Source organism: Rhinopithecus roxellana, chromosome 3, assembly GCF_007565055.1.
Source record: "Rhinopithecus roxellana isolate Shanxi Qingling chromosome 3, ASM756505v1, whole genome shotgun sequence".
Classification (NCBI taxonomy): Eukaryota; Metazoa; Chordata; class Mammalia; order Primates; family Cercopithecidae; genus Rhinopithecus; species Rhinopithecus roxellana.
This window is the reverse complement of record NC_044551.1, coordinates 158,604,141-158,747,439: the sequence shown is the minus strand read 5'-3', so window position 1 is coordinate 158,747,439 and position 143,299 is coordinate 158,604,141. Positions and strand designations below refer to the sequence as shown.

At 45.2% G+C, this 143,299-nt stretch overlaps 4 protein-coding genes across 9 annotated transcripts; 2 read left to right on the top strand and 2 right to left on the bottom strand.

The window, feature by feature from the left end:
* Positions 1–28,396: 28,396 nt before the first annotated feature.
* Positions 28,397–40,900, top strand: GNPDA1 (glucosamine-6-phosphate deaminase 1). 2 transcript variants are annotated; one of them, XM_010388263.2, is made up of 7 exons: positions 28,397–28,478; positions 29,435–29,564; positions 33,555–33,656; positions 35,109–35,291; positions 36,312–36,496; positions 38,204–38,378; positions 39,383–40,900. In XM_010388263.2, exons 2-7 carry the CDS (start codon positions 29,441–29,443, stop codon positions 39,481–39,483), a joined length of 870 nt encoding a protein of 289 aa, XP_010386565.1. In that variant the 5' UTR covers positions 28,397–28,478; positions 29,435–29,440; the 3' UTR covers positions 39,484–40,900. The 2 variants fall into 2 exon arrangements, with proteins under 2 accessions (XP_010386565.1, XP_030783371.1); XM_030927511.1 differs by lacking the exon at positions 28,397–28,478 and adding an exon at positions 28,863–29,182.
* Positions 40,901–53,018: 12,118 nt separating this feature from the next.
* On the bottom strand, positions 53,019–73,497 carry RNF14 (ring finger protein 14). Of its 4 annotated transcripts, XM_010388260.2 has the most exons (9): positions 73,361–73,497; positions 71,715–71,888; positions 69,419–69,588; positions 67,887–68,038; positions 64,015–64,542; positions 62,482–62,710; positions 58,998–59,170; positions 57,611–57,741; positions 53,019–54,477 (listed from the first exon to the last, which is right to left on the bottom strand). In XM_010388260.2, exons 3-9 carry the CDS (start codon positions 69,570–69,572, stop codon positions 54,420–54,422), a joined length of 1,425 nt encoding a protein of 474 aa, XP_010386562.1. In that variant the 5' UTR covers positions 69,573–69,588; positions 71,715–71,888; positions 73,361–73,497; the 3' UTR covers positions 53,019–54,419. The 4 variants fall into 4 exon arrangements, with proteins under 4 accessions (XP_010386562.1, XP_010386564.1, XP_030783194.1 ...); XM_010388262.2 differs by lacking the exon at positions 67,887–68,038; XM_030927334.1 differs by lacking the exon at positions 71,715–71,888 and having other exon boundaries at positions 73,361–73,495.
* Positions 73,498–87,099: 13,602 nt separating this feature from the next.
* Positions 87,100–102,065, top strand: PCDH12 (protocadherin 12). Its single transcript, XM_010388259.2, is given in 6 exon segments — positions 87,100–89,188; positions 89,190–89,621; positions 89,623–90,357; positions 94,059–94,156; positions 96,085–96,236; positions 99,840–102,065. Coding segments are annotated over 6 exon segments (3,555 nt in total). The 5' UTR covers positions 87,100–87,475; the 3' UTR covers positions 100,265–102,065.
* Positions 102,066–103,945: 1,880 nt separating this feature from the next.
* Positions 103,946–123,402, bottom strand: DELE1 (DAP3 binding cell death enhancer 1). Of its 2 annotated transcripts, none has more exons than XM_010388258.2 (13): positions 123,211–123,402; positions 122,211–122,325; positions 121,395–121,512; positions 118,301–118,448; positions 116,870–117,028; positions 116,537–116,643; positions 116,338–116,434; positions 113,162–113,304; positions 112,171–112,329; positions 111,983–112,075; positions 109,014–109,173; positions 107,186–107,419; positions 103,946–106,389 (listed from the first exon to the last, which is right to left on the bottom strand). In XM_010388258.2, exons 1-12 carry the CDS (start codon positions 123,239–123,241, stop codon positions 107,187–107,189), a joined length of 1,563 nt encoding a protein of 520 aa, XP_010386560.1. In that variant the 5' UTR covers positions 123,242–123,402; the 3' UTR covers positions 103,946–106,389; position 107,186. The 2 variants fall into 2 exon arrangements, with proteins under 2 accessions (XP_010386560.1, XP_010386559.1); XM_010388257.2 differs by having other exon boundaries at positions 103,948–106,451.
* Between the last annotated feature and the right edge of the window lie 19,897 nt (positions 123,403–143,299).

The following is a 143,299-nucleotide window of genomic DNA, read 5'->3' as shown; positions in this document are numbered from 1 at the left end:
ACAGGCATGAGCCACTGCACTGGGCCTTAAAGCTCTTTTTAAAAAGAGGTTTGAGGCCGGGCGCGGCGGCTCAAGCCTGTAATCCCAGCACTTTGGGAGGCCGAGACGGGCGGATCACGAGGTCAGGAGATCGAGACCATCCTGGCTAACACGGTGAAACCCCGTCTCTACTAAAAAAAAATACAAAAAAACTAGCTGGGCGAGATGGCGGGCGCCTGTAGTCCCAGCTACTCAGGAGGCTGAGGCAGGAGAATGGCGTAAACCCCAGAGGTGGAGCTTGCAGTGAGCTGAGATCCGGCCACTGCACTCCAGCCTGGGCGACAGAGCGAGACTCCGTCTCAAAAAAAAAAAAAAAAAAAAAAAAAAAAGAGGTTTGAGAGACAGTGGATCACCCGAGGTCAGGAGTTTGAGACCAGCCTGGACAACATGGTGAAACGCCGTCTCTCCTAAAAATACAAAAATTAGCTGGGCACAGTGGCAGGAGCTACTCGGGAGGCTGAGGCAGGAGAATCTCTTGAACTCGGGAGGTGGAGGTTGCAGTGAGCCGAGATCGCACCACTGCACTCCAGCCTGGGCAACAGAGGGAGACTCTGTAGAGGTTTAAGAGTTATATCAAGCAAAGAAGAGCAGCTGCCCCAGGTCCAGCATGCCTCAGCATTCCAAGGGCAACCCCTCAGGTCAGCTGACTTGCTCAGATGACAGAGACTCGACCCAGGGTGTGATAGAGCAGAAACCAGTTCCACTAAAAGAAGGAAGAACAGAAACTTGGGGAGAATGGCCTGCTGCTAATAGAGCTGTGGAGAGATTCTAAAGGTCTGCACTCAGCACTTTATTACAGTTTGCCCCACAGCTGAAGGCAATGATCGGAGACTCATGCAGAAGAAAGGCAGGGGAGATCCCGAGAAGGTCCTCGTGGTAACAGCTGGTCCTTGTTCCACTCAAGCCTGAGAAATTCCACCTCCATAGATCTACTCTGAGCCCCACAATTTAGGCCAGTATTCCTGAGATGGGGTACACACATCAGATTATTTTAGTGGTATAACAGTACTTTTTTTTTTTTTTTTACTAGTTACGTATTTATTTAAAATTATAAGGCCAAGTGCAGTGGCTCCTGCCTATAATCCTAGTGCTTTCAGGGGCTGAGGCGGGCGAATCACCTGAGGTTAGGAGTTCAAGATCAGCGTGGCTAACATGGTGAAACCCCGTCTACTAACAATACAAAAATAAGCTGGGTGTGGTGGTGCACACCTGTAATCCCAGCTACTGGGGAGACTGAGGCAGGAGAATCGCTTGAACCTGGGAGGCAGAGGTTGCAGTGAGCTGAGATCGTCTCACTGCACTCCAGCCTAGGCAACAGAGTGAGACTCCGTCTCAAAAAAAAAAAAAAAAAAATTATACATATATAAGTCTGTGTGTATATATAATGGAACATAAAATCGATGACTGTATAGGCAGCAATTGATTAGGGTAATGTTAAAGTTTAAAAGATGATCACAAGGCTGGGTTCAATGGCTCACACCTATAGTGCCAGCACTTTGAGAAGCCAAGGCAGAAGGATCACTTGAACTCAGGGGTTCTAGACCAGCCTGGGCAACATAGTGATACCCCATTTCTACAAAAAATCTTTAAAAAATTATCTGGGTGTGGTGACATGTGCCAGTAGTCCCAGCTACTTGGGAGGCTGAGATGGGAGGATCCCTTGGCCCAGGAAGATGAGACTACAGTGAGCTATAATTGTGCCAGTACACCTCAGCCTAGGCAACAGAGAGAGACCTTGTCTAAAAACAAACAAACAAAAAACCCGTAAAGAAAAATACTTAGTAAATAATGACACAAATGGTACATAAATAGAGAAAAAATATCATGAAGTATGCAGATCTTTGAGGTTTCAAAACAAGTGGTTTATGCCACTCCCCCTCTGCGAACTGATCCTGGAGACCCAGGATTTTGGGGGTGGGGAAAGGGGAAGTACATAAGGGGCTCCTCCATGTGGGTGAATCAGGAGCAAAATTAAATCAGCAATTTGTTCAGAATCTAACAGCTATCCGAAACTGCCTGTAGGAAGTTGAAAGTTAATAGGCTACTTGCTAGAAAAACGAAGACCTTTGTAGGGACCAGGAGGACCTTTGGCTCTGAAGATTCACTGAAAAATCAACTCACAAGACGCAGATTAATTGGAGAAAAGGTGTAGAACTTTATTTAACATGTATACACAGGAGCTTTCATTAAGAAGACCCAAAGATACAAAGGAAATTGTACATTTTTATGCTTAGCCTCAACAAATTATGGACAGTTGTGTTGAAATATGATTGGACCAAAAAGATATGCTCTGGCTGGGCACGGTGGCCCGTGCTGTAATCCCAGCACTTTAGGAGGTCCAGAAGGGAAGATCACTTGAGGTCAGGAGTTTAAGACCAGCCTGACCAACATGGTGAAACCTTGTCTCTACTAAAAATACAAAAATAAGCCAGGCATGGTGGCGCATGCCTGTAGTCCCAGCTACTTGGGAGGCTGAGTCATGAGAATCGCTTGAACCCGGGAGGCATAGTTTGCAGAGAGCAGAGATCGTGCTTCTGCATTCCAGCCTGGGTGACAGAGCAAGACTCTGTCTCAAAAAAAAAAAAAAAAAAAAAAAAAAAAACCACTCTAGACTGAATGGGATAACCCAGCCAGGCTTGTTTGTCTAGATTCTTCTTGGCCTCTCTGAGCAGCATTCTGTCCTTCTGGTGTGAGGCAAGACCCTCTCTAGAATGTGCGTCTTATGACCTGCAATCAAACAAGGTAGGTCAGACCATTTCTTTACGGCCAGTTCTTTTACGCAGAGAAGTAGGGAAAAAGATAATATTTTCTTTTCTTTTTTTTTTTTTTTTTTGAGACGGAGTCTCGCTCTGTCGCCCGGGCTGGAGTGCAGTGGCTGGATCTCAGCTCATTGCAAGCTCCGCCTCCCAGGTTCATGCCATTCTCCTGTCTCAGCCTCCCGAGTAGCTGGGACTACAAGCGCCCGCCACCTTGCCCAGCTAGTTTTTTGTATTTTTTAGTAGAGACGGGGTTTCACCATGTTAGCCAGGATAGTCTCGATCTCCTGACCTCGTGATCTGCCCGTCTCGGCCTCCCAAAGTGCTGGGATTACAGGCTTGAGCCACCGCGCCCCGCAAAAGATAATATTTTCAAGTTTTATGGCTGAATTTAGGGAAAAGGGGCTCTGATTGCTGTGAATCACCTTAGGGAAGAAGGGTCCTAGTTTCTATGGCTAGCCTCAGGGGAGAATGGGCCTGGGAGACGGGAGAGCAGGAGGTCAGAGAAAAACTTTTGCTCCTGATGTTGTTTCTGAGGCCTTCATTTTGAGGTATTATTTTTCTGAGACCCAACACCTTAAAGACAGCAAATGGTGCAGATTTCACTAGAAGAGCTTATATTGTAGTCACAATAGAGATTTCCTTTTTGTTTTCCTAGGGCAAAGGGCAAAGGCTCCCACTCCTCACCCAGGTGATATCCCCAGAGCCATGCTCTTCCAGTTCAGCCATCTCCCTACGTGGGAACTTCCTGTTTGTTGAGAACACAGACAAAATGACTGCCCGTAGGACTGACCGTCAGCCATGGGAAGTACATATATTAAACCGTTAAACAAAAAAAGACATGGAACAGTACCCTAACTTTGAGTGGACAGTCTCTTTCTTAAATCCTATTGTATATCCATTTTAAGAATTTAGGTTGCCAGGCTGGGCACAATGGCTTACACCTGTAATCCCAACACTTTGGGAGGCCGAGGTGGGTGGATCACCTGACATCAGGAGTTTGAGACCAGCCTGGCCAACATGATGAAACCCCATCTCTTCTAAAAATACAAAAAATTAGCCAGGCGTGGTGGCACATGCCTCTAATCCCAGCTACTTGGGAGGCTGGCAGGAGAATCACTTGAACCCAGGAGGCGGAGGTTGCAGTGAGCCGAGGTCGCGCCATTGCATTCCAGCCTGGGCAACAAGAACGAAACTCGGTATCAAAAAACAAAACTAAACAAAAACAAGAATGTAGATTGCCTTTCAATATTCTGAAATTTTTTCTTTTTTCTTTTCTTTCTCTTCCTCTTTCTGAGTGAAATGCTTCCTAACTTGGATAAAGCTACCCTCAAATACCAAGGCTAGCTGTCAAGGTCAAGGTCAAGGTCAAGGTCATGCAAGAAATGCAGCAAGTAAGGGCGTTGCCCCAGACTTTAGTTCCTCTGGGCACTCAGAACTCACTGGGAAGAGAAGCCCTGTCCCCCAGCACTGTACACAGGGTTCTGTAGAGGAGGACCCAAAGATGCCACCACCTTGTTCTTAGTGGAGCTCAGGGCAACTGGGAACAAAAAAGCACATAAACAATGCAAAGGCAGAAGGAGGCTGAGAAGGAGGAACACGTAGAGTCAGGCTGAGGATGGGACGAGTCACCTGAGTATGGGATGAGTCACCCCCAGGGCCACACCCTGGCTCATAGGACAGGGCTGGGGGAGGGTGAATTTTATATCCCTTCTCAGAGCTCCCTGCCATACAGATGGGCCCATCACAGCAGTGACCATTACTTCCATGTACTGACCGTTCACCACATGCCAGGCACCACTCAGAGTGCTTTCCATGCATTATCCCATTTGGCAGAGAGACAATAGTACACTCTGGAGTTTCTTTTTCAGTCAGCAAATTGTTTTAAGAGCCTACTATGTGTCAGTCACAGTTTTAGGTACTGGGGAAACAGCAATGCCAAGGCCAAGTCCCTAGTCTAAGAAATTGCACCTGGCTAGGCACGGTGGTTCATGTCTGTAATCCCAGCACTTTGGGAGGCCGAGATAGGTGGATCATCTGAGGTCAGAAGTTCAAGGCTAGACTGGCCAAGATGGCGAAACTCCATTTCTACTAAAATACAAAAATTATCTGGGCGTGGTGGCGTGTGCCTGTAATCCCAGCTACTCGGGAGCCAGAGGCAGGAGAATCACTTGAACCTGGGAGGCAAAAGGAAAGGGGTGGCGGGGGGGGAAGGAAGGGAGAGAGGGAGGGAAAAAGAAAGAGAGAGAGAGAGAGAGAAAGAAAGAGAAAGAAAGAAAGAAAGAAAGAAAGAAAAAGAAAGAAAGAGAGAAAGAGAGAAAGGAAAGGAAAGAAAAGAAAGGAAGGAAGAAAGGGAGAAAGAAAGAGAAAGGAAGGAAGGAAGGAAGGAAGGAAGGAAGGAAGGAAGGAAGGAAGGAAAGTAGGAAGGAAAGAAACGGCAACAGATGCTTAAGTTATTGCTGTTAAAAAAAAAAAAAGAAAGAAAGAAACTACACCAGAGACCAGGTCTGGGTATCACATCTAACTCCGCTTTTTACTAGATGAGTGACAATTAGTGCCTCTAGACTTCAGTCTCTCCATCTGTGAAACAGCAAAATATATATACGTGAGAGAGATACAGATATAGCATATCTATATATCACATATAACAGATGTATATCATATCTATATAAATTCACCTTAAAGGTTTGTGCAAGGATCAAGTGAAATAAATATGTACCTAAAGTTCTTGGAGCAGTGCTCACAACACAGTAAATGCTTAATACTGGCAATCTCCGACTCCCTGGTTCAAGCAATTCTCCTGCCTCAGCGTCCAGAGTAGCTGGGATTACAGGCACGCGCCACCACGCCCAGTTAATTTTTGTATTTTTAGTAGAGATGGGGTTTCAGCATGTTGGCCAGGATGGTCTTGATCTGACCTCGTGATCCTCCCGCCTTGGCCTCTCAAAGTGCTGGGATTACAGGTGTGAGCCATCGCGCCCGGCCATTTTAACCATTTTTAAGTGCACAGTTGGTAAAATACATTCACATTGATGTGCAACCATCACCACCACCATTCATCTCTAGAATTTTTTTCATCTTCCCAAACTAAAACGCTGTATCATTAAACAATAACTCCTGTTCTCCTCCATCAGCCCCCAGCAGCAACCCTTCTACTTTCTGTCTCTATGAATTCGACTACTCCAGGTACCACATATGCCTACAGCTATATGAATCAAACAGTATTTGTCCTTTTGTAACTGGCTTATTTGACTTAGCACAGTCTGTTCAAGGTTCATCCATGTTATAGTGTGTGTCAGAATTCTCTTCCTTTTTAAGGCTGAATGATATTCCATTGTATATATGTACCACATTTTGCTTATCCATTCATCTGTTGATGGACACTTGAGTTAGTTCCATGTTTTAACTACCTGTATTGTGAATAATGCTGCCAGGAGTATAGGTGTTGTTAAAGCACACAATGGAGGTTTGTGGTAAGCCGAGATCGCACCATTGCACTCCAGCCTGGGCAACAAAAGTGAAACTGTTGTTGTTAAAGCAAACTAAATATGGCCTGAGAAGGACTCCCTACTTCTATATTTGAGTCCTTGTGGAGGAACTGTAACCTAGCTTAATAGGCAGACAAGATAAAAACCTGACTTAGGAGTGTGCACCTGTAACAACAGCTGAGTCTTGGCCAGTCCCAGCGGCCAAACTTCAACCACTCATTGACTGCTAAGTGTTCAAATTGTGTTCCAATAAGGCAAACGCCAACCTGTAACCAACCCAGCTGTTTTTACACCTCACTTCCAATTTATGTCATTTTTTTGTCTATAAATCTTCCGCCATATGGCTGTGCTGGAGTCTCTCTGAATCGGCTGTGATTCTGGGGGCTGCCCAATTCATGAATCCTTCATTGCTCAATTAAACTCCATTAAATTTAATACGGCTGAAGTTTTTCTTTTAACAGTGTACAAATACCTCTTCAAGATTCTGCTTTCAATTCTTTTGGACATGCACCCAGAGGTTATATTGATAGATCATATGGCAAGTCTGCTTGATTTTTTTTTTTAATTTAAAAAAATAAAAAGAGGCTGGGCACAGTGACTCATGCCTGTAATCCCAGCACTTTGGGAGGCTGAGGCAGGCGGATCACCTGAGGTCAGGAGTTTGAGACCAGCCGCACCAACATGGTGAAACCCCGTCTCTACTAAAAACACAAAAATTAGCCAGGCGTTGTGGCTAACGCCTGTAATCCCAGCTACTTGGGAGGCTGAGGCAGGAGAATCACTTGAACCCGGGAGGCGGGGGTTGCAGTGAGCTGAGATTGCACTATTGTGCTCCAGCCTGGGTGACAAGAGCGAAACTCTATCTCAAAAATAAAAAATAAAATAAAAAGAGACAAGGCCTCACTATGTTGCCGAGGCTGGTCTCAAATTCCTGAGCTCCAGTGATCCACCCACCTCAGCCTCCCAAAGTGCTAGAATTACAAGCATGAGCCACCACATCCAGCTACCTGTTTGATTTTTGACAAACCGCTATACTGTTTTTCATAATGGCCGCACTGTTTTACACTCTTACCAACAGTGCACAAGAGTTCCAATTTTTCCACATCCTTGCCAACACTTGTTCTGTGCTGTTGTTTGGATAGTAGCGATCCTAATGGGTGTGACTTGTATCTCACTGCAGTTTGGATTTGCCTTTACATAAAGATTAGTAGGGCCAGGCACGGTGGCTCACGCCTGTAATCCCAGCACTTTCTGGGAGGCCGAGGTGGGCGGATCAGTTCGAGATCAGCTTGACCAACATGGAGAAATCCTGTCTCTACTAAAAATACAAAATTAGCCAGGTGTGGTGGTGCATGCCTGTAATCCCCGCTACTCGGGAGGCTGAGGTAGGAGAATTAATTGCTTGAACCCGGGAGGCGGAGGTTGTGGTGAGCTGAGATTGCGCTATTGCACTCCAGCCTAGGCAACAAAAGTGAAATTCCGTCTCAAAAAATAAATAAAAAAGATTAGTGATGCTGGGCATCTTTTCGTGTGCTTATTAGCTAGCCATTTGTATGTCAAAGTACTTCAACTCAAGTACTTTGCCCATTTTTTAATTGGTTGTTTTTTGTTATTGTTGTTGAGTTGTAGCAAGGTGTTTTACATGCATTTCTTTCTTTCTTCCCACATGCATGTGGCATCTCTTATTAATCCCCCACCCACAGCCAGGCACAGATATAGATCCCCTCGGCATTCACTCCTCCACCTAGAAGGAGTGACATCCTCCAGGGCACCTCAGGCGCCCTCAGATGATAAACGAAGTCTGCAATAGTAGCTAGAGACAAGAAGCACACAAACAGAAAGGAGGGAAGGGAAGGCCAGCCAGGGAGATAAAACAAACAGGCTCTAGTTCTCTCAGTCCAGTTCATACTAAATTAGCTACAAATTATCAGTGCCTCAAATCCAAAGACAAACTGATTTCATATAAATTTCATCTTTGAGCTTCACAAGGGGTATGGGTCTTTTGGACATTCTAGAGGCACCCTCCCAACCTGCCCAATAATTGAATACCTGCAGCAAAGACCAGAAGGAAGAAAAAGGCTGAGAGGCCTGGGAAGATGTTAGATAATGTGCAAACAGCCTTCTGGCAGGAGAAACAGAGAGAGTGCTTGCTCCCACACCATATTCTTCAGTGGTGGAATCTTAGAACCACAGTGTAATAAGGAAGTTGATGGTAACAAAAGAAACGAGGCCATGACAAAAAGTTGTGTGGGGAAGACATGTGAGAGTGAAATCACAGACCCCTAGCAAATGTAACCAGAGACCTCAGTTTTAAAAATCACCCACTCTCCCAGCCTGGGCAATGTGATGAAACCCTGTCTCTCCAAAAAAACACAAAAATCAGCCAGATGTGGTGGCGTGCACCTGTAGTCCCAGCTACTTGGGAGGCTGAGATGGGAGGATCACTTGAGCCTGGGAAGTCAAGGTTGCATTGAGCTGAGATTGCACCACTGCATTCCAACCTGGGTGACAGAGGGAGACCCTGTCTCAAGAAAACAAACAAACAAAAAAACCAAAAAATGAAACACCCACTTTATTAACTTTTTAAATTTTCATTTTTTAGTTCTGGGGTACATGTGCAGGATGTACAGGTTTGTTACCTAGGTAAATGTGTGCCATGGTGGTTTGCTGCACCTATCAACCCATCACCTAGGTATTAAGCCCTGCATGCGTTAGCCATTTTTCCTAATACTCTCCTTGCCACTGCACTCCCCCAACAGGCCCGGTGTGTGTTGTTCCCCTCCCTGTCTCCATGTGTTCTCACTGTTCAACTCCCACTTACAAGTGAGAACATATCATGTTTGGTTTTCTGTTCCTGTGATAGTTTGCTGAAGATACTGGCTTCCAGCTTTATCCTGCAAAGGACATGATCTCATTCCTTCTTATGGCTGCATAGTGCTCCATGGTCTATATGTACATTTTCTTTATCCTGTCTATCGTTGATGGGCATTTGGGTTGATTCCATGTCTTTGCTATTGAAACATCCACTTTCTTTTTCTTCCTTCCTTCCCCTCTCACCTCTTCCTTTCTTCCCCCTCTGGTTATAGGTGCTTATCTAATTATGCTATTGCTTAAGAAATCCCCAAGGCTAATCTTGAAACCAGGCACGGAGTTTTCTTTTTGGAATCCTCCTGTTTAGGAGGAGTCATGAACAGTTAGTCCACCACCATCAGGCCAAAATCAAGACAATGCCAGCCAGACCTCCAAACAGGCAATTACCCAAGATAGCCATCGGAACAAGACACACAGATGCTGTACCCCGCACCTCTCCCTCATGCCTGCCATACCAAGTTTCCCTTTAAGAACCCTAGGGTAAATGTTAAAATTTAAGATGGTATTTTAGAATGCTAGCTCACCATCTTCTTGGTTTGCTGGCTCTCTGATTAAAACCTGTTTTTCCTCCCACCACACCTCACCTCTTGTGTTTGGCTTTTGAATGGCAGAGCAGAGCAGACAAACCTGGGTCCAGTTACAAAAAGGCAGTAATCTATGAGGCGTTTTGTAAACATACTCACTTCTCTAACAGTGATTGCAGTCCTGCCCCAGGCTCCTCCCCCTTAATGTCAAAATAAGACTATAGCTTAGGAAATGTGCTAAAGATGCAGGGTCATGGGCACCATCCTTAAGATATGGCTCCAGTAAGTCAAGGTGGGACAGGAACCCGCCTCGTCACCCAGATGCCCACAAGGAAAGTGTTGCTGGTGGCCAGAGCCCACAATCTGAGCCATGTTGGCTACTGTCAGTGACAAAGGCTCCCCTGGGCTTTCCCCAGTCTGTGGAACAGTGGTCATAGACTCTATTCCACCTTTTCCACCTCAAATCCTGGAGAGGATTCTTAAGATTATGAACAGAAAAATTAGAGGGTGAGGACATCTATCCCATGACAACAGGATTCTTCCCTTCCCAAAAGAATTGCTAAGAGGTGCTCTTATTTTTCAGGAACTTGCCTGTAAGTGTTTGCCACATTAAGAGCGTGAGGGAGCAGTTTGGCAGATGTTCAGGGAAGAGATAGAGAGCATTTAAGAGCTGTGGTGAACTGTGCATTACTGAGTAATGAAGACAAAATGGGAATCATAAACTAAAGTCACAAACAGAATAGCATTTGGTTCATATATTTGTCAAGAATACATCCATTTGCAATTGAAATAATAATGACAGTCTCACCTAGGTGCGGTGGCTCAGGCCTATAATCCCAGCACTTTGGGAAACAAGGTGGGAGGATTGCTTGAGCCCAGGAGTTCAAGACCAGCATAGGTAACATAGTGAGACTTCTGTCTCTACAAAAGTAAAAACAGAAAAAAAAAAAAATTAGCCAGGTGTGGTGGTGCATGCCTGTGGTCTTAGCTACTTGGGAGGCTATGGTAGGAGGATCACTTGAGCCCAGGAGGTCAAGGCTGCAGTGAGCTGTGATTGTGCCACTGCACTCCAGCCTGGGTTACAGAGTGAGACCCCATCTCAAAATATTCATAATAATAATGACAGTCTCATGGGCAAGTCCTTGTGTTAATTATGCTTTATACATTAATTCACTTAAAAATATATTCACATATGAAATGTGCACATAAATTAACAAGTAAAAAACTCTAAAGAGGCTGCATTTACAGATGGTCACAGAACAGCCGAGCAATACAGCCTGTGGTTTAGCCCATGAGCTCTAGACAGCTCCTGGTTCAAAGTCCTGGCTGTCATTTATCAACCATGTGACCTTCATAAGGAACATCTTCAGGCCTCGGTTTCCTCATCTGTTAAATAAGATGACACATGTAAAGCTCTTAGCACAGTCCTTGGCATGTAGTAAAACAGCCTCTAAGTGTTTTTAGTTATTGTGACTGTCTCAGTGCTGCCAGAGCACAGCATGAGCCCCCTGCCCTGCAGCAGAGTGAGTTGGGTCTGAAGCCACTTTGGACTTCACACACAGCCCCATGGCGATCCACGGGGATCCAAGGAGCGCTGTCATGCTGGCCTAGATACCGAGATGGTATCCTGAGACGACAGCAACCTGCCATCTTTTCCTTGTGTCCCTCTGACGAGTGGGACATCACCAGCACTCACACTGGATGATGCTCCCTATACAGAAAGCACATCCTAGAAACTGTGGAGACTATAAAGTAAGTGTGAGTTTGCTTTAAGAATCAAATGAGGTAGTAGATATACCGTGCCTGGCACACAGCACATAATCATTATTATGCATTATTAGAATCTATAACTTTATATAATTTGCTATAGTGTCTCTAAACCACAACCTTATGAATAACAATTAGGATTAATTGAGCACCTACTCCAAGAGCCATCTGTTGGGTCTGGATGCTCAATACTTTCACCTTTTTCTGATGACAGCACTCCATTTTCCTTTGGGGAACTGCCTACACCCCTCCCATGGTTCTGGTGGGATGGCCAATCATAGTCCTCTATTCCAGTGCCTGACAGTTTCTTTAAAACCTGATCAGCCTGAGACCACCAGGAATGAGCCTACAGTCTGAGGAAATCAGATTTCTTGCCTCCAAGCAGTAAGGTGGGGCACTCCAGAGGATCTCCGGAAGGAGGGCAGCTGTCTTGCAAGATTTGGGTTTCTGCTCAAGGATTCTAAGGAGGTTGAAGGGAAGCACGCATCAGTTCTGGGTTGGATGCTGTTTTGGATGAGGGATTAAGAAGAGCAAGGATTAACTACAGATTGAGCATTGTCATGAGGTCAGGGCAGCTGAGCAGTTGGTTATCCCCAGTATTAGGTCAGAATAGCAAAGCATGCCTCTGCCATTGTCTTTGGTCATAGGTAAGAGAGCAGTGGCCACTTGCAGAGGGTCCTTACAGCATTTCACAGCCACTACATGACTTTGGGAGAAACAATGTTTCTTGCCAGCTTTGTAGCTGGCTTTAACTTTTCTGTCCTCTTAACCTGCTGTCTTCTTTTCCAGGACAAGTTGATTTTCACTTTCAGTCCTAGATAGAGTTTTACTCTTTTTGCCCCAGTGGTGACTTCGAACAAAGACACCCTTCCTCATGACACTTTACTGCTATTTGCTAGACAGTTGTCATAATAAGTGTTCAAACCTCTGATGACTATGATGGGTAACCCCTGAAGTTTACAAAGCCTAATTGTAATTGTAGGCAGCAGCCCTGCCCCACGTGCCCTGAGCTGGGGCAATGAGGCACTGGGAGCTGGGGCAGGAGACTCTCAGATGGGAGGCAAAGGTTGGAGCAGGCCATGTAAGGAAGAGTGCCAAGGGAGGCTGGGCCACAAACAGTTGTTGCTGAGATTCCTGGCACTGCCTGGGCTCTTCAGAGCCTCCCTGAGGACTGATGGTTTATCTCTTCTTTTGATTCTGGAGCGACCCCAATCATTTCCCAGTAATCCTTGGTAAACTGAGCTAGTTAGTTTCTGTTGCTTACAACTCCAGAACCCTAAATAACATATCTGTTTTTGCAGGTCTTCCATTGGATGGTGGGATAGAGAGGAATAAAGTGCAGGCTCACAGGGGTATACTCACTGTGTACCTATGATGTAAGAGAGTGATTAGTCCCATGACAAAATGATTCTTGCCTTTGCAAAGTAATTCACCCCGGGTCCTTCCCTTTCTCGCCTAACCCCTCATTCTGTAAACTCTGTGAATTCTCACTGTATCCCCAGTGCCTGGCCCACAGTAAGCCCTCAACAGATTCACTGAATGAATTAATGAATAAATGAGTGGAAGTTATCAACAGCTCCATTTCTACAGATAGGAAAACTGAGCCTCAAAGAGACTTATAACTAAGCTTATGCACACGCTATTAACAAGTGGTAGAAGGCCAGGCATGGTGGCTCATGCCTGTAATCCCAGCACTTTGGGAGGCTGAGGCAGACGGATCACTTGAGGTCAGGAGTTCGAGACCAGCCTGGTCAACATGGAGAAACCCCGTCTCTACTAAAAATACAAAATTAGCCAGGTGTGGTGGTGCATGCCTGTAATCCCAGCTACTAGGAAGGGTGAGGCAGGAGAATCACTTGAACCCGGGAGGCAGAGGTTGCGGTGAGCCGAGATCACGCCATTGCACTCCAGTCTAGGCAACAAGAGCAAAACTCCATCTCAAAAACAAACAAACAAAAAACTGGTAAGTGGTAGAGTTGAAATTCAAAACCAGGTGAGTCTGCATCTTCACTACACCACACATACTTCCCTTATTCACCCTAGAAAGAAACTCTCCTTTTCTTGCATAGGAGAAAACCAAGGTCCCAATGAAAGGTTTTAATGTCAAAATGTCACCTTCCAATTTGGTGGTTCCTCAAAAAGTTAAATGTAGAATTACCATATAACCCAGCAATTCCACTCCTAAGGAACCCCAGAAGAGTTTAAAGCAGGTACTCAAATAAGTACGTGTACACACATATTCACAGCAGCACTATTTGCAATAGCCAAAAGGTAGAAACAGCCCAAATCTCCATCAATGGATGAATGGATAAATTGTACATATACACACAATAAAATATTATATAGTCATAAAAAAGGAGTAAAGTACTGATACATGTTATGATGTGGATGAACCTCAAACGCACTCTAAGTAAAAGAAGTTAGACACAAAAGGTCACATATTTTATAATTCAAGTTATATAAAATATCCAGAATAGGTAGATCCATAGAAACAGAACACAGATTGGTGGTTACCAGGACAGGAGGGAGAGGGAATGGAGAGAAACTGCTTATCAGGTACAGAGTTTCCTTTTGGGGTAATGAAAGTGTATGAATGTTACAAAGTGGTGGTTGTGCAATATTGTGAAAGTTCTAAATGCCTCCAACTAGTTCACATTAAAATGGCTAATTTTTTGGTCAGGTGCTGTGGCTCACACCTATAATCCCAGCACTTTGGGACGCCAAGACAGGTGGACTGCTTGAGCCCAGGAGTTTGAGACCAGCCTGGGCAACACAGGGAGACCCTGTATCCACAAAAATATATATATATAAATAAAAAAATACAAATTTATAAATGGCTTAATTTTAAAATTAATTTTAAAATTTAAAATTTTAACATTTCTATGTTATGTAAATTTCACCTCAATAATACAAATATCTTGGCCAGGCACAGTGGTTTACACCTGTAATCCCAGCACTTTGGGAGGCCCAGGCAGGCGGATCACCTGAGGTCAGAAGTTCGAGACCAGCCTGACCAACGTGGAGAAATCCCGTCTCTACTAAAAATACAAAACTAGCTGGGCATGGTGGCGCATGCCTGCAATCCCAGCTACTCGGGAGGCTGAGGCAGGAGAATCACTTGAACCCAGGAGGCGGAGGTTGCGGTCGGTGAGCCAAGATCACACCATTGCACTCCAGCCTGGGCAACAAGAACAAAACTCTGTATCAAAAAAATTATAATAATAATAAATCTTAAAGCCACTGAACATTTAAAATGAATTAAATGGTACATTTTATGCTATGTATATTTTACACACACACAAAATTCACACTCCAGGAGCCACTCTGGCACTCAGGAACACCAAATGTTGCCCATGGCATCTCTCCTAGCCCTGAGGAACACAATAAGCACTCAATGAATGCTGATGTTTTTAACTCGTTTTTAGGCTGTGCTGGAGAGAAGCCTTCTCCTGGAGGCAGTACGGTCAAATGGCTAGGAGTACAGACACAGGAGTTCAAACCGCAGGTCAGCCACTTATCAGCTTGGTGACTCTGGGTGATTTATAAACCTGTCTATGCAAGTTTTCTCATCAATAAAATTGGAAAAGCAGTGCCTACCTCAGAGGGTTTTTCTAAGGACTAAGTGAAATGATAATGTGTGAAAAGCACTTGGAACCATCCCTAAGACACAGTAAGTGTTCAGTAAGTATCAGCTGCTAGCATGAGGGTGATTATATACTACAGTGGGTTCTGCTGCTCCCAACCCCTCCATTTTCACCAATGTTTACCATACTACCTCTCTGTAATACATTTTGTGCTGCAAATAACTGGTTTTGGCAGGAAAGGAGTTATTACCTTCAAAGCAAGCTGACTCCCCAAAGAGAGACTTTTTGTGATGAAATCCCAAGGAAGCTCCAGAGACCCCCTCCTTGGTGTTTCTGTCCATCAGCAGTAGGGAGCTCCCAGGAAATAAATTCTTTTTTTTTTCTTTTCTTTTTTTATTGAGATGGAGTCTTCCTCTGTCACCCAGGCTAGAGTGCAGTGGTGCGATCTCGGCTCACCGCAACCTCTGCCTCCCGGGTTCAAGCGATTCTCCTGCCTCAGTCTCCCGAGTAGCTGGGACTACAGGCGCCCACCACCATGCCCAGCTAATTTTTGTATTTTCAGTTGAAACGAGGTTTCACCATGTTGGCCAGGATGGTCTCGATCGCCTGACCTCATGGTCCTCCCCCTTCAGCCTCCCAAAGTGCTGGGATTACAGGCATGAGCCACAGCACCCAGTCTAGGAAATGAATTCTATACATAATAATCAGAGTGGTTCCTGTGCCCTTTGGCTGCTTGTGCAGTTAAGCACATTTATCATGAGCTCTTCTTCTCAGTCATTCGCTATGTGGGATGAAGCTGTTCCCCTCTGGGATTAGGACTTCCCCCATTTCCACCCAGGCTGTTTCTTGTGCTCCGTGATGTGGAAGAGACTTGGAGATGTGGGAAGCATCCCACACAGCTGATCAGCCAGGCACAGAGGTCCACCTGCCTGCAGAAGGGTCACCAGGCTCAGAAACATCCTGTCCACACCTGCAAATCTATCCTTGCCTCCTGCTCATGCCCAGCCCACACATTCAATGTTTTAAATTCATTGTTTTCAAAATAATTAAAAGTCTCTTGCTCACTCTGACAAAATAAGCTGCCATGTTGTGAGATGTTCTGTGGCGAGGCCTATGTGGCAAGGACCAAGGGAAGCCTCCAGCTAACAGCTCATAAGCAACTGAATCCTACCAATAAGCATGTGAGTGAGCCAGTGTTCCACAAAGGGGCTGGACACGCAGAGCGACCCCCAAATGCCAGAGCCAAGAAACCAAAGGAGGTTGACAAATCCAGCTTGTTGGTAAAGGATGATTTGTTGAGGTAACTCAGACAGAAGCGTGGTCTTGGGTGGCCACAAGACAGGTAGATGTGTTACTCCCCAAACCCAAGGATTATATACTATGGGGAAATAGTAAATACGCTCTGGCAAGACAGTTAAAGGCAGCCCTCCAGAACAGTCAAGAATGCTGTGTGTGTCCTAGCCAATAATGTGTGCAATAACATCAAAGTTGCTTTTTTCTTACACTAGGGATAACAAATAAAAGTGGAAACCAGGAGACAGAATTAGCCGGGTGTGGTGGTGCGTGCCTGTAATCCCAGCTACTTGGGATGCTGAGGCAGGAGAATCGCTTGAATACAGGAGGTGGAGGTTGCAGTGAGCCGAGGCAACACTCCAGCCTGGGCAATAAGGGCAAAACTCTGTCTCCAAAAAAAAAAGACCTAGATAGGGGCCAGGTGTGGCAGCTCAATCCTGTAATCCCAGTACTTCGGGAGGGTGAGGCAGGAAAACGGAGAGACTGAGGCAGGAGGATTGCTTGAAACCAGGAGACCAGCCTGAGCAACGAAGCGAGATCCTGTCTCTACAAAAAAAAAAAAAAAAAAAAAAAAAAAAAAAAAAATTAAGGAAACAAAAAAAGTCCCAGCTAGGCTGCACCTAGATTCCTGACCTCCAGCAACTTTAAGATAATGTTTTTGTTTTAAGGCACTACATTTTAGAGTAATCTGTCATTCAGTGAAGAATGACTAATATAGTTGAGGGTCAGTTTTATATGTTAACTTGTCTAGGATACAGTCCTCAGTCAATCAAACAGTAATTTAGTTGTTGCTGTGAAGGCAATTTTGTAGACATGATTAGAGTCCATAGTCAGTTAACTTTAGGAAATAGAGGCCAAGCGTGGTGGCTCACACCTGTAATCCCAGCACTTTGGGAGGCCAAGGCAGGTGAATCGCTGGAGTCCAGGAGTTCGACACCAGCCTGGGTAACATGGTGAAACCCTGTGTCTAGAAAAAATACAAAAAATTAGCCGGGCATGGTGGCACATGCCTGTGGTCCCAGCTACTTGGGAGGCTGAGGTGGGAGGACTGCTTGAACCCAGGAGGCGGAGGTTGCAGCGAGGCGAGATCACAACACTGCACTCCAGCCGGGGCAACAAAGTGAGACTCTGTATCAAAAAAAGTGAAGAAAGAAGAAAAGGAAGAAGGAAGGAAGAAGGAAGGAAGGAAGGAAGGAAGGAAGGAAGGAAGGAAGGAAGGAAGGAAGGAAGGGAGGGAGGGAGCGATTGTCCAAAATAATCTGGGTGGGCCCGATTCAATCAGTTGAAAGGCCTTAGAAGAGAAGAGCTGAGGGTTTCCAGAAGAAGAAATTCTTCCTGTGGACAGCAGCTTCAGTTTATGCCCAAGAGTTCCCGCACACCTTCCTCACAGCCTGACCTATGTATTTCAGAACTCCCTCGCCAACTCCCACAATAGTATCAGCCAATTCCTTGCAATAAATGTCTCTCTCTCTCTCTATATATATATATAAAATTAAAATTGTTTAATATATATAATGCATCACAGAGAATAAAGAAATGAAAACAATGTCAAAAGGATATGCCATAAAAAGGAAGACTCCCTCCGCTTGCTGCCTTTTAGTTCCCTTCCCCCAAGGAGATCACTGCAACCTGTTTCTTTAACATCCTTCTAGAAATTGTCTATGCACACAGAAACATATATTTATTCTTACCTCCTGACCCTCATGCATGTTTTAGCACACATGTTATACACAGAGTTCTGTATCTTGCTTTAAAAAATTTATTTAACTATTGTGGTGGTCTTCCTATCAGTTCATGGAACTGGCTTTTTAGTAGCTGTATTGTACTCCATTTTACAAGTGTGCAAGACTAGTCCATCAGTCCCTGATTGACGGATATTTAGGTTGTTCCAACATTTTTCTTTAACAAGCTGGGATGCCATGGATGCCCTTCCAGAAGGACAAAGGACTTAAGATTTCTTTCTGTTGGGTATGGGGCTTTCCCTCCCTTCCCCTCTCATTTTCCCCATGGAGTTGGCTGTGTATGTAGGGCACATCCTGTATTTTGTCCTACTTGACTTTGTCAAGACTCCTTGAATGTCCTGTGTTCAGCTTTTTTCAATACATTTAAAAATTCATCAGAGCTACTTTTCCTCGACAGTAATTGGCACCTAAATTAAATCACCTAAATGGCAACAGTAGCTGAAAAGCGTATCTCCATAAAGATTTGGACAATACCTTCTGGTTTCATGCAGGTTCGGCTGAGGGAAGAACAGAAGGGAAGACTGAGAATTAAGGGTACTTATTATTCGGGAAAGGAAAACACTGTGCTTGGGCAGAAGTCCAAAGTCATGAACAGGAGACACCGTTAATTAGAGATAACTTCCAGTCATACACACGTTCTGAAAATCGGCCAGTCGACGACAGCATCGCTGCAGTAACTGCACTCCTAAAAGTAAGCGGATCCACAACAGCCCGAAAGGCAGCACATCAGGGCCGGCCCCTCGGTCCCCTCCGCTGCTCGACAGCAGCCAATGAGCAAGTGCCTCGCTCCAGCGCCGGCGCTCCCGGAAGTCGGGGGCGAAAGGCAGCCTTCGCCTGTGATTTGCTAACACAGCTGAAAGGCTTTAGATTCCTAAATACTTACGCTTCAGCAGCGCCGCCAACCGTGCATGACCTGCTTCCCTAAACCTAACACTAAATCAGCCCTGGGTGTTGGGAGACTTTCCCGTCCAAGTACTGTTCTCTCTCGCAAGCAAACCGGAAGTTTCCTTTTTTTTTTTTTTTGGCATCAGATGTCAGGTTCAATGTAACGCAACTCTTTAACAGTTGGACCTTGTTTATAGTTTGTTATGAGTTTGGACTTATGAGTGACAGATGTACTAAAGCGGCTGTGAGTTTAGCAAAGTCAATCTCTTCTATTTTTGCAGTAGTATATATGATGTTTTTTATTTGCGTATATTTGAACCCCTGATTGTCAAAAAGCAAGTGTAAATTCTGTCATAAAATTTCTGACCAATGGACATTTATTAAACAAGGAAAAACAAGCTTCCTTTTGAAGCTCTCTGTGCAGTAATTGTTCATTTAGTATAAAAAATGATAGAAAGTTAGGTGGAAACTAGCATATACCAATGGCTAAACATAAAAGAGATGTAAGATTTTCTCAACTAATACTAAGAAAAGTGATACCCTAACAAATTTTTTTGATTAAGAGAAACTCAGATTAAGACAAAAATAGTTGTAATAGAAGTTGTAATGGCCTTCCACACTACATCATTATCAGTCTTTCTGCTCAAATAACTATTTCAACATACTGCTAACAAAGTATTTTCTGGTTCCAAAATTGCAAGCAAAATTTCAAATGCTAGGATAAAATCGACTGCCCTAATTTTAAAAAAGCTTCATTTATTATTACAGAGATTATCAAATATCTAAATGCCTCATCTTTTTATGGCATAGCTAGAATACAAGTATCACAATACAGGTTCAACTTTTCCTGTGTGCACTAGTTTTCTCATGAAAAACACTTGCAATAAGACAATTACAGGTAGAATCCCTTCCAGGTGAGACTTCAGAAACAATAGCAAATATTTGCAGAGCCTCTTGAGTTAGCAGTTAATGAGAACATTTTTACTGCTTTTGTTGGAGATAATACAAATAGAACTTTTGGTGGATGTATGCATACAAGTACACTGTTTATTTGATGTTGGAGCAAAGCCTCAATGATTCTATGGAAGGTATCAGTAGTCCTGCCCATGTTCTCATAATGCTGCGTAAATAGCATTGGATGGATGTCTTCTATCGAAACTGAAGTAATTATCATGAAATTGTTCTCCTACTTTAGTATTTATAGCATTCTAACTGAACATTTTAAGGATTTTTATGATTTTGGCATTCAGAATTCTTCATTTCTCTTGCATTCAAAAATCCACTGACTCTCTTTAACAAATATAGTTGAGAGAATCTTCCATTTATTTCAAGCACTGAAATTATACTTTAATTATGAAGAAAAGGCCCCCCAAGTTCTTGACTTTTAAAATAATCCATTGAATGATGCCTAGTTATTTCTCATTCATAGTTTTCAATGTCAATTCTGCAATAGGATTCTGCAAACTGAAAGAGTAAATAGTGTTATGGAAGTATTACTCCATTGCTAAATGTATGTGTTGAATGTGTTGAAGGAGAATTGATGAAAAACGCATCCCTTGAATTATCAAAACTATTCTTAAAAGGGACATTACATATGAACAGGAAAATAAATTTTAGCTCAAAGTGGACAATTATTACAACACTTGTTATGACCATCTTTCAAGATGGATTTCATCCCTTGAAAAATTCATTTTTTTCACATGGATGTTACTAAATACTCTTCTAGTGTGGGTACAAGTGGAATCACCATGTGTGTGATGAAAAAAGAATAAAATCTACACTACACTATATTACACTGTATTTTTTTAATACACTGTATTTTTTAATTTATTACATGATCTTTCCTTCTTTTCACTACACTACATTATGTGTTATGCATACAGGTACAACGTTTATTCAAAGTTGAAGCAAAACCTAAATGATTACATTACGTGAAAAATTTCATGATAATTACTTCAGTCTCAATAGAAAACATCAATGCTATTTAAGAAATATTATGAGAACGTGGGCAGGACAGCCAGTATCTTTCATGGGATCATTCAGGCTTTGCTTCAACTTTGGATAAACATTGCACCTGTTTGCATACATCCATCAAAAGTTCTATTTGTAATCTACATGTAGTGTAGTGAAAAGAAGGAATAAAAACTGATGACAATGCTCCTTCTTGTCAGTGGACAACATTTTAAAGAGTCATTGGCCAAAAGAGGCAATGTGATCCTGAAGAATGGAATGTGAAAAAAAGAGGCAATTGGAGAGAGAGAGAGAGAGAGAGAAAGAGAAAGAAGGAAGGAAGGAAGGAGGGAGGGAGGGAGGGAGGGAAAGAAAGAAAGAAAGAAAAAGAAAGAGAGAGAGAGAGAGAGAGAAAGAAAGAAAGAAAGAAAGAAAGAAGGAAGGAAGGAAGGAAGGAAGAAGGAAGGAAGGAAGGAAGGAAGGAAGGAAGGAAGGAAGGAAGGAAAGAAAGAAAGAAAGAAAGAAAGAAAGAAAGAAAGAAAGAAAGAAAGAAAGAAAGAAAGAAAAAGAAATTCCTCCTTTGCCTTCTAGGCTTCTCCCCTCTAAGAAGCCAATTTTTGGTGGTTTCAACTCTGGGCTTTTGCGATGAGAGAGAAGGGAGAAACAACTGAGAAGCCAAAAGGACTGAGAGAAATGTACTCCAAGGAAGAGGAGAACAGAGCTAAGTTGAAAGGAAAGCAAAGTAGAGACCCACTTTGGTTGGTCATGTGGGTGTGCTGTTGGGACAAAGAGATTTTTTAGTTAGAATTAAGAATGAGTAGTTGGGCCGGGCGCGGTGGCTCAAGCCTGTAATCTCAGCACTTTGGGAGGCCGAAACGGGTGGATCACGAGGTCAGGAGATCGAGACCATCCTGGCTAACACGGTGAAACCCTGTCTCTACTAAAAAATACAAAAAACTAGCCGGGCGAGGTGGCGGGCGCCTGTAGTCCCAGCTACTCGGGAGACTGAGGCAGGAGAATGGCCTGAACCCGGGAGGCAGAGCTTGCAGTGAGCTGAGATCCGGCCACTGCACTCCAGCCTGGGCCACAGAGGGAGACTCCGTCTCAAAAAAAAAAAAAAAAGAATGAGTAGTTGGCTGGGCACAATGGCTCATGCCTGTAATCCCAGCACTTTGGGAGGCTGAGGCAGGCAGATCGCTTGAGGTCAGGAGTTTGAGACCAGCCTGGTCAACATGGCAAAACCCCGTCTCTACTAAAAATACAAAAATTAGCTGGGTGTGGTGGCATGTGCCTGTAGTCTCACCTATTTGGGAGGCTGAGGCAGGAGAATCGCTTGAACCTGGGAGGTGGAGGTTGCAGTGAGCTGAGATGGTGCCACTGCACTCCAGCCTGGGCGACAAAGCAAGACTCTGTCTCAAAAAAAAAAAAAGAAAAAAAAGACTGGTGGAGAAAGTTTTCCTGGTTAGAAGTAAAAGAAATTAATAAAGGAGAATTTTAAGAGGTGCTCTGAGTTCTGATTTGGATCATCTTTGATTTTCTTCTAGAGACACTAATAAAAATGTTAATTTTCAGTTGCTGGATTGTTTCTCTGAATATCTCTGATGAGAGAATAATAATAATATTAGGTTAAACAGTATGAAATTGCTGATATTTTATAGTTTTTGACCCAGAAAAGTCACAATTTCATATGGTTTAATAACTGGTATTTATTGACCACCCGCCATATGTCAGGTGCAGTTCCAAATGCTCTACACGTGTCAATTCATTTCATCCTCACAGCTAGCCTATGAGTGGCCACTATAATTATCCCCATTTTACAACTGAGGGAGCTGAACTACAGAAAGGTTAAGAAAAGTATCCCAGCTAATTAGTGATTGATCCAGAATCTGAATCCAATGGGCTTTGGAGCCAGTATTCTGAGCCACTTGGGGCTTTGGCTTTTATGTGCAAGGTACCACTGAGCTACAGGGAGTATGGGAAATGCAGGGAGTAGTGACATAATGGCTATCATTATAGGAAGTAAGACAGGGCCTCTGAAAATGAAAAGGTGGAAAACAGCAAGTAGCAGAAAGAAAGGCTCAGCGAAAGCCTTGGCAGGGGATTCCACAAGCATGTGGAAGGGGGCATGATGTTGGAGTATAGGGGTGGGGAGTGGGGAGTCTCTGACGGGTCTGACATTGCACCTTCAGACACAAGGGAGTGGGTACAAAGGTTAAATCTCTTATTCGCCACCCTCCCCATTTGTGGATTTTTTTTCTGAGCGTATTCGATACATTGCTGCAAAACAAATCACTCGATTTAGCAGCTTAAAACCACAAGTGTTTATTATCTCACAGCTTCTGTGAGTCAAGAATTCAAGAATGACTTAGTTGAGTGGTTGTGGTTAAGGGTCTCTCATGAGATTTCAGTGAAGCTACTGGCCAGGGTTGCAGTCATTTGCAGTCTTGACTGGGACTGGAGGATCTGCTTCCAAGATGGTTTCCATGGCTGTTGGGAGAAACCTTGTTTCCTCGCCACCTGGGCTTTTCCATAAGGCTGCTCCAGTGTGTCCCCCAAATGGCAGCTGACCTCACTGAGAAAGTGATCCCAGAGAGAAAACAAAGAAGCTGCAATGGATGCTATGACCTAATCCTAGAAGACACACCCATCATTTCTGCACTGTCCTGTTAGTTACACAGGTCACCCCATCCACTGTGGAATGAGACTACATAAGAGTGTGAATCACTAGGAGCCATCTTGGAGGCTAGCTATCACACCAAGTTACTAAAATTCATAAAAATGTAATTCCTAGAGCCTGGAGGTCCACAAGGGTGTGGACTTGGCTTTGTTCATTGTTGTGTCCCCAGAACCTAAAATAGTGCTGGGCACATAGTAAAGGCTCCATAAATATTTTATAAATGAATGACAAAGAAGACCGTAGGGCAGGTGGCACTTTACTTGGCTTGGATGGAAGCATAAGATTCGTTAAGTTTCCAAGGTTTTGTTGTTGTTTTTCCTTCAAGACAAAATCATTCATTTCATACAAATATTAGGCAGAATGTATCCTACCCCACAGCACCCATTTACAAAAATATGAGTCAATGAGACAATGCTTTAAAAACTTTTAGCACAGTGCCTAGGACAGAGTAGATGGTCAATTATTTTGATCAAATCTTTTTATTAAAATTTTTTTTCTTTTTTTTGCCAAATGGGGGGCGCAGTTTGTTTGTTTGTTTGAGACAGTGTCTTGCTCTGTCGCCCAGGCAGCAACGCAGTGGTGCAATCTCGGCTTACTGCAACCTTCACCTCCTGAGTTCAAGCGATTCTCATGCATCAGCCTCCTGAGTAGCTAGGATTACAGGCATGTGCCACCATGACCAGGTAATTTTTGTATTTTTAGTGGACACAGGGTTTCACCATGTTGGCCAGGCTGGTCTCAAACTCCTGGGTTCAAGTGATCTGCCCGCCTCTGCCTCCCAAAGTGTTGGGATTACAGGTGTGACCCACCACTCCTGGCCAGATCAAATCTTAATAACAAGTTAGTGTGTGTCTATGGCAGATTGTATTTTTTAAACATGGCCATACCCATACATGTATCCCATCCAACATGCTTTTCTTATGATATTACTGAACTTCTTACACAGAAAGATAGGGATCTATGTTTTCTCTTTTTAAATCTGGGTAGGGGCTTGTGATTTCTCCAACCCACAGAACTCAGCAGAAGTGATGCTATATGACTTCTGAGACTAGGTCAGAAGAAGGATACAGGCTTAGCCCACCTTTGTCTCGATACGCTTGCCGTTGGAACCCACCACTATGTTGTGAGGAAGCCACGGCGACGAAAGCCATGTGTGAGTGTTCTACTGACAGTGAGCACCCGTTGCCGGACGTGTGAGTCGATGCGCTTTCATGTGATTCCAGCCCCAGACTCCGAGTCTTTCAGTTGAGGGGCAAGATATCATTGCCACTGTATCCTGTCTGAATTTCCAGCCCACAGAAACTGTGAGAGAGTCATCATTGTTGTTTTAAGCCACTAAGTTTTGGGGTAATCTGTTATGCAGCAATACATAACTAATAAAATATCCTTCCAGAATTTCCTCTAACTAGCTTCAGGGGAAAATGATATTTAATTATGTATTCACTCATTCACTCACTCAACCACGAAACCCAAAAGGGTATATTTGGCTTCAGACATGCTATTCTAGGGGGCTCAAATGATGTCATCAGAGTTCTGTGTCTCTCTTCTATTTGTTGTACCTTTTCTGTAGCTCTAAGCTTTGCTCCATTTTACAGCTCAAGATTTCAGGAGAAGAGTATCTCCCCCCAGTAGCAGCATAAACCCCCAGGAAGACCTGAATCACCTGCTGTAACAGTGAGTCATGTTTTCAATTTCAAGTCACAGGCAATTCTCCTAAAAGCCAAAAGGACATTTACCATTTACTTATAAGAAGTCCAGAGTAGGAGGTCCCAGCACTAGTCAGATATCAAGGACATAAGTGTTTTCTCTCCTCCCCTCTATCCTTATGCTTGGTGCCTCACAGGTACAACGTGGCCTCCCCAGCTTCAGTCATCACAACTGCCTTCAAGGCAGGAAGGAAAGGGAAGGAACCAGAAATCACCAGTTTGTTTCTCAAGCACAGCACTTTTCTCAGGAAGTAAAATCTCTAACCAGAAGCCATCCTCCTCCCTCATTGAGCAGAACGAAGTTACTTGGCCACCCCGTAGCTGTGGGAGAAGCTGTGAGAGTCGTTGACTTTCCAGTTTCTCCAGTGGCAAGCAGCTAGGGAGAAGGAGGCTGTGAATGGCTGCTGGGTTAGTGTCTTCCATGCCTGCCTGGCCTTGAACTGATCATGGCCAGAGCCATGGAGTCTCTAATTGGTTCGCTCCTAGGTCAAAGGGTAGGGCCAGCACCATACAAACTATGAATTGAGCAGAATTTGGGGGTTAACAGTTGGACAGGTTGTTTGCCCAAAGCAAGGGTGCATTAGAAGGTATAAAAATATCTGACCATACAAGAGTTGCAGAGTATTCCATTGTGTGGATGAACTCACAATTCTTCTAATTTGACAACTTTGGTTCCAAGACAAGAGGATGGGAGGATAAGTGCAGTTTAAACACAGGTGTGGAGTAGGAGGAATACAGGGAGACAGGAGGTTAGGGCTAGAGAGCATTTCAGTATGGTTAGAGAGTGGGCTGCAAGGAGGGTTAGGAGGAAATAAGGGGTAAGTAATTACAGCTGGCTGTGAATGCCATGCTATGCTATTTCATTTAATAGTCACAACAGCCACAGGAGGGCAGTATTACTTAATTTCCACTCAATTCTCATGTTTCAGGTAAGAAAACTGAGACCTGGAGAAGTTGAGTCATTTGCTTGAATTACTCACTCAAGAACCAGAAATTAGCCAGACCAGAATTGAAAGGCAGGTCTTTCCGATTAGTCCCCATGTTGACCCAAGAGCCTCCAGGCTTCACAGAGACCCTGCACTGGTTCCCTGCAGAAGGGGTAACTTAGGGGAAATGGGCTCAGTCACCAGAAGTCACCGTCTTCCTGGAAAGGTCTGGATGCAGATGCTGCAGACCTGGCCCATGTTATCAGACCTGTTTGGAGATGGGAGTTGGAGCTTCATTGTGAAACATCTGCAGTCCTAATGCTGAGACATTTCTGGCTGGGCGCGGTGGGCTCACGCCCAGCACTTTGGGAGGCCAATGCGGGCAGATCACCTGAGGTCAGGAGTTTGCGACTAGCCTGGCCAACATGGTGAAACCCTGTCTCTATTAAAAATACAAAAATTAGCTGGGCATGGTGGTGGGCACCTGTAATCCCAGCTACCCAGGAGGCTGAGGCAGGAGAATCGCTTGAACCTGGGAGGTGGAGGTTGCAGTGAGCGGAGATCACACCACTCTACTCCAGCCTGGGCAACAGAGCAAGACTCCATCTCAGAAATAACAAAAAAGACAAAAAAGATTTCTGACTGAATTTAAAAATAAACAAAAACTACACCAACACCAAGCCATTCACAGGCTCTCAGGATTTGGAAAATAAAAAAAAAAACAAAAAATAACACTGAGGCAAAAAGCAAGTTCCCCACACTGTAAAGGTATCAGCTCCAACACCTCTGATATCATCAGGGCCTCACCAGATGAAGCCTACTCCTAGCAAGCTGATCTGGAGCTGCAGCTGGGCCCAAGGGCTGGGTGAGCGCTTGGGGCTGTCCACAGTGAGCAGATTCAGCAGAATTGCAGAACGTGGCCACCCGGCTGACTGAGGAAGGCCCTGTCACCTGGCATGAAGCCAGGATTCCTTTGGCCTTTTGCTGCTGGAGGAAAACTAGGCTGATTCAGGAGATCTCGCCACTGCTCCCTAGCACTGACCAAAGTCCGGGATGTCAGACTGTGAGGTCATATATCACAAGTCTCTGTATTCCTTTGAGCCCCAGTTTCCATATCAATAAAATGGCGGTAATCATATCTGACGATTGGGCAGGATTCTATGAAATAATGGGCACAAAGCTCTTGCAAAACCCTACGTAATGGAAGATGTTACTGATGACCAGCACTCAAGTCCTTCCTCCAGCCTCTGCATGGAAAGTTCCCAAGTGTCCCTAGAAGTCTTGAACACTCTAATGTTGACTGGAAAGAATACGATGGATCTCTTGTTCTGATATAGAAGCGTCCCAAATTCAGTCATACCAGCTGGGAGGCAGTGCCCGCTAGCGGTAAAAAGCATGGATTTGGACAGATTCCCCTGAATTGAAGTCTTAGGCAAACCACTTTTGCCTCTGACCAAGTTAACTTTTCTCTCCAAGCGTCAGTTTCTCCACTTGTTAAAAAGTAATGGCAAACCTACTACTGGAGCTTAATAAGGATTAAGTGAAATAGTGCAGGTCAAATATCTGACCCTTGATATACATAAGCCTCATGTGTATGTGTCCCATTTATGTAAAATAACAGTGTAAGCATATTCATAGAAAGCAATTCAGAATGTACTCTAAGCAATGGTTATCTTGGTGTGGGGAGTTGGGGAAACCAGGGACCTGCCTTTTTCTCTATTATATAATGCTGCAAAGTTTGATCTTTAAAAAAGTACATTAAGAAGTCCAATTGTATTTTAAACAACAAAAGTTTTAACACCTGGGTAAATAAATGGCATCTAAACAAAGAAACTGAAGACAGAGCCAGGCCCAATCCTAAGAGACTGACGAAGCGATTCTGCTTTGCCTGCCCCCAGCTCAATCCCTGCACTAAAAACCCCGGCCCCAGCCCCAAGTTCCAGAGGGCTGCATTCCTGGGGGCGACCCGACACCCCTCAAGTCTCCCTCCTCTTGCACACACACACACACACAAACCAGGCTCGCATCCCCGCCTCCCAAGGGAAAGTGTGTTTTTTACGGTCTGTTCCAGGGCCTGCCGGGGCCACGGGCCAAGGTGGGATTGTGAGTGGCCGGAATCCCTCCGCGGGGAGAGTCAGTCCCAGTAGCTGCGGCCCCGCTGAGTCAGCCCAGCGGGCGGCGCACGCGGCGCCGCGTGACCCGCAGCCACGTGACCCGCGCGGGGCCGGGCCGCCGGCGCAGTAGCTGCAGCCGCCGCGAGAGGCGTCCGCGTAAGTGGGGGGAAGGGCTGGCGGGGACCTTCCTCGCGGGCCGGAGCGCAGAGCGCTGTCCCAGCCCTACGGCACCCGGGGTCGGGACCCCGGGGAGCCGCTCTCACACATTTTCCAGGCGGGATCGGAGGGGCGATGGGGTGGTAATCGGGGTGGGGGACACGCTGTACCCCACCGACGACCGCGCGGGCCACCTTCGCCTCTTGCTTTCCCACTCCCACTAACCGCAGTGCTGGGGGAGCAAAACGTCCTCCTTCCGGAGCGATTACCTTTTCCCTTTTGTGCTTTGGGGGAAACTGAGGACCCAGAGGGGTTCGCAAAGCAAGGCGGGCCAGTAGGAACACCCCTCCGCTAGTCCCTCAGCAGACAGCTCCCGAGGCAGAGCTCATTGCCCCACCTGCTCTAGTGGCCCAGCATGATCCTATGACCTCTCTACTTCTTGAGGAAGAGTCATGGGGTAGAGGGCGGGGAGCGGGTCGAGTATCCCGCTCCCGTGGGGGCAGGGATGAGGGACGCGGGGCTGAGCAGAGCATCTATCCGGATGGTAACAGCCAACATAGTAAATACTAAGTGGTTTACACGCATTCTCTCATTTCATATTACCCGTCGTGAAGTCTGTGAAGTAGGTACTATTGTCCCAATTTTTACATAGGAGGAAACGGCTCAGAGAAAACTTAGGTCCTTTGACCGAGGTCCTTCAGTTGGTAAGCGAAGGAGCTGAGATTAGAACCCAGATCTGCCCCCAGTAGCGCCTCCTAGTGGACTGTGGGTGGTGGAGGCGACTGGCCCAACCTCTTAGCTCCTCTGTGAATAGAAAGTCAGGCCTTTTTCCTGGCTCAGACAGCTTGGGAAGGGGGGATTGTTGCTGGGTAAGAGAAGCTTCTCCCACCACCTCCATCTCTTTCTCTGCCCCTTACCATTGATTCCTTTCTGTCATCCCCTCTCCCCCACTGCAGGACAAGATGAAACTCATCATCCTGGACCACTATTCTCAGGCCAGCGAGTGGGCGGCTAAATACATCAGGAACCGCATCATCCAGTTTAACCCAGGGCCAGAGAAGTACTTCACCCTGGGGCTCCCCACTGGTGCGTTCTTGGATGGAGAGGGTGCTGTGGATAGGAGTGGAGAGAGTAGGCAACAGGGGCCAGGTACACGGGCTCACTCAGCCAAGGGACTTCCCGGGAGCTCTGGGGTACTGGTGCTGAGAGAGCACCTTCCTGCCCCTTCCACATACAAAGGACCCAGCTTCCCTTATGGGTTGATTTAGTGCTGCCTGTTCCTGCAGAATCCTGGAGCAGAAGGGATCTTGGTCAGGCACAAAGAACTTGATTTTTAGGCTACATCCTAAGTCAGCCTTGTCCACCAGGGTTTCTTAACAGAATTAAGTCCTGATACCCTAAGGCATTCATTTTATGTAATGAATTAATTTCTCTTCTCTGTATCTAGAGGGGGTACTAGCTAAGTACCATCCTTGGGAGAATTGAGAAGATAGTCACTTAGGTAATTTTCTGTAAGGCTTAATTAAACACAGGACCTAAGTAAAAAACAGTCCTAATTTCTTTTGGAAAAAATCAAAATGTTGCTTTTTCAGAAAGATATTTTGACCCCAGCTCCTCAAGACAAATGTCCTGATTATTTCTTTCAGAGATGGGTGGGTTTGCCCTAGAGGCCCTACCTGGCCCATCCATTAGAGTGTGTATATGTGTGTGGTGTGTGTTGGGGGGTTCTTCAAACTTTTTCTTTTTCTTTTTTGTCTTCCTTGCAGTCCAAACTTTTTCTGTAAAAGGCCAGTAGTAAATATTTTAGACTTCACTAGCCATATAGTCTCTGTTGCAACAACCTCACCCTTCTGTTGTTTGAAAGCAGCTATTATTAGCCTGGCACGGTGGCGCTCACCTGTAGTCCCAGCTACTTGGGAGGCTGAGGTAGGTGGATCGCTTGAGCCGGTAGATTGAGGCTGCAGTGAGCCAAGATTGTGTCACTGTACTCCAGCCTGGGTGACAGAGTGAGACCCTGTCTCAAAAAAAGAGAAGACAATATATAAGTGAATGAGTATGGTTGTAGGCCAATAAAACTTTATGGACACTGAAGTTTGAACTTATATAATTTTCACATGTCACAAAATGTTATTATTCTTTAATTAAAAAAAAAACTATTTAAAAATGTAAAAACCAGGCCAGGCACGGTGGCTCACATCTGTAATTTCAGCACTTTGGGAGGCTGAGGTGGGCAGATTGCTGGAGCCCAGGAGTTTGAGATTCACCTGGGGAACATGGCAAAACCCCATCTCTACAAAAAAAATAGAAAAATTAGCTGGGCATGGTGGCACATGCCTATAGTCCCAGCTACTGAGGAGGCTGCGGTGTGAGGTGTGAGGATTGCTTGGGCCTGGTCGAGGCTGCAGTGAACCATGATTGTGCAGTTGCACTCCAGCCTAGGCGACAGAGCAAGATTCTGTCGCAGAAAAGAAAAGAAAACCATTCTTAACTCATGATCTGTATAAAAACAGGCCGTAGTGCTGGGCATGGTGGCTCATGCCTGTAATCCCAGCACTTTGGGAGGCTGAGGTGGGTCCATCAGTCAGGAATTAGAGACCAGCCTGGCCAACATGGTGAAACCCCACCTCTACTAAAAATATAAAAATTAGCTGGGCATGGTGGCAGGCACCTATAATCCCACTACTCAGGAGGCCGAGGCAGGAGAATCAGTTAAACCCAGGAGACAGGTTACAGTGAGCTGAGATTGTGCCACTGCACTCCAGCTTGGGTGACCGAGCGAGACTCTGTCTAAAAAACTAAAAAATAAAAAAATACAGGCCACAGGCCAAATTTGGCCTGTGGACCAAAGTTTGCTGAGCTCTGTAGTAGAGGTTTGTGGGAGTAGTATCTACCTGTGCCTGTGAAACTACCAATGTCTCAGGCCCTCTGGAGGCTGTGCTAACATCCTGTCTCCTAACTGTGGAGAGACCCAACCTCTGTATGGCTCAGAGTCTGGTCTTCTGAAACCATTCCCTCATTCCCATCATTGCAGAGTCAGATCCAAGCTCTTCAGAGTGGCATTAAGGCCCTCCAAAACCTGACCTCTCCCTGCCTGTCCTGCTTGAACCAACAGGACAGCATTTCCACACGGGTTCCTTGGAACATTCCTTCTGTTAGATGTAGCACCTGTCAGGGTTCTGAGTGGAAACCGCAGAAACCAACTCCAGCTAAATTAAGCAGAAAAGGAGTTTATTGGCTAGATATTGGGAAGTTCAGAGGATTCATGGGAAGGCTAGAAGTTTGGAAAATGGCAGGAGAGAGGAAGCTATGTGGCTCAGGCATAGCTAAGGCCTTGTCACATGGACCAACTGATTATTTTGGGTGAGTTGTGGGGAGCTGCCATTCACTCAGCAGGTATTTATTGAGTGCCCTCTGTGTGCAGAGCTGTTCTAGCCTCTAAGGATACAGCAGTGAACAAAAAGGATATAAACTTCTGCCTTCTGAGGCTTAAATTATAACGGGAGAGACAGATAATAAACAATTAGCAAAATATAGAGTATGTTAGATGGTGATGAGAGGAAAGAAGAAACATGAAGCAGGAAAGGATAGGGAGTGTGTCGGCAGGGGTGGGGCTGTGCAGTGTTGGATATGGTGGCAGGGAGGGTCTTATAGCCAGGGACCAGGTTCTATGGAGCCTTAGAAGGACTGGTGTTGCTGAGGGTAAAATGAGAAGCTAATGGTGGATTTTGAAAAGAAGGGTGACATGATGTAATCTCGATAGTTTTTTTTTTCCTTTCATTTTTTTAGTTTGCACAATTTCAAATATTCAGAAAAGTTGAAAAAAAAAAAAAAAACAGATCAGTACCATTCACCTAAATTCACCAATTGTTACCATTTTGCCACATTTGCTTTTACCTTTCTCTGGCCCTTGTTCTGTATCTATACACACACAAGTTTTTTTCAGACATCCTGACACTTCTCTCTAAATCCTTCAGCACATATCTCCTGAGAATTAAGGACATTCTCCTACACAACTACGATACCATCATACCTAAGAAAATGAAAAATCACGCCATCATCTCATATGCAAACTATGTTCACAATTGTTGTTCTCAGTTGTCCACATTTATCTTTTATAGGTTGGTTTTTTAAAAATTAATCCAGTGTCCAGTCAGGATTCATGCATCTTTAGTCTTTTAATATACAGTGTCCTCCTACCTTTTATTATGTGTGTGTTTTTATGACATTGACTTTTTTGTTTTTTTTCAAGATGGAGTCTGGCTCTGTTGGCCAGGCTGGAGTGCAGTGGAGCGATCTTGGCCCACTGCAACCTCTGCCTCCCAGGTTCAAGTGATTCTTGTGCCTCAACCTCCTGAGTAGCTGGGATTACAGGCATATGCCCCAATGCCCAGCTAATTTTTGTATTTTTAGTAGACACGAGGTTTCACCATGTTGTCCAGACTGGTCTTGAACTCCTGACCTCAAGTGATCCACCTGCCTTGGCCTCCTAAAGTGTTGGGGTTACAGGCGTGAGCCACCACGCCTGGCCATGACATTGACTTTTTAATGAGACTCAACTAGGGCTTCACTGCTCCTCAGGGGAGTCTTCCTTGAACCCTGAAGCACTGGGTGAGCCTGTGCTTTACCCCATCACAACTGATGTTCCTGCTTTGTGTTCTACTCCTAAACAGCTGAGTTATTTTAGAGTAGTTACTGTCCCTTGCTCCCCTGTGTCCTTATCACATGGCCCTGTGCCTTGCACATAGTACTTGTGCAGGGAGTATCATGTCAATAATTAAGTATGATGTTCACTCAGGTACTAATCAGAGTGATTTCAGTCATCAGTGTGCTGGATATTCGGGATTCAGCAGTAATCAAGGCAGACACAGTCCTGCCCTCCTGGAGCTTAAAGTCTAGTGGCAAAATAGGCATTAAACAAGCAATTAATGGATGGATGGCAGGTAGGATTGGAGTACTGGGTAGGACTTCAGATCTGACAGGTTCTCCCTGTGAGCAGCCCAGACTCATTCCTGTATACCCTCTGGGCTTCCAGACTTGGGGTGCAGGGGGTGTTCATGGCTGTGGTCACTCTTTCAGGGAGTACCCCACTTGGCTGCTACAAGAAGCTGATTGAATACTGTAAGAATGGGGACCTGTCCTTTAAATATGTGAAGACCTTCAACATGGATGAGTACGTGGGTGAGTCTCTCTTTCAAGGTTCTTTCCTGATTCTAGGAGACTGATGCTCCTCCTCTCATTGGCCCAGCCCTGGAGAGGAATCAGGGAGCCAGTGACATTTGATGATAGGCTCAATTATCAATATTTACCTCTTGGTTTACTCAGCTATAAAATGGGGCTAGTAAAGCTGCCCTCACAGGTTGTAAGCATTAAATGGTATCATAAAAGATGTGGAAGTTTCTTACACATAACAGATACTTAATAAATATTAGAGTATCTCCTTCTCCTCTGCCTGCTCCCCAACTCCATGCCATTTCTTTCTGGAACAAATGATTGCAAGTGGGATCCTGGCTGGGGTGTTTCCCCTAGGATCTGTATCTGTGCTTTCTCTCCTGCGTGTGGCCTCCAGCTCCCCTTTCTGCCAGGTACACTTGGAGGGGACCCGAGATTGGTGTCCTTCCTGCTGCTGAAAGGCTATACCTTAGTCTTCTATCACGTCCCCTTCACCCAGTCCTTTTGTAACAGCTTCATTTTAACATCCTTTTTAAAAGAAAAAAATTGTGGTCAAATACATATAACATGACATTTACCATCTTAACCACCTTTCTATGTATAGTTCAGTAGTGTTAAGTGCATTCACATTGTTGTGCAACCAATTTCTAGAACTCTTTTCATCTTGTAAGACCCAGGCTCTATACCCGTGAAACAGTAACTTCTCATTTCTCCCTTCACCAGCCGCGGAAACCACCATTTTACTGTCTGTTTCTATGAATTTGACTACTCTAGAATCAAACTAGAGTATATAACTGGAATCATAAAGTATTTGTCTTTTTGACTGGCTTCTTTCACCTAGCATAAAGTCCACAAGGTTCATCCATTGTTGTAGCGTGTGTCAAAATTTCCTTCCTTTTTAAGGCTGATTTTACATATTCTTAATGCTTAACACTAAATATTATTTTTTTTTTCCTGGCTAAAAAAAAAAGTTGATTTGGGGAAGCCTTGAGATAGTTCCCTCTAACCACCTGCTGTTCAAGCTGGAATTTATTCAGGCTGAGTGGGGTAGAACTGGGAGTGGATGGTGGGGTGAGAGGCACAGGGTGAGGGGTGTGCTTGCTTGCTTTCTAAGATGACTCCAGCCCTACCCCAGGGGGCCAGAGTGTCCCCAGCCTCTAACCTATGGTCATTGCCTTATGAAAACCAGATTTAGAATGTGGGGATTTCCCAGGCCCTTGGTGTGCAGTTACTCTGGCCCAGCCCTGTGGCCACAGATGGTGGTGCTGGGTGGGTGGACACTTACGGATACTGGCTCAGTCTGTCCTGAGTGGCTAGGGGTCAGAGGGCTGGTGCCTAAGACTCCCAGATGGGCAGACCCCTGGGAGTGTCTCTGTAGGTCAGCTTGGTGTCCTGGCATCCTTCTTAGGAGGGGGGCTTTGGCTTGGCCTAGGCATGACTGAGTGCCCCATGACCCCACAGGCCTTCCTCGAGACCACCCAGAGAGTTACCACTCCTTCATGTGGAACAACTTCTTCAAGCACATTGACATCCACCCAGAAAACACCCACATTCTGGATGGGAATGCAGTCAACCTACAGGCAGAATGTGATGCCTTTGAAGAGAAGATCAAGGCTGCAGGTGGGATCGAGCTATTTGTTGGAGGTAAGCTTGACACTCTGCAGCACACATGTCCAGGGCCAGACCCATGGGAAGGAGGACAAGACACCATGCCTGTCTCCAGACAGCTTCCTCTGGGTGTGCTAGTGACCGCAGAGACAGGTGGGAGAAATGGGCCCTGCTGGCTCTGTTACTCAGGAACTGTGTTATCTTGGGGATCTCTTTCTGCAGTTTGATGCCTTGTCTGTAAACTGAGAGGTTTGGGTTTGGACTCTGAGATTCTGTCTACTCCCCAGTCTTAAGGTTTTATGGATCAGTCCTGGAACTTATCTAAACATTTAACATCGTGGACTCATGTAGTTCCAAAAGTCCCCACACAGCCCCTATAGATAGGCAGGTGAACCCCAGAGAAGTTAGGTGACTCACTCAAGGTCCGCAGGTGGGAGCAGGTGTCTGCTTCTTGGATCTGTGCTCGGGTCCTCTGGGCTGCCCTTCTGTGTGTCCATCTGTCGCCACCTCTGGAGTTACCCATGAGGGGTAACATTGAATTGCCTTTTATTACTCTAGAGATCACTGTACTGTACTTAAAGGTGGGGAGGAGGTGGGAAGGAGCTCTCATCCTCTGAGATTTTAGAACCTTGGCAGCCCCTGTCCAGGTTCTCTGGGTGTTTTGTTCACTGCACCTCTATCCCAGCAGCAGGACCCTCTAACTACAGGTAGAAGAGACAGAGAAGGTCCACTTTTCTGACAATCTGAGGAGGCAGAAGCTGTTTGCAGTGCTTCTTCCTCAGTTTTTTGGGGGTGGTAGCAAGTTAACAATGTGTGTGCCTCAGATAGAAATGGTGGGGAGGGTCTCCTCTGAGACAGTATGTCAAAGAGAAAGAAAGGGTAGGAAGGGGGACAGAGCACATGTTTAAGGTGTACCTGCCCAGGGCTGCAAATAAGAAAGGTGACACAGCTTTCAATGATTTTTTTTCAGACCCTAGTTAGGGAAGGAGAAATTGTCCATTCTTGAAATCTTGGATCCCTGAGACTCACAGGGCTGCGTGGGCTCTCTCCCTGTAGGCATCGGCCCTGATGGACACATTGCCTTCAACGAACCAGGCTCCAGTCTGGTGTCCAGGACCCGTGTGAAGACACTGGCCATGGACACCATCCTGGCCAATGCTAGGTTCTTCGATGGAGAACTCACCAAGGTGCCCACCATGGCCTTGACGGTGGGGGTGGGCACCGTCATGGATGCTAGAGAGGTAAGGGCGCAAGGGCCCCACCAGCTTTGCACTGGGTGGACTTGTCTTTCTCTTATTAGTCTTAACTATACTTGTACCACCTACACTCTTATTAAAGATGAAGACATGATAAATAAAGCTAAAATCCCTGCCGACCCTGTTACTCACTGTTCCTCTTGCCTCTTTGGAAGACATCATTATTCCCAGTGTGAGGTGAATCCCTTGAGCATGTTTTTGGTGCCTTTGGCTGACTGCCTGGGACAGCAGGCTCTCTGGCCTCGGGCCCCTTTCATGCTTTTCACAGGCAGAGAGGAGGCCAGCATCACTAATGTTGGAATATGAATTTTGTACCTGACCAGGTATGGAGAGAGGGGCTCCCTTGTTCCTTGTAATTGGTAGAGGTCACTGTTTGGACACCAAGGATGCTTGTGCTTCTAGCCCCGTGCTCAGAGATTAATAAATGTGGTGAAGTGTGATTAAAATATAAGTGTTTTAAACTGAATTTAGCTTTTTCCCTAAAAAATTGACTATCATTTGAATTTGAATTTTTTGTGGTTCCAATTTCCTTATTTTCATTAGAACTTTAGAAGCATTTTCTCTTCCTTTCTGATGTGTATTCAGTGGGAAGCAGCTACAGACATGTTAGATTTACAGTTCTTTGCCCAAGCCAATAAACAAGCATCTAAATCAGTGAAAAATTCCCTGTTTAAAGTGAACTTCTGTGATTTGAGTGACAGCACCCAGATTTCTGTTGGGTAATCTTCAATCAGTACGTGGGGTGGGGGTGTTTACTTGCTGTTTTTAGCCTTGCAGCTTAAACCTGTCTTTATCATGAGGGCATCTTGATCTGGGAAAGGACCTGGGACTGGAAATCAGGAGATTATCTTTTCTAAAAAGAGTTCTGGGTTGCTGAGGGGTCCGGAATAAATAGTCACATTCCCTCTCTGCTTCTGCGTTCTAATCTTTTAAGAAAGGAACAGTACATCCTGTTCACAACTCTGTGGCACATGTGAATTAAAATGAAAGGAAATCTATAGAACTGAGTTATTTTTTTTCTCTTTTCCTGCGTTTGAATAGAGCTGAGTTCTTTAAGATCACTTACATTCTTGATATCTTAACTGTTAAGTGGAGACTGTGCCTTTGTTTATTATATATTCACAAAAACCATCATCCCAAGTCACATTAGTTCATAGGTTTAATGCTGTGAACTGAAAGTGACCAGATAATGGGGCAGCCTTTCTGGGATTCAGCCTTAGAGGCCCCACAGTTATCCCCACAGTGAGATAACTCCCACTATTGCCTGCAAAGCATCCTTGCTGGTGGTACAGGTTAGGAGCCCTCTTTCACAAACTGTGCTTGTGGAGAGTCACCAAGCTGACGGGATAGCGGGCCTGGACATGGAATGTCTGTTGACAGGGCACTTTCATAGGCATCATCAAAGATACCTGGAGGCACTGTCACGTGGTGGTCAAGAACATGAACTTTAGGGTCATAAATAACCCTGGGCAAGTTACTTAAACCCCTGGGCTCTGTTTTCTTATCATATAACATGGGGATAATGATGCCGCCTGCCTCGGGTTCTTTGTGTGATAAAGCACAAGGAGCACTGAGCAAAAGTATGTTGCATGGTAACTACTTACAATATGATATGAAAAACAATCATCCTTACAACTGTTTAGGGTGTCTGGAATGCTCCCCTCTATCACAGACTTGTTTTCTGATCCCCAGGTGATGATCCTCATCACAGGTGCTCACAAGGCATTTGCTTTGTACAAGGCCATTGAGGAGGGAGTGAACCACATGTGGACCGTGTCTGCCTTCCAGCAGCATCCCCGCACCGTATTTGTGTGTGATGAGGATGCCACCTTGGAGCTGAAAGTGAAGACTGTCAAGTATTTCAAAGGTGAGGGAGGTGTGGGTCCAGGAGGAGGTGGTCAAGCTCAGGGTGTACCAGGAGTGAGTAGTAGATCCAGCTTTCATCCTCTGGTCATTTTACTTGACAACTGTAATCTTAAGAAATATCAAACCCAATTGCATCACACTACACTGTCATTTCTTTTCCACCTGTGACTGCAAAGATCCATTTCTGGAGATATATTTGCTCGGAGAAGGAGGAAAGAAAATGCCGAGTATGGTCCAAGGACTATGTGGTGACCTCACAGTGCCATTGAGCTTCAGGTTTTCTCTTTTCAAATCTTAAACAGCCATTCCCCTCTAGGTGAGACACTGAATTATCAGGACGATCTTCCTTTCTTTTACTTTTTTTTTTTTTTTTTTTTTTTGAGACAGGGTCTCACTTTGTCACTCAGGCTGGAGTGCAGTGGTGTGATCTCAGCTCACTGCAACCTACACCTCCCGGGCCTAAGTGATTCTCTTTGCCTCAACCTCCCAAGTAGCTGGAATTACAGGTGCCCGCCACTACACCTGGCTAATTTTTGTATTTTTAGTAGAGACAGGGTTTCGCCATGTTGCCCAGGCTTATCTCAACTCCTGACCTCAGGGGATCCACCCATCTCGGCCTCCCAAAGTGCTGGGATTATAGGCATGAAAGCTGCCATGCCCGGCTCTTCTTTTACTTTAAAAGGATGCACACTGCTTTAGGCAAACATGTGAAAATCCTCCTTTACTCAAGCAGGTCAATTAGGAATTTGTTCTTTGCTGAAAAGACTAACCTTTAAATAGCCAACTCCCATAGTGACTGAATTTATAAAAGTTCCATGAATATAGTACTCACTGTGAATAACTCTTCTTGTACTCTTAGGGTGTTTATCATTTGGGGATCATAGAGAAAAGAGGGAAGAGTCAGCTCTAAGACAAAATTTGAGAGCTCCTGGATGTTATGATTGATAATCAAGGAACTCTTGCCACTGTCTGAATTAACTACTTTTTCTTTTTAATTTTTTGTAGGTTTAATGCTTGTTCATAACAAGTTGGTGGACCCCTTGTACAGTATCAAAGAGAAAGAAACTGAGAAAAGCCAATCTTCTAAGAAACCATACAGCGATTAGCCTGTGCTGGGACCTAGTGTCAAGTAGCCATAGGGAAAGGCAGGTCTTTCTGGAAATTGTCTTTAGAAGAAAGAATTGTATTTCTTTAATCTAGTATGGTTACTCCATATAAGTGGGTAAACTTATTGTTCTTGGCCAGGAGGCTGGGAGCTAGTCATGGAGTTTAGCTATAGGGAGAATGATTTGTTTGTAACTTAATCAGAAAAAAAATCTCTGCAAAATGTACTCCATCATTTCGATGTCTACCAAACCCAGGTTGGGAGTTTTAAACTTTCTGTTCTGCTTCAGCCACGGTTCACATGTACAGCACACTCCCGTCAGGAATTTCTCTCCTTACATGCACTGATTTTCAAGTGGGAGGGAATTAGGGGCTTGTGTATATTGGACACCACCTCTTTGAAGAGTCTTGAGAGTCCTTCTTGCACAGGCCTGCCCCTTGGTTGAGAACCATTGTTCCAGGTTAAGGCACAAACTCTCAGTATGTAAAATAAGTGCAAGGAAGCAGGCTCTTTGGTCCGTAACAAGTGCAGTGGAAAGAAAACGAACCCTTCCTTCCTTCTTCCAGTTGTTTTCCACTTCCACAGCTTTTCCACTTCCACAGCTTTTCCACTTCCACAGCTTTTCTCTGAACTGGGAGAACTTGGGGGTGGATTTGGGTGGGTGGGGTCACAAAGAAGGCAGCTTCTGCTGATAAACCCAGAGCCTCAAGGGGCCCAGCCATGTCAAACTTCTCTCCCTCAGGGACTCTGCAGCACCAAAAGGAGGAAGGTGAAAGCCGTTTTCCCCCCAGAGCCCTGTGTTTTTGTGAAAGGCCTCACTGTGGCTCCTCTGTTTTACATACTCATTAGTAAGTAGGAGGTCCACTGGGGCAACAGACACTGCCACAATTTCAGTGTTGTGTTTAGCCAAGAGGACGGTCTGGGCAGGCAGCTTAAGTGTGAGTTTAGTCACAACTCCTGAGTGTCCCGCTGTCCTGCTTCCCTAGGAGGTGAGTGCCAGGAAAACACACCAAATGTTTCTAGTATTGTTTCTCCACTTAAAATAGTCCTGCTTAGATTCACATGGTGTGGTCTGATGTTCTGAGAACATCAGGAAATACAACTCTTTTGCCCATTTATCCTTCTCCGCGGATCCCAAGGTGGTCTGTTGCTCTGGCTTCCTTTCATTGTCTTAGGCCTTCATGGAGTGGATGCTGCCTCCTCCTGGCTGTTTTTGTGCCTGTTTGAAGCTACTGCTGCCTCTATTTCTGCGAAAGACCTTTAAGAGCCTGGCTCAGGCCTAAGGGCTATGTTTGGTACTAGTGTTTTGTCTTTAGCTTTTCTATGTGATTGTGCTGTCATTCTGTTTTAAGCTCATGGATCAATGGATTTGTTTACAATGTGATATTTTCTATTAAATCCAGTATTTTCAAATAACATGTCATTTGTGGATTTGAGCCCCCAATTTTAGAAGACTGGGCTATTTATATATTTTAGAAAGAGCTGGTAAGCAAAGCGTCACACTCAGTCCTCACAAGAACTTGCAGGAAGGTCACAAGCAAAGCAACCATCTATTGATCTCTTCTTCAATCATCAGAGTGAAAAATAAGAGATTTTAAGAAAATGGAGCACCAGGCCGGGTGCGGTGGCTCAAGCCTGTAATCCCAGCACTTTGGGAGGCCGAGACGGGCGGATCACGAGGTCAGGAGTTTGAGACCATCCTGGCTAACACGGTGAAACCCTGTCTCTACTAAAAACTACAAAAAACTAGCTGGGCGAGGTGGCGGTGCCTGTAGTCCCAGCTACTCGGGAGGCTGAGGCAGGAGAATGGCATGAGCCCGGGAAGCGGAGCTTGCAGTGAGCTGAGATCCGGCCACTGCACTCCAGCCTGGGTGACAGAGCGAGACTCCGTCTCAAAAAAAAAAAAAAATAAATAAAAAATGGAGCACCTATAGGAAAAAGGGTAGGAATGAACGGATGAGCAATAAATTGTCATGTTCTGGCTGCACCTGAGATCCAAACGAGGATACAGCTGTTATAAAGATTAAGGCAGATTTGTGATGAGGGATATCATTGCAAGGTATGGAAAAATATTTAGTTTTTTTTTTTTTTTTAAGTTAATATAATGGAATAGCTTATTAGGTCAATATAGCCAATTAAGGAGGTAGATGTAGAAGTTAAAAGAAGGGTTTAATTTTTTTTAAACAATTTTGAGGCTGGGTACAGTGGCTGATGTCTGTAATCCCAATGCTTTGGGAGGCTAAAGCAGGAGGATCACCTGAGATCAGGAGTTCAAAACCAGCCTGGGCAACATAACAAGACCCTGTCTCTACGAAATTTTTAAAAATTAGCCAAGCATAGTGGTGCATGCCTGTGGTCCCAGCCACTCAGGAGGCTGAGACAAGAGGATTGCTTGAGCGCAGGAGTTCAAGGCTGCTGTGAACTGTAATCGCATCACTGTACCCCAACTCTGGACAACAGAACAAGACCTCATCTCAAAAAAAATTTCTTGAGATATAAACCCAATGATTTCTATGATTATGGAATTGTATATTTCCTTAGCACAAGTCTTTTTTTTTTTTTTTTTTTTTTTAAAGAGACAAAGTCTCACCCTGTCTCCCAGGCTGGAGTGCAGTGGTGCGATCTCAGCTCACTGCAACCTCTGCTTCCTGGGTTCAAGTGATTCTCCTGCTGGGATTCTCCAGTAGCTGGGATTACAGGCGTGTACCACCACACCCACCCCACCTAATTTTTGTATTTTTAGTAGAGATGGGGTTTCGCCATGTTGGCCAGGCTGGTCTTGAATTCCTGGCCTTAAATGATCTGCCTGCCTCAGCCTCCTAAAGTGCTGGGTTTACAGGCATGAGCCGCTGCGCCCAGCACCACAATCCATTTCTATCATTCCCAAAAGCTCCCTACTCCTAACCCCAGCCCAGGCAACTACTGGTCTGCTTTGTGTCTATAGATTTACGTTTTCTGGTCATTTAATATAAATGGAATCATGTGACATGACATCTTTTGTGTCTGGCTTTTTTCACTAAGCATAACATTTTTCAGGTTCATGTAACACATAGCAGTAGTCCATTCCTTTTTTATTGCTGTATAGTATTCCGTTTTGTGGACATACATTCTGTTTATCCAGTCAAGAAGGGTTTAAATTTTAAGTATGTTATTAACTACAGTAAATTAACTACATTAACTAAATTACATTAAAATGAGACAAAAAAAGGACTAGGTGATGACAGCTAAACTGGAGATATCTGTACGAACCTGGGACCTTAGAAAGATCTGATGTCTTTCCCAAGTCTGTGTTTTCCTGGTGGCTCAACAGCAGTGTCCTGCTACAACCAGTGCTTATGCGATCAAGTGGGATGTACACCCCTGGGTCATCTTGGGCCTCTAATATCAGGGCTCCTTGTGCAGGAGCTAATTATGTTTGGGGGTAGGGATCAGAGTGGGCCTGGAATATCTTGTTACTGGAAATAAGGGTGCTTTCAAAAATGTCTGTGGCTGACCCAGTGCGGTGGCCCACGCCTGTAATCCTAGCACTTTGGGAGGCTGAGGCGGGTGGATCACCTGAGGTCAGGAGTTCAAGACCAGTCTGGCCAACATGGTGAAACCCCATCCCTACTAAAAATATAAAAAATTAGCCGGGTGCAGTGGTGTGCACCTGTAATCCCAGCTACTGGGGAGGCTGAGTCAGGAGAATTGCTTGAACCCAGGAGGCGGGGGTGGTGGTGAGCCAAATCATGCCACTACACTCCAGCCTGGGCTACAGAGCAAGACTTCGTCTCCAAAAACAAAAACAAAAACAAAAGTCTGGGGATGAAATAAAACAAAACAAAAATGTCTGAGGCAGTTCTGAGAGGACAAAACAGCCAGTTAATGGGTTCCCACTGGGCAGGTTTTCACAATTTGATCAAAAAGGAAATACTAAATACAGCTGACTGGAACACGCTGAATTTGTAAAACAGCAAGTTTGATAAGAAAGGGAAAATGTAATATTAAGTGCACACAGAGTTGTATTGCAGGAAGAGTAGACAGAATGTATTTAAAGTTTTATTACATTTAGTAAAAAGTGGCAGTGTTGACATCAATGGTTGCTGCCTGCCTTCTATTAGTCTGTTTATAAAGTAGAGGTGAACACAAGAGCCTGGCTCACTATTCCCCCTATGGCCTACTCTTCTAGTCTTTCCGTCCTTCAGGCCTCACCTCGAATGTCATTTATCAGATAACTCTTCCCTGACCCTCCAATATAAAGCTGCAATCCCCAAGTTCCTATCCTTGCCGTGCGCTATTTTTGCAGAACCCTTTACACTGGACATGTATTTTGTTTCCCACTAAATGTAAACTCCATGAAGGTAGATGTTAAATACTGCTTTATTCTGCCCCTATAGCAGTGCCTTGATATCTAGAAGGCACTGGTACTTGTTGAACCATAAGCCTGATAGTTGTCCCCAAGAGTAGTGATCGTACATAACAACCAGGGGAAATCATGGCATATTATATAATGGATTAGCCAACTGGCCTACTGAGGAGATCTAACTTGGCAAACTTGATGCTTCTTTCCTGGGAACCAAAATCCTTACTGTGATGAGATGCTAGTGAAACTCGTCCATTTCCAGTAAGACACAGTGTAACAGGATTTTGAGTTATGCAACAATGGTCAGGTAAAACAGAATATAGTACTTTGGACCTCAGGGGAGCCATTACCACCAGCTGGCAGTCATACTGTATTCATAATCACACTAGTCCATTTAGTGTCCTCAAAGACTAAATCATAAGGTCCCAAACCTCTAACCCCTCTCCCCCAGCTTTCCTCTCAGCTGATGACCTTGAAAACAGAAGCAATCAGAAAAGAATGTGCACGAGTTCCCACCACCACACAGCCACACGTCAGCCCTGCTCTCACTCTGCTGTCTTCCTGTTACCTGCTCCTTGGCCGAGCCCTCTGCTTGCACACCAGATCCCATCCTCTCTTGCCTCCTTGAGGACATTGCTCTGGCAACACTCCCATCTCTCACCTACAGCATCAAATTATCCTCTCCTAGACCACTCCTATGGCATTCAAAACAAGACTTAAAAACAAAACTCTACCTCATTTGCCCCCTGAGATACATCATTTCTCTGATCTTGTTTAGAGCAAAGTTTCTAGAGTTACTCATACTCTGACTTTAATCTCTCCCTCTTCTATTCTCTCTTCTCCTTCTGGTATGGTAGTCGCCCCTTCATCCACAGGGCATATGTTCCAAGACTCCCAGTGAATGCCTGAAACCGTGGATAGTACTGAACCTGATGGATAGTTTTTTTTTGTTTTTGTTTTTTTTGATACACATATACCTATGATAAAGCTTAATCTATAAACTAGGCACAGTAAGAGATTTATAAAAATAGAATAATTATAATAATACACTGTAATAAGTTATGTGAGCATTGTCTCTCTCCCTCTGTCTCAAAATCTTATTGTACTGCACTTACCTATTTTTGGACTACAGTTGACCATAGAAAGTGAAACTGTGGATAAGGGAGAACTACCGTATTCCCATTATGCATAGCTACACTTTACTTTTTTTTTGAGACAAGTTCTCACTCTGTTGCCCAGGCTGGAGTGCAGTGGCATGATCTCAGCTCACTGCAGTCTCCACCTCCCAGGCTCAAGCGATCCTCCCACCTCAGCCTCCTGAGTAGCTGGGATTACAGGTGGGCACCACCATGCTTGGCTAATTTTTGATTTTTTTTTTTTTTTTTTTTTTTTTGAGACAGCGTCTCGCTCTGTCACCCGGGCTGGAGTGCTGTGGCCGGATCTCAGCTCACTGCAAGCTCCGCCTCCCGGGTTCACTGCCATTCTCCTGCCTCAGCCTCCCGGGTAGCTGGGACTACAGGCGCCGCTACCTCGCCCGGCTAGTTTTTTGTAGTTTTTAGTAGAGACGGGGTTTCACCGTGTTAGCCAGGATGGTCTCGATCTCCTGACCTCGTGATCCACCCGTCTCGGCCTCCCAAAGTGCTGGGATTACAGGCTTGAGCCACCGCGCCCGGCCCGAATTTTTTTTTTTTTTAAGAGATGGGGTTTTGCCATGTTGTCCAGGCTGGTCTCAAACTCCTGGCCTCAAGCAGTCGCCTGCCTCAGTCTCCCAAAGTGCTGGGATTATAAGTGTAAGTCACTGCATCCAACCTACACTTTTAAAAATTATCCCACAGTTCTTGGATATTCTGCTATTTTTAAAAATTTTCCATTCCTTTTTGGAATCTTTCCATTTCAATATGGGAAGTTACTATTGACATATCTTCAAGCTCACTGACTCTTTCTGGCTGTGTTCAGTCTTATGAGCCCATCAAAGGCATTCATCTCTGTTTCAATGTTTTATTTCTAGCATTTGTGTTTTTGTTTTTGTTTTTTTTTGAGATACAGTTTTGCTCTTGTTGCCAAGGCTTGGAGTGCAATGACAGGATCTTGGCTCACTGCAACCTCCGCCTCCTGGGTTCAAGCTATTCTCCTGCCTTAGCCTCTCGAGTAGCAGGGATTACAGGCATGCACCACCACGCCAGGCTAATTTTGCATTTTTAGTAGAGACAGGGTTTCTCCATGTTGGTCAGGCTGGTCTTGAACTACCGACCTCAGGTGATCCTCCCGCCTCAGCCTCCTAAAGTGTTGGAGTGTTGGGATTACAGGCGTGAGCCACCGCGCCTGGCCTTTTTTTTTTTTTTTTAGCATTTCTTTTTGAGTCTAAGTTTCCATCTCTTGCTTATACTACCTGACTATTCTTGCGTCTAGTTCACTTTGTCTGATAACTCCCAAATCTGTGACATATCTGAGTTTGGCTCGATGCTTACTTTGTCTCTTTTTTCCCTTTTAGCATACTTTGTACTTTTGTACTGAAGCCAGACATGATGTATTAGGTAACAAGAACTTAGGTAAACAGACCTTTAATGTGAGTTGTATGTTTATCTGGCTAACAGGCTGTGTCTGATGTTCGCTGTAGGTGCTAGAGGCTCCAATTCTCCTCAATATCCTTGTTTGTCTCCCCTGTTGTCTTTGGGTTTCCCTAGAAATTCCTTCTTTATAAAATAGAGTCTGTGTCTTGCAGCTCTCTCAGTTGTAATCCACCGTTATCCTGGAGCCCCACTGATGGTATCGTATTGGTGAGGAGATGCACTGCATATTCTTATGATTAAATCTTTTTTTTTTTTTTTTAGTGGAGCCTTGTTTTTTCCTCCTCTTATGTGAGACAGGAAGCCTAGAGGAGGGTTGAGCCATCCAACTGCCCTTCTCCTAAGCTAGAGAAGGCTCCTGCAAGTAGTTTTCCCTGAGAAAACTCTTCTCTGCCATGGAGAACAGAAGATCTGGGTCTGCTTTCTTCCTGGATGTATTTCAAAAGGATTACTTTCTCCCTTTCCGTGTCCAAAGCACAAGGGAATTTTCCTGCCATCTTTGCAGGAGAAGAACCTAGTGGGTCTCCTTGAGGTAAAACCCACCAAAGTGTGGGGTCCCCTTAGACAAGCTCCTGGTTTTGAACTCTCAAGCTAGTCCACACTTAGCCCACAGCAATTTGTTTAAATCTCAATTACTGGTTCCAACAGCTTCTGCCTTAGGTGAGCCGATCTCTATTTTCCTGCCTGTTTTTGCGGTGAAGGTTTGCCCTGTGACCTCCATTCTCTGACAGATGTAAGAAAAGCTGTTGATTATCAGTTTGTCAGCCTTTTTCTTATGAGGACACCCCATTCTTTCTCAAATACACTCTAGATTTGCAACTGCCCTCCACTGAAATAGCATTTGTCAGAGTCCCCAAGGACCTCAACACTGACTGCTTCAATTGTTACAGCTCACAGTACTTGACTTGACCTTTTTGCAGCATATGACACAGTTGATTACTCCTTCCCTCAAACTTTACTTGGCTTCCAAGACACCACACATAGCTGGTTTTCTTACCTTACTGGCCACTGTCTGTCTTTGCTGGTTCTTCCTCATCTCCTTGACTTCTTAGCATCTGGAGTGACCCAAGACTCAGTCCTTGAACCTTTCCCTACATATAACTCAGTCCCTTGGTAATCTCATCTAGTCTCGTGGCTTTAAATGCCATTTACATGTTGACTCTCATAATTCTATCTCTACCCTGAGTTGCTCCCTTGAACTCCAGACTAGAATATCCAACTGCCTGTTTATCATTTCCCCTGGGATAACTACCAGGCATCTCAAACTTACCTGTCCACAACCAAATTCCTGATCTTCAGTCACAGACCTGTGCTACCTACAGATTTCTCATCTCAACTGCTCAGACAAAAATACCTAGAAATGAACCCTGATGCCTTACTTTCTCACATTATGTAGCCAGTCTGTCAACAAATCCTATTAATTTTACCTTCGGGCAAGTACAGAATCTAACCAGTTCTCAAGATTCTAACTTCTGGCACACTGGTACAAGCCACCTGCACTTCTCACCTGAGCTACTGCAAATGGCCTCCCAACTGGTCTGTTTCCACCTTTGCTCACCATTCCCCTAAAACACACGCCAGACCCTATCACTCCTCTGCTCAATGGCCCCCGCTCAGAGTGGCAGCCAAAGTTCACACAAGGCTCATATAGTCTACAGGACCACCTATTCACATCCCATCCCTCACTCTTGCTGGGTCTGCCTCAGCCCTCACTGGCTACCACACAGTTCCTGGAGCCCTCTTACATGCTCATAGCCCAAGGGCTTTGTCCTTGCTGTCTCTGCCTGGAATTCTCTTCTCTCAGGTGTCCAGAAGGTTCAATCCCACACTGCCGACTTTGTTCAAATGCTATCTTGATGGAGTCTTCTCTACTCTTTAAGATTCCAACATTGCCCTGCCTCCCCTAATTCCCTATTTCTTCTCCCCAGCTTCTATGGTTTTTTTCTTCTTTTAGACAAAGGTCTTGCTTTGTCATTCAGGCTGGAATGCAGTGGTGTGATGAAGGTTCACTGCAGCCTTGACCTCAGCTCAAGAAATCCTGCCTCAGCCTCCCGAATGTCAGCTGGGACTACAGGCACATACCACTGCACCCAGCTAATTTTTAGGTTTGTTTTTTTCTTTTTAAGAGAGATGGGGTTTTTCTATGTTGCCCAGACTGGTCTCAAACTCCTGGCTTCAAGTGATCCTCTCACCTCAGCCTCTCAAAGCACTGGGATTACAGGTGGGAGCCACTGCGCACAGCCCCATGCTACTTATCTTCTGATGAACCAGATACTTTACTTAGTGTCTCTTTCCTTCCACCAGAATCTAAGTTCCACATGGGCAGGGAGATTATGTCTGTTTTATTTACTGCTACATTCTCACCACTTTGAAAAAGAGTAAGGCCCATTGCAGGGTATTCCATCAGTATTTGTTAAATAAGTGAGTTATTCTAGGAAATACTGTAGGTTGCACAAAGTAGAATGGTACTGAGGGTAAGACACACAATCGCTTTTAAAATTTACATGTATTCATGTTGTATTAGTATGAGTTGTTTTTCCTTTTTTGGTTTGTTTTTATAATGAAGGGAAAAAAAGAGATTCAAGCAAGGAAAAAAAGTGACTGTGTCGACTTTGTACTTAGCGACTTCAGCATCAAATCTCCCTAAGTTTCCAATGTATACAATCTTCTCCAAAGCATCCTCTGGCTCAGAGAAATGTGGGAGTCCTTGGAGTGGTAAATCTTCAGACAACCTGAGAAACTGTATGGTGTAAACGATGAGTGGTGAAAGTTGAATTTTTTTTTTTTTTGAGACGGAGTCTCGCTCTGTCGCCCAGGCTGGAGTGCAGTGGCCGGATCTCAGCTCACTGCAAGCTCCGCCTCCCGGGTTTACGCCGTTCTCCCGCCTCAGCCTCCCGAGTAGCTGGGACTACAGGCGCCCGCCACCTCGCCCGGCTAGTTTTTTGTACTTTTTGGTAGAGACGAGGTTTCACCATGTTCGCCAGGATGGTCTCGATCTCCTGACCTCGTGATCCGCCCGTCTCGGCCTCCCAAAGTGCTGGGATTACAGGCTTGAGCCACCGTGCCCGGCCAAAAGTTGATTATTACCATAAGCATTTGTTAAGAATACCCCTAAAGCTCCCATAGCCAGATTTCTGACCACACTCAGTCTGGCCTGATTTTTTTTAGTTAAGCTAAGGTTTGGGGAGCAGGCTGGCTACTCTTACCAGCATCAGAGGGCACCATGGTGTTACAATTCCTTGGTCCTACTTAGGAGCTTCATATACAACTTAATTTCCCTACTTTGGTGGCTGAAGGTTAAGTGCCACTATCAGGAGTGACACTCTGCTATGTAACAATTGCATAAGATGTCAACTGTGGTTCATCTATACTTTTGAGTATTTAAAAATTTCTGGTAATACTGCTGTTCCTGCCTTGATAGTATTGTTAAATACTATTCTGTCTACTAAAGTATAAAACAGACTATAATTAAATATAATGAGGAAAATTTAAATACCAGAAATTAAATCTACTTCTGTAACAAAACAACATACTCTATACCTGTCTTAACTAGTGACTGTATTTTTATAACATGGGAACTGCTGCCACCTGCTGGTGATGCTTATGGCAAAGTTAATACTAGGTGGGAGATCCAAACTCCAGTCAAAATTCTGAAATTCCCTTTCAAAGCAGACAACCACATGAACAACTTTATTATTATCTCCTCTAATTAACTCTCATTACTCTTGACAGAAAAAAAATACTAAGTATATTAAGAGATTACTAATGTAAATTAGAACTGTCTACTACTAAAAAAATGGGCAAATGACTTTGGGCTGGGCACGGTGGCTCACACCTGTAATCCTAGCACTTTGGGAGGCTGAAGTGGGTGGATCACTTGAAGTCAGGAGTTCAAAACCAGCCTGGCCAATATGGTGAAACCCCATCTCTACTAAAAATAAAAATATAAAAAAATTTAAAAAAATTAGCCGGGTTTGGTCGTGGGCACCTGTAATCCCAGCTACTTGGGAAGCTGAGGCAGAAGAATCACTTGAACCCAGGAGGCGGCGGTTGCAGTGAGCCAAGATCGCGCCACTGCACTCCAGCCTGGTGACAGCAAGACTCCGTCTCAAAAATAAAAATGAAAAAAAAAATAGACTGCTGACACCACAAATCTGTCTGGGAATATGGCTTCTGATTCTGAGCCTTTCTTACGTTCACCAGCTCCTCCACAAGTCAACAGGAAGGGATGCATCTACTCAACAAACTTTGGGATGTAGCCAAGATGGCAGGCTAATTCTCACACCAGTGCACAGTCTAATGGGTCCAGCTGACTTCCTGACTTGATCAACTTGCCCAATATTTAATGATGTTTTTCAAGAAGCTGAGCAGGAAAATTACCAGAATAGGGGAACAGCCTAAAACTGAAGCATCCTGAGAAGTAATTGATTTAAAACTACAAAAGACCTCAGTCAAAAAGAAATCACTGATTTGCTGAGCCTGCTAGGATTAGGTAATGTGTCTTCAAAAAGTTTTTTGGCTCCTGCCCAGTCCAAGGTATAATTAATGTTTATATAACAATAAAAACAGATGAGACAACTGTGACAGCTGAGAGGGGTCTAAGGAGACATGGCGACTAAATGTAATAACGTGGTGTCCTAGAAGGGATCCTGGAACAGAAAAATGACATCAGACAAAACTAAGAAAATCTGAATAAAGTATGAACTCTACTTAATAATATCAATACTTCATTATTGATATTAATATCAATATCAATTATTGCTTCATTAATATGATGTGTTACACTAATATATTAATAAGGAAAACAGTGAGAGGTACAAAGGAACACTGTACAATCTTGGCAATTTTTTCTGTCAATCTATATTCTAAAATAAAACATTTCTTTTTAAAAAATGGATGGTCTGTTAATAGGGTAGCTAAAAAAATAAAAATTATAATAAAAATTTAAAAGAAAACGATGAAACAAGATGCATCTCAATTGACAAAGGCAGGCCCTTAAGTTAGTTTGATCACAAGCTTAAAATGTCACAGAGCTTCTATTGTGATTTAAAAAATAAAAGTTCTGGCCGGGCACGGTGGCTCACACCTGTAACCCCAGCACTTTGGGAGGCCGAGGTGGGTGGATCATTAGATCAGGAGTTCAAGACCAGCCTGGCCAACATGGTGAAACCCCGTCTTTACTAAAAATACAAAAAAAATAGCTGGGCACGGTGGCGCTCACCTGTAGTCCCAGCTACTTTGGGGGCTGAGGCAGGAGAATCACTTGAACCTGGGAGGTGGAGGTAGAGGTGAGCTGAGATTGTGACACTGCACTCCAGCCTGGACAATAGAATGAGACTCCATCTCAAATAAATAAATAAATAAGTCATTTGATAGCTTATTTTCGTTTATCAGCTCTAGACCCAAACCTTTTATATAAAAATGAAGAGACACTGACTATTCAAACTCCCCAAAAAACACCCAGGAGGCCAGGCACTGTGGCTCATGCCTGTAATCCCAACACTTTGGAAGGCTGAGGCAGGAGGATCACTTGAGCTTAGGAGTTCACAGCTTGGGCTATATAGCAAGACCACATTTCTACTACAAAAAAAAAAAATTAGCTGGGTATGGTAGTATGTGCCTGTAGTCCCAGCTACTCAGGAGGCTGAGGTGGGAGGATTGCTTGAGACCAGGAGATCAAGGCTGCAGTGAGCTATGATCGCATCACTGCACTCCAGCCTGGGTGACAGAGTGAGACCTTGTCTCAAAAAAAGACCCATGAGCTTCATACTAATTTATGGCAAATCTCAACCTACTCGTAAAAAAGGCTTTCATGAAATTAAGGCAGGTACAAAACTCTTGATTCTATCATATATTTTGCTGACACTGCAACCTTCCATAAACCCATTTGTTTTACAGGGCATTTGGGGAGTTACCCAAATCTTTCATTTTACTGAGACAAAAGGACTCTATCAAAACTATACCATCTTAAAATTAGCTCATAACTCATGCTTCGAAAGTATAACTTTATAAGCCCTATTTTCTTTGTTAAAATTGAGTGATGAAGACTTTGCACCTAAGAAAGAATCACTAAGGTGACCAAACAAATTTTTAAGACTAAACACCAAATACCTGTGTTGTTTTTAATATCATAAATGGGAAAAAAAGGCTCCCATTTCTTTCATAAAACTCTATTATAAAGGCTTCTTTCCTACTTCCATGACATCATCAACAATGTACAACAGCTTAACATAAAATGATCTCTAGAAAATATCAAGTAGCTCATGAACTATAGAGCTTCTGAGTAGTTCTTTCTAAATAAATCTGAATTGAACTCCTCTTTGATCACAGAAATCACTCTTCTCAGGTATATATTATAGAACAAATCATTTTAATTTCCATTTCTTATCTTTAATTTATTCTTTAAATTAACCTCAATTTTTACACAAAATGTCCTGAATGGAAGACCATGAAACTATCTGGTTTAAACAAAATATGGGCCCTAAAACCTAAGCTCAGTCACAAGCCCAGGTAAAAGAGATGCTATTCTGTGACCTTTTTCTTCTTACTTCAAGAATATGTTATATGCCCAACAGTTTTAAAATGTGATTAGTTGTCTTGGTGACAGAACAAATAGCAGCAACTCTGTTCTGATTATAAGATGATTTTTAAATTTATTTTTATTTTAAGATTAAGCATCCTCTTTGACAATCCAAAAACATAGTCCTTGCTCACTCTGGACACATACACCTAAAACTGTTAAAAGTGATTCCTCAATTTTCAATGACAAAGTAGGAAAAAAAGAATACGTTCTCAAGCTGCAGTTCAATTTTTCTGTCCTCTTTTCCAAAAAACTGTTATTTTGCTACCAAGCCACTCACCCATGATAAGACAAGACAATTTTTCAAAAAGCCAACAAAACCCAAACAAAAGAACAGGTATCAATTCAAAATTATCACCCAGAACACTGCTGTTGCAAAAAAAAGAATATGAAGCCAAATTCCCATAGCTTGTTAGAGAAGATCTTTAAAAATAATTCAGAAAGTTAGGACTGGAACTACCGTGGTATAGACAGGTTATACTGTCACTATATGCATATACAGTGGTAAATGCAGATAATTCAAGAACATTCAGCTTGGGAATATATTAAACTTTCTCCTATTCCAGCAGAGGAAATAAAAACATGTGTTCCTGGAATTAATACTAAAATCATCCTTACAAACAGAAGGTAAGGCAAAGGTAAAGAGAGAGAATGTGGAACAAAAGTAGCAAAGACAAGTCATTTTGAATCTAGGTTCTAACTCCTAGGAAAGTTGAATAGAACTTAAATTCTTCTGAGCCAGTATCACTAAATTCTAGATTTGGCCTGAAACCAGTGGATCATATACATCACTAATAAATATCAAGTGCCCCACAGTGTTTGTGGTATTAAAACATATATTTAAATTATTATAAATTTCCATTCTGAAAAGCAGATCAAAATGACACTGGACCATCCAATCAGTTACAGAGTAAAGAGCTTCCTCCAAAGAGAACTCAGTTGGCAGAAATTTAGGTTGGTAGGAATGTGATTAACATGGAGTAAATGAGATCAGGTTCTCAGTATAATTTTCATAAGGCTTCTACCCACTCCAGTTGTAAGGAATAGTAGTACTGAGGGAGCTCCAACAGAATGTCTTAGAGGGATGCTTCTCAAAGACAAAGGGTCTTTAAGTTTAACTCTTAACCCCTCTTCTCCTTACCTAAAGCTTGGGGAAGAAAATAAATATTTAATTTTTTACTATTCAGAGCTTTGGGCACATTGTAATATTTAATATTCTATAGTTTCATTTTCTGAACCTTTGGCTTATTTTTCTCAACTTACATTTAAAAATGTATGAATGCACCTTCCTCAGTAGTACCACATGAAAATATAAACCTTGTTCTTCCATATCTTCTACACAGGAAGAGTGAATGAGTAGTACCCTAAATATCCCGCAAAGTTACTTTGTGTACTTGACGAAAGATTAGGGAAAAACAATCCACTTCCATATCTTGAGCAGTAGCTAACTAGTCTTCAACCTCATCTTCCCAAATATCGTTGTCAACATCCACAGCATAAAACAGCCTGGAAGCATTAAAAAAGGTACATTTTTATACACTTGAATGAAACAATGCAAATTGCCTCTCCGCTGAAAAATATTTTCTGTACTCTTATGATAACATTTTTGTATATCTTTTCTTCTCCTTTAATCATTCCACTGAGGAGGGCTGAAATATGGGTCCCTTTGAACAATCTACCCTAAAGTTGGTTAAGAACGGCCCGTTTGGGCCGGGCGCGGTGGCTCACGCCTGTAATCGCAGCACTTTGGGAGGCTGAGACGGGCGGATCACGAGGTCAGGAGATCGAGACCATCCTGGCTAACATGGTGAAACCCCATCTCTACTAAAAATACAAAAAATTAGCCAGGTGCGGTGGTGGGTGCCTGTAGTCCCAGCTACATGGGAGGCTGAGGCAGGAGAATGGCGCGAACTTGGGAGGCGGAGCTTGCAGTGAGCCGAGATTGCACCAACTGCACTCCAGCCTGGGCAACAGAGTGAGACTCCATCTCAGAAAAATAGAAAATAAAAAATAAAAGAACAGCCCGTTTAAGGTGGATGAGTGCCTGTCCAGCTCCATTCCCATGTGGCCTAGAAGATGTTATTGGCTGTCTTATGGCCTTAAGTTCCTTGGCCATAGGGGTCCCACTGAGGGCCTAGATGGAGGCAAGGCAGGTTATCCACCACACTCCAGCAATGATATGGGACAAAATAACTTTGACCATCAATGGTGCCTCTGGCAAATCTCAGTCAAAAGGGGGAAAATGAGAAATAAAAATGATACCCTAAGCCCACAACCAACTGAACAGACCCTCTCCTGGCCAAGGGAACTCCAAAGAAATCTCGAAAACAGTTCCCAGCCATGACGGGATGGGAGGCCAGACACACCTGGTCATACCCCCCTCCCTCATTGACCACCATTAGGCTTTCTTTCCCTAAGGGTTCAAACCAACCCTCTGGGAAGACTTGCTCCACCGCTGATATCAACCAACCGCCTAACGCTGCCCCTCCCTTCTGCAGTTTTGGCACAAAAACCGACCAGCATTTCTTCCTGTCAATGGACCACTGACCATGGAGTGGTTCTAGCCAGTCTATGGAGGATGTGTACTGAGGTTTTCGTGTTCTCTGCTTCACCTTTTGATATCAGAGACCTCTCCCAGAGATCGTGCTAATGCCACCATTTTTTGAACATGGGTCCCTGAAGGGTAATGAAGCTCAACTGCACATGCAGCATATTTCTCCTTTCATAAATATTCATGCCTCCTCCTATAGCTTACTGAATATGTGTATCTGGCTGTCTTGTAGAACATAAATCCCTGTCTTCCTCTTCCCACCCTTAAAGTGTCTGTTTTCAGCTTCTGGCTGAAGGCTATGCTTCCCAACCTGTCGGAACGGCCACATTGCCGGCTTCAACTCTTTATGAGAAATAAAGCTCTCCTTCCAAATTAAAACAAACAAACAAAACAGTCCTTTTAGAATCCAGACAAACTCTCCAGGACCAAGGATAAACAATAATGGGGGATGGGTATCACAAAACTGATACTCAGCGTATATAATACATGGAATAAGCTAAGACTGGGGAAGTCCGGCAATTTAAACTGAACTCTTTCAAGACACTATTATTACTATTACATGCTCATCACTCCATTCTATCTTCATAGTCCTTGCACCCTCCGTTTATAGAATGTTTTGTAGCTGTCAATTTGTCTTCCTTTCCTTATCTACAATTTATGCAATTTCCAACACTAGATTTCCAACAGTTCACGGCAGGGCTTGTTTCTTCAATTTCTCTTATAGTTTCACAATACCAATGTGTTTACTTAACAGACACCTCTTAACAAAGATCATCAACTGATGCTGAAAGTGGAGAGCTCTTGGAGAACAGGATATTCACATTGTGCCAAGGAATCACCCCACAGATTACTTCCTAATAACAAAATGGAAAACTTGCCTTTACAATAAAGCAAACTGTAGAACTGAGCACCACACTAATGAGGGACATCATGGACCTCTTGATGTGATCCAATATGGAATACACATCACTCCTCATGAAGTATCAGCATAAAAAATATTATTCTAAATCTAATCAAACTTCAGTCTAGACCTAATTTCCAGTTTATAGCAAATAAGATAGAGAAACAAGCTAAAGGACACCATGGACAAACAAAACTCTGGAAGGTAAGACGTTATATAAGACAACTGGCCTGGACTCTTCAAAATGTGAATGTTCAGCAGGGTACGGTGGCTCATGCTTATAATCCCAGCACTTTGGGAGGCCGAGACGGGCGGATCACAAGGTCAGGAGATCGAGATCATCCTAACACAGTGAAACCCCATCTCTAATAAAAATACAAAAAACTTAGCCAGGCGTGGTGGCGGGCGCCTGTAGTCCCAGCTACTCGGGAGGCTGAGGCAGGAGAACGGCATGAACTTGGGTGGCGGAGCCTGCAGTGAGCCGAGATTGCGCCACTGCACTCCAGCCTGGGTGACAGAGCGAGACTCCGTCTCATTAAAAAAAAAAAAAAAAAAAAAAGTGAATGTTCACAAAACACACACACAAAAAAGGTGGGCCAAAGCTTTTCTGCATTAAGAGACTGAAGAGATAGAACCAAACACAGTGACTGAACTTGTTTAGATTCTGGTTCAATCAAATAGCTTTAAAATATATTTTCAGAAATAATTAGGAAGTTTCAAATATGTTTGTTTACTAGATAACAGTATGCCACTATCATTAAATTTTTTTAAAGTACTGTCATGATGTAGAAGCATTTCCTTATCTTAGGAGAAATGTGGAAATATTTAGAGTTGAAGCATTATCGTAACTCCAACTCCATGTAGTTCAGCAAAAATGTTAAGGGAACAAATATGGCAAAGTACTATCAATTGTTAATTTGGGTGGAAAATATCCTACTATTCATAGTCCTATCCTTTCAAATTTTCTGTATGTTTGAAAACTTTCACTATAAAAACTTCCAGATGGTGTATATTCTCATTATAAAGATCATTTTTGAGAAAATAATATAAAAATTCCTTTATGGGGGAAAACATGTAAGAGAATTCTCTAAATAAGCCCAAGTACTTAAAAAAAACACTGGATTTGTGGTCTGCAAATCAAGTACCAAAAACTGCTGGAGAGCCTAAGGAATTCTGTGTATACATACCGTTTAAAACATGGTGAAGCACGGTCATTGAAATGTTTGTAAGGGTTTGCTCTAGAGAGAGAACCCATGCAAATCCAACAGAAATATTGCTTACAACCAGTACATGTCATCTTGTTACATCCATCTAATTTCTGGTGGGAAGGATAGAAAGAGAAAAATATCAAGGCTGTAAAAGCAGAAGGGACATGCACATGCCAAAATGATTCAGTACAACATTGTCCTGGTCTTCCCCTTTTTCTTATGCAGGGTTGAGATATTAATGTAACACACTGATGACTATGTAATTCTATTTTGCACTCTAAGTAAAATACAGAAAACAGCTAGTGTTACTACAACTAGTTACTTGGCACAATCTCTTCTGATAAGCAGTAGATAAAAATCACACACATATAACTGGAACATGTAGATTAATATTAAAATGCTTGGATATAACGTGTGGGTTTTTAATTTTTACATAAATGCAAGTAAATATTTGGTACCAAGTCCTCTACTCTGTCATAGGGCTAAGGTATGTCAAAAGTGATTATATGGCCAGGTGTGGTGGCTCATGCCTGTAATCCCAGCACTTTGGAAGGCCAAGGTGGGTGGGTCATTTGAGGTCAGGAGTTGGAGACCAGCCTGGCCAACACGGTAAAACCCCGTCTCTACTAAAAATACAAACATTAGCCAGGTGTGGTGGTTGGCGCCTGTAATCCCAGCTACTCAGGAGGCTGAGGCATGAAAATTCCTTGAACCTGGGAGGCGGAGATTGCAGTTAGCCTAGATTGCACTACCACACTCCAGCCTGGGCAACAGAGAGAGACTCAAATATCAAAAAAAAAAAGTGATTATATATAGTGCCAGTTTCCTTAACTGGAGCATCACCACTATGTTCAGTTCAGACATAATAGATTAGAACAATAGAATCAAATGCAAAGATGTACTTTGATTTTAAAACATATTAAGATTTTTGTCAAGAAGCAATAGATTTGTGTAATTATTTTGACTCATTAATTCCTGAGTGTATCTTAAACAGGTGTGTAGCACTCCAGGATAAATAGTTCTGAGAGGTCAGATTTGATTTTTTTTAATCACATAGATGAGGTAAGAAGTGACCATAGCTCTAGTATGCCCTCCTTACAACCCATTCAATTTTGAGATGGATACAATGTGAGAACAATGGTCACTGTAAGAAAGACACAAAGAAAAGACTCTGAAAAGGGAAGTCTACAAACATTTAAGGTCGATAACAAGATTTAGTAATGAAATTTCCATCTTCCAAGTAAGGAAGGTGTAATAATACCAGCATGTGTTTTGTAAGTCATAAAATTGACTAATAAGGCTTCTTAAGGTAATCATAGCATGCTTGCAAGTCTGATGACCTCCAAGTCTGTCCCAAATCATTTACCTCTATGGGAGTTCCACAACATGGGCAGCTCTTTGAGTTCTTCTCTAGCCACTCCTTACTTTCCATCTCTTCCAGTGCCTTCTGAATCACTCTCTTACCATACCTTTGATCCAAAAGTCTTTTATTAGCCTCATCTGCTTGTAGGTATTCATTTCGTAAGTCCATTAATTTCTCTAGAAAGTGAAATGGAAAATTAACTTTTATATAACTTTGTAATGCTGACTAAAAATCATTAAAAATGGCTATAATCTTTGACTATTCAATAATGTTATTCCTAGAACTTTATCATAAGGAAATAATCCAAAGTCATATGCATGGAGATGCATACAACAGTGGCAAAAAAATTAAATTTCTAAGGAAATAATTATGTTTGGAAGAGCCATTTAATGACATAATATTCAAGTATTAAAAACATAATTAGGTTCGCTACAACCCACTTAAAACACTCGTCACAGAATCCAGAAAAAAGGTATATTTATGTTACAACCCAGTAAAAATTATACATGCACAAATGATAATGAATGGAAAGGAACCCCCAACTAGAAAAGATGTATCTGCTAAAAGTGGTGGAATAAGATAGGTTATTTTTTTCCTTTGTTTTGATTTCTTAATGTTGGTATGTTTATGCAACTAGAAGTATGCAGTTAAAGACTGACTTATCTAGAAGACACAAAGGTTGAAACAGACATTGATTTTTCCACTAAGTTGGCACCATTCACCGTTTGATAATGAAGAGGCCTACCAAATACAAAGGCACCTTTGGCTTAAGAGCAAAGACTACCTCTTCAATTCTGTGTTTAAAAAAAAAATTCAGTGAATAAAACTTACCACTCAAGCCTCACCCTGTACTATGCTTTGCTATAGGTGCTGAAAAGTTTTCCCTGGATACTCTTCAGTCTGGCTTCTACTGCTCTATCATTTAACTGAAATGGAACAGGTAACCAATCCCAAAGGCTTTACTTGCAGACAAGAAGCTTTTGTTCACAATTCTATTACTTAATTTTTCAACACAATTAACGAGTTTTCCCAACAATGTTCTGTTTATTCTATCAGTTTACTTTCCTCACATTATTTGGAAGCCTATGTCCCTTTTAAAGCAAAAGACATCTTCTGATATAGAATCCTATATCGTATCTCCACTCTTTGCTTTCACCTGTGAATTCTTCCTGTGTAGTGCATTCCCACAGCTCCATCACCTCTACTTCAATGTAGCAGTGAAGTAATATAAATCTCATCCCTCTAATAATTCAATGCATTTTTGTGTTCCTAGGCATCTTAAGGACAAAGGTTATACTGCTTTAGTCTTCTCAAAATAATAAAATTGTTGATATTTCATCTTTTATATAATATATACATACAAAGAGAGGGAGAGATTCCTAATTTTTTTTTTTTTTTTTTTTTTTGAGATGGAGTCTTGCTCTGTCGCCCAGGCTGGAGTGCAGTGGCCGGATCTCAGCTCACTGCAAGCTCCGCCTCCCAGGTTCACACCATTCTCCTGCCTCAGCCTCCCGAGTAGCTGGGACTACAGGCACCCGCCACTGCGCCCGGCTAGTTTTTTGTATTTTTTAGTAGAGACGGGGTTTCACCATGTTAGCCAGGATGGTCTCGATCTCCTGACTTCGTGATCCGCCCGTCTCGGCCTCCCAAAGTGCTGGGATTACAGGTTTGAGCCACCGCACCCGGCTGAGATTCCTAATTTTACTAAATTCCTGAATGCTGTGAAACACCTGAAATGTACTGTCGACTTTTAATGAAAAGGTTACAGAAGTCTAAAGTAAAGGCTTATATTATACTTTGCTAACTTCTCCATCCCATTTGGCCTTACCTTCTACAAGATGCTGCCTGAGAAATTATCTACTCACTCTTTCCTCTCAGGATACTTTCTTGGAAATAATGACAGTCTGCTAACATTAGCAAGTAATAACTACAATAATAATAGCATTAATAATTACCATTTTTCTTTTTCCTTTTTTTTTTTTTTTTGAGACAGGGTCCCATTCTGTCCCCTAAGCTGGAGTGCAGTGGTGCAATCTGGCTCACTGCAGCCTCTACCTCCCGGGGTCAAGCAATCCTCCAGCCTCAGCAACCCGAGTGGCTGAGACTACAGGTGTGCACCACCACACCCTGTTAGTTTTTGTATTTTTTTGTAGACATGGGGTTTTGCCATGGTGTCAAACTCCTGGACTCAAGCAATCCACCCACCTTGGCCTCCCAAAGTGCTAAGATTACAGAGGTGAGCCACTATGCCCAACCCCACTCTGCATTTTACATGGATTAGCCCACTGTTTCTCAAACTATTTATGGTAAAGGCCCAGTTTTTTTCTCTAATATGTCAAGGATCAACACTTTTATAAGATATAATCAGGTTTGCTTGATTTAATTTTTTTAAAGGCAGAGTCTCACTATGTTGCCCAAGCTAGTCTTAACCAAGGCTCAAAAGATTCTCCTGCTGTAGCCTTCTGAATAGCTACAACTGCAGGTGTGCACCACCAGTCAGCTAACAATCAATTATTAGAAAAATGAAAAAAGTCTAAATTTTTATTAGATTTGACTGACATAAAATTATGTGAAATCACTATAAAAGTTTCTAACCCTCTCAATTTCTATATCTCATTATAGACCAGTATAACAAATATAACAATTTTGAATAGCACAATATTAGTTCCCTTCATCCTTAGAATAACCCGGTGAAACTATGTTGTCTGCTTGAGCTGCAATTTTGTGAAGTAGCTGTTATCATTATCACTGTTAGTCTGAGAAAGACTAAGCCACCAAAGTCCAGTTAAATCGACATTAAGGGCCTGATTTATGATTCCTTATCTAGACTGGAAATGGCAAACATATTTCACTCCTGTGTCTACTTTATCAGAGGGTAGCTGTCCGAAGTGCCATGTTGAGGAAGGTTCTGAGGCCTCTCTGGGCTCAAGGAGAAAGCATTTGATAAATGGTCAAACACATGTGCCATGGAGACAAGAATGGCAGCTTTGATGCCCTGCATTTGCCATCCAGGATCTACATTATTCCATGTTCGTAGATAGAATTTGCCATGCCATTTCTTCTCCTGGAATGTTCCTCCCTGGTATCTGCATGGTTTTTCCTACCTCCTTCAAGTCTTTATTTAAACCATTTTGCCAGTGAGGCCTCCCCTGGTTTCCCTAACTAAAATCCCAAGTCCCCTCCCCTTCAGAACATTTCATATCCTGTCCTTGCTTTATTTCTTCTGCCTCTTCAGCACTTACCATCACCTAATATCCTTATTTTGTTTTCCTGTCTCCCCTAGTAGAATGTAAGTTCCATGAGGGCAGAGATTTTGTCTCTTCTGGTCACTACTACAGCCCCAGGGCCTGGGACAGTCACTGACACAGAAATATCTTCTAAAGGAATACTTCTAAATTGAAGAATGAAGTCATAAAGCACTGGTAGGAAAGTGAAATGTGAGGGAGAGATTAGGGATAGAGGATTTGGGTTCACAGTTAAAACATACCTGCAGTCACCTTACATGGAGAGACCCCATGGTAGGTCAACCTGCACAAAGTACAGAAGGCAAAATTGCAGCTGGAGCAGATACCCATGGTGCAGCCAGGCTCCTGCATCACAGGCAGCTGGCAGCACGGCCGGGGGCAGTACACCACATCTGCCATCAGGTCCAAGGTGGACTGGAGGAGAAGGCGGTCATAACGGGCAAATAACTCTGCTTCCACTAGCTCTTTGACCTGGAGGGAAATACAAAACACCATAGGTTTGATGATTCCACAACCAGTTCTGAACCTGAGGAGATTCTTAGGATGCTAGTGTAAACCAGATGGGCACATAAATTAAAATCTTTCACTTTAAAATCAAACCAAGTATATTTTGACTCAGATGGCAATTATAGGGGTCTACATATTTGTTAAAACTAAGCAAAGTGTACAGTTCATTTTATATTTTAGTTTTATTTCTTTAGAGATAGGGTCTTACTCTGTTGTCCAGACTGGAGTGCAGTGGTGCAATCACAGCTCACTGCAGCCTTGAACTCCTGGGCTCAAGTGATTCTCCGCCTCAGCTTCCCTAGTAGCTAGGACAACAGGCACTTGCTATCATGCCTGACTGATTTTTTTTTTTTTTTTTTTTTCAGACATGGATTCATGCTATTTTGCACAGGCTGATTTTAAACCCCTAGCCTCAAGTGATCTTCCTATCTTGGCCTCCCAAAGTGCTGGGATTATAGGTATAAGCTACCATGCTAGCCTTGTATGCTTTAAATGTGTGTAGTTTATTTTAAGTAAAATTATGCTTTAATAAGAAAACAAAAAACTGGCTGGGCGCAGTGGCTCACACCTGTAATCCCAACACTTTGGGAGACCGAAGTGGGAGGATCACTTGAGGTCAGGAGTTCAAGACCAGCCTGCCTAACATGGTGAAACCCTGTCTCTACTAAAAATACAAAAAAAAAATTAACCATTCCAGCTACTTGGGAGGCTGAGGCAGGAAATCACTTGAACCCGGGAGGCAGAGGCTGCCGTGAGCTGAGATCGTGCCCCTGCACTCCTGCCTGGGTGACACAGCAAGACTCCGTCTCAAACAAAACAACAACAACAACAACAACAATAACAACAAAACCTAAGTAGGCTGTACTTATGCTGAAGTCTATAAAAGTTGGTTAATCATTCCAAGAGATGTGCCCTTCAGATCCCAACCTCACACAAGGATAAGCTAGTGATTCCCCAAGGTTTATGGAATCCTAGCAGATATACAAAGTAAATTATCACAATTACTTAATAACTAACACTCATCCTTGCCCATTGCAAGGCCAAAGGAAGCATTCCATTTGCTTAAGCAGTAGACTAAGACCATAGCATTCTTTTTTTTTTTTTTTTTTTTAAGACCATAGCATTCTTAATGGATACAGCAAAACAACTTGTGGGCTGGCTCCAAGGCCTCAGACTGCCCCATGAGCCCTATCAAGGAAGTTCTTGAGATGCTATCTCCATTTATGGAAGCGAATTAGGAGGCAACCATCAGCAGGGTAAACAGTTACCTGACCAGGAGTGGCCACCGAAGGGCACTTTGGTTCTGGACAGTTGAGGCACTGAACCTGGCCATCTCTGATCTGGATTTCAAAGTAGTCCTTCAGACAGGCTTTGCAGTACACATGCCTGCACTCCAAGAAGTACATGCATTCACTACCCAGCTTCTCACAGAAACAGATATTGCACAGGAACAATTTACTATTAAAGCATTTTATCTGCTGAGCTTGATCAAAGTCCAAGATTTCCTGGATCAGATTTGACAATGATTCCACATCCTGCACAGCTCTCTCATCCACAATTTCCTCTTGGTCTACATCAGATCCAGCAGCTCCTCCAAAATCTAGCTCTGTGTTGGGAGAGGCTTGAGCTGTCCTTCTCTGCACTTTTTTCTGAGAACCAATCTTGAGTTCAAAAGGAGAGACAATATTCAAGTATGCTAGGGTCTCTTCCTTAAGAAATTGCATCCACGCAAACAGGACCACACTGCCACGGTGTTCTTCCCATAGGTTGTCTAAGTGCTTGCATAGAGCAGATAGCTAGGAGAAAACACATGAAGATGTTGGTGAGTGGAAAAATGCTGCTGCTCCCAACTCCTGGTTTCCCGAGAAATCTTTTCCACTTGCAAGTTAGGCCCTTATTCTAACACTATTTTTTACTGCTGTGATACACTGTGCTACAAAACAGTATAAACATTCTTACTGGAGCACTTCTTAAACTATTCAGCAACGTGAGCCAAAGTAGAACACAAAGTCAGAAGCAAGAAGTACCACGAGAACAAGAGAAATAGCAAGACTCCATAAGGTAGAGAAATAGCCGTAAATTTTAGCCACTGAAATGGTCGACTTTTTTCTGTTCTTTAATCTTTTAGTACTGCCATATATCTCATGTAGGAGAAAGAGATCTAGTTCTAAAAATAAACTATTTTTCTTCCTTTAGGAGTCCTAGCCCTGTTGGTATCCTAGAATAATGGATGGAAAAAGAATAATTTAAAAATACTACTCAAGTTTTAAAATTAATTCTTTCAGTTTTATCAAAAAGTCAACTCATCTGAAACAATCACTCACAGAATTCAACCTCAGAGTCCTTTTTCAGATTTACAAGCTGCTTTTAACTAAGCAATCTGGGCTTATATCAGATCCTGGTTAATGGAGGGAAGTTGACTGACATTGACCCTAGTCCTAATCACAAGCCCTCAGCAAGGTTTGGCAGCCATAGAGAAAGCTTACACTTCCTAAGCTAAGCAACCAAAGTTAAATTATTTGGAATTTTCCTCTTTAAAAGTGGTCTTTTCAATTTGAAAGGCAAATGTAAGAGGATTTTCCATTAGAAATATAAAATATTTGTAACTAGAGCACACGAATTATAAGCAGTTTTTCTTTTTTAGGTAAACATCCAAAAACAGGCTTTCCAGATGGCAAACAAATTTTGTAAATTTAAATGACAAATGAAAAGGGACTAGATTTTCTGTTTCTTATGCTCTGTGTAGTGCCACTGACTAAACTCTGCACAGGTACTACCTTCAATACTTATTGATGAGTTAAGATTGAACAACTAATAATTTTTCACATTTGCATAAATAACCTTATAAATCAACCATGCTTTTGAGAAATCTGCTAAAATCCGTAAAATGTGATAAATACTAAAAGGGAAGCTCTGAGTGCTGTGTGAGCTACCAAGTCCTATGAAGAAGCCATTCTCCAACTTCTTTTCTTCTCCAGTCCCTTCTCAAGAGAGGCAGCTGGGGCCGGGCATGGTGGCTCATGCCTGTAATCCCAGAACTCTGGGAGGCTAAGGCAGGTGGATCACCTGAGGTCAGGGGTTCATAACCAGCTTAGCCAACGTGGTGAAACCCTGTCTCTACTAAAAAATACAAAAAATTAGCAGGGTGTGGTGGTGGGCACCTGTATTCCCAGCTATTTGGGAGGCTGAGGCAGGACAACCACTTGAACCCACTAGGCAGAGGTTGCAGTGAGCTGAGATTGCGCCCCTGTGCTCCAGGCTGGGTGACAGAGCAAGACTCCATCTCAGAAAAAAAAAAAAAAAAAAAAAAAAAAAGAGAGAGAGAGAGAAAGGCAGCTGGAATGCATGTAAATGGAAGGGGGACGGGAATTAAGGGAAGAGAGCACGAGACTGTGTAAGTATATTGGGGAAGGAATAAGGAACAAGGTTTTAGAAAACTAAAACCACTTCTGTCTATCCACCCCAATTCAGGGAATGACAGCTCTATGTGTCAAATTCACTATTAACAGGTGAGAGTCATAATGCCAAGGAATCAGGGTACAGCAACAAACAAGAACTGAACAAAGAAGGAATATAAGAAACCAATTAAAATGTTAATTATATGCATAAACATTTATTTGATAAAGAATTCTGTAATTTTAGCTGTAACACATAGAACAACTCTCTTCCCCAGCACACACCCCCACCCGCAAATCCAGCATTAAGTAGATACTGGTTAGCTGGAATCTGAAACCTCAACCACACATCCAGTTAATCTGTCCCTGTTTTGTGCGTGTGTGTGTATGCATGCACGCACATGCATGGATGTAAAGTATGAAAAGCTCTCTGCTGAAATAGGACTAGGAATATCTAAATAATTCAGCCAACTATCAGTGGCCTAAATGCCAAACAGTCTTGATATTCCTGAACAAATCAACTGTCTTGCAACTGTTGCCTCTGGCACAGATATTAGAATGTAAAGTAATATGCCTTTTTATTCTATCTGTATTATCCTTTTTAAGGTTTAATTTTGCTTTTAAGCCATAAGCTCAAGTTTGCAAAAGTACTCTCAATTAAAAGATTAGATTGGTGGATGGGGGAATGAAAACTGCATGATCCAAAGATAAAAACTAATGAGCTACTGCTTGAGGTCAGCAATTCTGACAGCTTTTGTCTTTTTTCTTTTTTCTTTTCTGAGACAGGGTCTCTCTCTGTCACCCAGGCTGGAGTGCAGTGGGTCAATCTCAACTCACTGCAATCTTTGCCACCCAGGCTCAAGTGAGCCTCCCACCTCAGCCTCCCAAGTAGCTGGGACTACAGGGATGCACCACCACATTTGGCTAATTTTTGTATTTTTTGTAGAAATTGGGTTTCGCCATGTTGCAGAGGCTGAGCTTTTGTCTTAATACACATCAGTCTATCAATCTTCATTATGACTTCTAGAAAAGCAGCTGCTACTGATTCATTATCTATCCCAGAATGCTTTACATTATTTATATTTAGCTTCAAGTCATATTTATTTCTCAATCAAGAGTTGAGGTTGTTTCTAGAAAAGTATATATAACCCAGAGGAAATGAGGCTCTTAACATAAGGCCTCAAGCCTTACTGAGATATCTACAGGAACTATACACATTTCTACTTGTATGCATTTATGTCTATGTGATACCAGTTGACTGTTATTTGTTATTAATACAGATTTTACAAAGAAAATAAGTTATTGTATTTACTCAGAAAATTTGCTTATTATAACTACATTAGCTCAATTTTTAGTCCTAATTACAATGGAATCTTTCATTTAAGGAATGGATAAGAAACTAAGAAAAAAGTAGTATCAATATCTAAGGAAAATGAGGAAGACCTCATAGTCTCCATTATAATAGAGATTAAACGGGAAAACAGCAAAACAAGAAAAGAAATAATATACTTGCTTAAAAATTACTCCTACTACAATTCATGATTGTTTCAATTACTGCCATTCCTTTTTAAAACACCAAACATTTTCAATTTCTTAACATCAGGATTCACCAAGGCAAGGGAAAAAATTTACAAAACCAAAGCCATTTGTTTTTCATGCACTGAATTCAAGATCATTAAGATAGTCTTCAAGATGATTTTTAAGTTTCTAAAAATGGATAGGAAAAATTAAGTTTCAAGTCTAACCTGAGTTGGTGACAGCCATTTGCCACTAAGTGTGAATGAAGGTGGGGAAGAGGATGGATAATCTGGTGGCAGTTCAAAGTTCAGCACAAGTGGAGGCAGAAAGCAAATGGTGTATTCAAAGCCACTATTCTGGAGACACTCATTTGAATTGCCTGAACCAAAAACAAAGATTAGAAAGGATCAGTTGGTCAACACTTGAGTGTCCATTACTGTTGAGCAGCGCTCAAGAAAGACTTAATGCTTTAGTTGAGGGAATAAAAACCCTCCCCCAAAGCACTTTCTATTTCCTAATTTTAACTTGGTAGCCACCACCTTAAAAAAAATCTTGTAAGCCCTTGAAAAATCTACTCAGCACCATGAAATGTATAATGAAAATACTACAACTTATTCTTGTATACACTTCTGGGTACAATTCCTAACACTAATGACCAAGGAACACACAATGCTTGATTTGTTGTGGTTTGGTTTACAGTAGATGATTAAAGACACGATCTAGAGAAAAGATGTTCATTTCCATTAAACAGCATGACCTACTTAAACCAGCATGTCCCAACTACCCATGAATCAGTTGGGAAAATTTGTGCCAACACAATGATCTCAGGTTTGAGGATATGATATAGCATACAACACTCTCACAACCAAAGTTGCATTTAAATTACCACACTTACGTTCCTTACTCAATCCCTTTATAGTAGAAACATTTTGAGAAAGTGTGCATCAAGGTCTTCTGTAAATGTCCTTATCAAAACCAGCAGTTTTGTTTTTTCTGAAGCAAAAGGTCACAGAGTAACAGCATGTGTCATATGTTTATAGTAGTTGAAATGATTCTGGAAACCAAATAGTATTAGCAACCACCACTGTACTTGAAAATGTCTAAAATGTCTAAGTGTTTTCACATACATTAATTTTCTCTTTGATTATCACTATGTAATAGCCAATGACTCACGGCTGATAAACTGCTAGTCAGCAGACGAGGATATATGAAATACGCAGGATAATATCCCTCTTCAGTGATCAAAAAGGTAGAATCAAAATGAAAACTGCTTGCCCCTCATTGCAATTTTCATTTAAAACAGAAACATGCTGGGCGCAGTGGCTCAAGCCTGTAATCCCAGCACTTTGGGAGGCCGAGACGGGTAGATCACAAGGTCAGGAGATCGAGACCATCCTGGGTAACCCGGTGAAACCGTCTCCACTAAAAAATACAAAAAACTAGCCGGGCGAGGTGGCGGGCGCCTGTAGTCCCAGCTACTCGGGAGGCTGAGGCAGGAGAATGGTATGAACCCGAAAGGCGGACCTTGCAGTGAGCTGAGATCCGGCCACTGCACTCCAGTTTGGGCAACAGAGCGAGACTCCGTCTCAAAAAAAAAAAAAAAAAAAAAACAGAAACATGCATTAAATCTGTAATACTACCACCTATCACTAATGCCTATAAACACGAAATGACAAATAGTTTAAGGTACACTAAGGTACACTAAGAAATAAGGAATAATATTTAGAAAAATCTGTTTAAGAAAATATTATTAACTAACCGCTCACAAATATCTTGAAATTCTGTGGCAAATCCAAATAGATCCTGGTTTCTCCACCTTGGACAGACTCTGCTTTTCTAAATTCATCTCCATCGTAAATACTTGCCAGGGCCAGCAATTCATCCTCCTGAGCTTCTCGGTCTTCTGACGACATTTAATTTTCTGAGGACCTGAAAACATTAAAATCGGTTAAGAACAGAAAATGCACAGAGGGTGGCCAGGTACAGTGGCTCACGCCTGTAATCCCAACACTTTGGTAGGCCAAGGCAGGCAAATCACCCCTGGGAGGTGGAGGCTGCAGTGAGCCATGATAGCACCACAGTACTCCAGCCTGGGTGACAAAGTCTGTCTCAAAAAAAAAAAAAAAAAAAAAAAAAATCTCTTAAGTAGCACCAAAAGTCCTGGGGCAGGATGGGGGTTGGAGGCAAAATTGCTCCCAGCTGAGAAAACTGTGCTTGAGGATGTTACAGGCATAGATACTATACAAGAAAATTAGAGCAAAACAATATTAAATTTTTGAAATAACAGATTTTGTCAAATCCAAGCAGTCATCAATTTTAAGATTTACCATTATGACTTAAGAATATTTAAAAGATGGCCGGGCGCGGTGGCTCAAGCCTGTAATCCCAGCACTTTGGGAGGCCGAGGCGGGCGGATCACGAGGTCAGGAGATCGAGACCATCCTGGCTAACACGGTGAAACCCCGTCTCTACTAAAAAAATACAAAAAACTAGCCAGGCGAGGTGGCGGGCGCCTGTAGTCCCAGCTACTCGGGAGGCTGAAGCAGGAGAATGGCGTAAACCCGGGAGGCGGAGTTTGCAGTGAGCTGAGATCCGGTCACTGCACTCCAGCCTGGGTGACAGAGCGAGACTCCTTCTCAAAAAAAAAAAAAAAAAAAAAAAAAGAATATTTAAAAGATAATAATTTTAAGAAAGATTTACCATTATTTTAGGTAATACTAAGAACTTAGCTACAAGGCCCAGGCACAGTGGCTCAAGCCTTTAATCCCAGCACTTTGGGAGACCAAGGCAGGCAGATCACTTGAGGCCAGGGGTTCAAGACTAGCCTGGCCAACACGGCAAAACTCCATCTCTACTAAAAATACAAAAATTAGCTGGGCGTGGTGGTGCACGCATATAATCCCAACCACTTAGTGGCCGAGGCACGAGAACTGAGAATCACTAGAAACCAGCAGGCGGAGGTTGCAGTGAGCTGAGACTGTGCCACTGCATTCCAGCCTGGGTGACAGAGACAGACAAAAGGAAGGAAGGGAGGGAGGGAGGAAAGAAAGAAAGAGAAAGAAAGAAAGAAAGAAATTAGTTATTATTAAAGTATGAACTGGCTGGGTGTGGAGGCTCATGCCTATAATCCCAGCACTTTGGGAGGCCAAGGCAGGAGGATCGCTTGAGGCCAGCAGTTTGAGATCAGCCCTGGCAACATACAAGATCCTGTCTCTATAAAAAGTTAGCCAGGTATGGTGGTGTGTGCTTGTAGTCCCAGCTACTTAGGAGACTGTGGCAGGAGGATCGCTTGAGCCTTGGATGCTGAGCCATGTCTGCACCACTGCACTCCAGCCTGGGTGACAGAGCAAGACCTTGTCTCAAAAAATAAAGTATGAATCAATGTTTTTTAGAATAGCGTCAACTGAAAGATACAGCAATTTCAGATAATTTAAATGTGGAAAAAATAAGCAATGAGAATTTACAAAAATCATTTTAGTAAAACAAAACTACCATTCTGTCAATTAAAATACTGAACAATTGCATTTGCAAATATCCTCGCTCACAACTAAAATATTTTTAATTAAAATGTACATAATTAAAAAGTTAGGATTTTTTTACATTCTAAAAGGTCATACTGTGAAATTTAAAATGATTTCATTTCAAAAAACACTTTTTCTCTTTTTTTTTTTTTTTTTTGAGACGGAGTCTCGCTTTGTCGCCCAGGCTGGAGTGCAGTGGCGCAGTCTCGGCTCACTGCAAGCTCTGCCTCCCGGGTTCACGCCATTCTCCTGCCTCAGCCTCCCGAGTAGCTGGGACTACAGGCGCCCACCACCACACCCGGCTAATTTTTTGTATTTTTAGTAGAGACGGGGTTTCACCGTGTTAGCCAGGATGGTCTCGATCTCCTGACCTCGTGATCCGCCCGCCTCGGTCTCCCAAAGTGCTGGGATTACAGGTGTGAGCCACCGCGCCTGGCCAAACACTTTTTTTCTAAGAGACGTTAGTTCATGGCTCTGCTCAAGTTGCCTCCCTAAAAGACACAATTACATGTTCTACTTGAGGTCAGTTAGTACCTGTTAATAACAATCAGAAGAAAAGGATATTAACACCACAGTCTGTATTTCAGCTCAGAGTGGAGTTCATGCAAATCCCATTTATTCTCTAACTGGTGGAGCTGAGACCGCTGAAGCTGGATAAGAGGCCAAGATGTGGAACTCATACTACATATACTATGAAAATCCTGCCATCTGCAGAAAAGAAATACAAAAGATGGTGTTAGGACCCTCTCCAAATTAAAATTCTGAATTTCCATGATCACCACTTAAGTCAAACATATCCTAACATACAGCCAATCCTAATCTACAGGTGCATGTTACTCTCCTAGGGCAGACTGACTGAGCCATGCGGTTAAAGGAGTATTTGCATGTGCCCAGCAATGACTGAGGACTTTTTATCTGTGTGCCCTCAGCCATGGGAGGAGGTAAGCAGGAACACCAAGGTCATATGAGAGGACAGGACACCATGCCCCATAACAAACAGCCTCTTCAGTTTGTTTTTTGTTTTGTTTTTTTCTCCTTTCCTCTTCTGCTTTTTGTATTCCTTCATTTGCCATCCCCCTCCAGTTTTTCCTCTCTTGTTCATGAATTAATACCACCAGTGGCACTCATGGTTAATTTTGAAAACAGAAAAATACTTAAAACAAGAATACACAAACAGAAACTTTTAAGTTTTATTCTAAATGCTTTAGAGCTAGGCTTCTTCACTGGGGTGAGGGGAAAAGGGAGTATGGTCTCAGATGGGTTATGGAGAATCCTATCAACACCCTAAAATTATATGCAAAAATACCATATACAAAACCATAATTAAAAACCAGATTCTCGGATGCGTAACTCCCAAGTAAGAATGAGATTCAGAATCAATTTACATTTATTGAGCACCTACTACGTACAGTATTAGGTCCTTTCACATTGTCTTATTTAATCTTAAACAATTTTACTAGGTGGGAATATATGGTGCTAATTAAGCTTTTTGTTTCTTCCTGTTAAAACATTTGCAAAAGGGATGAGAGATTCATTTATGCAGTTTATGGTTGTAGGTTAGTGTTGTCCATCTGACTGCACATTAGAATCTTCTGAGGAGCTGTTTTATAAAATCTCAATACCCAGGCCACACCCAGAACAATTAATTAGGCCTCAGTAGTTGTCCAAGTTCTCCAGGTGATTCCAATATGCAGCCAGGGCTAACAACTTCTACTCCAAGCAGTGTTTCAACAGTTCCTCATGACCTACCCTACTAGATTTCAGCTTGTGAAGCTGTCACTCGGAATCCAGTACCTCAATTCTGGTTGCTAACCCCCATTTCCTTCTCATTCTACCCATTTGGTCTTCGGGTGTCCTGGTCTGGGTTCAGCTCGCCACCCAGCGTGCGGAGTCGTTTGGGCAACTACCCCAAAACAGGGGCAAGTCCAAGGCTAGCTATCCGCCCCAGCGCTGGGATCAGAGGGCGCTATGCGGGCGTGTGAGCTGCTGGCCAGCCTGGGGCCTCCCAAAGGAGCAGGGCCTACACCTCCCTCTTCCTCCTCAGGAGCGTCCGGAAGGGAGCGCCGGCCAGCTGGGCTGCGGACGCCCAGTCCCGGGTTTGAGCGACTGAGGCCCACTGTACAGTCCCGGCCCGGTCCCCTTTTCTGCCTCGCGCGCCCAGACAGCTGTCCCCACCGTACCTTCCGGCCACCCGGCAGTGCCAAGCTCCAAAGTTCCGCCCTCCGCCCTTACTCAGGGCCCACACACCGCCGCCAGCCGACCAGGCCTAGAAACTCCCTGCTCAACCGGCGCACCGCCTCTTCCGTTCTCGGGAGCTGTCAGCTGAGCCAGGCGGATCCCGCTGGTGGGGCAGCCGGCGTAGAGAAGACTCTGCGCAGCCGCCGTGGTTGCCCCTGTCTCTCGGGCGCCTCCCGCAGGCCCAAGGCGGCGCTGCCGGCGCGACCACCGTCACTCCCACCACTGCGAGCCCAGTGCTCACAGGAGTCTCTTTTCAGTAGTTCTGATGGGGCCCGAGAATTCCAATTTTTACCAATCCCTAGAGGTGATCATGAGGCAGTGGTCTACCTAGGGCAGAGACTCTCACAACAATCCCAGACCTGCTTCTCTAAGTGGACTAAGCAAGCCTGCTTCCTCCCGTTTACCTTCTCAGAAATGCTGCCCGTCTTTCTGGAACTCCACTGCAGAAGCACGCATTCATCGCTCATGTTATAACTGGAACACCGACCGCATTTATTGAGCAGTTAGGATGCTTCAAGCACTGTGATAAATGCTCTACGTAAATTTTCTCTCTATCTTCACTGTAACCTTATGATTTAGCTACCATTTGTTATTCTCACTTTACAAATAAGGAAATTGAGTCTTAGGTGCAAGAACTTAACGAAGGGTCACATGATTATCGTCAGGCTAAGCAGGAATTAAAATTATATGCTTCCTACCTCACACCATATGCAAAAATTAACTAAATATGGATCAACGACCTAAATGTAAGAACTAAAACTATAAAACCTTTAGAAGGCCGGGCGCAGTGGCTCACGCCTGTAATCCCAGCACTTTGGGAGGCCGAGGAGGGCGGATCACGAGGTCAGGAGATGGAGACCAGCCTGATCAACATGGTGAAACCCCGTCTCTACCAAAAATACAAAAAATTAGCAGGGCGTGGTGGCGGGTGCCTGTAGTCCCAGCTATCGGAGGCTGAGGCAGGAGAACGGCATGAACCCGGGAGGCGGAGCTTGCAGTGAACCGAGATTGTGCCACTGCACTCCAGCCTGGGCGACAGAGCGAGACTCCCTCTCAAAAAAAAACAAAAAACAAAAAACCCTTAGAAGAAAATGTAGGAGTAAATCTTTGTGAACTTGAATTAGGTAATAGTTTCTTAGATATGAAACCAAAGGCACAAGCAACAAAGGAAAAAAACACATAAATTGGATTCACCAAAGCTAAAAACTTTTGTACTTCAAAATGTCAGAGGCGTTTGAACCAGAGCAACTTCATCTTGAGTAGGGACTGGGTAAAATAAGGCTGAGCAACCTACTGGGCTACATTCCCAGACAGTTAGGCATTCCAAGTCACAGGATGAGATAGGAGATTGGCACAAGATACAGGTTATAAAGATCTTACTGATAAAACAGCTTGCAGTAAAGAAGCGGGCTAAAACCCACCAAAACCAAGATGGCCACAAGAGTGAACTCTGGTTGTCCTCACTGCTACACTTCCACCAGCGCCATGACAGTTTATGAATGCCATGGCAATGTCAGTAAGTTACCCTATATGGTCTAAAAAGGGGAGGCATGAATAATCCACCACTTGTTTAGCATATCATGAAGAACTAACCATAAAAATGGGCAACCAGCAGCCCTTGGCGCTGCTCTGTCTATGGGGTAGCCATTCTTTCATTCCTTTACTTTCTTCATAAACTTGCTTTCACTTTACGGACTCACCCTGAATTCTTTCTTGTGTGAGATCCAAGAACCCTCTCTTGGGGTCTGGATTGGGACCCCTTTCCTGTAACAAAAGGACACTATCAAGAAAATGAAAAGACAACCCACATAATAGAATAAAATATTTGCAAATCGTATGTATCTGACAAAGGTCTACTTATCCAAAATATATAAATAACTCCTGCAACTCAATAACAAAAAGACAATTTTTCAAATAGGCAAAGGATCTGAATAGATTATTCTCCAGAGAAGATATGCAAATAATCAGTAAGCACGTAAGAAGATGGTCAACATCATTAGTCATCAGGAAAATGCAAATGAAAACCACTATGAGAAACAACTTTACACCCACTAGGATGGCTATTTTAAAAAGACAGATAATAGCAAGTATTGGTGAAGATGTGGAGAAATTGGAACCTTCATATACTGCTGATGGGACCGTAAAATGGTGCAGCCATTTTGGAAAACAGTTTTTCAGGTTCTCAAAAAGTTAAGCATAGTTACAATAAGACTCAGCAATTTCACTCTTGAAAACATAAGTTTGCACAAAAACTTGTAGACAAATATTCATAGTAGCAGTATTCACAATAGCTGAAAAGTTGAAACAACCCAAATGTCCATCAACAGATGAATTAACAAAATGTTATATTCATACAATGGAATATTGTTCAGCTATAAAAAGGAATGAAGTGAGCCGAGGTTGTGCACTGCATTCCAGCCTGGGTGACAGTGTGAGACCCTGTCTCAAAAAAAAAAAAAAAAAAAAAAAGTAATGAAGTACTAATACATGCTACAACATGGATGAACCTTGAAAACATTATGCCAAATGAAAGAAGTCAAACATGGCTGAGTGTGGTGGCTCACACCTGTAATCCTAGCACTCCGGGAGGCCAAGGCAGGTGGATCACCTGAGGTCAGGAGTTCAAGATCAGCCTGGGCAACACAGTGAAACCCCGTCTGTACTAAAAATACAAAAATTAGCCAGGCATGATGGCACATGTCTGTAGTCCTAGCTACTCAGGAGGCTGAGGCAGGAGAATCATTTGAACCCAGGATATGGAGGTTGCAGTGAGTCACTGCACTGCAGCCTGGGTAACAGCGAGACTCCATCTCAACAACAACAACAACAATAAAAACAGTCAAACACACAAAAAGCCACATACTGTTTTTAATTTACACGAAGTGTCCAGAATAGGCAAATCCATAGAGACAAAAAGTAGTTTACTGGTTGCAAGGAACTGAGGCAGGAGGGAATGGGAAGTGACTGCTAATAGATATGGTGTTTCTTTGGGTGATGAAAATATTGTGGAATTAGAGGGCAGTGATAGTGTACTAGAAACCACTGAATTGTATACTTTTGAAGAGTTAATTTTATTGCATGTGAATTATGTCTTAATTAAATTTTTTTTTAGGTACAAAGCACTGTTCTCAGCACTTAAGTGGGATACAGAAATGTTGGCTCCTTCTCCTGGGACCCATCAAACTAATGTGCTCCTTACAATCTAATAAGCTCCGTGTCCGCTTTTTCATAGATTTCTTCCTCCAAAAGAGTAACTTGCAGAGCTAGGACTCTAACCCAAACCTATAGGATTCTAAAGCTCTTACCACCATTGCCTCCCAGGCAGGATTAGATTCATGGGCCAGCAACCCGTGCAGTCACATAGGGCCCTGCACTTATAAGGGCTCCAGATTTAGAAGTGCTCTGCTCTTAAGAATGATACAATGGGCCGGGCACGGTGGCTCAAGCCTGTAATCCCAGCACTTTGGGAGGCCGAGACAGGCGGATCACGAGGTCAGGAGATCGAGACCATCCTGGCTAACACGGTGAAACCCCGTCTCTACTAAAAAATACAAAAAACTAGCTGGGCGCCTGTAGTCCCAGCTACTCCAGAGGCTGAGGCAGGAGAACGGCATGAACCCGGGAGGCGGAGCTTGCAGTGAGCTGAGATCTGGCCACTGTACCTCCAGCCTGGGTGACACAGCGAGACTCCGTCTCAAAAAAAAAAAAAAAAGAATGATACAATGGACTTTGGGGACTTAGGGGGAAGGATGAGAGGGGGACGAAGGATAAAAGACTACAAATAGGGTGCAGTGTATCCTACTCAAGTGATGAGTGCACCGAAATCTCACAAATCACCATTAAAGAACTTACTCATGTAACCAAATACCACCTGTACCCCAATAACTTATGGAAAAATTAAAATAAAAAAGAAGTGCCCTGCTCTTGATTTGATGCTGTGCTGTCACCCTCTTGAAATTCTTGATAATTTTTGAATGGGAGCCTGCATTTTTATTTTGCCCTGGGCTTTGTAAATTATGTAGTTGGTCTTATACCCAGGAGAGAGAAAAAAACCAAGTGAGTAAATCGGGGCACCCAAGAGATTACCTGGCTGCCACAGACAGAACCTTGAAATACAAATAATCACTTCTAATTTTCTGTACTATAAATCTAGATTGCCACAAAACAGAAACCAAAATACCCTTCTAATAGATACCAAAACCAGAGACATATCTCTGAAAAATGCAAAGGAAGGAAGAAGAATCTCCAAAGCCATTCATTAGTATCATTATTCATGTTTAGCCAAAGGAATGAGACCAAGAGCAAAAAGCACAGCAACTCTACCTCAGAGTGCTCAGAGATGGGAGACCAGAGACCTCTTAGATGCAAAAAGTGAGGGAGCCCATGCACCTACCAGCTTGGGAAATTCTCACAAAGTCAGAGCAGGAGGTGAATTGTGACATCATGTCATGACCTTGTGTCAGAGGTCAGAGGACAGAGAGAATAGAAAGAGAATTTCAAAGCAGGGTTAATAATTGACTGAATGTTTAAAGTGAACTAAAGATTCAGAGTCAATTTTGAGGACAAGACTGGGTAAAGAGAGCCTCCTAATAAGTTTTGTTTTTGACTCTAGAAAAATAACAGACCTTTGTGTCTTTGGTCTCAGGTGCCTGGTTAGTCTTTTAAATGGCATTCTCCCCGTGTGCCTAGCCCTCCACAGTGCTAAATATTTCACGTACATTCTTTCATTTAAATGCCCAGGACCCTATGACTTAGGTAATTTCATGTGCCCACTTGACAGAAGAGAAAATTGAGGCACTAAGACTTGTTTTTTTTAATAAAGCCTTTTATATTTACACAATTACTATTTATGACATTTTTATTTATTTATTTTTAGTATGAAAAGCTGTAATAAAAGACAGCAATGTCATAAAGTTGAAGTCAGATGTATTATACTTTGGGGTTTTGTTTTGTTTTGTTTTTGAGACTGAGTCTCACTCTGTCACCCAGACTAGAGTACAGTGGCACAGTCTCAGCTCACTGCAACCTTTGCCTCCCGGTAGAGGGTTCAAGTGATTCTCTTGCCTCAGCCTTCCAAGTAGCTGGGATTACAGGTGCACACCACCACATGTGGCTAATTTTTGTATTTTTAGTAGAGGTGGGGTTTCACCATGTTGCCCAGGCTGGTCTTGAACTCCTGGGCTCAAGTAATCCACCCGCTTTGGCCTCCCAAAGTGCTGGGACTACAGATGTGAGCCACCATGCCTGGGCTACTTTTTTTTTTTTTTTTTTTTTTAAGTTTTAAGTTCATGGATACATGTGCAGGTTTGTCATGTAGGTAAACTCATGTCACAGGGGAGATTTGTACAGATTATTTCATCACCCAGTGACAAAATATTAAATCTAGTACTTATTATTCTTCCTGATCCTCTCCCTCCTCTCATCCTCTACCCTCTAGTAGGCCCCAGTGTCTGCTGTTCCCCTCTTTGTGACCATGTGTTCTCATCATTTAGCTTCCACTTAAAGTAAGAATATGTGGTATTTGGTTTTCTGTTCCTGTGCTAATTTACTAAAGATGATGGAGGCACTAAGGTTTGGCCAGTATCACACAGTGGTGGAGCCAGGGTTAGAGCCAATTCCTCATTAGTCTGACTCTCTCCAGGAGCCTATAAGAAAATTAGGAGTTTTTGTAACAAACGCACAGAGAGTAAAATAGTTCTGGCCTTAAGAACTAAACGGTAAGGCCCTAGGGAAGTTAGGATTCGAGTTTATGACTTAAGGATAGGTGAGAATGAGAACACAGATGGAGAAAGAGACCCAACTCCACCACCTGTCCCCGGGGACACTGGATGATGACAGAGCCTAGGGAGAGGAGAGGTTGCAGTGTGCAACTTAGACCAGAGGTCGGGACCCAGGTCATGGAGTGGAGAGTAGGAGTGAATCACAAACTATGGCTTGTCACTATAGGGATTAGCAGACCTGACGGTGCCTGCATTTGTTCCCATCCATCACTGGCATCTGGTGACTGTGCAGAAACTTTGCTGAACTCATCCCACCATCCCAGGGGGGACTGCCTCCTTTTCCATGGCCACCACTCACAAGCAATCCTGCAACAAGCCCTTGAACATAGAGGGGCAGCAGTGTGGAGAGGAAAACCCTGCCCAACTCTTGGATGAAACTGAGCAGTAATGAGCCCTACCCCAGTACAGAAGTATCCCTGAATTCTTGCTGGTCTCTTGTCATTGTGTATTTGCTCATCATGTAGATCTTAAAAGTCTACTATCATGTGGGAATCTGAAACACTGTGTTTAAAAAAATAGAGAGAGAGAGGTTTCAGGCCAGGCGTGGTGGCTCACGCCTGTTATCCCAGCACTTTGGGAGGCCAAAGTAGGCAGATCACCTGAGATCAGGAGTTTGAGACCAGCCTGGCCAACGTGGTGAAACCCCACCTCTACTAAAAAAAAAAAATTAGCCAGGCATGGTGGCAGGCGCCTGTAATCCCAGCTACTCGGGAGGCTGAGGCAGCAGAATCACTTGAACCCAAGAGGCGGAGGTTGCAGTGAGCCCAGATCGCACCATTGCACTCCAGCCTGGGTGACAGAGTGAGATTCTGTCTCAAAGAATAAACCAAATTTTTTTTAAAAAAATAGAGGCTTCGGGCCAGGCGCGGTGGCTCAAGCCTGTAATCCCAGCACTTTGGGAGGCCGAGACGGGTGGATCACGAGGTCAGGAGATCGAGACCATCCTGGCTAACACGGTGAAACCTTGTCTCTGCTAAAAAATACAAAAACTAGCCGGGCGAGGTGGCGGGCACCTGTAGTCCCAGCTACTCGGGAGGCTGAGGCAGGAGAATGGAGGGAACCAGGGAGGCGGAGCTTGCAGTGAGCTGAGATCCGGCCACTGCACTCCAGCCCGGGGGACAGAGCCAGACTCTGTCTCAAAAAAAAAAAAAAAAAAAAAAAAAAATAGAGGCTTCATCCTAAAAAACTGGAAGTGTCTACACTAGAAGCACAATTATAAATAACGCTTAAAGTGCTGCTTATGTCCCAGGTCCCACTCTAAGTGCTGTACGTTAACTAAGCTAAACCTGACATCAACCCTATAACATAGCACCGTCATCATCATCATCATTCCTATTTTAAAGCTAAGGAAACTGATCATAGATAAGTTAATTGACTTGCCATTGTCACACAGATGGTAAATTACAGAGCCAATCCCTGAACCCAGGCAATTGGTGCCCTGGGCCCACATCATTAACCCCATTGCTATGCTTAGACCAAGTCAATACTTGGCTCAAGGAAAGTGGTCAGCTGGGTCTATAAGGAGAAATAGCCAGATTACCTGTGTAACCAGCTTCCCTGGCCAGTGCAACCTAAACAATAACTCAGGTCAGGTCAGCCTAGAGTTATATAAAGACAGACTGCTACAAGGGCTTGAGGTGGCTGACAGTATAAAATGTTTTCTGTGCTTCTGATACAAGGTAAAATTTGATTTACAATAATAGGCACAGAATGATCATGTTTATACTCGCAACCTGGCATTTTATTATTATTCCCCTGAATAACAGTGAAAAGAGTTTTGTAACCCCAAGGTAACATGGCTCTGTAAGGAGGAAAGAGGGGTGAGATTTAGCAGCAGCTGCCATCATAAATCAGTGTGCGGCTGTTTCTCTCAGAGCTCTAGGCTCAACTCCTGGCTGTCATAAACTTATAAAGGGAAGCCCCATGAGAATTTATGTAACGATGGGAAGACTCATTTTCCTTCCTGCAAGAGCCTTTCTGAAGCAAGGAGAGAATTAGGCCGATTAGATTCTATATGAAGAAAAAAACCAAGCCAATGGTTTAGAGGAAGGGAAGATGTGGGTCAACTTGAGCTACTTCCCTTGCCAAAAAAATGACCTTGTAAATAGAGAGGAACATGCTGAATTCCTCCAAATAAATGAGTGACTGGATGACCAAATGATTTAATAAATGAGTGTAATCTAGGCTTCCTCCAGGGTGGTTCTTTCTGTGTAAAACAGTTCGATCTTGGAGTCACCCAGCAATGCCGAATATATAACAAGGCCAATCAACAGAGTTTGCTTCTGAATATTCATGCACAGATGATGTTCTCAGTCAATATGTTTGATTTTTTTTCTGTTTACTAATAGATTTTCAAATTCACTGTGCAAACCAAAATTCTTTTAAAAAAAGGAGCTTGTGTTGAAAGCATACATTATTTCTGGGCAGAGTTGTCAGATTAAAATCTTTATACTAAAAATTATTCATTGTTTATCTGAAATTCTAATTTAACCGGGCACTCTGTATTTTTATTTACTAAATCTGGCAACCCCTTTCTGGACCAATAACCCTACATAGAGAAGTGAACAGATGATAGCTTCTAAGGGACATGCCTGCATCTGGGAGTTAGAAGGAAGGAAAACGAAAGAAGGAGCCAGAGAGGCAGATAGTGGAGTCTGCAGAAATATGGAGAGAGAACCAGGTGAGCATGGAGCTCTATTGAATAGTGACACACATGTCGGGGAGAGGTGGGGACCATGACGATGTTGGGTTAAGAAAGGCCTGATGGCTATGGAGTTTGGCCTTTGAAAGGGGGGATGGTGCTTCTGAGAAGTTCTAATGAGTGGTTCTTGATGAAGTTGGGGTGGAGATAAGGATGCATGTTGGAATCAGTCAGAATATATCAAAATTGAAATTTATGTACCAGAAGTAGTGCCCTTCCTCTCGAGGGGTGGGGAGAAAGACATGTGTGTGTAACTTTTATCAACCCAGAACTCAAGTGGTCAAGTTTTGGGTCCATGTTATGGTTACTAAAGTACAAAATAAATTTGGAAAAGAGCATATAAATCTTTTCTTGTATTTTTCTTGAAAATCACGAAGGAGGTCTATAATTTGCAATAATGAATTCAAAAGTCCTTCTCATCTTCATTTTACCTCCTTCACAGCCTCTGCTGTTGTCTGCTGTACTGCTCTCCACAATTTTCTCAAATTGCAGAAATCCCCCTCCTCCCGTCTATTTATTTTTATCACATAAATCAACTTAGCCTCTCTTTCCAGCAAAAAGGTCCAATCAACTTCCCCAACCCTGTCCCAAATGAAGGGTGCGGAACTGAGCTGGCAATTACAGACTATTCTTTGGTAATATTCTGGGAAAGGGAAAAGTACGAATTTTCTTGCCCTGTCCCTGGTATTTTGTAAAGCTTTCCAAGTGACTTTGATATCTGGACCCCTTTGAGAACTGCCGCTCTTAACCAAGACATAAATCTTTTTCATTTCTTGAAAGGTCCTATTTCTTGACAAATTTCTCCCTGCAAAGTGCATTCTTTTTTTTTTTTTTTTTTTTTTTTTTTTTTTTTTTTTTGAGAAGGAGTCTCGCTCTGTCGCCCAGGCTGGAGTGCGGTGGCTGGATCTCAGCTCACTGCAAGCTCCGCCTCCCGTGTTTACACCATTCTCCTGCCTCAGCCTTCCAAGCAGCTGGGACTACAGGCGCCCACCACCACGCCCGGCTAGTTTTTTGTATTTTTTAGTAGAGACGGGGTTTCACTGTGTTAGCCAGGATGGTCTCGATCTCCTGACCTCGTGATCCGCCCGTCTCAGGCCTCCCAAAGTGCTGGGATTACAGGCTTGAGCCACCGCGCCCGGCCTGCAAAGTGCATTCTTTTTTCTGCACTGACCCCAGAAAGAGGTGCCATTGTGTGGGAGAAAACACCTGTCATCTGTCTCAACAAAGTCCACAAAGTGCCCTGCTAGGAGCAGATAACCCAGAACATCTACCTGAATCTCCCAGTTAAGATTCCTGGTCTGACTAGGAATCTAACTTCAATAAGATCTTCCTGAAAAAAGATGCTGAGCTTGGATGGTCCAACCACCTTTCTATCTGGGATGAGCCGGAGGATACTTCTTGGCTTCCCCAAAGCTGCCTTGGTGGTGATGCTGGGGCAGCCACAGGGAGATTCAGGAGGAGCCAGCCTGGAAGACCTAAGCCCTGGAAGTGGGCAGCCAGCCCATCAGGACATTCATTGGGGCAAAGTGTGATCTCAGCCTTCATTCAGCTGGCCTGGGAGTCCTCCAAGCGCCAGAGTCACACCCAACTCGTCTGACCCCTCAAGGTTCCTTAGGACTCCGGGTGTTTTAAGAAAATTCTCTGACCTCCCACCCTTCCCACTTCACCCCTCAGCCCTCCCGGTGGTTAAGAACTCAAGTGTGAACAACCCCAAAGTTGGTGGTTAGTGAGGCCTTCAAGCACAAACCCTAATCCTGCCCTTTTAAAAAAAATATTTTGGACTTGAGGGAGGCTGTCCTCAATTGTTTCAAACCTATTTCAGAGTACCACCACTCCTTCAAACCTATTTTCAAAACTCAGGAAAACGTCGCCTTTCCAGACGAACTCTAGTGACAGCTCCATTCACCCCCTGGCATTTGACTGCTAAAGATCAGCTGACCCCTGCAGCCAGAAGGAGGAGAGAAAATTACTAAAAGGGGACTTCATTCCCACAGGTGATCACCTTAAAAAAGTCTGCGGCCTTGTTTGCCAGCTTTGAAATTTCAAAGGGTTATCTTAGCTTCATGCCCCCAGTGTGAATAAAACAAACAATAAAAACCACCTATGAAATCTATATTCAAACTTTCTTGTGACCTATGCATCATTTTTTGCATTCACATTCCCAGTCAAAACACACACACACACACACACACACACACACACCAGACATATAACTGCATGTAAAATATATATACATAAAACAATATCCTCCGAAGAATATAAATGTTAACACAAGTAAATTTATCATGAATTCCGTAACTCCTTCTGCTGGCCTTGGTCCGCGTCAGGTTTTCCATTAAGAGACACTATTGTCATCCGTGAGTAGCTTCTCCTGTTGTGTTCTTCTGTGCAGCACGAGGCTGGAGCTGTTGATATTTATGAACCCCAGGCACCCACTTCCTGTCTTCGTGACTGTCCCCGTGGCTGTCCCTGGTCCATGCCTCTGTGCGGTTTTCTCTACCTTTGGCCACCAGATGGCGCTCTGGAAACGAGTTTTCTGCATCAAAGCTCCCCTGCATTACTCTCAACTAGGCTCCCTCCCTCTTCTCTGTTCCCTTCTAAGTCATTTTCCAGGGTGCAGCCAAAAGGCCTTTCTGGAGGGTACATCTGTGTGATCTTGGACAAGTTACCTAACGCTCTGTGCTCAGCATCTTCAATGTGATGGCATAGCTGTGAGTGTGTCATGAGAGGATGTAAGCAAACCACTCAGGACAAAGCCTGGCATGTGGTCGCTGTTCTCATTATCCTGCGTTGAGCTTTTCAAAAGCGCCCCACGACCTTCAGGACAAGGTCTAAATTCGTAGCCATGGGAACCCAGGCCACTGCATCACTCGAGGACCCCTGCTTATGTCCCCCGCCCCACCTTCCTCCCTACGCTACTGCACCAACCCTCTTGCAGCACAGCCGGGAGCCAGCCTACCCACCTCGGGGCCTTTGCCCATTTTGCTGCCACCACCAGCTTTGCCTCTCCCCTGCCCATTCAACTTCCTTGGGCTCACTCCTCCAGGTCCGTCAGGATTCAGCATGTGTCCTTCATGAGGAGCCTCCCGGACCCCCAGGCCTGATTCCAGAGCCACTCCACTGGCCTCTCGCCTTTCATTTTCCCTGTCCCCCTCCCCCCGCGACTGTCAGCCCCCTGCCTTGTTCACGGTCAGGCACACAGGGGGACCAACGTGGGGTGGACAGCTAAGCTGTCACATGGGCTAACTGCCAGCAGGGGGCAACGGGTACCCTTGTGTCCCTGAGCTGCCAGGGGCTCCTAGTAGCTTTGGCAGCACCTTGCTCACACCAAGCTGAGGGAGACCTGAGAAATGGGATTCCTGCCAAAGAGGACAAAGAAAAAAGTGAAGGGACCAATGCAAGGCCATCTTTGCCATTTGCATATGAGGCATAAAACCTGGAAGATAACAAAAGGCAAAATCATAGTCCCGATGTGCTGAGTGAGTGCTTTCTCTGAGCCAGGCCCTGTGCTGAGTCTTTATCCCACCTTGTGAGATGGATGACAGCCCTCAGAGAAGGAAACAGAGGCTGGGAGAGGTTAAGGCCCTTGTGCAGTGTCTCAGAGCTTGTGAGTGGCCTGTCTCCAGGACCATGATGTATTAGGTGGCCCTGGATTCTGGCCACTTGCTATGGTTTAATGGGTTTCAGTGAAATAGTTGGGAAACCTCAGGAGTGGGATATGGAGTTAAAGGAAAGAAAAGCCAGAGAGAAGGGGAAGGAGTGCAGGTGACTGTCCCTTAGCCACCTCAGTCCTGATGGCTACAGGCTTCCATGCCAATAAGCCCTGACTAGTGCCACTTGGGTCCAAACATGGCACCTCTGGCCCCAAGGGCTTAGTAGCAAACACCCATCTAGGGAAGCTGGTCTTCATTCTCATCACCTCAAATGCTTCACAAGCCTCAGGGATCAACCGTGAAGTGGGTATAAGGCTGGGAGAATGTTGGGGGCAGCAAATTGAAGGGCATAATGAGAAGCAGTAAGGCCACCTCAAAGCCCACCCAAGCAAACTGCACATTCACCTCCTTCCTTACTGAATTTCACCTTATGAGGAGGTGAGTGGGAGGGAGGGCATCCCTTAAAACATCTAAAAGGAGAGTTGGGTTCAGCAAAGGAGTTGTGCTTCACAGGACTCTTATAAACAGAACTGGGGAGAGAAGAATTGGAGGAAGGGGGAAAGACATAGATGAAAGGGAGGGGAAGGTGTGGGAGAGGGAAACGTATAAAAGCTTCCAAGAGGAGTGGGAGGCTGGGGGTTCCCCAGACAGAGACTCAGGCTGGACCAGATGCAGAGAACAATGGACTTCAAGGCTGGAGTGGGGGCGGGGGCCAAAGGGAAGCAGGAGGAGAGCCACACAAGTCAAGTCACACGGGTTCTTGCAGCTTCTGGAATCAAGACCATGGGCACCCTCATAGGTCAGTGTGGGCAGGGACTGCCCCAGGGCCAATACAAGATCCAGAGGTAGCCATAGGGTGTGACAAGTTGTGCAGATTACAACACTCACCCCTTGCAATAACGTCACTGCCTGTGACATGGGGCCAGGCCCAGGCCAAAGCCCTTCATGCATCATTTCGTTTAATCCTCACAGTTTCCTGCTGAAAGGGCTACTATTCTTACTCCCATCCCCACTCTACAGATGAGGTAATGGAGGCCCAGAGAGGTTAAGTGACTTATCCCAGATGACACAGCTGGTAAGTTGCAAAATCAGAATTTGAACTCAGGCAGTTTAGCTCTGATGGCTGCTCTGTTAATCACAGCTGCAGTGAGACAAAAACGGGTGATCAGGGCAGAGTCAAGACAAAGAGGTAAACAAGAGTGGGAAAAAGACAGGCGTGAGAGGAGAACAATGGGGGAAAAGATAGGAACAAAGAGAGTTGGGGAAGGGGAGAGAAACAGGAAACATGACTTGCCCGGGAGGGGCATCAGTCCGCTTGCAAGCAGGTGGAGGCTCAGGTTTTCTGCTCACTTGGTGATGCAGAGGCTCCCTTTCCCTCAGCAGCGGCCTTGCTGCATGGACAGCAGCTTCCCATCTGGCCTGTCCCCGGAGCCCCAGCCTCATCCTCCTCAGCGGCAGGCCACTTAGCTTCACAGGAAATGCTCTTTCTCTAATTGGCATTGAAACTCACAGCCCTCCCTTTTCCTGTAGGTGGGGTTTCCATAGGAAAAAGCTGCTGCTCTGTTTCCCCAGCCTAGCAACTGTTTGGAAGTCAGAGTCCCACATCCTGCTCAACTGGGTCAGGTCCCTCTTAGACCAGCTCTTGTCCATCATTTGCTGAAGTGGACCAGCTAGTTCCCCTGTAGGGGTCTACCCTGGCAATTCTTGATCGACGTTTGGATATCTCAGATCGCTTCGGATGAAGATGGCCTTGCCTGGGGGTCCTGCTTGTTCCATCATCATCTAACTATGGGACAAGGTTGTGCCAGCAGGTCCGGGGGAAGGAGCACGGGGCTGATCAAGCCATCCAGGAAACACTGGAGGACTTGTCCAGCCTTGAAAGAACTCTAGCAGTTTCTGAATGTGACCCACTTGGTGGTAAGCATGATGCAACTTCTGCAAATTCTGCTGGGGCTTTTGGGGCCAGGTGGCTACTTATTTCTTTTAGGGGATGGTCAGGAGGTGACCACTCTCACGGTGAAATACCAAGTGTCAGAGGAAGTGCCATCTGGCACAGTGATCGGGAAGCTGTCCCAGGAGCTGGGCCGGGAGGAGAGGCAGAGGCAAGCTGGGGCTGCCTTCCAGGTGTTGCAGCTGCCTCAGGCGCTCCCCATTCAGGTGGACTCTGAGGAAGGCTTGCTTAGCACAGGTAGGCGGCTGGATCGAGAGCAGCTATGCCGACAGTGGGATCCCTGCCTGGTTTCCTTTGATGTGCTTGCCACAGGGGATTTGGCTCTGATCCACGTGGAGATCCAAGTGCTGGACATCAATGACCACCAGCCACGGTTTCCCAAAGGCGAGCAGGAGCTGGAAATCTCTGAGAGCGCCTCTCTGCGCACCCGGATCCCCCTGGACAGAGCTCTTGACCCAGACACAGGCCCTAACACCCTGCACACCTACACTCTGTCTCCCAGTGAGCACTTTGCCTTGGATGTCATTGTGGGCCCTGATGAGACCAAACACGCAGAACTCGTAGTGGTGAAGGAGCTGGACAGGGAAATCCATTCATTTTTTGATCTGGTGTTAACTGCCTATGACAATGGGAACCCCCCCAAGTCAGGCACCAGCTTGGTCAAGGTCAACGTCTTGGACTCCAATGATAATAGCCCTGTGTTTGCTGAGAGTTCACTGGCACTAGAAATCCAAGAAGATGCTGCCCCTGGTACTCTTCTCATAAAACTGACTGCCACGGACCCTGACCAAGGCCCCAATGGGGAGGTGGAGTTCTTCCTCAGTAAGCACATGCCTCCAGAAGTGCTGGACACCTTCAGCATTGATGCCAAGACAGGCCAGGTCATTCTGCGTCGACCTCTAGACTATGAAAAGAACCCTGCCTACGAGGTGGATGTCCAGGCAAGGGACCTGGGTCCCAATCCCATCCCAGCCCATTGCAAAGTTCTCATCAAGGTTCTGGATGTCAATGACAACATCCCAAGCATCCATGTCACATGGGCCTCCCAGCCATCACTGGTGTCAGAAGCTCTTCCCAAGGACAGTTTTATTGCTCTTGTCATGGCAGATGACTTGGATTCAGGAAACAATGGTTTGGTCCACTGTTGGCTGAGCCAAGAGCTGGGCCACTTCAGGCTGAAAAGAACTAATGGCAACACATACATGTTGCTAACCAATGCCACACTGGACAGAGAGCAGTGGCCCAAATATACACTCACTCTGTTAGCCCAAGACCAAGGACTGCAGCCCTTATCAGCCAAGAAACAGCTCAGCATTCAAATCAGTGACATCAACGACAATGCACCTGTGTTTGAGAAAAGCAGGTACGAAGTCTCCACACGGGAAAACAACCTACCCTCTCTTCACCTCATTACCATCAAGGCTCATGATGCAGACTTGGGTATTAATGGAAAAGTCTCATACCGCATCCATGATTCCCCAGTTGCTCACTTAGTAGCTATTGACTCCAACACAGGAGAGGTCACTGCTCAGAGGTCACTGAACTATGAAGAGATGGCCGGCTTTGAATTCCAGGTGATTGCAGAGGACAGTGGGCAACCCATGCTTGCATCCAGTGTCTCTGTGAGGGTCAGCCTCTTGGATGCCAATGATAATGCCCCAGAGGTGGTCCAGCCTGTGCTCAGCTGATGGAAAAGCCAGCCTCTCCGTGCTTGTGAACGCCTCCACAGGCCACCTGCTGGTGCCCATCGAGACTCCCAATGGCTTGGGTCCAGCAGGCACTGACACACCTCCACTGGCCACTCACAGCTCCCGGCCATTCCTTTTGACAACCATTGTGGCAAGAGATGCAGACTCGGGAGCAAATGGAGAGCCCCTCTACAGCATCCGAAGTGGAAATGAAGCCCACCTCTTCATCCTCAGCCCCCATGCAGGCCAGCTGTTCGTCAATGTCACCAATGCCAGCAGCCTCATTGGGAGTGAGTGGGAGCTGGAGATAGTGGTAGAGGACCAGGGAAGCCCCCCTTTACAGACCCGAGCCCTGTTGAGGATCATGTTTGTCACCAGTGCTGACCACCTGAGGGACTCAGCCCGCAAGCCTGGGGCCTTGAGCATGTCGATTGCTGACAGTGATCTGCCTGACTGTACTGCTGGGCATCTTCGGGTTGATCCTGGCTTTGTTCATGTCCATCTGCCGGACAGAGAAGAAGGACAGCAGGGCCTACAACTGTCGGGAGGCCGAGTCCACCTACCGCCAGCAGCCCAAGAGGCCCCAGAAACACATTCAGAAGGCGGACATCCACCTCGTGCCTATGCTCAGGGGTCAGGCAGGTGAGCCTTGTGAAGTCGGGCAGTCCCACAAAGAGGTGGACAAGGAGGCGATGATGGAAGCAGGCTGGGACCCCTGCCTTCAGGCCCCCTTCCACCTCACCCCGACCCTGTACAGGACGCTACGTAATCAAGGCAACCAGGGAGCACCGGCAGAGAGCCGAGAGGTGCTGCAAGACACCGTCAACCTCCTTTTCAACCATCCCAGGCAGAGGAACGCCTCCCGGGAGAACCTGAACCTTCCCGAGCCCCAGCCTGCCACAGGCCAACCACGTTCCAGGCCTCTGAAAGTTGCAGGCAGCCCCACAGGGAGGCTGACTGGAGACCAGGGCAGTGAGGAGGCCCCACAGAGCCCACCAGCCTCCTCTGCAACCCTGAGACGGCAGCGACATCTCAATGGCAAAGTGTCCCCTGAGAAAGAATTAGGGCCCCGTCAGATCCTGCGGAGTCTGGTCCGGCTGTCTGTGGCTGCCTTTGCTGAGCGGAACCCCGTGGAGGAGCTCACTGTGGATTCTCCTCCTGTTCAGGTACCTGGGGCATGGGCAGCTCTTTCTCTGGTCACTCCTGGACCACCAGAAACAGCATCAGACACCCCCATAACCTGCACAGTCCTCATGTTTCTTCCTTAGGCTCACCTGGTACTTTCTGATGCTTTGGATAGCAGTGGTTCAGGGCACAGCTTTGTGACTGGCTGAACTTAGCTGTGTGATCTTAGGCAAATTCCTTACTGTCTCTGGGCCTTAGTTGTCTTATCTGTAAATTAGAAATGATAGTAAGAGTATCTACCTCATAGAGTTGTCCAGAGGATTTGATCAATTAATTTCTACAAGGCATTTATGGTGCCTCACAAGTAGACACACAGCAAAGGTAGTGACTAAGAGTATAATCTTTGGGCAAGGTTGCCTGGGTTCAAATCCTAGCTCCACTTCTTCCTAGCTCTGAACCACAGGGGAAGTTAACCTCTCTGTTGAAAGATGTCTGTGTTAACAGCACCCATCTTCTAAGTTTGCTTGAAGATAAAATGAGTGAATGCTCTTAATGCCTGTAGAACAGCGTCCATCTGACATGTAGTCAGTACTCAGCAAATTATTGCTATTACTTCCTCAAAGCACTTCTCTATCTCCACTCTCTGCCTGCCCTCATCTCATCTGGGCAACCTCCCTATGAAGAAGGCCAGCATAGGCATCATTGCACCCAAACCCAGGTGTAGCAAATAATTTGTCTGAGACCCCAGAGCTTTCTGGCTGGGCCTGCAGGATGGGGCAGTGGAAATAACCTTAGAACTTTGCAGTTAGGCAGATTGGGGTTCAAATTTCTACACAGTCACTTAGGAGCTGGGCAACCTTGTACACATCTTTCAACATCTGAGCCTCATTTTCCTCATCTATAAAATGGGGATTATGAGACCAAACTTACCCTGTGTCTGCCTCCTTAAGAGTGTGAGGTCTAAATGGGATGATGAGTGACAAAATGTCTAAGGACCTGGGATTTTCTTTTCTTTTCTTTTTTTTTTTCTGAGACGGAGTCTTGCTCTGCCGCCCAGGCTGGAGTGCAGTGGCCGGTTCTCAGCTCACTGCAAGCTCCGCCTCCCAGGTTTACGCCATTCTCCTGCCTCAGCCTCCCGAGTAGCTGGGACTACAGGCGCCCACCACCTCGCCCGGCTAGTTTTTTTGTATTTTTTAGTAGAGACGGGGTTTCACCGTATTAGCCAGGATGGTCTCGATCTCCTGACCTCATGATCCGCCCGTCTCGGCCTCCCAAAGGCTGGGATTACAGGCTTGAGCCACCGTGCCCGGCCGGACCTGGGATTTTCTAGACACAAGTGCGGAAACCTTTTCAGGGATGATGCCTGATCTCACACCCATATCTGCTTCTGTGAACCTCAGATATTTTCACTGTGCCAGGCTGCCTGCCCAAGGCACACCTCTGTTTGGCCAGGCCATCAGTTCATGTTTCCTGTGAAGCAAAACACAGTTTCCTTCCCTTACTCCCTCCTCAGGAAGCCACCTGGAGATGGCCCAGCTGTTCTCTTAGGAATCTTGCCCTGGAATCAGTGCAGACCCAGAGGTTGCCAGAGCCAACCACTAATTTATCTTTCCATTCATCCATCCATTTATCAGGTGCTTTTTGGATAAACTCTGTGCTGAACACTGTGCTGGCTGCTGGTAGACAGGACAACAGAGAACAGGCACTGTGGGTGGCCCCGCTGAGGTGATAGAAAGAAAGGTGCCCATTTGGGATCAACTTGAGGCTGCTTGCCCAATGCTCATATCTTTCCAGCAGCACATAGATTCAGATCTGAGTTTAAATTCCAGCCCTCCCACTAATTTCTGTGTAGCCCCTGTGAGCCTCCAATTCCACCTCTGCAAAATGGCCATAATGGTATCTCTTCCCTTAGGCTGTTGTAAGAATTAAGTGAGATTATATGACACTGGACAATCATTGTTTATCATGGGATCTATTAATAAGCTCATTTAATCCTCATAACCCACCATATGATCTGGGTCTCATTAATATTCACTTTTTTTACTGTTGAGGAAGCTGAGGCTCAGAATGCTTAAGTAATTCCTCAAGGCCACACTGATGGGAACCGGGGCAGGGGCATATTTAGGATTTGAACCTGAGTCTGACTGATTTGAATCTGGGCTGTAACTGTGAAGTGACCCTGAATGACAGTGCTCAGCATAGGGACTGGCATGTAGGTAGTCATGTCATGAAATGCCAGCTGTCACTTGAGCAAAGGTGGCAGGTATCTTAGGAGGGCTTCTGGGCCTGGGCTGGGAGGTGGGATCTTCCCTGAGGCAGGCAATAAGACCCTGAGTCTCCCAAGTCACAGTGACACCCCAGACCTGGCCATCTCCTCTTCCATCTCTCCTCTGAGGTTGACACTTCCTACCTCAAGCTGCACCGAGGGGCACGGTGGACCTCCTAAGGGAGGAATGGGGGTGGACCCAGGAGGTCGAAGCAGTGTGTCTAGGAATAACAGTCCAAACTCCTTGCTTTTGCAGAGGATTTTTAACTTTTTCAAACCATTTAATCTTGACAACACTGAGAAGAAGGCTGTATGGGTATTTCTAGCCCCCCATTAGAGATGAGGAAACTGAGGTCTGAGGAGGTCTAAAAGCCTGTCTAACACTATACAATAAGCTACAAATGGCCTTGAACTAGAACTCTGCCTCCCAGGACTTGATCTGTTGCCTCTCCCTCCCAATGGCCTATAGGGTCTGGCCCTGATAGCTCACCCATCCCCTGCTCCATTCTCCAATCTTTCTGAAACTCTACCTTCTCTTCCAGCCTTTCAGTGTGCAGTGCTTCTGCCGGAAACCACCCACTTCTCACCATCACCCCTTGCCCAGACCCTCATTCTCTTTCCACTTGCCAAACTCCTATGGAGCCTTTGGGTCTCAGCAGAGGTGCCTGGCATGTAGTATGAACTCAGTAATATCTGTTGAAATGAATGAATTAACTTAATCCAGTACCACCCCCCTGCTTCCTCCCTCCTCCAAGTTGGGTTAGGGGCCTTCCTCCGCTCCCACAGAGCCCCCACTCTTTCCCTACGCCCAGAGGCAACCCCTGTGGTAACCACTCTTTGCTGCTCCCCGACTCCCTGTGGGGCTGCCTGCAACCTTCACCTCCTGACAGATATGACCATGCTGAGGGCAGCAGCTGGGTCTCCTTCTCCTTCTTACTCCCATTGCAACCACCCTGCCTGGCACTTATTAAGTACTTGTTGAATGAATGAATGAAAAGATGAATAAATGAATAATTTAATGACACCATTTTGCCTTCTCTACAACATAGTCTTACATCTGGTCCACAAAAATCGGCCAAATGTCCAAATACTGCTAAAGGGGAACATAACTCTTTAAGATAATCTTCATCAAAGTAACAACAAATTGATGGTCAGGAAATGCCTTTTTCACCCCTATCTCTCAGAGTCCACCAGGCGCAGGACACTCGGAGAAATGAGTGTGAGGGGATGGGCCCAGAGGGTCCTCTTGCTCTCCTTCAGACACTCAGGTCCTGGGGTGACATGACAGAGCAGGGGACCTGCCCACCCAGGTCCCTGTCTCTGTCACTGGGCACCATCCCCCATCTGATCACACAAACATCTGAAGCCAGAGGAAAGACTATAAAAAGAAAAGCACCGGCATTGAGGGAAACATCCGGCGAGGAAGTGTGCTGAGTCGGAATTGTGTGGAGTCAACAGATTTTTCCTGTCTTGTAGCAAATCTCCCAGCTGCTGTCCTTGCTGCATCAGGGCCAATTCCAGCCCAAACCAAACCACCGAGGAAATAAGTACTTGGCCAAGCCAGGAGGCAGCAGGTAAGCAGCACGTAGCCCCCACAGGCATCTCATGGCCCCTACTGGCTGCCCCTCATCTCTGCAGCCTCTCTGAGTGAGGAAGGGTGAGCCCATCCCAGACACGGGTCCCCTGGGAGGGTGCAGCAGACAGCATCCATCCTCCCACCCTGGGAGGCTTGGTCATGGGGTGACTGTATTCATAGTATTTACACGACCTAGAAGTCCTGTAGGACTATCAAGCTGTATTAATAAATACTATCAATACAGTAGTCACCAAGGAAGTGACTTCATCCCTGAGGCTCGATTTGTCCCCTGATTACAGAGGTGCTGTAATTTGCCTTTATATCTGTAACTGTCACCTCTCTTTCTCTTGCTCCGTAAACGTAATACGAAGGCTCCCCACTAAAGACATGGATATGTGGGCGTGTCCATTTGGGCCATCCTAGAATTGAAGAGCCCTTAAGAGAACATCAAATCCAACTTCTTGTTATGGATAAACTGAGGCTCTGAATAGTTTGATTCAAACCAGCCATGTCAACTTAAGCAAGTGAGATAATCTCTCAGGACCTTGGTTTCCCCATCTGTAAAATAGAAGCCATCCCATTTCCCTTGTGGTAATGGGGTGAGAATTTCATGATCAATTGTATTCTAAGCCCATAGCCCAGGACTGACGCATAGTAGGTGCACGCACAATGCTAACTCCTTTCCCCTTGAAGCAATTTTGCTAAAGGTCAAGTAACAAGTGAGTGGCAAAGCTGGGACCAGCTCTCAGAGTTCCTGACTCCTGCATCAGTGCTCTTGCCCTGACAATTTATAGCTTCTTTTTACAAGGATGGTAAGAGGTAGTGTACAGCAGGGGTGAGTCCACACACTCGAGTCACACTGGCCTGGATTTGAATTCTTGCTTTGTCTCTTCATCTACGGGGACCTTGGGAACCTGCAAAATCTTCACAAGCCTTGGTTTTCTCATTTGTACAATGGGGTGATTAAAGAGAACCCTTTACAGGTGTGGAAGGTTTGAATGAGACGGTGCATGGACCTTGCATCACATGAGGCCTGACTCAGACTCACTGCTCAATAAACATTAGTTGTCATTATCACCCACACACTTGCCACCTCCCTGCTCATTTCTTCACAGCAGCAGAAATGGCTACAGGGGGAAAAAACCCAAACAAACAGAAAGGACTCCTACGCCTTAAAACCCCTCAGGAGCCTTTCCACCTGCTGGGATGAGGGTCCAGGCCTGTCCCCAAGTGTCCATGGGAGACAGGGGCCAGGATGGAGACAGCAAGAGACTGGGATGCAGGTAGCAGATTCTGAGCAGCTTTAGGCTGCTTCACTCCAGCTGCACCCTCCATAGGTCTGTTCTTCTGGCCTAGGATTTGGCCTAAAGTAGGAAGGAAGGAATGTTCAGTCACTCATTAAGTGTTGATTCAGCACTCACTGTGTGCCACGCCCTGTTCTGAGCATCAGTGAGGGAGCAGGGAATGAGACAGGCAAAAATCCCAGCCTTGCTGGAGCTCTTCTCCTATGGATGGATGGACGGCTGCACTGGCTCCACTGAGGTTTACTAAACTCCTCCTGTGTGCCAGGAAATACCTAGTCATGGGAGGGGCAACGAGAATGATATCAATGAACTCATCTTCACTTCTGTCTGCTGAGTGCTTACAATGTGCCAGGCTCTGTGGTAGGCCCCTTTACCTACAACGTCTCATTTTACCCTCACAATACCCTGTGAGGTGGGTGTTATTTATTACTCCCATTTTACAGATAAGGAAACAGAGTAAGAGGAGGGCTGGAATCACATGATCCAGGTTGGTCTGACTGCAGAGGCCAGGCTGTGTATCCAGTTCCTTATACGGGTAAATGAATGCAAACATAAATGGGCATGAATGAATGAATCTATATAGGAATGTCCTTACCCATGAACTGGTTGGTTTCTTTTGTAGGAGTGCAATCTCAGACACAGATGGCCCAAGTGCAAGGGCTGGAGGCCAGACAGACCCAGAACAGGAGGAAGGGCCTTTGGATCCTGAAGAGGACCTCTCTGTGAAGCAATTGCTAGAAGAAGAGCTGTCAAGTCTGCTGGACCCCTGCACAGGTAGGGACCCCCTAGAGTCACCTTGCCCCATGGTGTCCAGGCTTCAGAGTTCTACTCCAATCCACTGCAGGGAAAAGCCATTCTGTTTCTGTGGAAGAACATCAGCAACATTTAACTTCCCTTTCACCCTTGCAGCCTCAGAAAGTATTTTAAAGACTGGGTTCTACTTTGATTTTTCTTTTTAGACAGGGTCTTGCTTTGTCACCCAGGCTGGAGTAGAGTGGCGTGATCACAGGGTGATCACAGCTCACTGCAGCATTGACCTCCTGGGCTCAGGTGATCCTCCCACCTTGGCCTCCCAAGTAGCTGGGACTACAGGTGAACACCACCACATCTCGCTAATTTTTGATTTTTTTTTTTTTTTTTTTTGTAGGGACAGGGATTCACATGTTGCCCAGGCTGGTCTCCAACTCCTGGGCTCGAGCAATCCGCCCACCTCGGCCTCCCAAAGTGCTGGCATTAGAGGCATGAGCCACCTGTAATCAAAGCCAAAGTAGGCACCCGGCCTACTTTGATTATTCATTTTAAAAATCATTGTAAGAATAGTGAACATGCCAGGCACTGGGGAAGCATCTTATGTACATGATCTCATTTAACCCTCCAGCCAGTCCCCTCAAGTAGATAATTATTACCTCGAATTTACAAATGAGCAAACCGAGGCTCAAAAAAATCAAGTAGCCGTCCCAGAGTCACCCAGCTCACCAGTGATCGAAGGGGAGCCAAACCCTGAGCCAGCCTGTCCTCTATGGACTTCTTACCACTCATTTGCATCTGGTGTGTTTCAATACCCTTTCGCCCTGGGAACCAGGTCTACTCTTTAACATGCCAGCAATTGCAATTAAAACAAAAAGAATTTTGCAGAGAAACAATTAGCTTTGACAATAAATACATAATGTGAATTCGAATTCAAGAATCTGCTAGCTCCCCCTGCCCCTGCTATGGACATTGGTCAGCCTTCTTTGGTAACACACCCCACGGCAGACCATCCCTGTGCTGTGGTTTTCTATCTATGTAGTTAACACTGTTTCTCATGTGCTCCATCTGGCTGCAGACACACTGAAGGCACGGCAGGGACTTCTTTCCCTGGTTAAAAAAATATTGCTAATGCTTATTGGGCACTTTCTATGTGCCCTGTTCTAAGTACCTCATGAGAAAATCTTATGAGATAGGGACTATTCATTATCCCCACTTCAAAAAGGAAAAATGTGAGGGTCAGGGGTGTTTAATAATTTGCCCAAGGTTTAGCAGCTCATGGATAGTTATTAACACAAGCAGTGTGGCTCTAAATTTTAGAGCTGTGTTGTTCAATGCGGTAGTCACTAGCCACATGTGGCTATTTAACTTTAAATGAATTAAAATTAAATAAAATGAAATATTCAGTTCTTCTACCATATCGGCCACATTTCAAGTGCTCAATAGCTACGTATGGCTGGGGGATATAGCTTTGGATTCTATCTCTATTCATCAGCTCTGGCTGGAACCTGTGGGGTCAGTTCCCACACGGTCCTGCTTGCCCATAGCACAAAGGGTACTGAACACAGGAGCACTGTAAGGAGTGGGGGGTAAGGAAAGAGGAGGGGCAGAAAAGCCTTTGCCGCTCACAGGCTGGACTGCCATGGGGAGACTGGGATCTTGCTGCTTCAGATTGCTTCAGATTTGCTGCTTCAGATTCAGATTGCCCCACTTGAGAATGTGACCATGATAATGTTTTACTGGTTGCATGAACTCATCGAACCTCACAACAACTCCACAAGATAAGTACTACTGTCTCACCACTTCCTAAGAGGAAACGGGAGCTTAGAGAGGTTAAGCCATCTTCCCAAAGTCACACACACTGCCCCTAAGCGGCAAAGCTGGGAAATCAAACCCGGGTTGGCCCAGCGCCCACCTGCAGCTAGAACTGGTGGGTAATGCTGGGTGAATTCAGCATCACTTTTCAGCTGTTCTCATATGCCCCAGCGATTTTCTCATTCCAAGCTTCACTCCTTCTGAAGCTCTCTGATCCGTGTACAAGGAAAGGCCTGATTCTACAACACCAAGAGTTCCATCCAACCTTATAGCCTCGGAGTCTCAAGGAACTAAGGTTTGCATTTCCCAGATGTTGAAGGTTAATATTTATGTTCATTCAATCATTCAACAAACATTCACTAAGTCCCAGGCATGGGGCTAAACCCAAGGATCCTGTAGGGCAGGAGCCCAACACTGTCTCACAACCTGCACAGTCCAGAATGCAAGACAGAGATTCATTTATCAGTACAAAAAATGACTACCCATACTTCAGAATAACTTTTTCAAATTACATAAGTAGTATTTGGTTAATACAGAAAAACATAGATAAACAAAAAGAGAATGGATTGCTTTTGCCCAGAGGTAATTTCAGTTAATATTTTGACATATATTCTTCCAGTCTTTTATTCTGTGCACAGATTTTAAAGTAACTCACCTTAGGCAAACGTTAGATAAACGTTAAGTAGATGTTGTGCTTTTTTTAAAAAAAATTTTTTTAAAGACACTGTTTCTTAACTATAAGACTTATAGTTTCTTTCCTCTGGCTTGGTCTCTACCACCAGGCCTGGGACTGGTTTCTTGAAACAGGATTTTCTGTTGAAGGGATGGGAAAAGAAGTGTGACTGTGACATTGCAAATGTAGGGGCCAGTTTTTTGAATTCCCAGCCACCAGGCTGACTTGCCACCACCACTACCCCAGTCCCTCTCCTGGGACAGCCCTTGGACAGGCAGCCCCTCCCCAGCCTGACTCTAGGCCAGGGTTTCTGGTAGCTTGAGAGAAGATGTTGAGGAGGATTTGAGGATCGGGGGCCAGGTGGTAACAGTGCAGACCTTAGGTGGCCTGGAAATTCCAGAGGCCCCAGCTGGGCACCTGGAGTATCCAGAGGGACGAAGGGCCAGCTCTTCAGAGAGAGGGTAGGGTGGTGCCATCATAGGGAGGCTTCAAAGTCATCAGACCTGGCATCAAATTGAGGTTTGTTGCCTAGCAGATGTGTGACTTAACTTCTTCCAGCTTCAGTTTCCTCATCCACCAAATAGGGATAATACTCTTGACCTCAAAGGTTTGTGTGGAAGTTAAATGAAATAATTATGTAAATTGTTCATCACATAAGTACCTAATATGTGGTCCCTATTATTATGGATGGGAACAAAAGGCAGCGCCAAGTCAGGAACTCCAGCCTCGGCTAAGACAAGGGATTTTCCCTCCATCCTCAGCTAGTGGAGCCCTGAGGGGAGAAGGCGCCCTGAGGGGTAAAAATCCTGGATGAAATATAGAAGACACTGAGACTGGAAACACACCACAGCCCAGATTGGGAAATTCTTTAGAAAAAGGCAAATTCCTGCTTCTAGGCCTTCTCCTCCTCCTGCTGCTTCCCCACTCGGTTCGCCCGGGTGTGTCAGTCGACTGCCTTCCTACCCAGGGAGCTTCCCTGTCAGGGCCTCTTCCTTCCTGTCCCCGTCTGGCCACTCTGTCTGTCCCCTGCCATTTTCCTTCCCTCCTTTGTCCACTGCCCTTGCCCTGCCCATTGCCCCACCCTCACCCGCCTGGCCCTTCCCAGAGCCTGGCCCTCACTGTGTCCCCTCCTCCCCACACAGGTCTGGCCCTGGACCGGCTGAGCGCCCCTGACCCGGCCTGGATGGCGAGACTCTCTTTGCCCCTCACCACCAACTACCGTGACAATGTGATCTCCCCGGATGCTGCAGCCACGGAGGAGCCGAGGACCTTCCAGACGTTCGGCAAGGCAGAGGCACCAGAGCTGAGCCCAACAGGCACGAGGCTGGCCAGCACCTTTGTCTCGGAGATGAGCTCACTATTGGAGATGCTGCTGGAACAGCGCTCCAGCATGCCCGTGGAGGCCGCCTCTGAGGCACTGCGGCGGCTCTCGGTCTGCGGGAGGACCCTCAGTCTAGACTTGGCCACCAGTGCGGCCTCAGGCATGAAAGTGCAGGGGGACCCAGGTGGAAAGACGGGGACTGAGGGCAGGAGCAGAGGCAGCAGCACCAGCGGCAGGTGCCTGTGAACATACCTCGGACGCCTCTGGATCCAAGAATCAGGGGCCTGAGGATCTGGGGACATGAGCTGGTTTCTAAAATCTTGTAACTCACTAGCTAGTGGTGGCCTGAGAACGTTAGGGTGACTGATGCTACCCCCACAGAGGAGGCAGGAGCTCCAGGACTAACACCTGACTGACCAAAGCAGCCCCTTGTAAGCGGCTCTGAGTCTTTTGGAGGACAGGGACAGTTTGTGGCTGAGATAAGTGTTTGCTGGCAAAACATATGTAGAGCACGAAGGGTCAGTCCTCTGGCAGAACAGATGCCACAGAGTATCACAAGCAGGAAAGGATGGCCTTCTTGGGTAGCAGGAGTCAGGGGGCTGTACCCTGGGGGTGCCAGGAAATGCTCTCTGATCTACCAATAAAGGAAAAGCAGTGATTCATTCTCCTGTTTGCACCTGTCAAGAGGGAGAAGGGAAGAGTAAAAGAGTGAGGGTTCTTTGTCATCCAATCCCTGGCAAGACTGTCACACTGGGCCTGGACAGGCCTGGGGCACCTTGGTACACAGTGACAGGTACACAAATAGCAGACATGTGTGCTCTTAACCCCGTTCCCCTACCACTATGTTACCAACTAATCTGCTTCTCAGCTGCAAAATTAGAGCTAAGAAAGCACAACTATTTATAAAGCATTTACATGAGCCAGGCACCACGCTTTACAATAGGATTTAATTTGATTTTCCAACAATCCTGGAGGGAGGTATTATTAACCCCATTTCACAGACATTGATATGGGACTTGGAGAGGTCAAGTGGCTTTCCCAAGATCAAGCAGGGAGTACAGCCAGAGCCAGGATTTGGACCCAGGCTGGCCCAACACCAAAACCCAGGCCTTCAACCTTGACACCAGCCTGCCAACCAAGGAGAGGAGAAGGAAAGACCCTGGAGGTGAGCTGTTGGCAGCAGTGAACTTGCCTGACAGAGCTCCCTCGGGAAACACTGTTGAAAGGAACATTTCCAAAGTCATGCAGGCCTGCACCTCTCTACATTTCCAAGCACAAGGCGAAAGGAGCTTGGATCTGAACTGATGCAGGCCCCTGTTCTTTCCGAGCAAGTAGCTCTTCAAGTGCAGATGTCATCTTTCTGGACCCCATTTGCGGGTAAACCTTCCTCTGTTATTGCAGGTTTAGGCTTGTGAATCCCAGAGGACACTGTGTGAACTGGGTCTATGAAATCCGCACTGACAGCAGCCAGCCTTCCAGGGGATGGAGGAGGGAAGAAATAGCAGATATTTTCCCAAGGTTCAGCTTTATAATTTTCTTGGAAATTTCCAAGCAGCCAATCAGCTAGATTCTAAATAGCGTGGGTCTCTCCTGGACACTGCAGGCAAAAGTTCCTCTATCTGCTCCTCTCTTTGTCCTTTCTTGGAGCTCAGAGTTCCTGTTACTGTTCACAGAAATGGGTCAATCATACTCCCAACTAGGGATAATAGGCCTCATACATACTTGGAATACAGTGTGGTGTCATTATTCCATTATTCCATTTTACAGATGAAGAAAATGAGGCTCCCCAAGGTTATGAGTTTCCAGGGCAGAGTCTCTGGGTTCCTCCTCACCTCACTCTAGGCCAGAGTGATCTCCTTACAGAATCTGTGATTTTCAGGCTGGATCACAGAACTGCTGGGTTCTGTGGGCCAGTGAGAGAAGCTGGGGGAAACCAAGCAGGCAGGCAGGGTCTCCAGCCTGACCAGCCAGGTTCCTGCCACAAAGCAACACTTGATGAATACCTGTTGAATGGATGTATGAATGAATAAATGTGTCAGTAAATGCTTCAGAGGCCCCTTTTATCCATATTGGAGCTCCAGGTAGGACTTCATTAGAAAAAATGATTCTGTTATGCAAAAGCAAAGTCTGAGAACCACAGTACTAGAGTAGACCATGGTGACCTCCCAGTTACCAGCAAATTTTCAGTGCTGAGCAGATGTTGGGAGGGTAGAGAGAAGACAGTGGGCATGGGGAGATGACCTGAGGAAGCTGGAATTATAGGTGGCAACTGGATCACTAGACACATGGGACCATTGCATCATTCTAGTTCAAAAGCTATAAATCTGTACTCCTTGGCCTCCCTGAATACTAGGTAAAACTTTGTGTCTAGGCATTTTTTTTTAGGTAGAAGATACAAAATTCTCATCAGATTCTCTAAAGGAAACTTTGACCTTTAAAAGGTTACACAGCATTGCTTTAAGACACTATCTAAACATCCACAGACATGGGCAATTGTCATAAGGAGTCTGAACTTTATCTATTTCAACTCTTCATTTTATAGCCAAGAATATAGAAAGAAACGGCAGATGACTTGCCCAAAGCCACCTGGCAGGTTTGTGGGGGAGAGCTTTCCAAATTAAGATGACATTTAACTGGTTGCTCAAATCAGGATTTGGATCTGGGATTTAGTATGGTGGTCTTTTTAATACGTCAAAGATTCTTAATCTGACGTCCTTGGTTGGACTTCAGGATCTATGAACCTGCTGAACTGCATGCAAAATTGGAAGGATATGCATTTTTTCTATGAAAAGAAGTAGGTGCTTAGGTCAGAATCTCAAAGAGATTTAGGGTCCAATTAAGATTAGGAAGCACGGCCGGGCGCGATGGCTCAAGCCTGTAATCCCAGCACTTTGGGAGGCCGAGACGGGCGGATCACGAGGTGAGGAGATCGAGACCATCCTGGCTAACACGGTGAAACCCCGTCTCTACTAAAAAAAATACAAAAAACTAGCCGGGCGAGGTGGTGGGCGCCTGTAGTCCCAGCTACTCGGGAGGCTGAGGCAGGAGAATGGTATAAACCCGGGAGGCAGAGCTTGCAGTGAGCTGAGATCCGGCCACTGTGCTCCAGCCTGGGCGACAGAGCGAGACTCCATCTCAAAAAAAAAAAAATTAGGAAGCACTACAATCCTCTAGGTCAGCCCTCAGCCCTGCCTTCCCTGCAGAACCTGGATAACTCATGGGTAGAGCTGCTCCTGTTCTGAACTTTGATCAGAATGGGGGTGTATGTACGTGAGGGACAGTGTTCTCTCCTGCACCATGTATCCCCTCCTGATGAGCTGATACCGGCACTTTTCCCGATAACAGGCTCAGAGTGAGACCATGTCTATGGTGACAGAACCGGGTGTGCTGAACAGGAAGGTTACAGAAACTTCTTGACATCAGCCAAGATGTCAAAGCTGAGACTCTGGACATGCTCAAAACAGTTTCCACCAAGATGGGCTCTGTCCCCTGGGAGACTGAGGGAGCAGGCGAGCCAGCAAGCACTCAGTTAAATGTTGTCTTAATTTGGAAAGCATAGAGGCATAGAGGGACTTTTTTTTTTTGTTTTAAATCAATAGCCGTTCTCCAGCACCAGGAGTGCAATGCAGTACTCACTCAGAGCCTGGGGGCAGCTCAGAGATTGACAGGCAGCTGCCTTGTCTGTCACCCAACCTCAGTTTGGCAGCTCATTGACCCTGCCTCTTCTCTGGCTAAAATAAGAGTGATGTGGCAACCACTACCCCTGAACCTCTGGAGAGAACCAAATCCCACAAAAGAGGACAGGAGGAGGGAGAGGCTTGGCCTGGTACATAGTGTGTACCTAGAGAATAGATAAGCATTTTCTAGCTCCTACTAAATTTTGGGTACGATGGGGGAGAAGTAGTAAGACATGATCAGAAACACTCATGCAACAAACATTTTGTATTTATTGAACAATTACTAAGTGCCAGAAGTAGCACAGGGAACCAAATGTGTGTGTGTGTGTGTGTAGGTGGCGAGTGGGGGGCAATACAGAATTATTCATTCACGTTATTTAAAATTATTCATTCAAATTACTTCAAGTACCTCCTATGTGCTGGGTAGGCTTGGTGCTGGGCACTGGATGGGGCGGGGGGTTGTTGAATGTATATTTACTGAACATCTGAGTGTCCCACACTATATTAGCACTAAAGATATAGTGAATCAAATAGCCTTGTTCTCATCATAGTGTCAGGACTCCCCGAAAACAGCATCTCCGGATAGGGAAACTGAGGCAGTACAGCTTCCCACAGAGGTCTCACTGGTGAGGGCGCCAGGCTTTAACCCAGCATCCTGACCCAGGCTGGCCCTGCTGATGGAAGCCACCTCCCTCTCATCCTCTCACACTTCCTCTGGGGCACTGATGATGAGTCATTAATAACAGAATTTTAATGGCAAAAGCACAGCAGTCCCCAGCTCTGCCAATGAGGCCCATCCCCCTGGTGCTGGATCAAGACCGCAGTGACTAACAGCCAAGGATTTTTGGTCCCTTGACAACACCTTTCTCACAACTCTGCCATCCTCTTTCCACAGGAGAGGCCCTTCCTTTTTAAATTGGAGAGTTTAAAAATATCCTACCCCCAACCTTTGGTACCCCAAATTGAATCAGTATTTAGCTCAGTAGTGACTGAGTAGGAGGGAAAGCCACTCCGGGAGGGCTGCATCTGGCCTTCACCACAGGACACCGAGTGTCCAGACTGTGAACCAGCCCTTGGCCCCGGCTATGGCTGCAAGGAAGTAGTCAGAAAATCCAAAATGACCACAGAGGGGAGGCTGGGGAGTGGGGCTCCACAGGGAGGGCACATAGTGACATTTCATGCAGAGGGTGCCCCAGGAAGGCTCAAAAGCAATCTGTAGGGAAACAGGCTCTGGGCTCCACTCAGTGAGGGAAAACATTGGGTTAACTGAGTTCTTTACTGGAGGACTTCTTGGAACCTCAAATATGCTGATGTATATTGTGAATCTATAAAAAGGGGACGTCTGGTGAAGCGTTTCCCAAACTTATTTAACCACAGAAACCTTTTTTTGTTTGTTTTTTGGCAGAGAGCTTAGTGCACTGCACAGCTTAAAACCCTGAGTTTGAAACCTCAGGTTTCCTACCCTGCACGGGGGGCCTTGCGCTGAGTGCTGGGGACACTGGAATACAAAAACAAGATCCCTGCTCCCAAGGAGTGCCATCTGTGGAAGGTGGCCATGTGCAAGGTCCAATAGCGGTGAGCCAGTGTGCAGAGAAGCCCTGAAAAGGAGGCAGGGAGCAGGCGAGGAGCTGGAGCTAGAGGACACTTGGGCTCCCCAGGTGAAAGGGAGGTGCTAGGAAAGTGTGGCAGGACCACTTAGAAGTTGGGAGAGGTGGGGTGGGAAGCAGAGAGGGAAACGTGGACAACTTTCCCCGCTCAAATCTTCTTGCCTTTGAATTGGCCAAGCTGGTTGGTCTCCACTCAAACAGTCATGGGATTGTGAGGAGTGGGCCCTCTATCCCTCCCAGCCCCCACCCTAACCACATCTATGCTATTCAACTTGGGCGAACATCCAGAAGCCAGGGAATAGCTATTCACAAACTCAGTAATTGGACTCATTAGCGTTGACTCAGAAATCTTTTTTTTTCCTAAGTCTCTCTCTTGGAGAAGCTTTTAAGATCCTTTAAATTGGTTAATGGAGAGCTTAGAGATGAGGACGGAGCCTCAGCTTTCAGCTCCCCCTGCCCATCTCCCTGGCTCTTCCCAACATACTCAAGGGCAAGAGTGATGATATAATCCAATATCTGTTTTATTAAACACCTAGACATTTCTGGCACACGTTTCCCAAACGGGGACCTCAAAATCACACTCTCCAGCTCTAGGACTCTTAGCATGCAATCTACATTTACTCTCCCATGACTAGGACAGTCATAATGCTTTGCAGTCTGAACTGATGGACAAGAACCCTGGGCCAGGAGTCAGGAGGCCCAGGTCCTCATCCTGGCCCAGCAACTCATAAAGTCATGCAACCATGAGCATCATTGCCTCCCGGGCCAAAGTGAGCACAAAGGTCCTCTCTGTGGTGAAATGCCCTTGCATTTGTCTTGTAAGGTGGGATGGCAGACACCATTGCCTTTGGTATACAACTGAGGAAGCAATATAGAGAGTCAGGTCACTGCTTCAAGGTGACATGGCCAGGCAAGTGGCAGAGCCAGACCTGGGTCTTCACATACTTTCCTCTTCTTGACTGTACTGGCGCAGGTGCTTAGGGTTTGGGGGAAGGCGGGTGGGTAACTGGCCTCTTCTTCGGGACTCAAGTTGTGATATCTCTCTGAGAACCCACAGGCTCCATCTTTAGGGCTGAGGTGAGAAGTTCTGAAAGTCAAGCAGACACATCCAGGCATTTGGGCAAGAAACTTCTTCCTTCCAAATCAAAGCTGAAATGAAAATGATTATGAGCCCATGGGGGATGAATAGAGGTGAATGGTGGAGCTAGTCTTGAGGATGGCCTAATTCAGTATTTTCTAAGGGCCAGCCATTCACAGAACTGCCCCTATGATTTTTGCTACCTCTCTGGACCTGTGCCCCCTTTTACGTTATGTTTTTCTTTAAACTGATTCACTTTTTTTTTTTACAGTTAGCTTTATCCTAGACAGAACATTTGTCAAACTACAGGTCAATATGCTAGTCATATTTTTATATTATACATTAAATATGTAACTACTGAAATAGAAAATATTAATTTGAATACCACCTAAAATCTTCTTGTGAACCAGGGATACACACATCAGACATTGGCAACAGCAGTACAGGATTAAGTGTGAGAAAACCAAGGCATAGGAAGGGAGAAGATAAGTTATTTGCTCAAAGACAAAGGCTAAGGTGAGCACAGGTCTCTAGACCCTTCAGTAGGGCTTTTCATAGGTCACTGAATGCATCCTTTGGTGCACAGACCAGAAATGACTGTGGATGCATCCAAGGCTCATCTGTGAGGCTACCAAGTTGGCGGGGAAGATTAGTCACTTACTAGCCATGTACGTGAAATTGCTTGGGAACCTGAACTCCCGCTGTAATTTCTACCTGGAAAGGGTTACTGATGCTTTATTTTTGTTATCCAACCTCCTGCTCCCTCTGGCCCCTAAGAGGCACCAGTGACTATGCTTTATCTCACCTTAGCCAAAACTTAGTCTTACAACACTCCCTTCCAGTGGGTAGGGGGGTGGGAGGATAGCCCTGCTGGAGGATTCCAGGCTGGCTCCGAGATGCCCACTTCTGCAGAGGAGGCCAAGGTTCCCTGTGCTTGAGGCATGTGGTAGGCGTGAGGTTCCTGCTAGCAGGGTGTTCAAGCTGCAGAGGGAGGGGCTGGAGAAAGACTTCAGTCCTGTAACTATCAGGTCGCTGGGCCCTGGGGATACAAGAAGAGGTGAGAGCAACTCTTACTCATGCTGTACATTCTTGGACTCCGACTTTGGAGCCAGCACTTCTTCAAGGACTTGGTTCCCCAGGCATTGTTAACTCCCAACCCCAGTGACTCATGAGTGAGCAGGGCTCTCAGAGCCCTAGAAGGGTAATTCAGGCAACCTTGGGATATTGTCTCTCCTACAAAATCATCAGAGCAGCTACCACTTGTTCAATACCTATTGTGCTGTCAGCCTGTGCTAAGTCCCTTAGAGTCATCTCATTTAACCCTTATGACAACCTAATGAGTTAGGTGCTACCATTACCTTCATTTTTAGAGGTGAAGAAACTGAGGCAAAAAGCCATGGAGTCCAAGTTCAGTGACAGTGGGGGTTAAAACTCAGGTTTGACTGGGTGCAGTGGCTCACACCTGTAATCCCAGCACTTTGGGAGGCCAAGACAGGGTGGATCGCCTGAGGTCAGGAGTTTGAAACCAGCCTGGCCAACATGGTGAAACCCCGTCTCTACTAAAAATATAAAAAAATTAGCCGGGTATTGTGGTGGGTGCCTGTAATCCCAGCTACTCGGGACACTGAGGCAGGAGAATCGCTTGAACCTGGGAGGCAGAGGTTGCAGTGAGCTGAGATGGCGCCATTGCACTCCAGCCTGGGCCACAGAGTGAGACTCCGTCTCAAAAAAAAAAAAAGAATGCGGCTTTTGGAGTCAGACAAACCTGAGTTTTTTGTTTTTTTTTGGTGTTTCAAAATGAAACATTGGTGTTTCACCATCTCAAATAAAAATAAAAAAAAAAACAAAACAAAAAACTCAGGTTTGTCTGACTCCAAAAGCCGCATTTTTTTTTTTTTTTTTTTTTTTTTGAGACTGAGTCTCACTCTGTGGCCCAGGCTGGACTGCAGTGGCCGGATCTCAGCTCACTGCAAGCTCCACCTCCCGGGTTTACACCATTCTCCTGCCTCAGCCACCCGAGTAGCTGGGACTACAGGCGCCCACCACGTTGCCTGGCTAATTTTTTTGTATTTTTTAGTAGAGACGGGGTTTCACCGTGTTAGCCAGGATGGTCTCGATCTCCTGACCTCATGATCCGCCCGTCTCGGCCTCCCAAAGTGCTGGGATTACAGGCTTGAGTCACCGCGCCCAGCCCTTTTCTTTTTTTTTTTTTTTTTTGAGACAGAGTCTCGCTCTGTTGCCCAGGCTGGAGTGCAATGGCACGACCTCAGCTCACTGCAAGGTCCGCCTCCCGGGTTCACGCCATTCTCCTGCCTCAGCCTCCTGAGTAGCTGGGACCACAGGTACCGCTAACCACGCCTGACTAATTTTTTTTTGTATTTTTAATAGAGACGGGGTTTCACTGTGTTAGCCAGGAGGGTCTCGATCTCCTGACCTCATGATCCGCCAGTCTTGGCATCGCAAAGTGCTGGGATTACAGGCGTGAGCCACCGCGCCCGTCCCCAAAAGCTGCGTTCTTAGCCACCACTGGGGTTGGAAATGATTAGGAGACCAGAGACTACTACTACCTACTACTCTGTCACAGAGTACTGAGCTCAGGGAATGAACCTGTTGGCTCGGACTTGGGTCTGTACCTGCAGCCTCCATGGAAAAGAGGGCTCGCAGCCTCTCCTGGGCAGCCTCATTTCCCAGAGCTGCTGACTGCCGGTAACATCTCAAGGCTTCTCCCAGATTCCTCTGCACACCAAGGCCTTTCTCATAGCAAATTCCAAGGTGGTACCTGCTCTGTGAGTCCTAAGTAGAAAATGGACAGACAAACAGACAAACACACGCAGGAATGAGGAGCTGAAATGCTAAGGCAGGAGGAAGGTGAAGTCAGGCATGCTGGGACTTCATCCATGCAGGAACAAGACCCAGCCTTGGCCCGTCCCATAACAAGGGATCTCAACTATGAAACGCCAGAGGCTCAGAGCTCACCCAACACAAAGGAGAGGGGGATCCCTCCACCCAGGGAGATTCCAGCCAGGGCAGTGTGGAGGCTTCTCTTGCACAGGCTGGCTGAAAGCATGCACAAGGAAGACTACAGGAAACAGCCCAGTTACAGGAAACCTGGGAGTCGGGCTCCTACGTTGCCCTGAAACAGCAAGGAGGCAAGGGTGGAGGGTTGTCTTCCCAAAGGCCCTGTGCCTTCCTGAATCTCTGCCTGGGAGGGCTGACAGAAAAAGCAATTCTTCTCTAAAAAGCTATGCTCAGCCTGGGCGCAGTGGCTCACACCTGTAATCCCAGCACTTTGGGAGGCCAAGGTAGTCAGATCACGAGGTCAGGAGTTGGGAGACCAGGCTGCCCAACATAGTGAAACCCCGTCTCTACTAAAAATACAAAAAAAATTAGGCGGTTGTGGTGGTATGCACCTGTAATCCTAACTACTCAGGAGGCTGAGGCAGGAGAATCGCGTGAACTCAGGAGGTGGAGGTTGCAGTGCGCCAAGATCACGCCACTGCACTCCAGCCAGGGCAACAGCGTGAGACTCCATGTCAAAAAAAAAAAAAAAAAAAAAAAAAGCTATGCTCTTTGTCCCAGCTCTGGATCCTCGATTCTCTCTCCTGTCACCGAGAACTATGCTCCTGGTAGAAATAGGCTCAGGTAGGTAGAGGTAGAGGCTGGGTGTCCAGCTGCATAGCCAGACTGTGCTCCCATCACGGCTCTACCATTTACCAGCTGTGTTAACTCAGGCATGTGACTCTAACTCATGGTGCCTCAGTTTCCTCACCTATACAGTGGGATACTAGTAGCACCTACCTTATTAGGTTGTTGCAAGGATTAAATACACTATATGAAAAGTGCTTACATTCACTATACGAATCATATTCACTCTCCCAATTAAAAAAACAAAACAGGCCAGGCGTGGTGGCTCATGCCTGTAATCCCAGCACTTTGGGAGGTCAAGGAGGGTGGATCACGAGGTCAGGAGATCGAGAACATCCTGGCTAACACGGTGAAACCTCGTCTCTACTAAAAATACAAAAAAATTAGCCAGGCATGGTGGCGGGCGCCTGTAGTCCCAGCTACTTGGGAGGCTGAGACAGGAGAATGGCCTGAACCCAGGAGGCAGAGCTTGCAGTGAGCCAAGACTGCACCACTACACTCCAGCCTGGGCGACAGAGCGAGACTCTGTCTCAAAAAAGAAAAAAGAAAAAAGAAAAAAAAAACGAAACAAAACAAAACATTATTGACTCCCAACCATGGTCCCATTTCTCTTCTACCCTCCACAGTCAAATTTCTGGGAAGAGTTGTCTACACATTCTCCCCCTACTTCCATAACACACGGCAGACTCATCCCTACAGACCAGGTTACAACACAGCAGTGGACACACCGTAAGGCCTAAACACCACCCCTGCATCGCTGCTCAGTACAAACCCAGAAAGACACAATTCCCTGTGGGGTGGAAGAGTGTCAGGTCTGAGTCCCAATACAGTGTCACACAGCAGATGACAGATACCTTTTGTGCATTTCTCCTGCTAGCATGCTGGTCTGATTATCTGGTGGATACTTGGTGGCATTGGTCCCCTTTGGACAGTTACTACAGATACTTTGGGCAACACAGAGTAGACAAGGAAAAGCATTCTGATGCCCAGGAGTTCAATGAAGCTATCAGTGTGTTGGCCAGAAAACAAAGGAAGCAGCAGTCCCCTATGTAGGGAGATTACAGTTCACGCATATATTGCTTGATTTAATCTAAGATTCCTGGTCCTTCAAGATGCAACTCAAAAGGTACACTGGTCAAATACACTTGAGGAATACAGCAAATTACAGATGACCTTTTCAGTGATCTACAGTGACATAAAGCTTTGAGACTTCCTGCATGAACTGTTTAACTCAGTACTTCCCAAACCCATCTAACCATTTTTTTCCTCTTACGACTTATAAACATCCCAGAGAACTAATGCTTCATGGAACACATCTGAATTGTCTGAATGTCAATGACCCCAGTTCACAAACAACCAGACATCCCCACCCACCCCAAACTGAGCAGTGTTCCCTGTTTACTGTCTCCACCTGATGGCGTCTTCTGATTTCCCTGGGTTACCATCACTTGTAATGATGCGTTTTTCATGTGTACAGGTCACACAGCACTGTCACACCTGTTAGTTATCTCGGATAGATTTTGATCCTCACAACCACCCTGTGAAGTAGTGGACAGGTAAGGCAAGCATTATTATGCTGATTTTACAAATGAGGAAACAGGTTTGAATCAAGAAGTGAGCAGGCCCAGTAGTGTGCTGATAAATGTTGAACAACTGGCTCTCGGGGAGGGAAAAAGCTCTGCTTTGTGGCATTTAGCAATTCCTGTGGTGAAAATATTCCCACCATAGCAGATTTTAAGCCGCCAACAGCTCTCACAGCCTGGTGCAAGCCAGCTCCGGCGTTCTACTGCAACTGCCCAAGGGTCACACAGTAAGTCAGTGAGAGCTAAGGCTTGAAGCCAGGCCAAGGCTCCTATCAAACAATCTCCTAAGCACAGAAGAACTCAGTACCAGTTCCAAAATCCCTTCTCTTATCAGGCTTCATCCCCAACATGCTTGCCCACTAGAGAGCTCATACCCCATTGTTGGCTGCAAGCCAAAGATATTTCACAGCTCTTTTCTCATCCAGGTAGGGCTCCTTGGTGAAAAGCACCCCGAGGAAAGCTTGGGCCTGTGGTCAAGGAGGAAGGAAAAAAAGGCATCTTGGTCACTTTCGGGCTCCACAAGCCCCAGAGACCTTGAACAGACCCTGCCAATGGCACTCACCTCTCTCAAGCCTGAGTCTGCAGCCTGCTTCACCATGGACACTGCCCTCTGCTGCTCAGGGTTCCACGAAGAGGCTGGGTCTCGTAGTAGGCACCTGGCATAGCGGTACTGAGCCAGGCTGTGGCCCTGGCTGGCAGCCAATTGATAATAAAGGGCTGCCTGGGGCAAAGGGAGAAACACCCAGTCAGCTGGTAACTCTGTACATCTTTTTCTTTCAGTGAAATTTTAAAAATTTATTTTAATTAAATAATACATAATTATAGACTAGTCAGAAAATTCAGATAAGCCAAAAATTTAAAATATAAACCAAAAATAGAAACATAAAATCCCAAGAAATTCAGCCTCCTAAAGATCATTCTTGCTTAAAATTTTAGTGTACAGCCTTGTAAATATCTTCTCACATGTATATGTTAGACATACACACATACATTTTAGACATCTATGCATTTGCACGCACATATGTCTGTGTGCGGGGGGGGCAAAGAGAGAGAGACTTAGATCATACTATACTACTTTATAACCTATTTTTTTAACTTTAATGGTACACCATGAATGTCTTTCCCTGACATATATATCTAGCACATCATTTTAAGGCCCAAATAGATGTAATTAACCAGTTTTCTATTGAAGAAACTTTCAGGGTTTTTTGGGTTTTTCTGCCTTCACATACAACCCTAAGAAATACATTCTTACATATAACCTCTTTGTGTTCTCATCCCACTTTTTAAAAATTCATTAATCCATTAATCAAGATGCTATTCTAGGCTGAGAATATAGTTGCAAAGAAGAAAGGCAAAATCCCTGCCCTCCCTGAATTTTGAGTCTAAATTCCTGGAAGTTAGGAGCTTCTTTCTTATTTTTCCTTCGCAGCTTGGCTAGAACCAAGTGGAGAAAAGAAGCCAAACTTTCCCCCATCCCTGCCCACTGCTCATTTCTAGACATCAATCTCAGCAGCCCAGCACAGGGGGCGGGCTTGGGGGCAGGGGAATACCTTGCTAATGTCTCTGGGGGTGCCTCTGCCATGCTCATGACACAAGCCCGCATTGTACTGTGCTTTGCTGTAGCCGCGGGCTGCAGCTTTCTGGAAGTAAGAAAAGGCTGCCGTGTAGTCGCCACTCTTCATGTTCTCTGTCCCTGTAAGAAGGCACAGGGCACAAACACTCATAGCTTCTTCAGCGAACTTTCCCACACCCTTAGCCAGGTACCTACAGACTCCACATCTGATTATCCTCCTTTTCTTTTTTTGTGCCAGACACTTAACACATATATATATATACACACACACACGTATATACATATATATATATATATTTTTTTTTTTTGAGACCGAGTCTTGCTCTGTTGCCCAGGCTGGAATGCAGTGACACAATCTCGACTCACTACAACTTCCACCTCCTAGGTTCAAACGATTCTCCTGCCTCAGCCTCCCAAGTATCTGGAATTACAGATGTCTGCCCCCATGCCTGGCTAACTTTTGTATTTCTAGTAGAGATTGGATTTCACCATGTTGGCAAGGCTCGTCTCAAACTCTTAACCTCAGGTGATCCACCTGCCTTGGCCTCCCAAAGCATTGGGATTACAGGCGTGAGCCACTGTGTCCAGCCCTTTGCATATATTTCTACCCTCTGAATATTTCACTGGTTTGCCATAGACAGCAGTGGGTTCTGCCCTGCTGTAAACCACTCCTCCTTCTCTTGGTAATAGCATCTAGATTTCCCATTGGGAACAACCCGTCCCCTAGTGCTGTCAATCAATGTGCTTGTGTTCTTCCTAACCACGGAGGTTCTTTCTCAGGAATCTGAACCTTGATCTGGTTGGGACAAGAAGAGAAAACAGCCCTTGTAGGTTTATTCTGACAGCAGCACTCTGAAGATACTGCCTATCAGCTGCTGCCTCTTGGGTCTCTGGAGTTTCCCTGATTCCTGTCCTTTCTGAGGCTTGGCAGGTCAATATATCCCAATAGATTCCTTTTGTGCTTAAGTTAGCCAGCGTGGGTTTAGGTTGCTCATAACCAACAAACCCTAACTGATACAAGTGATACCGTTAATCTTGTTTTATGAAGAAATTGGGAGAGGTAATACAGCAGTGTCAAGACCTGAATGCAGGCACGTCCAACTCCAAAGCCCATGCTCTTTTCATTGCCCAAAGAGGAAACAGGAAAGGATCAGGGCACGACCAATTCTCAACTCAAAGCCTTTGCTCCAACTGTCTCTCCTGCCTGGGATCTCTCTTTCCACCTCCACCATCAAAGCTCCCATCCTGTGTCTGCTCTAGAACCTTCAGACCACACTCAGGCTTTAAACACTTCTTTGGCACTTACTTAATATACCAAGCCTTTTCTACAAACTAAACCGTTTCAAAAGAACAAGTCCTGTCTCCTCAATTAGACTGTAAAATCCTGGAGGCAGAAACAGAAAAAGAATGTAGAAGAAATAACTTCGCCTAGGGTGAAGGCACCATACAAATGCAAAACATGATTATGGCTTATGCTCCTTTGTGTTCTGCCACCGTTCCAAGTGCTTGCTGAATACATGAATATATGAATGAAGGGATGGGCAAGAAAATTCTGAGAAGAGACTCTTTGCCCATCAAAATCACATAAAGCTAATGAGGGAGAAACCAGGTTCCATTCAGCCAGCAGTGAATTAAATAAAGTTGCCTCCCTGCTGCCTGCAAACTCATTGTCCAGGGTTGACAGAGCCCTCTGCCCTTGGGGAGAAGACTCAAGAGTGCAAAGGATCCCACCATCCTCCTGTTTCCCACCTGGCTCATTAATATACCCAGATCCATCTACTCTTCTTGCTCCCTCCTTTCTCTCTTCTAGACCACGCCACCGACAGGTTTTGTTTAGCTGTCACTAACAGCGCCTACCTGGTCTCCTTTTTCCTCCCTGGCAATCCTACAATCCATGTCTGTCTATATGGCAGCCAGAGAGATCTTTGGAAAAGTACATCAGATCATGTGACTGCCCCGTTTCCAGCTCCGGCTTAAAGCCCTCCAAAGACTTCCTATCTCACTTAGAAAATCCACACTCTTTACTGTGGCTCAGAAGACCTCACCTGATCTGACCCGACTGCTTTTCTGGCTTTATCTCCTTCGGCCCTTCTCAAGATCTCTAAGCTCCAGCCACACTGACCTTTCTTTTGTTCCCTTAGCAATCAAAATCCGAACCTGCCTCAGGATTTTTGCGCTTACTTTTCCCGCCACTTGGAAAGCTCTTTCTCCAGATTGAAACAAAAGTGGCTACTTTTGTGACAGGTCTTACATCAAAGGTCTTCTGCTCAGTGAGGACTTCTAAATCAAAACTGCTCCTTGTTCAAGTCACTAATACATTCCTTTGTTTTATTTTTTTCATAACATCTATCAACATCTGAAATTCTCTTTTTATTTATTTCTCAATTATTGTTTTTCTGCTCCCTGAGAATAAGGACTTTGTCTTGTAAATCACTGTATCCCCAGTACCTAAAATAGGAACTGGCAAAAGGTAAATGCTCAATAAATTTGTTGTGAGTGAATCCCAGCCTCTTGCCTATCTGCCCACTAGACCCCAGCAGATGCTGTGGGGAGTCTGAGTCCCCATGTTAGAAGGCCTAAAAGGAGCCTAGTTATTGCAGAGACCAGGACAAATGGTGGAAGGGTGTCTGGAGTCCCCACATGAGGGTAAGAGGTTCCTGTTCACACATTGAGGGTCTGCTCCAAACCCCAGGAGCCTGTTCTTTCCTAAGCGTGGCAGAGAATGCTATGTGCCCTCCAAGATGTATTTTCTCCTTCATACACAGTAACTAGTCTCCTCGGTGGTGAGGTGTGGCCATGTGCCTACATTCTGGATAAGGATTTGTGCAAAGTCTAGATTAAAGGGAAGGAGTGATCCTTTAGTACCTTGCCCCTTCCAGCTGGCTAGAATATGGACAGGAGGACAGGAGCTGGAACTGCCAACTGTGCCTCAAGTTGGGAGCCAGTTTTAAAATGGCAGGGCACATTTGCATAAGAATGGGTCCCTGCCACGCCAGATTTGTTCTACCTACCTGGGACCAAATAAAATCTCCCTACCTGGGAGAAAATAAAATCTCTCGTTTAAGCCACTCCCTATCCTGACTATATCTGACCTACCCCATACCCTTTCCATTTTCCCACCCTCCTGCCTTGAGGTAGGGTCCATTTGGTTACCCAGGAAATTGAAAGCGATGGAAACACTGAGCTGGAAGATCTGCTGAATGGAAGTCACAGCCTCCTCAAGGGAAAGAGTTTTTGATTTATCTTGTTCCTGGAAAAGAAATATAAAGACTTACCAAGGGACGGTTTACTGGGATTGCCACCTGCCCAAGAGAATGTTATGAGGAGCCAGGTGGCCAAATCTGGATAATACCTTTTCACCAGTGGGCTGAGGCTGGGCTGGTTTTGCCTTGGACTCGATGCTGCCACTGGCATGCAGGAAGCCAAAATCACTGGGACCTGCAAGGGAAAGGCCGACACCTGGCCAGGGCAAAGAAGAAAGTTGTACTTCTTTTCTCGGATTCCTCCAATCTACCCAGGCTTTCCATCCAGCACCCTCGCCAGGAACCGAAATGACCCCGAATCACCTCACAAGGCATGGGATCTCACAGGAGGGCCAATTCCCTTCACAGCAAGCAACGTCCCTCTGCCCGGTTCGCCACCACCACCCTCTGCCTTCTGCTGCTTCCATGAGGCAGGGACATACCTTCCTCAGAGGGGTCCTGAGGACAAGCTGCTCTCAAGGAGTTGTGTGAGAAGTTCCGGGGCTGGGCTGAGGCTTCTTCCTGGCCAAGTCTGGGCTCCCTGAGGCCAGTGTGCCTGGGAGCTGGGCAATCAGGGCTGGGGAGGACGTGTTGTCGCAGTGCTGGAAAGAGCCAGCAAGAGCCGTCAGGTCTGGGCCAGGCACAGTGGCTCACACCTATAATCTCAGCACCTTGGGAGGCCTAGGCAGGTGGATCACCTGAGGTCAGCAGCTCAAGACCAGCCTGGCCAACATGGTGAAACCCCATCTGTACTAAAAATACAAAAATTAGCGGGTTGCAGTGGCACACACCTGTAATCCCAGCTACTCGGGAGGCTGAGGCAGGAAAATTGCTTGAACCCAGGAGGCGGAGGGTGCAGTGAGCCAAGATCACACCACTACTCCAGCCTGGGTGAGAGCAAAACTCTGTCTCAAAAGAAAAAAAAAAGAGTGATCAGGTCAGAAGAGGATCAGTGCAGGCTGCTCCGGCTTGACTGAGTCCTCCCTGAGGTTTGAGAGGCCATAGAAGAATTTTGAAACTCTTGTGATACTTCCTTCACACTCCTCCTTCTCTGTTTCCTTGGCTTCCCTCCAGAGGAGTCTAGAGGGGCCTGTATTTGTGCTGATCTCCCGCCCTAACCATCAATCAGTTCTCTGCCTAAATTCTTCAATGGCAGGGAGGCGCCTACCTTACTCACTGTTGTAGCCCCAGTACCTAGCACTTTCTTTGATAGCAATATTGCCAGTGATTATCATCATAATAAGAACTAATGCTTAAACTAATAATTACTGCACACTTACTATGTGCCAGGCACTGCCCTAAGTCCTTGACATGTATTAACTCATTTAGTCCTCACAAGAAACCTATGGGGTGGGTTTTATTATTACCCCAATTTATAGATGAAAAAACTGAGGCAGAAGGAAGTTAAAAGTGACTTGTTCAGAGACATAAGACTAGTATGCAGCAGTTTTGGGATTTGAACCTCTAGAATCTGACTCTAGAGCCTCAACCACTAGGCTATGTTGCCTCTGCACCATGGCACATAATAGGTGCTCAATAAAGATTCATTTATTGATGAATGACTGAGTGACTGACCAGAGAATAATTTAACTGGTTGAATGTGGGCCAGGAAGCCACACCCAGAATCTAAAGTAGTCTGGACCCTGCGGGGCTCCCTCGGTTGGAGGTGATGGGAGGAAATGGAAAGACACTGAGGGGTAGGTATGGCCCACACCCTGGGTGGATAGAACTTCCCCACATTCCTCTTCCTCTGACTTCAGATAGGAAAGGCAAGGAGCTGCTGATGGCTCTTTTCCTGAGGTGTGTCCAGAGACGCTTCCCGGCCCAGAGAAACTCCCAGTCCAGCCCTCCTGTCCCCAGGACTGAGAACTCACAGGAGCAGGGGTGCCACAAGGGAGATGAGAGGAAACGGTCCAGGGGACTGTGCCAGGAGCAGTGTTCTACCCGCCGAGGTCCTGCTGGCAGGGATGCCTGGAAGTGGATCTGCCTTGCCAGCTGCAGGGCCAGCACGGCCAAAGTGCCCTGGGAAAGACAGCACATTAAGGACACGGTCCTTCACCAGTCAACTCCGTCAGACCCAGCCTTACACTCAAACATCACTTCCTCAGGAAATCCAGGTGGGGCAGCTCCCCGACTACAAACTTTCACAACACCCTAACTTCTCTGGAGCCCTGACCACACCGGCATTTAAACAATCATCTCCACAGTTATTTATCTAAGGTCTGTCTCTCCTGTTAGTCTATAAGCACAACATGGGCAGGGACCATGTATGTTTCACTCACCAATGTATCTCTGGTGCAAAAGTATAGCACAGTGCTAAAATATAGTAGGGACCTAATAAGTATAAACTGAATAAATGCTTGATCAAGTGACTAAATAAGCAAAGACTAAGCAGGCAAAAAGATAATGGGAGTAGGTTGGCACCTAGTTGCAAATACAGCAACAGGTCAGCGTTCCCCATTAGGCTCTCTTTCCAGTCTTGCACAACCCCTCCTTCCACCAACTCCCATTCCCCTAATCAAGTCATCCCAGCACACACACATCTCCAGGTGTAAGCTTTGTAAAGGTGTTTCTTTTCTGACAGGTCTGCAGAAGACCTGAGCTGGCTCTTATCCCAGAGACTGCTTGGTTTTCCCTGTCTCCTGTCTCCTTGTGTTATGCTTAAGAAGGTTGCCTCAGGGTCGGGCGCAGTGGCTCACGCTTGTAATCCCAGCACTTGGGAGGCTGATGCAGGTGGATCACTTAAGGCCAGGAGTTCAAGACTGGCCAATATGGAGAAACTCCATTCTACTTAAAAATACAAGAATTAGCTGGGTGTGGTGGCACACACCTGTAATCCCAGCCACTCAGGAGGCTGAGGCATGAAAATTGCTTGAACCTGGGAAGCAGAGGTTGCAGTAAGCCAGGATTGCACCACTGCACTCCAGCCTAAAAAAACACTGAGGCTGGCCAGGCGTGGTGGCTCAAGCCTGTAATCCCACCACTTTGGGAGGCCGAGGCGGGCGGATCACGAGGTCAGGAGATCGAGACCATCCTGGCTAACACGGTGAAACCCCGTCTCTACTAAAAAATACAAAAAACTAGCCGGGCAAGGTGGCGGGCACCTGTAGTCCCAGCTGCTCGGGAGGCTGAGGCAGGGGAATGGCGTGAACCCGGGAGGCAGAGCTTGCAGTGAGCTGAGATCTGGCCACTGCACTCCAGCCTGGGCGACAGAGCAAGACTCTGTCTCACACACACACACAAAAAAAAAAAAACACTGAGGCTGATCCAGATACTTACTTGTTGCTACAGGCACTGCATACAATAGCAAGTAAGACAGACATAGTTTCTGCCCTCATGAAGTTTATACCTTGTGTTTAAAAAGACAAAACACAAGTACAGAGAGAAATAAATACAATAACTACTAATGATGCTAAATGCCAAGAAGGAAACCAATCAGGGAGCTACACAGAGCATAAGAGGGGTCCTGACAAGACAAGGAGTCAGGGAAAGCTTCTCTGTGGGGGTGACATGTGAGATAAGGCCAGAAGAAAAGGCACCAGCATTGTGAAGAACAAAGACAAGTATCTATGGTACTGAGGACAGCTTGCGTGCAGACCCTTTCATATGAGCAGTAGTGACAGAGCACAGGGATGGCATTGGGACTTCTGGAATCCAGGCCCACTTCCTACTTCTCACTATGGGATAGCCCTAGGGCTCAGATCTTCTTTGGCAACATGGGAAAATGCTCCTCTCTTCAGGGTGTGATATGGCCTTAGTACACAGCTCCTCAGAGAGAGGTAACCCTGTCATGGAGACATCCCAGGCTCAGCTCTGCTGGTGTCACCAATTTACAGATTGAGAAAGCCAAGGGTCACAGAGGTCAAGTCATTTGTCCAAAGTACACAGCATGAAAACAGCAGGGATGAGCTGTGACAAACATGAGAGTGATGTGTGTGTCAACTTCATTCAGAAGACCTTATAAGCAGAACTTTTACCTGGAGCGTTGCCTGAAAAGCAAAGACTCTGCCCTATGAGACCTAGTATTCACTACTAAGAATCTGACCTTTTAGATCAGTTTCAACAAATATTTATTGAGTAACTATCATGGGCTAGGCTCTGTATTAGATGGAGCAACCAAGCAGTAGAACATGAACTCCAGAGTTAAATCTGGCTCTTCCACTTAACAGGTATGAGACCCTATGCATGTTACCTAATATTGCGGAGCCTGAGATTCCTCATCTGTAAAACAAAGGTGATATTTCCCTTGTAAAAATTTTGTAATGATTACACAAGACAATGCATGTATAATACTTTACATTAATAAATAATACTATGAGGGCGCAGTGGCTCACGCCTATAATCCCAGCACTTTGGGAGGCCGGGGTGGGTAAATCACTAGGTCAGGAATTCGAGAGCAGCCTGGCCAAAATGGTGAAACCCCATCTCTACTAAAAAACACAAAAATTAGCCAGGCGTGGTGGCACGTGCCTGTAATCCCAGCTACTTGGGAGGCTGAGGCAGGAGAATTGCTTGAACCAGGGAGACAGAGGTTGCAGTAAGCCGAGATCATGCCACTGCACTTCAGCCTGAGTGACAGAGCAAGACTCTGTCTCAGAAAAAAAAATAAAACTAATTAAAAAAATAAATAAGTAATTTAAAAAATGATGCAATGTATTATTATTTATTGTAAGATCCATGAAGGCAAGAATATATCTATCTTGTTCTCTGCTATGTCTGTAGTGCCTAGCAAAAATGCCTGGCCCAGAGAAGGTGTTAAATAAACATTTACTGAATGAAATGAGGAAAACATACATGGCGGGGGTGGGGAAAGTGGCAATATCTACTTGAATATGCTCCAATACCATGGGTTACTTGTTAAATGGACACAGTGATTCCCTAGCCCTTGTTTCCAGGGTAGGCTGTATATCCATGCAGGATCATTCTCATCTACACTGAAGGTCAAGGACAAGGCTGGGGAAGCCTTACCCAAGATACGGCATCCCACAGGGTGTTTGGGGAGACACGGGCAGACATCCATTGGAAGGCATCCTTCCATCCATGGGACCTTGGACCCCCACTGGTGCCTGGGCCATGTGGACCCGACCTAGATGATAAAATAAGAGGCTGTCAAGTAGGGGCAAAGGGAGACCAGGGAATGGGCATGGTGGCTCACGCCTGTAATCCCAGCAATTTGGGAGGCTGAGGTGGGTGGATCATGAGGTCAGGAGTTCAAGACCAGCCTGGTCAAGATGGTGAAACCCCGTCTCTACTAAAAATATAAAAATTGGCTGGGCGCAGTGGCTCACACCTGTAATCCCAGCACTATGGGAGGCTGAGGCAGGCGGATCATGAGATCAGGAGATCAAGACCACCCTGGCTAACATGGTGAAACCCCGTGTCTACTAAAAATACAAAAAAAAAATTAGCCGGGCGTGATGGTACACGCCTGAAATCCCAGCTACTTGGGAGAATTGCTTGAACCCAGGAGGCGGAGGTTGCAGTGCGCCGAGATAGTGCCACTGCACTCCAGCCTGGGCGACAGAGCGAGACTCTATCTCAAAACAACAAAATAAAATAAAATAAAATAAAAATTAGCAGGGCGTGGGGACTGGTGCCTGTAATCCCAGCTACTTGGGAGGCTGAGGCAGCAAATTGCTTGAACCCGGGAGGTGGAGATTGCAGTGAACCGAGATTGCGCCGCTGCACTCCAGCCTTGGCAGCAGAATGTGACTCAGTCTCAAAAAAAAAAAAAAAAAAGGGAGACCAGGGGAGGAAACGAGTGGCAAAATGGCACTATCTTACCTGTCAAGGTTAGGCACAGGAACCAGCAAAGTGGAGGAGGTAGTCTGAGGCCCATCTGGGCTGGTGGACTTAGGAGTCACCCTCCAGAGGCTAGGTCCCAGCGTACGGGGAAGAGCTGAAGAGAACAACCAAAACTCAGGCACCTCAACAAGAACCCAGGAATCACTGTCATCTGCCTCAGCAGAGGTTCTTAAACATGGATACACATGGGAATCTTTTATCTACTACAGATTCTAGGGTAGTACCCCAGAACCAATAAACTAAGATTTCTCAGGGTAGAGCATCCACAATTTTTTTTTTTTTTTTTTTTTTTTTTTTTTTTTTTTTTGAGAAGGAGTCTCACTCTGTCACCCAGGCTGGAGTGCAGTGGCCAGATCTCAGCTCACTGCAAACTCCGCCTCCCGGGTTTACGCCATTCTCCTGCCTCAGCCTCCCGAGTAGCTGGGACTACAGGCGCCCGCCACCTCGCCCGGCTAGTTTTTTGTATTTTTTTTAGTAGAGACGGGGTTTCACCGTGTTAGCCAGGATGGCGGGTGGATCACGAGGTCAGGAGATCGAGCATCCACAATTTTTTAAAGCACCCATGTGATTCTGCTGCTCTCCTATAGATGCCAACCACTCTTCTAAGATAACCAAACGTTCATACACATACTCTCACTAATGTTTGCGTCTCTTTGTCTCTAAACCCCTCCTCTCTTCACTGGCTATGCCTACACCATTGGCCCCTAATCGTCTTTCATTCATTCAGTCCACCATCTCCAGCCATTGGACTCCACCCCTCCCAACAGTCCCACCATCTCCTTGGACTCCACCCTCTTCTCGCTAGGCCCACCCACATCTCAAGTTCCAACAACCCCTGACTTCCCCGCCCTCTTTCAGGCCCCACCTTCCTTAGCTCTAACCCCGCCCACGATCGCTTCGGCTGTTTCCTCGGGCCTGCCCCCACTCCAGTTCGGTCTTTGCGGCCTAGAGTGAAGCTGGCCGCTGGGACGTCCCTTACCTCGGCCCAGGAGTCCCGGGAGGCGCCACATGTCGCTGCCGGCACCACAGAGAGCTCGCAGCCGAAAGGGCGAGTCTAAACCTCGGGACAGCGGCTACAGAGGCCGCTGCAGTGCCCCGAGCGGCCGAGTCCCTGAGGAAGCTTTGAGCCGGCCAATTAGAAGGGAGCCCGGCCGGAAAGACGGCGCTACAGGGAGGAAGTGCAGGGCGGAGGCATATTCCGGGCCAGCGGGGAGGTGACGTGCCGCAAGGGCATGGGGATGTGGGCCCAGGCTTCCGTGGGGGATGTCCTTGGCCTTCCCAAGCAGAGGCTAGGGACGGCAGGTGGCGAAGCGAGCCGCTCGGAAGCGGGAATCTTGAGAAGCGGTGCTGGAGCGACTTCGGGGGAGCAAGAGGACCTTGCAGTCCGTGAGGCCGCGAACGAGGAAAGGCTTCCCCAGGCCCTAGGCTTGAGGAGGTGGGAGTAACCAGGCTCCGTGGGCGGAGGAGAGGACCCCCAGGGTCCCACAAGTGAAGCCAGTAGGCCGAGCTTCCGTCCAAGGCCACCTGCCTGGAGATGCCAGGCCAGGGCCCGACTGCGACGAGAAACCGCACGGGACAAGGCTATGATTCTGGCTTCTAGCTCGGGCCCAGCGTTGTCTCACTGTGCAGCTTCATGTCAACCCTTTACCTTGTCCGGGCCCCAATCCGCGCCAGATAGGGTCAAATGGAATGACTGGCCTGACAGGCTGAGATTCTTGGGTAGCTCCTTTAAAAATACCTGATACACCACCCGCGCCCTATTAGAACCCTCGTCTTCAGACGTGGCAAAAGTTATGTATGTGTTTGTTCTTTTGTGGAAAAGAATAATTCTGGCCGGGCGCGGTGGCTCAGGCCTGTAATCCCAGCACTTTGGGAGGCCGAAGCGGGCGGATCACCTGAGGTCAGGAGTTCGAGACCAGCCTGGCCAACATGGTGAAACCCCGTGTCTACTAAAAATACAAAAATTAGCTGCGCGTGGTGGTGGGCGCCTGTAATCCCAGCTGCTCCGGAGGCTGAGGCAGGAGAATTGCTTGAACCCGGGAGGCGGAGGTTGCAGTGAGCCGAGATCGCGCCTGGGTGAGAGTGAGACTCCATCTCGGAAAAAAAAAAAAAAAAAATAGTTCCTTTCACCACACTTGAATTCGTGAAATAACGGAGCTCACATTCAAGTGTAAGATGTTTAGATTTCCTCCCTATCCCCTTTCTCCAGGTATGTGACTTTAAGATGGGTAGAAGTCTCTACCTGGGGTAAAAGTGTATTGGGGGCACCTACTTTTAGACCCAGGCATGTGGCTTGAAAGTTGTATTAATTTGTTAAACAACTTTTTTTTTCTTTTGAGATGGATTCTCTGTCACCCAGGCTGGAGTGCAATGGTGTGATCTCGCCTCCCAGGTTTAAGCGATTCTCTTGCCTCAGCCTCCCAAGTAGCTGAGATTATAGGTGCCCGCTACCACATCCTGCTAGTTTTTGTAGTTTTAATAGAGACAAGGTTTCATCATGTTGGCCAGGCTGGTCTTGAACTCCTGGACCTCAGGTGATCCTTCCGCCTTGGCCTCCCAAAGTGCTTGGATTACAGGCTTGAGCCACCGCGCCTGGCCGTTAAACAACTTTTGAACCATATATCAGCCCGTCCTAGGATGTGAGAAAACAGATGAGGAATGAGCATTTGTGGCCTCCCAAGAACTCGGTCCAGTGGATTAGTAGTGGGCTTTGGAGTCCCACAAATCTAGGTTGGAATCACAACTTGCTTACTTCATAGCTATGTTATCTTATGCATGTTCCTTAATCACACTAAGTCTCAAGAGCTTCATCCATAAAATAGGGAAAATAATACCTCATGCAATTGTTGTGAGGTTTAAATAAAATAATACGTTAAAAAATGTTTAGCTTGGTGTTTCGGGAATACCCTTCAAAAAATAAAAAATAAATAAAAATGTTTAGCATCGTTCCTGGCACATAGTAAAAGCCCAGTAAGTGTAAGTTGCTATTAATTGTAGTAGTAGGGGAGTAAGTAGGCAAGTATCATAGATTACGTTCCCATAGAAGCATGAGCAATGGGTTGTGGGATCCCTTGGAAGGCTTCAGAAAAGTAGTTACATTTGAGCAGGGCCTTTAAATATTAGTAAGAGCTTGCGAGGTGGAGAAGGAAGAAAGGCATTGCAAGCAGAGGAAACAATAAATAAAGGCCCAGAAGTTTGAATGTTGGGCGACTATTCAGAAATGGCCTTGCTTCGGGATTTGGAACGGCTACCTTTCACATTCCTTGTGTTACTGTCTTCAAAATAAAGTAACAAACAAGTATACTGGTTCAGCTGTGTTCTTCCTTCTGAGTCTTTTGTACCCTCCTTCCTTTCAGACTATGCATAGTTTGTGTCATTTCTCAAGGCTCAACCCAATCCCAGCTCTTCAGTGTAGACTCCTCAACTGTTTGAGCCCTCCCTGCTCCCTACTTTTCCCAATTCCTATAGCACTTAATTTCTTACTACACAGTTTAGAAATAATTATATGCTGCCTTGGTATTTATCTCATTTGTGTAACTCTAGCCTTCCCAATTCTCTCCTTTCAGGGCAGGAATGGCATTTTCCTCTTCCGTGTCCCACATAGGGCTTGACGTAAATTGTCAGCCCAAAGAATATGTCCAAACAATGCCTGTTGACCGAACACCTTGTACTAATGATTATTACAGCCAAGGGTACCAGACCCCACCCAGGGGATTTACTGATACGAGTAGAAATATATTCATTGCACATAAAAACATTAGTTGAGGGCCCTCCCTGTTTGAAGCTAGTAGAAAAGTTTTGAAGGAGAGACTAGGACATCTGTCCCCATGTATAGAATGGCATTATGGCATCTCTTGTCCCCATAAACAGGAACATCAGCAGACCACTTGAGTGAAGGTAGATGGCGAGGGTGGCTGGAGCCCACAGCAGACCACCTGTTCGGTACAGCCCATGGGAGTGGTGTTGGTTGAATGGCAGCTCCCTCAACTGCCAGACCCCAAACTCTGGTTTTGGATTGTGGCTCAGTCCCTCTGCACAGTCCCTCAAGTTGACTCAATCCCTCCACAAAGGTAAACTGTCTGACATTGGGAACCTATTGCCTGCTGTCCAGTTAATCACCTTTCATGATTACTACACATGCCATTGTGTACTTTGTGTACTCTCACTACAGTGAGTATTCTAGATACTTGTTGCCTTCATTTCTGTAGGCATTCTTAATTTGCATTAATCAAATATATGATATATTTAGTGCTAAAGGATATGCTAAGTATGTAACAATTTTAAAACATGGATGTGGGCCAGGCGCAGTGCCTCGCACCTGTAATCCCAGCACTTTGGGAGGCTGAGGTGGGTGGTTCACAAGGCCAGCAGTTCAAGACCAGCCTGGCCAACATGGTAAAACCCCATCTCTACTAAAAAAAGTACAAAAAATTAGCCAGTGTGGTGGCACGCATCTGTAATCCCAGCTACTTGGGAGGCTGAGGCAGGAGAATCGCTTGAACCCAGGAGGCAGAGGTTGCAGTGAGCCAAGATTGCGCTATTGCACTCCAGCCTGGGTGACAGTACAAGACTCTGTCTTGAGGGAAAAAAAAACCCAAAAACTGAATGTGGTCCCTGCCCTCACAGAAAATAGCCTAGGAGTGCAAACAAAGTCAGTAGGCAATTAAAATACAGAGTGGTGTTTTAGTTACTTATTGCAGCATAACGAACACCCCAAAATTTAGTGGCTTAAAACAATCATCTCTCACAGTTCTGCAAATTGACTGGGCTCAGCTGGGCAGTTCTGCTGGTCTCACTTGGGGTCTCTCATGAGGCTGCAGTCGGATGGCAGTCATATGAAGACTCAAGCAGGGCATTGGAAAGGCTGGGCCTCTTTCTCCATGTAGTCTCAGGTCCCCTCTGCTCCACATAACCTCTTCAGCTGGGTCGCTGAACTTCTTACACAGTGGCTCAGAACTTCCAAAAGTACACAAGTGGAAGCTGGCAGGAACTGGCATAGCATCACTTCTGCACTCTGTTGGTTAAAGCAACTCATAGGGTCAGCCCATAATCGGTGTGGGAGGAGAAAACACAAGGTCACGAATACTGGGAAGTAGACTTGGAGCAAGTGCTGTGGTGAAGAAAGTAGAGTGCAATGGGAACACCCGGGGAGGCCCATAACCTAGGCATGGAAGTCAGGAATACTTCCTGGAAGCAGTAATGCTAAATTAACCTGAATGATGAGTCCTAGAAACTAACTAGGTGAAGAAGAAGAAAGGAAAGCCCAATTCAGCCAGGGGACACAGCTGATACAAAGTTCCAGGGAGGCAAAGAAAGCACAATTTAAGATCACTGTAGCTGGAGATGGGGAGGGAGGCAGGGAGTCATGGCGATGGGGTGGTGATACGCCTTTAGTCTGGAGAGGTAAATGGCGCAGGGTCATAACATCTTGTAAGCCTGTAAGACATTTGGACTCTGTCCTGAAGGCATGGGACATCTAGGAAGGGTTTTGGCAGGGGAGTGACCAGGCCAGAGGGATCCAAGAAAGGCTATTGGCTGCTGTATTAGTGAGGGTCAAGCCCTCATTTTCAACCTGTCCCTTCTAGGCTGGTGACCTCACCTTCAGCACTGAGAAAGCTGACTCATCACCTCAGCACTAATACTAGTACTAGCTCTTTTTGCTTTTGCTTTTTATTAGTGGGGATTTTGTTTTTATTTATTTTTTATTTTTTGAGGTGGAGTCTCGCTCTGTTGCCTAGGCTGGAGTGTAGTGGTGCAGTCTTGGCTTACAGCAACCTCTGCTTCCTGGGTTCAAGCAATTCTCCTGCCTCAGCCTCCTGAATAGTTGGGATCACACACCCAGCTAATTTTTGTATTTTTAGTAGAGACAGAGTTTTGCCATGTTGGCCAGGCTGTTCTCGAACTCCTGACCTCAGGAGAGGGGGTCTGACCAAAGTGCTGAGATTGTGGGTGTGAGCCACCTCACCTGGCTGGGATTTTTATTATAAAAGAGTGCAAATGCCTTTATACAAATATTTTTGTTTTAATTGCTTTTTAAAGAATGTATCATGGAAAACCTACCTGATAAGGATCTGGACATGGGGTTGGTCAGGGGTCAATTTATTTTGTTTAATTAATTTATTTATTTATTTTTGAGATGGAGTTTTGCTCTTGTTGCCTAGGCTGGAGTGCAATGGCACGATCTTGGCTCACTGCAACCTCCGCCTCCAGGGTTCTAGCGATTCTCCTGCCTCAGCCTCCCGAGTAGCTGGGATTACAGGCATGCACCACCACACCCAGCTAATTTTTGTGTTTTTAGTAGAGACGGGGTTTCACCATATTGGTCAGGCTGGTCTCGAACTCCCGACCTTAGATGATCCACCCACCTTGACCTCCCAAAGGGCTGGGATTATAGGTATGAGCCACCACACCCAGCCAGGGGTGAATTTATACTTAAGTGTGATGTATATTAAGCAAGAGCTCACTGGCAGGGAGCATAGAGCAAGCCAAGCTCAGTGGATTTGACCCCTCAGATAAATAATAGTCATTGAAAAGCTCCTACTCTAATAAAAAGTCACATAATACTAAAGGCTTATATCAAAAGACAGCAGGCCTCTGCCACACGCTCTCTACCCTCTAATCCTACTCTCTAGAGGCAATTATTTTCAACTCTGTGAAGTGTCAGAAAGCAGCACAGGAGAGCAGGGGTTCTAGAATTGAATTGTCTAGCATCCAACACAGCTGTCTCCCTTAGCAGCTGGGTTATCTTGGTCAAGTTCATTATAATATCTTTTCCCTCAGTTTCTTCATCTGTATGACGGGAATGATAATTGTACTCTTCTTATGAGATGACAGAGTTAAACTGCTGGGCACATGATCTATAAATGGTAGCTGTATTTGATGATGACTAAGAAGAATCTAACTTAAGAGCAGCTGTGAGTACACCTAGATGCTAGCTGCACACTAAACAAATAAATGTAAGGCGTGTTTATGATTTGGCGGAAATGACAAGAACACAATCTCAGTTGGAGAGGTCTGTCTCTTCCCTTTGTTCTAAGGCTAAACTCGTTTGTTCTCAGTCCCATTCCCTTCCTGTCCCTTTTAGAACCTTGTCTCTATAATTATCCTGACTCTCATGCCAAAGCATACATCTTTCTCCTACCTTTTTTCTTTCTGCCTGTGAAATATACACAGGACTTTCCAATCTTGGGGGAAAAATCCTTTACTTGATCCTCCTGCCCTTTTCAGCTACCATTCTGTTTCTTTCTCCCACTGCCAGGTTTCTTAATTAAGTAACACACCTGCTGCCTTCCATTTCTGCATGACTCCTTCACTTTTCAGCCTTGTCTCCCAGCTTCCCTGTTCTTCTGACACAGGGGTCACTAGGGTCATCAAAGACCACCTCATTAACCACCAGTGGACCTTTGCTCAATCAGACACCTTGACCCAGAGCACTTGACTCAGTTGACCAACCACTCCTTAAATCTTACACACAAAACCTCATCATCTGTTTCCATTTTTCTGCTATTGTGTAGTTTCCCCAAGCCACCCAGGAAAGGAATCTTGAACTCACTGTTGGCTCAACTCTTCCTTCTCTGCCCTCCCCAATACTAGTTTTCTGTTTTCTTTTTTTCCTCTGGTTCAGGTTCTCTCATAACCCCACACCAGTTTTGACTCTTACTGCAAGTATTAGAAACTCACTGAAGCTAGTTTTTGAAAAAGTTTTATCAACGTATGGAAGAGTGGACAGGACATTTAATGAATCCCAAGGGCAAGAGACAGCTGGGACCCAGGAAAGACCAGAATTATGGACTCAGGAGGCAACAAAGTGAGCCCTTTCTCTCTGGCTTTCTTTCTGGATTTCTCATGATCTGCCCAGATACCCCTAAGGTGTCAGACACTCCCATACCCAGCAAGTCACTGGGTTCTGTCAAAATCACCTTCTTTTGGATCAGACCCTTAAATCTGTCTCCTCTTCAGCTTCCCTGGTCTCTACATCTCTCTAGCAGTGCTTCTTCCTCCTTCTGACCCCTAGTACCAGCATTGTCCAGAAGTCCATTCTTTCCCTATTGCTCTTAAACTCCCTCTGTCCTGTTGACTCTTAAATGAAAATACAGTGGTTAAGAGCTTGGGTTCTGGAGTCATAATAATCAGGGTTTGAATCCTCCACCACTTTCTCAGTTGTGGGAACTTTGGGAAGTTATTTGAATTTTTTGAGCTTCACTTCCTCATCTGTGAAATGGAGCACATGTAAAGTGCTTAGTTAGCACAGTGCCTGGCACACAGAAAGAATTCAAAATGGTGACTATCATTAGCCTTACCTTTGTCCTCTTTGCTGAGTTCCAGTTCAGTCCTCCACCACCTGCTAGATTTATCCATTAGATGTCATGCTGTGACCTCAGATCCACCTGTCAGAATTCCCCAGATGCTAGTGGAAGATGCAGCTTTCTGACAGCTGGAGGGTGGGGATGCTCGAAAAAGGCAGGTGGTCCTATCGAATCCTCAAAGGAACCCTGTACCTGACCTCAGCCGAGACAGCCCTGAAGAACAGCTCCCTCAGAAGCCTCCAAACCCTGTGCTGGCTGACTCTTGGGTTCTAGGAGGGCAGGCAGAGCTGCCATTAGGAGAGCAAATGGAGGAGAATGTGAATTCAACCTTTAAAAAAAGCCTCAGGTGGTGAAAGGAGGTGTAGCAGGATCAGTGAAGTTTGGAAGTGGGTGAGAAAGGTGAAAGCAACACCCTCAGGGCATTGAGCTGGGTTTAGGCTGGGGCCTCCCTCAAGCACTGGGGATTTGGCAGCAGGGAAGTCAGAGATGCTCCTGTTTTTAGCTGAGCTGTTGCAGGTCCCCTTTGCCGCCCTTGTTAACATTCCTCATTAAGTGCCATGTGTGGAACAGGGTGGATGCATTCCCTGCCCCTCAGCCCTGCTCTCCCTACCTCCTCTCTGCTCTTGGGTGGTGGCAGTCCTACTGGCAGGAACCCAGGAGGGGCAGGGCCGCACTCTACCCAGCACAGAACTGGAGTCATGAGGGTGGGAGGTAGGTAATCTCACAGCTGTTTTCTTGAGGCAGTGTGACCAAGTAGTTCAGAGGTCTGGCTCTGAATCGGAATGTGTGTGTGCCTGTTCGAATCTCGCTTCTGCTTTTACTCTTTTTGTGACACTAGGCAAGTTGTTTAAATTCTTTATGTCTCATCTGTATAATGGGGATGATAATAGGCCTCTCTAATAGTTGTGAGTTTTAGTTAGATAATGCAGGTAAAGCACTTAGCTTAGTCCATCTATACCACTTGGAGCCAAAGGCCCTGTCCTTGTAAGAATGACCACCCGCATTGCTGTCTTCTCCGTATCTGTGCTGTCCTCTGTTCCCTTATCCATCTCTGCCTTTGAACTACAAGCTCCACTAAGTCAGAGATTGAATTGTATGAGTCTGTGTCTCTGGTGCCCAACACAGGACGTAGAATATATAAGATCTTAATAAATGAATGTTTACTGTTGGAAGGAACTGGTGAAACAATGTAGAAGACCCAGGATTCCCTCTGGCCTGAGTCCTGCCATCCACTCTGGGTCATTTACCACAAATGGAGAGCCTAGGCCAGTCACCGTCCTGGGGACTGAGGATACAGCAGCGAATGAGATAGGCTGGGCTCCTGGCCGCATGGAGTGAATTGTCTAGCGGGTGACGGATGGGAAACATAACAAAACTGATGATACATTTCAATTAGGAAGGTTGCTAGGAAGGAGAAGCTGGGCTGCTATGAGAGCATAGAGCAGAGGAATTATATTTTGGGCAGAAATGAATCAGGAAAGATTTCCTGGACAATGTGACAAGTAAATTGAGGCCCAAAGAAAGGGCAGGCTGGGTTGAAGCAGAAGGTGGAAAAGAGCGATCCAGGCGGAGGGAACAGCAGATGCAAAGGTCCTGAGGCAGATAGGAACTAGGCTGCTCGGTGGAAGTCAAGGTTAATGTGGCTGGAACCCAGTGATGGAAGAGGTCAGTGATCTCTCCAAGGCTGCAGAGCTTACAACACTGGTTGTAAGAGCCTTGTCGCCTATGATGAGAATTTGAGTCTTTATTCCAGATTATAATTGCTAACATTTATTAAATTTTATGTATATGTGCACCGTGTTAAGTATTTCACATGGTTTCCCATTTACTTTTCACAGCCTCCCTGGGAGACTGGTGCTTTTATTCCCATTTTACAGATGATGAAATTGCTGGCTCAGGGAGGTAAATTTCTTCAAGGTCACATAGTTGACGGTGGCAGAGTTGATTTGAACCCATATATCAGAATCCAACGTCTGCCCCTTTAGGGCCCTCGTGGCCCAGCTTCAGAGCTAAGTGCGGACTTGGATCTGCACTACACGTTACTCAAGGCCTAGGTTCCTCTTTCGCCTCCTCCCTTCCCCCGGATTGGGGAAGGCAGGTGCAGGTTCGCCCTGGCCAGAGGAGCCCCCCGGCGGCAGGCTTGACTGCCTGCGAAGACTGCCCCAGAATCTCCCGGGGCCGGGTCGCACCCACGTGACGGCCCCGCGGTTGAGCTGCCGAGCACCACCGCTGAGCTGCCCAGCACCGCCGCAGTGCAGTGGGCGCTGGCGTGTGCGCGCTCCTGCTGCTGCCGCCGCTGTGAAATCTGGAGGGAACCGACCCTAGACAGCGGCGCTGGGCCCGGGAGGGAGGGCGCCCCTCCGCGCCCGGCAGGGGGCTCTCTCTCCCCACGATCCCGCGGCCGAGCCCGCAGCTCCACTGCCTGCATCACGTTCCCTCCAGCCTTGAGGGGGAAAGCAGCGTTCACTTCTTATTAAAAATGACTATTTTTAATGGGCTTCATTCTTTATTTCTTGCTGTCCTCTCCCAGGGCTAGAAAGAGGCGGAAAGCGACACTGAGCATCCATTCCAAATGAGCAGCCAAGAGGAGACGCGGCAGCTCCCAGATGTTGATGTTTTGTTTTTTGACATAAATCTTTGCACTCATATGGGAGTTTTCATTGATTCATGTTCCCATCTGCTGAATTTCCTTTTATTTATTTAATATGGCTTTGGGGGAAAATCTTGCTCCGAGGCTGTGGAGGAACAATAACTGTGGCAACCGTTGCACCCCACCCCCCAACCCCAAAAACCTTAGCTGCCAGGGGAGGGAAATTCAGTGACATCCTGCGCTCATGCCCTCATCTTGGAGGCAAGCGCTCTAGGCATGCGTTTACGTGGCTGTTCTACTTGGGGCCTGCCCAAGGCTGTAAACCCAAGAAAGAAACAGCAGAGAGAGCCGGGGATCATTGAGTCTCTGTTCCTCATCCTTCCTGCCCACCCACAGTATCGTGTTTCCACACTTACTCTCTTTTTAACAACTTGGAAATCAGGAAACATCTAACAGAGGATGTATTAAGTGTGTTAAAAGTGTATCCTCCTCCCCCAACTCATTCTGCACACCCCCATCCCACTAGTGATCCTTAGCAATGAAGAACTCCATCTCTGGAGTCAGACTACCTGGGCTTGAATCCTGACTCCGCTTTCGCTAATGAATTCTTGAGCAAGCTAACTTCTCTGAGCCTGGGATTCCTCGTCTGTAAAATGAGGATAATAACTATCTCTTTCTCAGATATAGGTACATTTTACCGATGAGGAAACTGAGGCTGAGAGTAATTAAGAGATTCACCCAACTAAGGCAGAGCTAGGAAACACCTCCTAGGTCTTTCTGATCCTCACCCTATCCCACCACCTCTCCTGTGCCCACAACCCCCTATGTATTTCACATCCAGTCCACCTTTCTCTGCATGTACTACATGGGACTGTCCTTGCAGGACAGGATATGGCTGGACCTCTAAGACTCTATAAATTGGTTCTAAGACTTACCCTGTGGGTGCACATACCCTTAACCCTTTAACTATGCATGCCCTTTTATTGGAATTTCCATACATGGTAAGCAGTCAGGATGCCTCTGCATGTGCTTAGTGTCTTATGGTAAATAAGCCCTCAAAATATGTTTATTTAAGAAAATTTGAGGCCAGGCGTTGTGGCTCACGCCTGTAATCCCAGCACTTTGGGAGGTCGAGGTGGGTGGATCACTTGAGCTCAGGAGTTTGAGGCCAGCCTGGCCAACATGGTAAAACCCCGCCTCTACTAAAAATTAAAAAAAAAAAAAAAAAAAAAAAAATTAGCCCAGCGTAGTGATGCATGCTTGTAATCCCAGCTACTTGGGAGGCTGAGGCAGGAGAATTGCTTGAACCCGGGAGATGGAGGTTGCAGTGCACCAACATCGTGCCACTGCACTGCAGCCTGGGCGACAGAGTAAGACACCATCTCAAAAAAAAAAAAGAGGAAGAGAAAAATTTGATGGTGTAGGAGGGCATTTCTGCTCACATTGCCCAAAACCACCTAGAATGAAATTATTGCCTTCTTGAACTAAAGCCTACTCGTTTGGTTCCATGATTTATCATTGAGGTTGCCATGAGATAGAAAAGAAGGGGAAATTATTAATCAAAGTAAGCAGGAAAGAAATAACTCCAGAAATAATGGGAGGTGGGTGAATAATACATTGTAGCAAAATGGCTAAGTATCCACCAACATCCATTCTCTCCTTCTTCCAGGTATTAGAATTCAGCTGGGATGTGGCTGTCCAGTCAGGGTCTACATTTTCTAGTGTTTCACAAAGATAAAAGTAAGTTTAAAAAGAAAAAAGCTCAAAAGAATATGTACAATATGATCCCATTCACTTATATTTCAAAAATAGGCAAGACTAAATTATATTATTTAGAAATGCATATGTGGGTAGCAAAACTATAAAGAAAGAAAGAGAATGTTGCTACAGATATATATGTAATAGATATATATTAATATATTATAGATTCATATACATGTTTTAGACTTCTTCTGTATATCTGTTATATTTCACAATTACCTTTTTAAGATGTTACTTACCTGGCTGGGCGCGGTGGCTCATGCCTGTAATCCCAGCACTTTGGGAGGCCAAGGCGGGTGGATCACCTGAGGTCAGGAGTTCGAGACCAGCCTGGCCAATGTGGCGAAACCCCATCTCTACTAAAAATACAAAAATTTCCTGGGCATGGTGGCACGTGTCTATAATCCCAGCTACTTGGGAGGCTGCGGCAGGAGAATAACTTGAACCCGTGAGTCGGAGTTTGCAGTGAGCCAAGATCCACCATTGCGCTCCATCCTGGGCAACAAAAGTGAAACCCTGTCTCAGAAAAAAAAAAAAAAAAAAAAAAGAAAGAAAGAAAGAAAGGAAATGTAAATTATCTGATAGGGTTGTGTGGGAACTGAATGAGGTGATACATTTGTAAGGCTCTAAGCCCAACTGCCTGGTGCGTTGCAGGTACTCAATGGAAGCAACTTTTTTCCTTTTATTATTTTTTATTTTTTAAAATTATTTAATTATTTTACAGATGGGGGTCTCAGTTTGTTGCCCAGGCTGGAGTGCAGTGGCATGATGATAGCTCACTGAAGACTTGAACTCCTGGGCTCAAGAGATTCTCCCTCCTCAGCCTTTGTAGTAGCTGGGACTATAGGCACACGCCTCTGCCCTGGCTGGCAGTAACTTTTCATGTTGAGGGAAGGATTTGAGGCCTTGAGGAAGGCCACATAATTAGCCAATGATAAGATTTTAAAAAGGTCCTACTTTTTTCTGTGAAAGACATTGACTATATATATATATAGATGTTTCGAGAAGGAGTCTTGCTCTTTCGCCCAGGCTGGAGTGCAGTGGTGTAATCTCGGCTCCCTGCAACCTCTGCCTCCCAGCTTCAAATGATTAACCTCCCTCAGCCTCCTGAGCAGCTGGGATTACAGGCATGTGCCACCACGCCCGGCTAATCTTTTTTCACTTTTAGTAGAGATGGGTTTCACCATATTGGCCAGGCTGGTCTCGAACTCCTGACCTCAGGTGATCCACTTGCCTCAGCCTTCCAAAGTGCTGGGATTATAGGTGTGAGCCACTGTGCCTGGCTGACTGCCTATATTTGTGTATATAAGTGTGTGTGTATAGGGGTGGTGATTATTGATTGATTTAGGGTTAATTGATGGTCACAAACTTAGTGAAGACTTGAAAAATTTCACGCTTCTCTTCAGAGAAGACACAGAGGAGAAAAGGAAAATTGTTTGACTCGAGGAAGCCTGCCTGTGGATGAGAAGAGGTAAGAGCAGTGAGGATGCAATTATATTTGTGCTGGCTCCATATGAGAGGCCCAGGCAGGAAGCTCCATCCCCTGAATGTCCCACCTACATCTTTTGGGTGCAACATGCTTCCTGCAGTGTTGATGAGGCCTCAGAAGTCAGCACAGGCAACAGTGGGATGGCCCAGACCCATCTCAGCGATGCTGAGGGAAGAAGCTATTCTACTGACTGTGTGCTCTAAGGCACCATGGAGGCAGCCAAGAGTGAGAGCAGTCACCAAGCCAAAAGGCACTGGGATCAGCCAGGGAGAGCAGATAAACCTGACCAGAGTCTTCCAGCCAGGCCATGCCAACAGAGCTGTGCACCTCTGGATGCCACGCCCCAGGGTCTCAGAGCCAAGACTACTCTGCTCAGTCTTGGCCATGAGCTCCTAGAGGTGCCTCCCCAAGGAGAGCCCAGTTTGGGGCCATGGGCAAGGCCTCCTTTCCCTGCCATAGTTTCCTGATTTCCACACTGTGGGCTGATACAGTTTGTTGTGCAATGGAAGCCATGGGGATAAGGGGGGTTAAACGCTGGTCCCACTACTTACACTGTGGATTCTTGGACTAGAGGCTCCTTAAGATTTTTCCCTTCTACTCTGATCCCTTCTAGTTAATCCAATTCAGTCATTCAGTTCACTCTATATCAGGCCAGTTGTGGTGGCTCATGCATGTAATCCCAGCACTTTGGGAGGCCGAGGCTGGTGCATCACCTGAGGTCAGGAGTTCAAGACCAGCCTGGCCAACATGGTGAAATCCCACCTCTACCAAAAAATACAAGAAATGAGACAGGCGTGGTGACGTGTGCCTGTAATCCCAGCTGCTCGGGAGGCTGAGGCAGGAGAATCGCTTAAACCTGGAGGTGAGGTTGTAGTGAGTCGCGATCACACCACTGCACTCCAGCCTGGGTGACAGAGCGAGACTCTGTCTCCAAAAAAAAAAAAAAAAAAAAAAAAAATTCACCCTATATCTACTGGGCATATGTAATGTCAAGGTGCTTTTTCTTTTCTTTTCTTTTTTTCTTTTTTTTTTTTTTTTTAGACAGAGTCTCCCTCTCATCCAGGCTGGAGTGCAGTGGCACAATTTCATCTCACTGCAGCCTCAACCTCCCAGACTCAATCGATCCTCCTGCATCAGCCTCCCAGGTAGCTGGGACTACAGGCATGTGCGCCACCACACCCAGCTAACTTTTTAATTTTTTGTAGAGATGGGGTTTTGCCATGTTGCCCAGGCCTCAGCCTCCCAAAGTGCTGGGATTACAGGCATGAGCCACCATGCCCAGCCTCAAGGTGCTTTTTCCAAATGTTAGCATTATGATGACGAAAGAAGACATGCGCACCGCCCTCATGGAGTTTACAGTCTATGGGAAAAGAGGTGCAGGATAAGCCATTAAAATTACGATGTATGTTACAAAAAGTAAAAGGTTCAGAGATCTATGGAAGAGAATCAATAGCAAGCTTAACATTGTTTAGCAATGTTTCTCAAAATATGGTCCCTGGACCACCTGCATCCGTGGTATCTGAGGTACTTGTTGAAAATTCGGGTCCTGGGCATCAAGCCAGATGTACTGAATCCAAAGCTCTGAATGTGGGGCCTAAAGAAACTTGCTTTTTTAAAAAATAGAGGTAAAATCTACATAACAAAAAATTAGCCATATAAAAGTATCCACTTCAGTGGCATTTAGTACATTTACAATGGTGTACAATCATCATCTCTATCTAATTCCAAAATATTTTATCATCTCCCAAAGAAACTCCTGACTCATTAAGCAGTCACTCACATTCTCCCTTCCCCCCATCCCCTGGTAACCACTAACCTTCTTTCTATCTGTATGAATTGACCTATTCCTGATATTTCATAGAAATGAAATCATACACTACATGATCGTTTGCGTCTAGCTTCCTTCGCTTAACAGTGTTTTCAAGGTTCATCCATGTTGTAACATATATCAGTACTTCATTTATTTTTATTGCTAAATAATATTCTATTGTGTGGATATACCACATTTTGTTTATCCATTCATCCGTTGATGGATATTTGGGTTGTTTCCATCTTTTGGCTATTGTGAATATTGCTACTGTGAATATTTATATACAAGTATTTGTTTGAGTACCTACTTTCAAGTCTCTTGGGTATACCCCTACAAATGAAATTGCTGGGTCATACGGCAATCCTATGTTTAACATTTTAAGGAACCACCAACTGTTTTCCACAGTGGCTGCACCATTTTATGTTCCCATCAGGAAGGCCCAAGAGTTTCAGTGTCCCCACATTCTTGCCAACACTTGTTCTTTTCCTTAATTATACCCATCACAGTGGGTATAAAGTGGTATCTCATTGTAGTTTTGATTTGCATTTCCCTAATGACTAATGCTGTTGGGCATCTTTTCATGTACTTTTTGGCCATTTGTATGTCTTCTTTAGGGAAATGTCTATTCAGGTCCTTTGCTCATTTAAAAAATTGAGTTATCTAGGCCAGGCATGGTGCTCATAGCTGCAATCCCAGCACTCTGGGAGGTCAAAGAGGGTGGATCAATTGAGCCCAATAGTTTGAGACCAGCCGGGGCAACACGGCAAAATCACATCTCTATGAAAAAATACAAAAAATTAGCCTGGCATGGTGGCACCTGTAGTCCCAGCTACTCAGGAGGCTGAGGTAGGAGGATCACTTGAGCCCCAGGCAGGTTGAGGCTACAGTGAGCTGTGATCTTGCCACTGTACTGTAGCCTGGATGACAGAGTGAGACCTTGTCTAAAAAAAAAAAAAAAAAATTGTCTTTTTGTTATCAAATTATAAGAGTTCTTTATATATTCTGGATACTAGAAGCTTAGTGGATATGTGATTTGCAAATTGACAAATGAAATGAAAAGTATCTTTACACTTTCTTGAAGATGTTCTCTGATGCATGAAAGTTTTTAATTTTGCTGAAGTCCAGTGTATCCATACTTACTTTTTGTTGCATGTGGTTTTGATATAATGTTTAAGAAACCATTGCCAGGCCGGGCGTGGTGGCTCATGCCTGTAATCCCAGCACTTTGAGAGGTTGAGGCGGGCAGATCACCTGAGGTCAGGAGTTCAAGACTAGCCTGGCCAACTGGTGAAACCTCATCTCTACTAAAAAATACAAAAATTAGCCAGGCGTGGTGGCCGGTGCCTTAATCCCAGCTACTTGGGAGGCAGAGGCAGGAGAATTGTTTGAACCTGGGAGGCGGAAGTTGCAGTGAGCCAAGATTGAGCCATTGCACTCGAGCCTGGGGAATGAAAGCAAGACTTCTCTCAAAAAAACAAAACAAAACAAAACAAAACAAACCATTGCCAAATCCAAGGTCATGAATATTTACCCTTATGTTTTCTCCTAAAGCTTTTATAGTTTTTGCTCTTATATTTAGGTATTTGATACATAATGAATTCAAAATTTTTGTTTGTTTTTTGTTTTTGTTTTAGGCCACTAAGGTTGTGGTAATTTGTTACATAGCAATAGAAAGTTAATACAGGACCAGAGCAAGAAAAGTTTCTGAAGCTATTGCAGGTATGATATAAGCTGCTTTCCTGCTTGGGCCTTATGACCCAGCAGATTCAACAGTGCTCCAAATGTCTATTGCAGATAGGAACGCTGGCGAACCATCTGAGAATCCCTGATAGAGGAATCATGATGTAGACTCCTAGAGTTTTTTATTGCAGCTATGTGTTTTTATACAAACAACTCATTCACACTTTGAAAAAAAATACAGCTCCTGGACTTGTTCCTGGGCTCTGGTGGAGACCAAATGCCTGACCTAGGATGCCAAGTGAACATGTAGCATTTACCCATTTATCATAAGGGGTATTTTAAAGATGAACAGCCAGATGGAAGAGACAGATAGGGCAAGCCATGTAGGAAGGGGCATAGAGCTTTCATACATCTCTAGGCATGCCACCTTTCCTCCAAGTATCTTCATGTGTTCAGCTATCCAGAAGCTCCTTAGTGAGTTAATATTTGTATATGGTATGAGGTAAGGGGTCCAACTTCCTTCTTTGTTCTTGTTTCTTCCTCCTGCTTCTTCCTTCTTCTTCTTCCCTCCCCCTCCTCCTCCTCCTCCTCCTCCTCCTCCTTCTTCTTCTTCTTCCTTTGTTGCATGTGGATATCCATTTGTTGAAGACACTACTCTTTCTTGCTCTTGGCACCCTTGTCAAAAATCAATTGACCCCATAGCTATATGAGTATATTTTTTACTCTCAATTCTATTCCCTTGATATATATCTCTATCCTTTATGCTACTATCACACTAGTTTGATTACTGTAGCTTTGTAATAAGTTTTGAAATGAGGACATGTAAGTCTTCCAGCTTTGTTCTTCTTTTTCAAGACAGCTTTGGCTATTTGGGGTCCCCTGCAATTCCTTATGAATTTGAGGATCAGCTTTTCCATTTCTGCATTGAGTCAAAAGCTCTGAAGGTAAAGCCAGGGAATCTGCTTTAAAAAAAAGTTTCGATTGTGAGTAAAATACACATAACATAAATTTTACCATTTTAACCATTTTAAATGTTCAATTAAGTACATTCACATTTATGCAGTCAACACCCAGAACTTTTTCATCTTCAGTCTTGCAAAACTGAAACTATACCCATTAAACAACCCCCTTTTCCTCCTACCCCTGGAACCTGATAACCACCATTCTACTTTCTGTCTCTATGAGTCAGACTACTCTAGGTACTTCATATAAGTGGAATCATATAGTAGTTGTCTTTTTGCGACTGGCTTATTTCACTAATGTCCTCAAGTTTCATCCATGTTTTAGCATGTGTTTGAATTTCATTTCTTTTTAGGGTTGAGTAATATTCCATTGTATGGATATATCACATTTTCTTTACCTATTCAGCTATCAATGAACATTTGAGTCCCTTCCACTTTTGGCTATTGTTGAATAATGCTGTTATGAACATGGAGGTACAAATATCTCCTCAAGGCCCTGCTTTCAATTATTTTGAATATATATCCAGAAGTTAAATTACTGGATCATATGGTAATTCAATTTTTAACTTTTTGAGGAACCACCATACTATTTTCCATAGCAGCTATACCATTTTATCCTCCCACAAAAGCTCCAGTTTTCCACATCCTCACCTTTTTTCTTCCTTCCTTTCTTCTTCTTCTTCTTTTTTTTTTTTTTTTGAGATGGGGTCTCACTCAGCCTCCCAGGCTGGAGTACAGTGGCCCATTCTTGGCTCACTACAACAATTGTCTCCCGGGTTCAAATGATTCTCCCATCTCAGCCTCCCGAGTAGCTGGCACCCGCCATCATGCCTGACTAATTTTTGTATTTTGGTAGAGACGGGGTTTCACCATGTTGGCTAGGCTGGTCTTGAACTCATGACTTCTGGTGATCCACCTGCCTCGGCCTCCCAAAGTGCTAGGATTGCAGGTGTGAGCCACAGCGCCTAGCCTCTTTCTTTCTCTCTATTTTTAGTGGGATATAGTGTGTGGTGATATTGCACTGTGGTTTTGATCTGCATAGGAATCTGCCTTTTTAAGTGAACTTTTTATTTTGGAAAAATTTTAGATTTACAGAAAAGTTACAAAGATATTACAGAGAGTTCCTGCACATCTTTCACTTGGTTTCCATTTCCCCTAATGTTATCATCTTACATTACAATGGCACTTTGACAAAACTTGGAATCTGCTTTGTACTAAGCACGTGCGTGCACACACACACACGTGCACATCACTTATACTCATTATTTATTTATTTATTTGAGACAGGCTTTTATTCTGTCACCCAGGCCGGAGTGCAGTGGTATGATCTCAGCTCACTGCAACCTCCACCTGCCAGGCTCAAGTGATCCTCCTGCCTCAGCCTCCTGAGTAGTTGGGACTACATGTGCATGCTACCACACCCAGCTAGTTTTTTGTATTTTTCTGTAGAGACGGAGTTTTACCATGTTGCCCACGCTGGTCTTGAACTCCTGGGCTCAAGGGATCCACCCACCTTGGCCTCCCAAAGTGCTGGGATTACCGGCATGAGCCACTGCACCTGGCCGTGATTCTTACTTGCACTACAGTTTGAGAGTCACTAATCTAGGGGTCAGGAAAGTCCCTCCAGGGAAATACATTTCAGCTGTTACTTGAAAGATGCGCATGAGTGAGTAAAAGGAACAGTGTGTGATCCAAGCAAAGGAAACAAACTGTGCCAAAGCCTGGGGGTAATTAAGAACTTGGAACATTTAAGGATAATCATAATAGCAGTAATAGTAATTTATTGACACTTACCATATGCCAAGCACTGGTAAGCACTTTAGAACATTATTTTACTTAATTTTTCACAACAATCCTATAAAGTGGAAAATATGATCATTTCTATTTTATAGATGAGGCAACAGAATTGAAAGAAGTAACTTGCCCAAGGCCACACAACTGTAATGTGGCAAAAGCAAATTTGAACTTAGGTCTTTCTTTCCTGATTCCTTTTCTCCCACTAGGTGCCAGTAAATTTTATTCACCTGCTTGCAGCAAGAAGCAAACCCTTAAATATGTGGCTTTTCCTTCTTCTGGTCTACTCTTCCCACTCTCTTTTCCAGACTTCTCATTCTTCAGAGTTCAGAGAGGCCTTCCCATTCCAAAGCTATTCCTTAATGTTATTCTCTCTCATTGCATTGAAGGCAAATTAATGAATAAATATAAATAAACAATTTGCAATTATATACTCATTCATGCATTTATTTATTTAATGCCTATCTTTCCTGTTGTACTGTAAACTTCATGAAGGCAAGGATCCAATCTGTCTGGTTCACTTAGTACCAGGAGATGCTTACTAAGTATTTGGTTGTTTTTTTTTTTTTTTTTTGGAGATGGAATCTCACTCTGTCGCCCAGGCTGGAGTGCAGTGACACCATCTGGGCTTACAGCAACTTCTGCCTCCTGGGTTCAAGCAATTCTCCCTGCTTCA

Coding starts and splice junctions, on each gene's coding strand:
- GNPDA1 (XM_010388263.2), top strand. CDS start 29,441: ATGAAACTCATCATCCTGGACCACTATTCTCAGGCCAGCGAGTGGGCG. Junction 29,565..33,554: donor CACCCTGGGGCTCCCCACTG/GTGCGTTCTTGG, acceptor TCACTCTTTCAG/GGAGTACCCCACTTGGCTGC. Junction 38,379..39,382: donor GACTGTCAAGTATTTCAAAG/GTGAGGGAGGTG, acceptor AATTTTTTGTAG/GTTTAATGCTTGTTCATAAC.
- DELE1 (XM_010388258.2), bottom strand. CDS start 123,241: ATGTGGCGCCTCCCGGGACTCCTGGGCCGAG. Junction 121,513..122,210: donor CCTGTGCCTAACCTTGACAG/GTAAGATAGTGC, acceptor TTTATCATCTAG/GTCGGGTCCACATGGCCCAG. Junction 116,644..116,869: donor TCAGGACCCCTCTGAGGAAG/GTATGTCCCTGC, acceptor TGCCCTGGCCAG/GTGTCGGCCTTTCCCTTGCA.
- RNF14 (XM_010388260.2), bottom strand. CDS start 69,572: ATGTCGTCAGAAGACCGAGAAGCTCAGGAGGATGAATTGCTGGCCCTG. Junction 59,171..62,481: donor TCCATGTAAGGTGACTGCAG/GTATGTTTTAAC, acceptor TTCACTTTCTAG/AGAAATTAATGGACTTACGA. Junction 57,742..58,997: donor GTTGTGGAACTCCCATAGAG/GTAAATGATTTG, acceptor CCTTCCCACCAG/AAATTAGATGGATGTAACAA.